General features: G+C 35.2%; 2 protein-coding genes and 3 pseudogenes across 2 annotated transcripts; 2 read left to right on the forward strand and 3 right to left on the reverse strand.

Annotated features, from left to right (window-relative positions):
• Nucleotides 1-2,374: 2,374 nt before the first annotated feature.
• LOC125651097 (adipokinetic hormone/corazonin-related peptide receptor variant I-like) lies at nucleotides 2,375-66,557 on the reverse strand. The gene is made up of 6 exons (XM_056165003.1): nucleotides 65,419-66,557; nucleotides 40,217-40,421; nucleotides 22,996-23,133; nucleotides 8,645-8,708; nucleotides 6,265-6,353; nucleotides 2,375-4,112 (listed from the first exon to the last, which is right to left on the reverse strand). Exons 1-6 carry the CDS (start codon nucleotides 65,971-65,973, stop codon nucleotides 3,985-3,987), a joined length of 1,179 nt encoding a protein of 392 aa, XP_056020978.1. The 5' UTR covers nucleotides 65,974-66,557; the 3' UTR covers nucleotides 2,375-3,984.
• A 14,748-nt stretch (nucleotides 66,558-81,305) lies between these two features.
• On the reverse strand, nucleotides 81,306-83,398 carry LOC125654547 (uncharacterized; annotated as a pseudogene).
• Nucleotides 83,399-91,608: 8,210 nt separating this feature from the next.
• On the reverse strand, nucleotides 91,609-94,160 carry LOC130054624 (uncharacterized). Its single transcript, XM_056165004.1, has 3 exons — nucleotides 93,696-94,160; nucleotides 93,377-93,503; nucleotides 91,609-93,140 (listed from the first exon to the last, which is right to left on the reverse strand). The coding sequence occupies exons 1-3, from the start codon at nucleotides 93,962-93,964 to the stop codon at nucleotides 91,926-91,928; spliced, it is 1,611 nt and encodes a 536-aa protein (XP_056020979.1). The 5' UTR covers nucleotides 93,965-94,160; the 3' UTR covers nucleotides 91,609-91,925.
• A 20,341-nt stretch (nucleotides 94,161-114,501) lies between these two features.
• On the forward strand, nucleotides 114,502-115,686 carry LOC125652386 (uncharacterized; annotated as a pseudogene).
• Nucleotides 115,687-131,594: 15,908 nt separating this feature from the next.
• Nucleotides 131,595-134,516, forward strand: LOC125652391 (uncharacterized; annotated as a pseudogene).
• Nucleotides 134,517-144,179: the final 9,663 nt, after the last annotated feature.

Raw genomic sequence — 144,179 nt, forward strand, 5'->3', positions numbered from 1 at the left:
CGAATTTCCCACATTGTATACGTTGTTGTTGCATCCATATGGAAATGCAGTGCCCAGATTCTTGATCCAGTAATCTTCTCGTTGTCTACGAAAAGGGGTATTGACAGTTGAGTTGTTGGTATGATGGTATTTTTTTTTTCTTTTAATATTCTGACCCTCATGGACAAGGTGGGATTATATGGGGAATTGAAATGTTTATAGAGAAGTTCATTACCACCATTATATTTTGCGGCTTGAATAGAATAATATAACATGCTGTCAAATATATTTTAAGTAGAAAATTATGGTCGTCATGTAGGTTTCGAGTTACTGTTGCATTTAAGGCGATATCCTTTAATTTACGGAAAGCTTTTATATTGCTACAAGTTCAACAGGTCAGCAGCAATGTTCAGTTGCTCGCACATATTTTCTGTTTGCATGCGGACACTTCTCTTAATCAACAAGTATACCATTGTAATAAAGTGATTTTCCGATACACTTCGATTGACAATGATGTTCACATGGGACAAGTAGTGGATATTGCATGTTATTTTACACCAATAATTTTGACACAGTAATTGTCTTAAAAGTCTGAACTATCATTAACAATAGGCCCATGGACCTAGACAGTCTCCGTAGTGTGCCGATCCATCCACACACCCACACCCGCACACTCACCCACAGAGAGAGAGAGAGAGTCATCCACCCACACCCACACCCGCACACTCACCCACAGAGAGAGAGAGAGAGTCATCCACACACACCCACACCCGCACACTCACCCACAGAGAGAGAGAGAGAGTCATCCACACACACACACCCCCGCACACTCACCCACAGAGAGAGAGAGAGAGTCATCCACACACACCCGCACACTCACCCACAGAGAGAGAGAGAGTCATCCACACACACCCACACCCGCACACTCACCCACAGAGAGAGAGAGAGAGAGAGTCATCCACACACACCCACACCCGCACACTCACCAACAGAGAGAGAGAGAGAGTCATCCACACACACCCACACCCGCACACTCACCCACAGAGAGAGAGAGAGAGTCATCCACACACACCCACAGAGAGAGAGAGAGTCATCCACACACACCCACACCCGCACACTCACCCACAGAGAGAGAGAGAGAGTCATCCACACACACCCGCACACTCACCCACAGAGAGAGAGAGAGAGTCATCCACACACACCCACACACTCACCCACAGAGAGAGAGAGTCATCCACACACACCCACACCCGCACACTCACCCACAGAGAGAGAGAGAGAGAGTCATCCACACACACCCGCACACTCACCCACAGAGAGAGAGAGAGAGAGAGTCATCCACCCACACCCACACCCGCACACTCACCCACAGAGAGAGAGAGAGGGTCATCCACACTCACCCACAGAGAGAGAGAGAGTCATCCACACACACCCGCACACTCACCCACAGAGAGAGAGAGAGAGAGAGTCATCCACACATACCCGCACACTCACCCACAGAGAGAGAGAGAGAGAGTCATCCACACATACCCGCACACTCACCCACAGAGAGAGAGAGAGAGAGTCATCCACACACACCCACACCCGCACACTCACCCACAGAGAGAGAGAGAGAGAGTCATCCACCCACACCCGCACACTCACCCACAGAGAGAGAGAGAGAGAGAGTCATCCACCCACACCCGCACACTCACCCACAGAGAGAGAGAGAGAGTCATCCACACACACCCACACCCGCACACTCACCCACAGAGAGAGAGTCATCCACACACCCGCACATACAGAGAGAGAGAGAGAGAGAGAGTAAATTGGGCACATTCTATTCATAATTACTGGTCGAAGATTGGTGAGAAGTGATACTACAGTTGGTCTGATAAATACCGAAACATACCATGTAAATCAAAAATAAAACACTGTGGGTATATGTATCCCTTCTTACCTATTCAATTAAACCTTTAAACATATGGAATTTGCATTCACAAGCTTAAGACTCCATACTATTCGTAATAGTTTCCAAACAAATATGGGGTATGCTTATTTTTAAAATCTTCTTTTATTTTTACAGATTCTTAGATAAATCCTTACCTATAAACAATAATGGGAAGAAACAAAGAAAAGTGTACACTAATAAAACATGTATAGATAGATAGACTGTAAAACTGGCGCGATTCTGGACCATTAATATCTTGTGTTTCCCACGTGATTCTTCCAAAAACCCCATATAATACTTTGTCGAATTGATATTCTATGACCAAGATGAATTGTAGAAAAGATTTATTGGGTGTCACAACTTTTTTACAACTCCAATCTAGGAATTGTTTCCGTTGCACTCGTCAACTTACTCTTAACAATTGCCTTTTGTATAAAATTGCGAAAAATAAGACAGACATTAATAATCAGTGTCGATATTTATTATCAAATATTAATCAACATATGATGAACTATACTGTTAATTGTACAAGTATAAAACCGTGGAATGTCTAATTGTTGCCTTTATTGTACACAACATATATTGCACAGGATGAAACTCTTCCATTCAGTCGACAGGTCTGGAGAGGTGACCCAATGACAGAGCTCTGCTGTTTACTGAGTGGCATAGTTTCATCCTGCATGGGATTTTATCTACTAGTATCGTAACTAAATGCAAGTACAACATAGGGAATCGATTTTATATCATGGCAGAATACATTTTTGTAGTTCACTTTTGATTTCATCACTTCTACGTAATTATCAAATTGAACTATTGCAATACTGATTAACATTCCTCTTTATCATTTCTTGGACCATAATGATGTAGATCAGGAATTCTCAAAATCATTGTGTAAATGAATTAAACCGCAAATTGAAAGATACGTATCGTACAAACAATAATTACGCTTTGCATGAAACTAGTACAAATATTTTCAAATACCCATTAGTATTTAAACAAGATGTGATTTGATGTGTCGAAAATACATTTGAAAATAAAACGTTATCTCAACCAGAAATCAGAAACATTTCCGTAAAACACTGTACATGTACACACGGAAAATCCTGCTATATCAACAACTATATATACAAATGAACCCCCTGTCCATTATAACATTGTCATTCAATACATAAACGGAAATTAGAAGAAGCCCAATTTCATTACAAATCGAGTCGATACGTCACGGGCCGTTTAGATAATGTTGGTTCTTATCATATTCCGTGCCAAGAGGACATGTCCTTTAAATAACCTATTATAATTATTCGTTTTATTTACAATGGAAATTAGTTCATTTTCCCTCTATCAGGATATCAATTTAGTGTGTGAAGGATAGTATAGTACTCCATTTTCTATCAATCCATTCTCATTTCATAACGAAACTTGAAAAAGTTAAAGCAATGCACTTTGCATGCTGACAGTTAGTGGGCTCAAAATAATTCCATCTACGATGTATTTATCATTTGAAAGATATCCACAAGCCTCATCAAATGATATGAAAAAACTAAATACTTTCGTGCTTTTCTTGGTGATGAAAAATAATTTTGTCAAAACATGTGATACAATTTGGGCCTCATAAACCCAAGATCTCAAAGTGCTTTGACGCCTTAAAGATATTGTGATCACCGTGAAATATTCGCACAATGAATTAATATCATATACGAAAAAGTGATAAAACATCAATGAGTTAGATTTTGATATACCATTTTACATGTATCAAGTCACTTGTGCATTTCAGGAACTGGAATCGTTCATTGGTCACAGGAAAGCTTTCATCTCATAAAACTTAATCGAATAAATGTTACCATTTGCGCTTCATAAACCCAAGATTTCAAAATATCTGGACCCCTTAATGATACATGTAATGTAGTCACCGTGAAATATTGGCTCAATTAGTTAATATCATATGAGAAAAGGTGATATAATTACAACGAGTTATGTACATACATAAAACCACATGTTCATTTCATGAACTGGAATTGTATAATAGTCATAAGAAAACTTTCATCTGAGAGTCATAACACGGCTACTGATGGCTGCTATTTGAAATTGTCCTGCTCGCTGGCTGTATTAGGGGTCATTGTGTATAACCCCATGCGGTTCAATCTGTCTTTGAACCACCCAACCCACCTCATAGCCTCCTTACGGAATGCTGCTGTAAACATACCTAGGAAATACAAAACAACTGAATGTTACTCACAGAATACAAAATCGAGAGTAGGGCAATCGCGGACCTCTGGACACACCAGAGGTAGGATCAGGTGCCTAGGAGGAGTACACATCCTCTGTTGACCAGTTATACCCGCCATGAATCCCCTATTCTAAATCAGCAAAATAGTCCAAATCAGCATGTATAAGACAGTCTTACAATTGGTATTAAACACATCAGATATCATTCTACCTAATTAAATATTGTGTTTCTAAATTAGATCGTTATAACGACAGTAGAATTTGCAAAATGTAGATTTTAAACATTGATACCCCAGTAACATCAACTTGTTTGTCAGTAGCTCGCCTCGATTTGAGAATTGACCATACTCAGAGAATGATATCGTGTATCGAATCAGTCGAGTGACACAGGCACCATATGCAGGGAAAATGTAATATTGCCACATAAATACTGAAAGTTGACGATGGAGAAGCTTAATTCATCCCGTTTGTCAATACGTAGAGTTGTCCGTTAACGTCCGTCTGGAGATTATATGGTGTCTTTCATTTCGAGTTCATTGAATGAAAGATAGTAATGGTAATAAATAAAACATCGTCGATGCATCTAAATGAGGAGTTGAGGGCGACAAGATATTTTCAGCTTTCGAATATATTTTGCCTCATAAGAATAAACAGGTCAGATAAGGAAGGAGCACAATTCGTGCCCATGGAATTCAAACATTGTTTGAAGACCTGATCACCAAATACTTCCTATATATTGTCAATTAGGAACTCCAGCATCTTCTTATGATTTACTTCAGAATACCTGTTCGTAGAATCGGAGTTGTGCTTTACAAAATAACTTTTTGAAAGACTGATCAACAAGATATGGATATTTTACAATAGAAAAAGCAGTTGCCTATGTAGTCAAATCACCTAGTCTGGTTTATCGCGAGAATGATGATGAAAGTATTGAAAAATCGTACGTATTGATGCTATTAATTTGGGGAAATAAAATTTAATTTGAAATTTACTAAAAGTTCTTTTTAGAATCCAAATTCAATTTACGCCACTTCTCTCATATGTTATGGTTTAATGCGTCTGGAAATTCTCTTTCACAACAGTTAATATTTTCGTGAAGAGTAAAGTTAGGGCTTTGTTGAACAATATTGAGTAAATTTAGAACGTCGTCACATGAGCTGTTGTTAGAAAAGGGTTGATAATCAAATATAACAAAGTCTCGATGAAAATGTCAGAGATGTAATTTTAACGAAATTGAAGACAAATATCAATTTGTTCTGTCGTGTTTTTATCATTCTGATTTACGTAAAATATACATCAAATGATATTATTTTACTCGACCATCCATGTTTAAACTTGTACAACTTTTTTCAATAAGAAAACAAAACTATTATGTAATTTAGCAAGGTTTTTTGGTAAAGCCACTGAGGCTAAGATACTATGAGTTTTCATCCTCCTTCATCATTTGGTCACGTGATTCTTTCCACATGATTACAATCACTAGTATACTGCGTGCGTGTGTGTGAAGTTTTGGAATCCAGTACTGGTACAGCAATTTATGTATTTAAAACTGAAACGTGATTGGGGGTAGGGGTGGTTGTCTTTTGAAAGGGAACTTGGAGTATAAGTTGGATTACCAAATGTAGAATAAAAGCCAAGTTCAATTGACCCAATAAGGACATGGCCTGCTGAGCTGAAGTCGGAAGAAGAAAAAGGACATGTATAAGGATTGTGTGTAAGATGGTCTATATCTAGGCACTGTAATGTTTGTAATGAAAACGTTTGGATACAACTAGTTTAGTATATTTTCAGGAAATACAAGGTGTAGATATGGATGGAATTCAAGTGTGTACTTTTTTGATATTAAGAATGTTGCTTATGTTGACGGCATATATTTCTTTGATAGTAAGGAACTGAGAGCGTGATTCGGAAGGATTAACATTCCTGTCTCGTAAGCATGATGGGTAAAATCCATAACCACGGAATTCTGTCACATATGATGAAGTCTATTGATTATCAGATTTAACGAACTTTCGAGAGATCTCGTTAATACTACTAAGTCTGATTTAGGGTGGGTTTTTTTCACTTACATCTCGATATGGTATTCGTGCAAGCTGTTATTTAAGTGAACTGAATCATTTTCGACCTACCGTACACAATGGGGTCGAGGCACGCACTGGATACAGCAAAAATAAAAAGGCCTCTTTGAACTTTGGTATCAATGTTTTTCGCTGATTCCCTGAAAGGAACAAAAATTAGCAGTCATAAATTAGAAAACAATGACAGGTCGGTCACTGGTCCGTCGTCAAGTTTTTAAATGAAAAGACAATGAACTCTCATTAGGCCTTAGGGGTACAGTGGCGTGTCTTACTGGAAAAGTCATTTATAGACAATAAAATCTATACTTTTAAAGACAAAGTGGTATCGTAAAATACATGCACAGCAAACTTCATAACAAAGATTCTCCCGGAAACCATTTTATCGTCAATCAACTCATTAATGAAAGGTTATTTGCAATGTTTTAGAATTGCCAATGCAATGTCTCTTTGAAACATCAAGATATACTATTAAAATATGTGCTCATATATCAAGATGTTGTTGATTACCTAATATTATGCAATAAAATGTGCGATACTACCACCCAAGTATCAATTATTGATACTTTTCTGTTTTTTAATGATTTCTTCTATTCAACGATGGAAAGCTGTGTCACGTCACTTTACATTGTGTTACCTATCAAACATCAAAATGTCAATGTACCCGGAGTCATGGATATCAAAATAAAAAGGTTTCTTTGGGGGCGTTGGCTGTCAGAAACAAGAACGTGTTATAGCTATTTTTATCGACTGAAACTGTATTCTTAAATCCATTAACTAGAGGCACATGGGCCTCATCTCGCTTCAGGTTCATGTACAACATTTTCTCACGTTAAACATTAAATCTCAAGTTATGCACCAATACCTCTTGTGCCCACATCTTGGACCCCGGATCAACTGTGTGGATTTGAATCTATAATACATGAGGATGCTTGTAAATCATGTTAAAAAATGTCATTGTTCTTCTTATGAAGATTGTCAAGGAGTTGTGACACAATACGTTTGAAGTTTTTCTATCACAGCAGCTAATATTTTCGTGAGGGTAAGTGATTTTATGGAAGTTTTGGAAGTCAGTAAAGGTACGGTAACTCGTGTTTATTTGTTCTATTGGTTGCGACATTAAACATGTTTAAAACTGAATGATTGTTTTGAAGAATTTTGTCGTTTGATTGATTGATTGCTTGATTACGGTTTTACAACGTTTTGGTAATATTCCAGCCATTTACGGCGATTAACTTACTGAAATATGTTTGACTGTGAGTGTTTGAATTTCCCTGATGGCCCCCAGTGAGCCTGAAAGGGAATTTGGAGTAGAATGTAAAATTAAAGCTAAGTTCGTTTATTAATTAGCCCTACAAAGATAATGCTATTACAAGCTTTTTAAGTATATATCATATATCATTCAATTCTTTTTCACGAAAATGAGAACATCCTATAATTTGGCTCTTGTTGAAAAGGCTTACACGGATGTGATGAATGTTTAGTAAGTTTGTTCGATCAGGCATTACATAGAATGTAAGCATATAAATTAGATAATTAGGTATATATAATGAGAACTGGAATAATTGATCAAATTTAGACCATATTTTCTCCAATAAACCTTAGTTTAGTTTTCCATGAGAAATTAACAATGCCGTGGAGGAATGATACAAGTTCACTTAAAAAATGTTTACTGCTCCTAATGGCGAAAAATAATTCATCGGCAAAGCCATAATGGGAGAGAGTAATTCCGTTAGGACTTGGATCAAGAATGTTGATCTAAATGTAGACTGAAACTCCCAAACAGCATTAGATTAGGATAATTATAACAAAATTACCAGTTGATGGAGAGAAGGCATGTATACATAAATGGGAGGGAAAAAAACACGTTTAAAAGTAAATATATTTTGGTCTTTCACTTAGATGCCCTTGCAATCGGAGATTCTGGTTTTGATCTGTCCGTCTGTCTGTTTGTCTGCAAAATCTTGAACATTGATCATAACGTTTGAATAGATGGCGATAGGATTTCACAAGGGTATTCCTTTTCACATGATCTTTCTTTTGGTAGCAGTTTTCCCTCATCACCTTGACCTTGGGATTTTACCTACTTTTGAAAAAGTTTAAATTTTGCCACAATGTTTGAACGGTTAGTACTATGACTTTCATATTTCACCTTTGCTTTATTACTTTGTTGTGATACGGGGCGGGGGGGGGGGGCATCATTGTTTAATAAAAACATCTTGTTTAAAGACATACGTCACTGAAAAACATAATGTGATTTTAGACTAAATACTGGTTACACCAGTTTTTCTCAATCATTCAAGTACATGTACCAACACCGTAATCCTGTGAGTCAGCAATATCTTACCCTTGATTCGTTGGTTGCGCATTTGACAAGGGTAGTGCAAATTGACACGTAAATAAAATTTTACACTCGTGCAACTGTGACACTCACCTGTCAATCCAAAACCACGACACCATTAGAAAATATGGAGTCCAACAAAGGACAAAAACAGTCACTGGAAAAAAAGAAGCATTTCGTCATGATAAAGAAAAAAAATCTGCACATCTGCATTTAAAACGTGAAATGAAACAGGTGGAATATTTTTATGCAAATGCCACTTAAATTACAAATTCATACAAAATTGTTTGCCCGAAGTAATCAAATTCAGTATATCCTTTAAGAGTGGTCAGTGTTTTTATGATTTAATGTCTATACTGTATATGTCAAAAATTCTGAGAAATCATGATTAACAATTTCTTGTTGTTACTTTCTTTAATAAACTAAGGAATCCTTAAAAGAAAGATCATATTATCCCTAACATATTACATGCCACTCAAATCATACTCATTGCATATTTCTATGCAACTAACATTTTCTTAAGAGTCCATAATAATCATTATAATTGTTATTCTAAGAGGAAATGTGTATGGTTTCAATATATACATTGATATTTTATCGCGGTCATAAAATTCACCTTTAACAAGTTTAAGTCCTTAGTTTTAATCGCAAATACTTTAGCACGAATTTTCCTCAAAGCAGCTACATATCCATCAATATAAAACTAGAAAAGTCGCTGAGCGGGGTTATTTCACACCGAGTAGATAACATGGGCATTTCTTTGATATCTTAAATCGGGTTAGAAATCTACAGATTACTGTATATTGGTGTAATAATATAAGTACATGATTACGTAGGAATCGGGAATTTAACGTGCGTTTTATGTTTTTCAATAACAGAGTCCCATTTTATGTGCTATTTACGCCTGATTTATGCGTATACGAGATAATCTATACCATTTGCCAATATCTTATTCTAATTTACACCATTTGCCAATATCTCGCTTAAGTCGCTGAAAAATGATAATAAAAGAAACATCAAATATAATGTTGATATAGATCCCCTGTACTTACAGCTGAAGGTATTAATTATCAAATCTGATTTTTCTTACAAAACAATTAACACAGGGACAGTAATTCCGTGCACTGGGGAAACCTGTCCGTTCCTTCTTTTCAGTTGTGTATACAAGATTGGATAAACTTGCAAAAAGTGCAGTTATTTGATGACAGATATGTTCTTCTGAAACTACGAAGAGCCAAAAATTTAATTTATACGGATGTTTGGTCATATTCTGTATATAATAAGCTCCAATTAAGTTTTTAAAATACATGAGGGTATAAACAGCAACACATAATAATAATAATGATGATTGGTTTTATATAGCGCTTTTTCCAGCGTATGCTGATCAAAGCGCTTTACAAAACATTATTACCCCGGCAGACCTTATATCAATCTAGAACTTTCTCAGCTTCCTGGGAAGCATACAGTGCAAACTGCCATTACAAGCGCTAGAGCACTAACATTCTAACAATATCTTTCACTGTCTATAGCCAGGTACCCCTTTTACACTTGGGTGGAGTGAGGAAATTCATGTAAAGTGCCTTTCCCAAGGACACAACGTCGGCCCTGCCGCGGCCAGGACTCGAACCCACGACCTTTCGGTCGAGTGCCTGACAGCCTAACCACAAGGCACACCAAAGTACGCCAGCGTAAAGCGTTGCAATTCATGTTCTCATATATTTACAAAAATGAAATTTATTTCTCCTATCTATATTTTACTCTGATTTCTGTCGGAGGGGACCTCGTACGTCGTTAAAATAGACGCACTATATTTATCAAGAGACTTGAGAGTTATGAGACATAAGCGCATTGTTTACAACGGCATTGCGCATGCGTTCATATGGAAATTACTATCATTACAATCTTAATTGACTTAAAAGATATCAAAGGAAAAAAATTGAAATGTATATTATTTCACAATATTCAATATTTTAAAATCTATATTCTGAAATTCTAGACAAGAGGCCTACAGGCCCTATCGGTCACATGACTATTAGTTAAAACTATTACTAGCCCCAAGGACTACGACATTCATGATCATTTTTCTGTTCAGCAGCAGTATAAAGCATACTGATGAAAGATTATACATACAAAATGTATGTTATACTAACACCATAGGACTATTTTGGACCTGTCCAAGAGTCAGAACCCTGGGGCTGCGAAATTTACAATTTTGGAATACTTTTCTGCTTTTTCAAAATATGCATTTAGTTTTTATACAATATCAACAAAATGTTCCTAAATATGCATTTAATTGTCATATAGTATCAATAGTATCAATAAAATTAAAGAAGTCTTTCAAATGATAAAGACAATCACTATGATAATTTTGGTCCCACCCTGGAACCCTGGAACCAAAACCCCCACCCCTTGGATCATGAAATTTACAATTTTGGCCAAGGGCTACCTGCTACTTCTATATATCCATTTAGTGTCAGTTTAGTATCAATAGCATTAAAGGAGCGTTATAAATGTTTTGCACAAACTATATATGCCAAGGGGCCCCGTTAGAACATGTATACCGGGGATCATGAAATGTATAATTGTGGTAAAGGTTTTCCTCTTTTTGGCGGTTTTTGCCCCGTCCCTAAGGCTCTTGGCGTATACAGGGGTCCTGAAATCTACATTGAAAGTCCCCCTTGTCCCAACGATGCACCATACTAAATTTGAAAAGAATTCGAAGGATAGTTATCAAGAAGATAGAAATGTTCAATTGTTAACAAACACATTTAATCACTTTAAACAATTCGGCCCCACTCTGGCCGAAATCCCCCTGAACCCCCACCCCTTGGATCAGAAGTTTGGTAAAGGGTTACCTGCACTTTCTAAATATCTATAAATCAGTGTCAATTTTGTATCAGTAACGTTAAAGACGATGCTATTTAAATGTTTCACACATAAAAATTATATCCCAAGCTTGGTCCTGCCCTAGAGTCAAAACCTCTGCCTCAGGAATCATAAAATCTACAATTTTTGTAAAGGCACAAGTGAAGTTCTACAAAATTAAGAGCCCCATATCTTGATAAGGTAAACAGTGTAATTCGTTACAATTTTTACAATCCTTGGTTCATATTGGTTGAAAAGTCGAAGTCATGGAAAAGAAATTACAAGAATTTTAGCTTCACCTTTTATCCAAATGTTATTAGATTTGCAAGACGACTACTTTTGATACCTACCCCTAAATGTATAAATTCTCCGTATCCATGATTTACATTACATTTCTTATCTAATAATTCCTAAATCATCTGGTTCTCTGTTATAAAAGATGAAGGTCATTCAAATGATAACTGTCTGGTAATTATTTGATTCTTCGATTTTAATAGTTTCGGGTTTAAATAGATTAAATACAATAAAATTTACAAAATGACTTTTTACTCTGATTGCAATACCACTTGCAGGAAAGCTAGATAAGAGAGGATGCCGGCTTTACAGACCCTATTTCTAATAAGATTAGAATTTCATTAATTAATTTGTCTCGAAGAAATTAATGTCTTTCATTTCGCAATTAACTTAATTTAAGGCATCTCCTTTGAGAAATGTTATTTTGACCTTTCGAATATAACATAAAAGTCTATTCATTTACCTTTAAATGTTGATATATGGCTAATGTTAATGTTATCTGTGGCTGGATTACGTACTAATCCAGGCTTACCACTCGTCCCTAATGAGGCATCTCCATATCATGTTGTATACCAAAAGGCTTGACACGTTAAACAGATATCGAAATAATCGGCTATAAACGTTGAAAGAAAACGGAAACCTAGACCATGTTTGGCTCGTGTTTTATCGCTGATCGATCTCGACTTCTAGACAGTCCATGAAGAAAACGGGTCTAATCAATAATTGCGTGTACGCTTAGACATAAGGACGCTGTTTTTGTTGAATTATCTACTTATGTCAATGGAAATATGAAGAGAACAACTTTAGTTATTTTTAATGAAAGAATCCAAAAAGAAATTATTAGATGTTTTGTTTCTTAAATTTCCCCCAGAAATTCTTTTTATGAATCTCGAAAGAGTCTTAATATGAACTGATACCGAAAACGAATGTTAATGTACACTGTATTATATACATTTTTATACATGCCGTCCTTCATTAGGTGAATAGTCTTGTCCTAAAAACATACAAGCAACAGGGTCCACATTATACTAATCACTATGTCCCACGTTATACTAATGACTATGTCCCACATCATACTAATCACTATGTCCCACATTATACTAATGACTATGTCCCACATCATACTAATGACTATGTCCCACATTATACTAATCACTATGTCCCACATTATACTAATGACTATGTCCCACATCATACTAATGACTATGTCCCACATCATACTAATCACTATGTCCCACATCATACTAATCACTATGTCCCACATCATACTAATCACTATGTCCCACATCATACTAATCACTATGTCCCACATCATACTAATCACTATGTCCCACATTATACTAATCACTATGTCCCACATCATATTAATCACAATGTCCCACATCATACTAATGACTATGTCCCACATTATACTAATGACTATGTCCCACATTATACTAATCACTATGTCCCACATCATACTAATCACTATGTCCGTCGGTCAAAACTTAGTGTGTGGCAATATATCCTGTATCTTTTGACCTTCAAACTTATTTTCAGTATGAAACCAAGAAATTCGTGAGAGAAAAACAATTTGAGGTTGGAAGGTCATATGTCAAAATAAGATGAATTTGTGTATTATAACGGACATTTCAATATGTAAATGAACGACTGTCAGAGGTTGTATTCTTAGAGTGAATCTGGTAAACAATTCTGTTGAGCGCTGACAAACAAGAGACCTTATCGCGGTCACCAGAGTACTAGTTAAAAGTATCACGAGTCCCAAGGACAATGGAATCTAGAAAAAAAAATATCCTGTTCTGAATATCTAAGTTAAATTCTAATGTTCAGCAACAGTATAAAACAAGATGTGTTCTTAAAACTTCATTTCCCTCAAAAGTGCATACACTGATGAAAGACTGAACATAATATACTATATGTATTAACATTAAACAATACGTCTTTGCAGAATACACCCATATGGGTCAAGCAAACAAATGAACAAATTAGGAACATAAATATGTGAATGCAATAGGGGGTCATCTTGTTAGACCCCCTATTGGATGTTTTTATTTTGAGTATACATGTATATGTTTTCTTTCTCAATGTTAATTTTATAGATGTATGTAACATGGGGTCGTCTAGTCATTTACAGCATATGATTTAAATTTTTACTGGGTTTTAATGACTCCCTGTACTGTATATATTTTTCTCATTTACTAAATAAATGACATTTTCTATTCTCAAACTTGTTTTGATTTGCCTGCTTTGATAAAAAAAAAATCGAGTCGAGTCATCTTGGCTAGTGTTTTTGAGCTAAAGATCATTCATATATATATATATTTAAAAAAAATATGAAAAGAAAACACAGAAATCCTCCGAGGATTTCTGTGTTTTCTTTTCATATTTTTTAAAATATTAGTATCCGATTACTGAGACTCTATTTCAATTTTGGATATATATATATATATATATATATATATATATATATATATATATATATATATATACACTCGCATATGATATACAATAGGTGTAAGAAATTTACTCATTTATTACGCTTGACATCGAACTTTTATTTCTTAATTCTAGTGATTGTTTTATAAAAGTACAAACCACCAATATAACTTCAAGCTCTATGTCATTATGCATTTAGTTTTTCTTAAAAAAATATGCAGGTGTAGAGAAGATATTTAGTAATTTGTAAATTTTTGGCAGTTTTTGCTCCACTCCGAAGGTCCCGGGGTGCAGGAGTCCTGAAATTTACAATTTATGTCCCCATTGTCTCAAAGATGCTTCATACCAAATTTGAAAAGAATAGGAATGGTAGTAATCAAGAAGTTAAAAATTTCTATTGTTCACACATTTAATAACTGACCATTTAGGCCCCACCCTGATACCAAAATCCCTACCCCTGGGATCATCAAATTTACAATTTTGGTAAAGGATTACCTGTTCTTTTTAAATATCCATTTAGTTTCAATTTAATATGGATAGCACTACAGAAGATGTTATTTAAGTATTTTACACAAAAACACTATTTACTAAGTTTGGCCCCGCCCTTGGGTCAGAAATTTTTCCGGGACTCTAAAATAAATGGGAGCGGGGGGGGGGGGGCAATATGTTTGGAATTGTATAATACGTAACCCAGTTATTGTTAAAAATACAAATTTTGCATTGGTATTGTTAAGCATGCTAACTTCCTGTTAGTGCATGTATAACGTTTTATAAAGTAAGAAGAAAGTCGTACATGTATAAAGATCACGTTCACTTGTAGCACTAACTACACGTAGTAAGCGGGGGTCAAGCTTTCTGGTTAATCCAACATATTTCTTGCAATTTATCCATTTTGTGTTGTAGCTATTCAACGAGTCATCAATACTTAACTATCGTGCGTCATTGATACTGGTCAAAAACCCGCTTCGAACTTCTTGGTGAATCTTTTTTCCAAATTCATGTACATTGTGAAATACAACGAATAAACATTGCTCTAGTTATTTATTCACTCGCAGCTATGCCAAAGTTTTGATGAAATAGATTTTTTCCAGATGCTTCAAGAGGGCAAAACTATCTGAAACCTCTTCATTAAACATCGATGGAGGGCATGCCAGAGATGATTTTTAAATAAAATATTGGGTCTACAAGCATTCAGAAATTTATTTTACTCCTAAGACAGGATTTAAGGTACATGTTTATGTGTAGGATTTAAGGTACATGTTTATGTATAGGATTTAAGGTACATGTTTTTATGTATAGGATTTAAGGTACATGTTTTTATGTATAGGATTTAAGGTACATGTTTATGTATAGGATTTAAGGTACATGTTTTTATGTATAGGATTTAAGGTACATGTTTATGTATAGGATTTAAGGTACATGTTTATGTATAGGATTTAAGGTACATGTTTATGTATAGGATTTAAGGTACATATTTATGTGTAGGATTTAAGGTACTTGTTTTTATGTATAGGATTTAAGGTACATGTTTATGTATAGGATTTAAGGTACATGTTTATGTGTAGGATTTAAGGTACATGTTTTTGTGTATAGGATTTAAGGTACATGTTTATGTATAGGATTTAAGGTACATGTAATTTATGTATAGGATTTAAGGTACATGTTTTTATGTATAGGATTTAAGGTACATGTTTATGTATAGGATTTAAGGTACATGTAATTTATGTATAGGATTTAAGGTACATGTTTTTATGTATAGGATTAAAGGTACATGTTTATGTATAGGATTTAAGGTACATGTAATTTATGTATAGGATTTAAGGTACATGTTTTTATGTATAGGATTTAAGGTACATGTTTATGTGTAGGATTTAAGGTTCATGTGTATGTATAGGATTTAAGGTACATGTTTATGTGTAGGATTTAAGGTACATGTTTTTATGTATAGGATTTAAGGTACATGTTTATGTGTAGGATTTAAGGTTCATGTTTATGTATAGGATTTAAGGTACATGTTTATGTATAGGATTTAAGGTACATGTAATTTATGTATAGGATTTAAGGTACATGTTTTTATGTATAGGATTTAAGGTACATGTTTATGTATAGGATTTAAGGTACATGTAATTTATGTATAGGATTTAAGGTACATGTTTTTATGTATAGGATTTAAGGTACATGTTTATGTGTAGGATTTAAGGTTCATGTTTCTGTATAGGATTTAAGGTACATGTAATTTATGTATAGGATTTAAGGTACATGTTTTTATGTATAGGATTTAAGGTACATGTTTATGTATAGGATTTCAGGTACATGTTTATGTATAGGATTTAAGGTACATGTTTTTATGTATAGGATTTAAGGTACATGTTTATGTATAGGATTTAAGGTACATGTTTATGTATAGGATTTAAGGTACATGTTTATGTATAGGATTTAAGGTACATGTTTTCATGTATAGGATTTAAGGTACATGTTTTTATGTATAGGATTTAAGGTACATGTTTTCATGTATAGGATTTAAGGTACATGTTTATGTATAGGATTTAAGGTACATGTTTATGTATAGGATTTAAGGTACATGTTTAGGTATAGGATTTAAGGTACATGTTTATGTGTAGGATTTAAGGTACATGTTTTTATGTATAGGATTTAAGGTACATGTTTATGTATAGGATTTAAGGTACATGTAATTTATGTATAGGATTTAAGGTACATGTTTATGTATAGGATTTAAGGTACATGTTTATGTGTAGGATTTAAGGTACATGTTTTTATGTATAGGATTTAAGGTACATGTTTTTATGTATAGGATTTAAGGTACATGTTTTTATGTATAGGATTTAAGGTATATGTTTTTATGTATAGGATTTAAGGTACATGTTTTTATGTATAGGATTTAAGGTACATGTTTATGTATAGGATTTAAGGTACATGTTTATGTATAGGATTTAAGGTACATGTTTTTATGTATAGGATTTAAGGTACGTATTTATGTGTAGGATTTAAGGTACATGTTTTTATGTATAGGATTTAAGGTACATGTTTTTATGTATAGGATTTAAGGTACATGTTTTTATGTATAGGATTTAAGGTACATGTTTTTATGTATAGGATTTAAGGTACATGTTTATGTATAGGATTTAAGGTACATGTTTATGTGTAGGATTTAAGGTACATGTTTTTATGTATAGGATTTAAGGTACATGTTTTTATGTATAGGATTTAAGGTACATGTTTTTATGTATAGGATTTAAGGTATATGTTTTTATGTATAGGATTTAAGGTACATGTTTTTATGTATAGGATTTAAGGTACATGTTTATGTATAGGATTTAAGGTACATGTTTATGTATAGGATTTAAGGTACATGTTTTTATGTATAGGATTTAAGGTACGTATTTATGTGTAGGATTTAAGGTACATGTTTTTATGTATAGGATTTAAGGTACATGTTTTTATGTATAGGATTTAAGGTACATGTTTTTATGTATAGGATTTAAGGTACATGTTTTTATGTATAGGATTTAAGGTACATGTTTATGTATAGGATTTAAGGTACATGTAATTTATGTATAGGATTTAAGGTTCATGTTTATGTATAGGATTTAAGGTACATGTTTTTATGTATAGGATTTAAGGTACATGTTTATGTATAGGATTTAAGGTACATGTTTATGTGTAGGATTTAAGGTACATGTTTTTATGTATAGGATTTAAGGTACATGTTTTTATGTATAGGATTTAAGGTACATGTTTTTATGTATAGGATTTAAGGTATATGTTTTTATGTATAGGATTTAAGGTACATGTTTTTATGTATAGGATTTAAGGTATATGTTTTTATGTATAGGATTTAAGGTACATGTTTTTATGTATAGGATTTAAGGTACATGTTTATGTATAGGATTTAAGGTACATGTTTATGTATAGGATTTAAGGTACATGTTTTTATGTATAGGATTTAAGGTACGTATTTATGTGTAGGATTTAAGGTACATGTTTTTATGTATAGGATTTAAGGTACATGTTTTTATGTATAGGATTTAAGGTACATGTTTTTATGTATAGGATTTAAGGTACATGTTTTTATGTATAGGATTTAAGGTACATGTTTATGTATAGGATTTAAGGTACATGTTTATGTGTAGGATTTAAGGTACATGTTTTTATGTATAGGATTTAAGGTACATGTTTTTATGTATAGGATTTAAGGTACATGTTTTTATGTATAGGATTTAAGGTATATGTTTTTATGTATAGGATTTAAGGTACATGTTTTTATGTATAGGATTTAAGGTACATGTTTATGTATAGGATTTAAGGTACATGTTTATGTATAGGATTTAAGGTACATGTTTTTATGTATAGGATTTAAGGTACGTATTTATGTGTAGGATTTAAGGTACATGTTTTTATGTATAGGATTTAAGGTACATGTTTTTATGTATAGGATTTAAGGTACATGTTTTTATGTATAGGATTTAAGGTACATGTTTTTATGTATAGGATTTAAGGTACATGTTTATGTATAGGATTTAAGGTACATGTAATTTATGTATAGGATTTAAGGTTCATGTTTATGTATAGGATTTAAAGTACATGTTTATGTGTAGGATTTAAGGTACATGTTTATGTATAGGATTTAAGGTACATGTTTTTATGTATAGGATTTAAGGTACATGTTTTTATGTATAGGATTTAAGGTACATGTTTTTATGTATAGGATTTAAGGTACATGTTTTTATGTATAGGATTTAAGGTACATGTTTATGTATAGGATTTAAGGTACATGTAATTTATGTATAGGATTTAAGGTACATGTTTATGTATAGGATTTAAGGTACATGTTTTTATGTATAGGATTTAAGGTACATGTTTTTATGTATAGGATTTAAGGTACATGTTTTTATGTATAGGATTTAGGGTACATGTTTTTATGTATATGATTTAAGGTACATGTTTATGTATAGGATTTAAGGTACATGTAATTTATGTATAGGATTTAAGGTACATGTTTATGTATAGGATTTAAGGTACATGTTTTTATGTATAGGATTTAAGGTACATGTTTTCATGTATAGGATTTAAGGTACATGTTTATGTATAGAATTTAAGGTACATGTTTATGTATAGGATTTAAGGTACATGTTTATGTATAGGATTTAAGGTACATGTAATTTATGTATAGGATTTAAGGTACATGTAATTTATGTATAGGATTTAAGGTACATGTAATTTATGTATAGGATTTAAAGTACATGTTTATGTATAGGATTTAAGGTACATATTTATGTGTAGGATTTAAGGTACTTGTTTTTATGTATAGGATTTAAGGTACATGTTTATGTATAGGATTTAAGGTACATGTTTATGTGTAGGATTTAAGGTACATGTTTTTATGTATAGGATTTAAGGTACATGTTTATGTATAGGATTTAAGGTACATGTAATTTATGTATAGGATTTAAGGTACATGTTTATGTATAGGATTTAAGGTACATGTAATTTATATATAGGATTTAAGGTACATGTAATTTATGTATAGGATTTAAGGTACATGTAATTTATGTATAGGATTTAAAGTACATGTTTATGTATAGGATTTAAGGTACATGTTTATATGTAGGATTTAAGGTACATGTATTTTATGTATAGGATTTAAGGTACATGTTTATGTATAGGATTTAAGGTACATGTAATTTATGTATAGGATTTAAGGTACATGTTTATATGTAGGATTTAAGGTACATGTAATTTATGTATAGGATTTAAGGTACATGTAATTTATGTATAGGATTTAAGGTACATGTTTATGTATAGGATTTAAGGTACATGTTTATGTATAGGATTTAAGGTACATGTTTAGGTATAGGATTTAAGGTACATGTTTATGTGTAGGATTTAAGGTACATGTTTTTATGTATAGGATTTAAGGTACATGTAATTTATGTATAGGATTTAAGGTTCATGTTTATGTATAGGATTTAAGGTACATGTTTATGTGTAGGATTTAAGGTACATGTTTTTATGTATAGGATTTAAGGTACATGTTTTTATGTATAGGATTTAAGGTACATGTTTTTATGTATAGGATTTAAGGTACATGTTTTTATGTATAGGATTTAAGGTACATGTTTATGTATAGGATTTAAGGTACATGTTTATGTTTAGGATTTAAGGTACATGTTTATGTATAGGATTTAAGGTACGTATTTATGTGTAGGATTTAAGGTACATGTTTTTATGTATGGGATTTAAGGTACATGTTTATGTATAGGATTTAAGGTACATGTAATTTATGTATAGGATTTAAGGTTCATGTTTATGTATAGGATTTAAAGTACATGTTTATGTGTAGGATTTAAGGTACATGTTTTTATGTATAGGATTTAAGGTACATGTTTTTATGTATAGGATTTAAGGTACATGTTTTTATGTATAGGATTTAAGGTACATGTTTTTATGTATAGGATTTAAGGTACATGTTTATGTATAGGATTTAAGGTACATGTTTATGTATAGCATTTAAGGTACATGTTCATGTATAGGATTTAAGGTACGTATTTATGTGTAGGATTTAAGGTACATGTTTTTATGTATAGGATTTAAGGTACATGTTTATGTATAGGATTTAAGGTACATGTAATTTATGTATAGGATTTAAGGTACATGTTTATGTATCGGATTTAAGGTACATGTTTTTATGTATAGGATTTAAGGTACATGTTTTTATGTATAGGATTTAAGGTACATGTTTTTATGTATAGGATTTAGGGTACATGTTTTTATGTATATGATTTAAGGTACATGTTGATGTATAGGATTTAAGGTACATGTAATTTATGTATAGGATTTAAGGTACATGTTTATGTATAGGATTTAAGGTACATGTTTATGTGTAGGATTTAAGGTACATGTTTATGTATAGGATTTAAGGTACATGTAATTTATGTATAGGATTTAAGGTACATGTAATTTATGTATAAGATTTAAGGTACATGTAATTTATGTATAGGATTTAAGGTACATGTTTATGTATAGGATTTAAGGTACATGTTTATGTATAGGATTTAAGGTACATGTTTATGTATAGGATTTAAGGTACGTATTTATGTGTAGGATTTAAGGTACATGTTTTTATGTATAGGATTTAAGGTACATGTTTATGTATAGGATTTAAGGTACATGTAATTTATGTATAGGATTTAAGGTGCATGTTTATGTATAGGATTTAAAGTACATGTTTATGTGTAGGATTTAAGGTACATGTTTTTATGTATAGGATTTAAGGTACATGTTTTTATGTATAGGATTTAAGGTACATGTTTTTATGTATAGGATTTAAGGTACATGTTTTTATGTATAGGATTTAAGGTACATGTTTTTATGTATAGGATTTAAGGTACATGTTTATGTATAGGATTTAAGGTACATGTTTATGTATAGCATTTAAGGTACATGTTTATGTATAGGATTTAAGGTACGTATTTATGTGTAGGATTTAAGGTACATGTTTTTATGTATAGGATTTAAGGTACATGTTTATGTATACGATTTAAGGTACATGTAATTTATGTATAGGATTTAAGGTACATGTTTATGTATAGGATTTAAGGTACATGTTTTTATGTATAGGATTTAAGGTACATGTTTTTATGTATAGGATTTAAGGTACATGTTTTTATGTATAGGATTTAGGGTACATGTTTTTATGTATATGATTTAAGGTACATGTTGATGTATAGGATTTAAGGTACATGTAATTTATGTATAGGATTTAAGGTACATGTTGATGTATAGGATTTAAGGTACATGTTTATGTGTAGGATTTAAGGTACAAGTTTTTTATGTATAGGATTTAAGGTACATGTTTATGTGTAGGATTTAAGGTACATGTTTATGTATAGGATTTAAGGTACATGTAATTTATGTATAGGATTTAAAGTACATGTAATTTATGTATAAGATTTAAGGTACATGTTATTTATGTATATGATTTAAGGTACATGTTTATGTATAGGATTTAAGGTACATGTTTTTATGTGTAGGATTTAAGGTACATGTTTATGTATAGGATTTAAGGTACATGTTTATGTATAGGATTTAAGGTACATATTTATGTGTAGGATTTAAGGTACGTGTTTTTATGTATAGGATTTAAGGTACATGTTTTTATGTATAGGATTTAAGGTACATGTTTTCATGTATAGGATTTAAGGTACATGTTTATGTATAGGATTTAAGGTACATGTTTATGTATAGGATTTAAGGTACATGTTTATGTATAGGATTTAAGGTACACGTAATTTATGTATAGGATTTAAGGTACATGTAATTTATGTATAGGATTTAAGGTACATGTAATTTATGTATAGGATTTAAAGTACATGTTTATGTATAGGATTTAAGGTACATGTTTATATGTAGGATTTAAGGTACATGTATTTTATGTATAGGATTTAAGGTACATGTTTATGTATAGGATTTAAGGTTCATGTTTATGTATAGGATTTAAGGTACATGTAATTTATGTATAGGATTTAAGGTACATGTTTATGTGTAGGATTTAAGGTACATGTAATTTATGTATAGGATTTAAGGTACATGTAATTTATGTATAGGATTTAAGGTACATGTTTATGTGTAGGATTTAAGGTTCATGTTTATGTATAGGATTTAAGGTACATGTTTATGTATAGGATTTAAGGTACATGTTTCAGCCATTTTGCAAAGGAATCCTGTTTGGAACCCATGCTTCATAAAATATATTTTCAAGACAATAGAGATCTCAAAAAGATTCTAAGACTTTTATTCCATTGATTATGGTATTAAAAATGTTATCATACCTATTACAAGTGTCATCTTGAGTGTTCTGATGCGAGCTTTTCCGATGATTCCAGCCCTAGTACATGATATGAGACCACTTCTTGACAGCGGGTATGTATGCGACCGGTGTGTGTAAAGTCCAAACTCGCGACGGTCTTCTACAAATGGATAAATATACTTCAAAATGAAGTTTGCGTAAAACAAAATACAATTAAATTCAAGTTTCAAGGAGTATCAAAAGTGGACCGTGAATGGTAAAAATACTGACATATACATTGCCAGTCGCTCCACTAGCTTCAGATACACTGCCAAACATAGACGCATGAACTCGGTCTTTGCCAGACTGTGAAATCTTTATCTTGTTTCCGTAACGACCATGACACATCGTTGAAAACCCATAGTCGGTCTCACTACTCTCAAACACCCCCTCCCCACGTGAGCCACACACCACCCCACCCCCCCAACGTGAGCCACAAGGACATATTCGCTGAATTTATAGCATCGATAGCCACCCCCCCCCCCACCCCCCAAAGCTCAAATACAAATTGGTAAAACTAATTCTAGTATCTAAGCAAAACATCTTCACTGCATATGCATTTCTACGATAAGAGATCACCATCTGATTGTACTTACAATGATTAATATTAGCATCTACCAATCGATATATTTTAAAGAACAGGAAAAGGCATTTTAAATTTACATCAATGATGGTTGAGCATATTCTTGTTTGAAAGGGCACACGATTTCTTCAAATACCGTTTGATAGATCCTCTTCTACTACCAATACTCTTTGTTAAACATCATTCTTTAATCATGTGATTTTTAAAAGATTATGCGAACCGAACCATTTAAACTGATCGTGATTTCCATTGGATGTTTGTCGCATGATGATAGGTGAAGATAACGAACGGCGATCAATTTCATAACTCTTACAAAGAATACCCACAGGTGGAAGCAGGTGCCTAGGAGGGGGAAGGATCCCCTGTCGACCGATCACACCTGCCGTGAGCCCTATATCTCGATTATGTAAGCGTAGTAATTGGCCGCATTTATAATGCGTATAATTTGTAAACGCAGATTAGACACACTTTCAAGGAAAATGTCCTTGTACATGTACCCGAGCCCGATGGGATGTGAGAAAATACCGACCTACGACGTTGACATGTCACTTCAATGTCTTGTGTGTTAAAGATATTTTAGATGTACTTGATATACGAAGTGTTTTACGAACAGTCATTATTATGGACCGCCAAATTAACATAAACTCAAATAATTGAAGATATCTTCAATTATTTGAAGATATCATCAATTCATTTGATGCGCGCAACAATTCAATTAAAGATCTCTTCAAATAATTAATGATATCTTCAATTCTGAATTATTGCATGCATTAATTGAATGGATGATAGCATTGATTCTTCAGCTGAATTGATGCGCGCTTTAATTGAATTAATGATCTCTTCAAATGAATTAATGATATCAACAATTGCATTATTGAAGCGCTTTACAATTCAATTGATGAGAGCAATAATTTAATTGATGCGCGCATTAATTCATTTCATGAGAGCAATAATTGATTCAATGCGCGCATTAATTCAATTATTGCTCTCTTCAATTGAATTAATGATATCTTTAATCCATTTGAAGAGAGCAATAATTCTTTTAGAGAGAGCAACTATATAACTAAAGACATGCCGGTTTCGAGATACACCCGAGTTATTTCCCTTTGGAGAATTCTCTTACATAGTGAGGCGCGAAACAATTTGTTTACACGCGGGAGTGGGACTAATATTCATCACAGCGTAAATGAATGTACTCAGTGAGTTTCTCATACACTGTTAGATTACCCGAATTCGACTGATACACAAACTGAGTATAGATATTTAGGGAGTAATTAAATACATAGAATTCTTATCATATCACGTTATTTCGATGCTCATAAATACCATATCTAAGATATTACTTGCAAATACGACATTGTTTTTATTTTTCCACTTTAGTAAAACATTTCTTTTGATAGTATTTTGTATTTCTCACATTTACATATCAAAAGAGAAGCCGCTTTTATTACATTTCATCGTCTTCCTCGTTGACTGTAGGTCCATTCTGTCCCACTTAGTCATTCAAAGTTCCAATAAATGCACCTCCTACACAGAAGAGTTCGTATCTCGAAACTGGCGTCAACATATCCACAATTGAATTACTGATCTCTTTAATTAATAAAATTGTTGTTTTCTTTAAAAGAATTGATCCACGCATTAAATCCTTATACAAAAGCATTGTAAATAATTAAAGATATATGCAATTGATTAAAGAGATCATCAAATTATTTATACCGAGCTCTAAATTAATTATTGCGATAAATATTTCTACGAAATTGATGCTCTCATTAATTGAATTGAAGGGAGCAATAATTAATTTAATGCGCGCATCAAATCTTTTAATGCTTTCATTAATTCAATTGATGAGAGCAATAATTGAATTGAAGCGCGCTTTAATTCATTTCATGAGAGCAATAATTTATTTAATGCGCGCATTAATTAAATTAAAAGGAGCAATAATTGAATTGATGATATCTTCAAATATTTGAGTTTAAGTTAATTTTGCGCTTCATACATTATGCATGTATTAGTGAATACTGCATGTACATGTACAGTGTAGTACTGACCTAACCGGTATTTGAACCTCTAACTATCCTTAAAATAAACTCGACTATATAATGCCTCCCTACATAGTACAAAACTGTATATAAAATATTTGACTATTGATATTTCAATTGTTGTCAATATGAAATATTTATATAATTTGCCATACAATTAAAATATTTCAACATATACATGTATGTTTGTTCACTTTAGTTCCGAGGTCAATGACAGTGAATCCAAGGTTGTTAAAATCCAACCTGAACTACAAAGACCAAAACCATCCTATTGTTTATTTGGTAAACCAGAATGAATTGTGAAAATGATGAAATCATTTCAGACTACAGCCTAACTGCCAGTCATCGGCTATGTATGAAGGACTTCTGAATAATTTTGTTTTTAACTCACTGATTTGAAAGCCATGATGAACCTGAATTTACTCTTTTCATATCATGCAGAGAATTAAAGGTCTTGTCATGTTCAGACGTCATTCACTATATAAATGTGAATATCGTTTGTTTGAGTTGTTTTACGTCCCATTAGGGAATTTTTCACTGTAGTGACGTCACCAGCTTTATGTTTATGTGCGAGACAAGATAAATATAAAATGGACTTGAAATCTGATTTGAAAAGGACAAAAAATTACTTTAAATCAATAAGTACAACACGGACACCTGCAGCTGATGCAATAGATAATTCATATCGATACAGAAAAGCAGAACTTCCCACAATGTCAATTACTAAAGTGTAGCTTTCAAATACATGTTTAAAACCCGCTGGTGTGTCCAGGGGTCCATGTTCGCCCTACTCTCAATTTTGTATTCTTTATAATATTTATGAAATTGATCACTGTTTGCTATCTTTACCTTTTTAAAAAAGAATAAAAACAATACATACATATGTGCAGAAATAGCTGGGTATATAATCAATAGAATATTGTATTAAAAGAGATACATGTGTACAGAAATGTTTCTGTCTGTAACGAAATATTAGAATAAAACGATACATATACTGGCATGGTTGTGTTTGTAATTATAGACCATTACTACTGTAAAACAGATACACAAATGTAATACAACCAAAAGAATAAAAAATAATACTACAAAGACTATAACATCCTCTTCAAGACTATAGATCTGCACTGCGTTTGAACAAAATTAAATCCTCAGAAACAAATACAAAATATACTTAATTATACGAACTAGCTGAAGCACCTAGTAAGCTCTCTGTGTAACTTGCTGCAATGAGAGGAAATCGTCCGCTACTAAAGCCGTCACAGACAAGTCCACATTTCCCAAGATGTCACATTTTGTCTTAAATTATTGATACATCGGCGTCCAAACAGAGTTAAGTAAGTGTGGAATAACGAGCAACTGTTTCCTCTGTGAAAGAAGCCTTCTCTAGCTGATCGTCTTAAAGAGGAACAGAACAGCTGCCCCACTATCAAACACTGAATGAACCAAGTTTGAATAGCTGATCGGATTAGTAATTATTAGATATCAAACAAAACATGACGTCCCCAATAGGTTGTGAGGGGTTCATTTGTTGTATACTAAGTACCTTTAAGGAAATGGAATACTATCATGAGTATACAAGGTTTTCAAAAGCAGGTGAAACTTCGATGTCAGGGTCAAGGACTTACACATATAGAATATAAATATAAAAGTTCTATCACCAACAAGGAAGGTAATTGGGAGATGACCTTTGTTCAACTTACGTAGGCCATCACGCAATATAGCATAGGACTTTGATATTGGCCTCTTCCCATCCTTGTTCTGTTTGAAATCGTTCTTCAGAAATATAATCCTATACCCAAACAAAGATTTCAAATAATGAGCACTATATAAACATATTTCTTTAGTTTATAAAATGATGCAAAATGATATATATTCACATGATTTTTTATACCTCCGAAATTAGAAATTCGGGAGCATATTATAGTTTTCAGTCAGTCCGCCTGTTTGTCCGCAAAATTGTTTTAGGTACTTTATGGACGAGTTCATTGCTGATTAGATGGGTTGTAGGTTAAGACATAATGAGTCTCTGCATATAGTAAATATATACACATACTGAGTCTATGCATATAGTAAATAAATGATTATGTTAAAGGGATAAAAAGAAATTAAACAGCTGAATGAATTTGATGCAGTTATTGATTATTTAGGTCACCCGAGTCACCTATCACAATTGGTATGCGTCCGTCGTCGTCCTTCAAGGAATGAACTTTTTTCTTAACTTTTTATTCATATCTACCATATCCAGTTCTTTTCAAATTTGGTATGAAACATTTATGACACAAGAGGGACTTAAAGTGTGATTTTCAGGATCCCTGCAACCCTGGGCCTAAGCAAAAATTGCCAAAATTGACCAATTTTCATAAATCTTCTTTACAACCGCACATCTGTAAGAAAAACTAAATGCACAAACATGTGGAGCAGGAGGGGTTCTACCAAAATTGTAAATTTCATGATCCCTTGGGTAGAGGTCCTGATTCCAGGGCGGGGCAAAACTTAGTATATTGTGTTTATGTGTACATGTAAACCATTTAGATAATATTTAATACTATTGATACTAAATGGATACTATTTAGAAGGAGTAGGTAGTCCTTTACCAAAATTGTAAATTTCATGATTCCAGGGTTATGCATTTTGGTACCAGCTTGGATGAGACTAAAATTGTTATTGATCATTTCAAAGACTTTTTCTTTAATTTTGCTGATACTGTATACAAAGTAAATACATATTGAGGAGAAGCAGAGAGGGATGGACCAAAATTGCATATTATGCAACTCTGGAGGGTTTACTCTAAGGCAGGTCCAAAATAGTCATATACATTGTATATAGTGTTGATATAACATGCATCATGCAAAGTTTTTTTCCTCAGTGAGGGCACTTTTCGGGCATTCGACATTTGTGTTTTAAGAACAAATCTTGTTTTATACAGCTGCTGAATATTAGCTTATAAATGCAGAACAGATAAACCTATGCAGATTCCATCGCCCGGGGGCTAGTGATACTAATAACTAATACTCCGGTCACCTATAAGGTCTGAGGACCTCTTCATACATTTGTGAATGTTTGAAACTCCCAGGAATACGTTTAATATATCGTATTCATACTTTGCTCAAAAATGTTTTATTTGTGTGAATAAATTACACTGATTTTAGATAAGTTAACAGAAACTTGTTGCCATTCTCGGTACATTGAAATATAACACTAATAATCTACAACAATTCAAAATGCAATTACTTCATTGACATTTTTGTTGGTTTACGCAAGTCCAAACTTTTCGAATATCCCTTGGTGATAAGCGCTTTATTTTCTTCCATTGTTTCACGGGTGTTAAATGACCCAGCACATGTGAATAGGCTTAACCATGTCTGCGCGAAGATCAACCAGCGGAGGGGGATTCGGTCTACGCCAACTTTCTCTGCATACCAATCGTGAAATTGGCCCTTCAAAACTTCTTTATACTCTCCATTTACTTTTACAAATGTGTTAGTCAAGGGGTTAAAGTTTATCGGTGTAACACACCGATACATAAAGCGATGATTATATTGTCCTTAAACGGTACTAAAGTGTAGCAGCATGACGTTTAGTACATTGACTATACGTAACCTATGTATTGTATTTTTCATTACATTAATTTTCTTATTATCAAGTTAAATAAAAGAGAAGAACTTTGAATGAATATTTGAAATAAATTCTATTTCAATATTGTTTTCTTTACGATCAAATTCGGAGTGGGCATTTTGGAATTATTTTACGTACTACACTAGGATATTCCGACTGTGGAACGCGGGAAAATATTTGTTGGAGATATTCCTTGCCCATGAAATTACACATCTTCGAAACAGTAAATTTTGCTTAATTTACGAATATTGATACCCATGACTATTGGTCCATTTATGATGCCCCCCTACAACCTAGAGATATTTCAGTGCCAGTCTAACGAAAGAAAAACCTATTTTGATAAGGGAATCTCTACTGTGTTTTTGAGCATTCAAAGAATGCTGGAAGGTTCGCTTGCTTTGTGGTAAATTCCTTGAATATGTGATAATCAATTTTCATTAGACTAGAATCTAGGTGAGTATGCTTGTCTGAATTACAATTGGTTCACCTCGAGTAGCAAATAAATCATTGGGTGGGAGGCTAACTTTTCGGGTAAAACTAAGATCTTTTGTTTTATTTAGATTCTGTCCACTGTGTAGACCAGTAGTTTAATTAAGAAAGGTCCTAATAGAGATCCTTGAGGCATACCTGCACCAGTGTACTTACATGTAGATGAATATGAAAAGGGAAGATAACGAACAGTGATCAATCTCACAATTCCTCTAAAGGATACAAAATTAAAAGCAGGAAAACATAGACTTCTGAGTACACCAGAAGTGGAATAAGGTGCATAGAACGAGTAAGCATCCCCTGTTGACGGGTTACATCCGCCGTGAGTTCTATATCTTGATCAAGTAAACGGAGTTTTCTTAGTTAAAATTAGTATGTAAAGTATAATTCTCAATCCAATGATATAGATTACCGTAGATATTATTCAACTGTAATTTTTGGGTCTGGAGGGGATAGGTTGAAAACTCCAACATTAATACAATTCAAAAAATGAAATCTTACTCCTGGGAATATTAGTATAAAACTCTGTATAAAACTGGGTGCGAAGTCATTCTTAACATGAAAGCATGATAGAAAATATTGTGAATTTCATGATCCTCGGGTTGGGAAAAAGGTCAAAGGGAGGGGGTCTATGGATCATATACATGTAACATGCATTAAATATCTTCTTTACTCCAGAACATCTAGTAAACAAACATCGTGTAATTACTGGTGCATAGTTACATTGAGTATAAGGAGGATCTACCAAAATCGTGGAATTTATTACTCCAGGTGACTGACTCATGCTTAAGGTGGGAGTGTGAAGATAATAAATTGATTACACATTAGATATTTAAAAATCACCTTCTCTTTCCGAAAACAAGTGCATACTTAATTTCAAACAGTGTCATGAAATGTATGATCCTTGGACGTTTAAGGTTTTAAATATGAATACACGTATTACTTGATGTAATATCTTTTGATATTTATGAATAAAATGATTAGAAAGCTGATTAATTATGATCCGAAGACCTTCAAGAGCGCTTGCGTGGAATTGTAATTCTGGCGAAAAGTAAGATGCAAAAAGCGGGTCATTCTTTTTTTTTTTTTTTTTAAACTTCCTGTTTGAATCTACTGTTTGAAGTGCTCATTAAGAAGTTTATTCGTGCAAACATTAATGTAGTATGATTTAAGAAAATCAATGAGAGATTTGATTGAAACATTGTTCTTAGACTGAAGTTATGCATTTCTATCTCCAATTAAAATATTTAAAGTATTAGAAAGTTATGCTTATTTCTATTCTTTTAAAAAGAATATTGTTGTCTAAGAATATTTCAAAAACATATCAAAAGGTTTGAATCAGAACATTTACATACATTTTTTATTAAAGTAAAATAAAATCAATGTACCGTACATTTTGATTTATAGTTAATGTATGAATATTTCCATTTTCTATTTATCCATTTTCTGTTGGTGTGGGGGTGGGGGTGTCATACTCTAGCAATTTTTAAACCATTTACCAAATTGAGATAAATGATAATAAACTATTGAATCCTCTGGAAATCTTATTTATTCGTATAGTGTTTATATCAAGCATCACCCGGAAATATTTTGATATTTGATTGATTCATTGATTTTTTTTAAAGCAACATTTTCGATAAACAAGAGGCCCACAGGCCTTATCGGTCACCTGAGTACTAGTGAAAAAGTACCACTACTCCCAAGGGCTATGAAATCTAGAAAAAAATCCTGTTACGAATATCTAAGCTAAATTCTAATGTTCAGCAACAGTATAAAACGAGATGTGTTCTTAAAACTTCACTGCCCTCAAAAGTGCATACACTGATGAAAGGCATTACATAATATAATAGGTGTATTAACAATAAAACATCAAAAGATATGACTAATTTGGACCTATCCTGGGTTGTGAAATTCACCATTTTTTGTACATTCTTTTCTGATATTCCTAAGTATGCATTTAGATTTCATACAGTATCAGCAAACTTACATATAAATAAAATATACTAAGTTTGGCCCCACCCTGGGGTCAGAACTCCTACTCTGGGGATCATCACATTTACAATTTGGGTACAAGACTACCTATCCTTTCTAAATATCCATTTAGTTTCAATTTAGTATCAATAGCACTAAAGAAGATGTTATCTAAGTGTTTTACACATAGACATTATATACCAAGTTTTTAGTTTTTCTTAAACATGTGCAGTTCTAGAGAAGAAGAGTTTGGTTTTTTTTTTTTTGTTTTTTTTTTAAATAGTCAATTTTGGCCAGCTTTTGCCCCGCCCCTAAGGTCCCAGGGGTGCAAGAATCCTGTAATTTATAATTTATGTCCCCCTTGTTCCAAAGATGCTTCATACCAAATTTGAAAAGAATTGGACAGGTAGTTATCAAGAAGAAGTTAAAAATGTTCAATTGTTAACACACAACGACAACCAATACGGAAGTTCCGAGTTCCCCAAGAGTTATTTCCCTTTGTCGAACTCTTCCGTAAAGTATGACGTAAAATATGATGACATTTGCTAATTACTATCGTTGTATTATTTCTTAAAAGATGATATCCAGAGTTTCTGAGACCATCCTATCTCAGGGGAAAGGCAACTTTAGTGAGTTTATGAGTATTGGATAACAAAATGGCTCAAACAGATAATGTTAATTGCCATCTTTCTTTGATAAAAGCGTCACTCATGTAGAAGAGGAAACGAATAATGATTTAATAGCCAATTTGATGATCTTATTCAAACAGATTATGCTTGATATGGCCAGAATATACATACCAGTGATTGATATAAACAAAAGTTACGCTTTTATTACATTAATCGTAAGTAATTGTTATGTACAATGCCAGTCTACGATATAATGTATACATTGTGTACCCACCATACGTCATAAAATGCGAAAGAGTTCGACAAAGGGAAATAATTTTTGTGTAACTCGGAACCTGCGTATTGCAATAGGTCACCCGAGTAAACTGAAGTGACCTAAGAATATACTAGATTGACCATTTGATTAGACAACTTCTGGTTTGATCTGAGGAATTCTGTTTTTATCTATTATATAGTGTGCCTCGCGGGGGTATAAGTCCCGAAAGGAGAGTTCTAGTTTTTAACTGGTGGGTTGCATCAACTCTATTTTAACTTGTGCGATAGAACACGCTGGCTGATATCTACATGTACATGTAACATGTTTTCTATGCCGTATCAGACATAAAAGTATTGCTGTCATCACTATACAAACCTTACAACAATGATACAAATTGTCATTGCTGCAAGCATGTATGCAAAACTGTTTGTGTTCCACAATATGCAACATACAGTGAAATATACATGTAGTTGTGTTTTTAATTCATTTTTACACAAACACTTCACAATGACGAGTATATAATATTGCCGGACGTACAATGGATTTCACTAATTGCATTTACTAGGCCTGTTCCCACTTTTTTCTTTGAATGTTCTTTCTATTTGTAAAAATGTAGTTGCCGGCGAGATTCCGCTTCACTTTCACTTTTCTTTTCTTTTTGACAAGAGCAATGTCAGTAATGAAGTTTTTAATTAAAATTCACGGAAACGGATTCCCTCTCCACGTTTGGAATATGATAATACAAAATAAATATATATAATGTAGGTGAACTTTAAACTTTATTTTTGATTATGGAAATGCCGATGGCTGACTCTCTTAGCCTTTTTCCACAGCTAAATTTGTCACGGTTTAGACTAAAAAGCTTTGTATCTGAGAGACAACAGAGACTCGCATTTCGCTTATGACCATAATCAAGAGAATTAAACATTCTTTCTTATCACAAGAACATTCAGTATTCAGAGTAATGTACACAACATCCCCATTTCATGGTCTACATTATATTACAGGGTGGTAATACGGAATATCGGAACTATCATTTCGTCTCCGATTCCATCGCGGTTGTCCAGTGAGATCTCGTTGTTTTCTGCTTTGACTTAGGCAAGTGTTCAGTATACAAATACACTACATGTATCGGATATATTGAGTTCAGGCACTTAGCGCCGTTTTTAAAAGTGAAAGGGAGGGGAAGGAGAACAATTGCCTTCACATTCGTCTGTAATTTCATAGCTAGGAAGAAAAGTAGTCCAAATCCCAAAATCGTCGAAAAGGGGGGGAGGGGGTTATCTCTTAGTACACTCGGTACGCTTATCGTGGGTATCCGGTTTAGAATAGGTCCCCAGTACCCCTCGCTTGTCGTAAGAGGCGATTAAATGGGACGGTCTTTCGGATGAGACAGCAAAAACCGAGGAACCGTGTTACATTAGATATGACAAAGGCAATCTCCCACCAGAGGGCGCATTACGCAAGCTTCACTTACACCTCTGTCAACGCTTGGAATCACGTGACAATATAATCACATGATATAAACAGTCATTCTCGTTTCCTTTCCCTTTAAAAGTTCTGGCAACAGGTGATACATCAGGCTCTTTTCATAGCCTACTGGCTCTTTTTAAAGTATATTTTTACCATTTAGCTGTTTGTGTCTAATTTTACAAGTTTTATCGTATTTTTTTTTTTACAGCCCAAGGTTTGACACTAAGGCAGGTCCGACCGACCGAGTCTACTAAATGATAGGTCCGGTCGGGTAAAATGTCGATTTACTACTCCGACTGGTCGTGTTTAAAAATAAACAAATTTAAGAAACTTTACTTTAAATCATAAGATATTTTATTCTTTAAAAAAACCCTGTAAAGAGTTTGCGAGCAATTTTGGACCGCATGATGACATAATCTATATTTTTAGTTCTAATAATTCGCGGTCGGAAGTAATGTTCTACGACATATACACAATGTTAATGTGTGTAAAGTTATGTTTTGTTTAAATAGAATTATTGAATTAATTTTCATTGAAAAAAAACCCAAAACAGTTCATTTGAATTGAATATAAGAAAGTGTTTATCAAATTAATGAATTACGTCGTAAACAGCAATTTTTCGGTGTTTACATATGTGCGGGAATGTCTATATTCAAATACGAATTCTCGTCCTCAAGGAAAGCAAAAGATATCCCAAGAAATTAAAGAGAAAAAGCAGGGCTTATGAAATAGAAATTTTTAAAAAATATTGAGGTCATTTTATTCTAAACGGATTAAAGAATTTCCGTGCCGGTAACAATTTAAAGAAACTGAAAATATGTTTGAAAGTAAAAGCATCAAATTGAATGACGAGACTAAAGATTTTTTTTAGACAATTAAATGCATTTTAGTTCAAACTTAACGTTTGTCATTTAAATTAAGTATTTAGATATGGAGAATCATCAGATTTTTTTCTGGAAAGTTGGTCAGGGCTAGTGGATGTAAGGTTAGGTCTAGCAAAATTCATTTGAAGTAGCCCGATTGGTCTAGTGCTCAAAAAAATTAATGTCAAACCCTGCAGCCTTTTCTGCTTTTGATTCCATATTTACATTAAATCTCCACCACATTAATGTCCTACATCCATACGCATAATACGAAGTAGTTCCAAATTTAGGATCAGAAAACAGCGATTTTAAACAATTTACAGTAAGCATCAATTTAATTGCACCAAAAGCATTTCATAATATGACTAAATATTTAGTCCAAATCATAAATGTTAGATATTAGAAACTTTTACAAGATTTCTGTAAATTGAGCGTTGACAGATGTACATGTATAGTACGAGTAGCGCAAGGAACTCTGGGTAGAGAATGGCTTAAAGACCGTAAGCGCTGAGCATAGGCCTATTTTGCAGCCCTTCACCGGCAATGGTGACGTTTCCATACAAGTGAAAAATTCTCGAGCGGGACGTCAATTAATATACAACCATTCGTTACTCGAGTTCAATTCATCGGTTCAACTTTGCATTTCCACTAAGTACTATTTATTACTCTGTAAAAGGTGATCGGCCAATAAATTGATGTTTTCGTGTAAAAATGACCAACTTTTTATGTAATAATAATGGAAAGTATGTTAAATGTCAAGAAAGGTTTGAGGGTGTGGGGGTCCTACTGATGCCCTGTGCCTGGAGAACGATGCGTAAGATGTGGTTATTTACGCTATCATTGCATAACAGTAGGTTGCTCAAATCTAACAAACTGAGTAAATATCCACACACGGTAGAAATACACGGTATAATCTGTTGTGAATTATTTTTGGGTCGCCTTCCGCTAGCACACATCAGAAACTCATGTTTTCGGTACTAAGATGTACGCTTCTAACATTTTGAAAAATAATCATCAAATCAAGCAGATATCTTATATCAGAAACGAATCGTCTTTAGCCAAGTACAAGAGATAACGAAGTAAAGGATAAGTTTTGCAACTTCTTTTTCTGAAGAGTTCCAAGTATTTTAGTTCCGATATCCCGTATTCATTACAAAATGTTGTCAGTAATCAACATTAGCCTGTTGAGCGTTGAGCGTTCAACATTAACATCAACAGTAACCTGTCGTACAAACTTATTTTTCCTGCCTCTGATAAAAATCTTGGAATTTCATTGGCTGAAACCAATGCTACAAACAATGATGTTATGTCTCTTACAAACCTAATATTTTCAATATGTCCCTTCCACGTGGTTTACTGACCACATACAAATGTATGTGTACTATGACGTCATGAGAATACATATACCCTGTCATTGGAGTCAACGCATAGTATGACTCATACATGTAGGTATACGAAAACAAGATGAATTCATTTTTGAATTTACAGTTTGTTGAAAAACTTATTTTTATCCCGTTGTTGATGGTTTGAATGTTGCATATGGTAAGCCCTTTTACTATTTATCCGAAAAATAAGATATCTCTTTAAATTAAAGAGATATCTCTTATTTTAAGGAGATATCTCTTTAAAATGAGATATATCTCTTAATCTTAAGAGATATCGCTCTAAAAAAGAGATATCTCTTTCACTTAAAGTGATATCTCTTTTACTTTTAGAGATATCTCTTACACTTTAAGAGATCTCTTTCACTTTAAGACATATCTCTTTCACTTAGAGAGATATATCTTATGCTTTAAGAGATACATGTATCTCTTTCACTTAGAGAGATATCTATTTCACTTAAAGAGATATCTCTTTTACTCTAAGATATATCTCTTTTATTTTGAGAGATATCTCTTTTACTTTGAAATATCTCCTTCACTTAAATCTCTCAAAGTATAAGAGATACCTCTTTAATCGTTGAAAAATATATATCCCTCAAACAGAAAGAGATATCTCTTTCCAATATTTTTATTAGTTTGAATACTTAAGGAATTCTCCCTAAAACGGAAACCCGCCAAAGCAAATCTTACCATGATGGCTGGGGTGTTGCTAAAACGCGGAACGGAAAATGCAACGAAACGGAAAATATATTATGCAATAATGTTATGAGGAGGTCAACATTTTGCAAAATCAACAGTCTTATGAATAAGGGATGCAGAAATTACAGAGAGAACAGGGAGTCATCCTCAGAATCCACCATTTCATATTGATACCTCATACTAATGCATTATTATGTATTTTTACACGGTGTATTATGTGGATGAATGTACCACCAGGCGCTTGCTTATATAATTTACATAGTACGTTTTAATAAAAATTCAAGCAAGCGCCTGTTGACACCATCTTTTTCTCCGGCTTTGTCATCCCTCCCCTCAGATTTTGACAGTATGTTTTTTCCCAAATGAAGAAAAAATAAATAAGATAACATACTGAAAAAGACTTGAACCCCTTTCAAATTCTATTACTTTATTCTGGCTGGTATCGTAAGAAAAGATTTTATGAGCCCATCCAATGAATAAAAGGTACACCCCACCCACCCCCCACCCACCCCAAAAAACCAACATTGTATTAAGATCAAATAATTTTTTGAACAATTTTCCCCAAACATAGCCTTTTCAAATCGAACTACATATATATGTTTTAAGATAACTGAATTTGAATTTAGTTCTACACCTGGTACAATATACATTTATGTATCACATCAAATTTTAAAGCGAACGAGTCCGGTGAAGAAAAAAGTTTTGCCTCATTTGGGATGAATCTATGTGAAAGTTCGTACATTTACCGATATCCTGTGGATTAGTGTTGAAACTGAAGAGATACAGCGGGAAAGAAAGATTGAACCAAAACTAGGGTGAAGTTTACGGCCAATAGTTAGTGAAATTAACAGATTTATTTCATAATGTATGAAATAGATAAAAAGCTAACACAGAATTTATGCTTGAATGGAATTAAAAGTCATATCATTATTAATCCAAATGTTAAGCTATACAAGTATTTAGTTTAGAAATTAACTGACAGAAGTCCTCACTATTTAGGATTGGAGTGCTGTGGTTACTAAGTATCCTGTTAGTTAAAAAATAATAATCAAACACAAGATGTTTAACTTGTTGACTAAATAAGATCATGAATTATTATTGTTTTATACATATCACACTCCCTGTTGTAAGTACACGTTCGTTAATGATGTTTTGACACCGGGGGGTGGGGGTGGGGGTATAAACCACGTGTGTTCTTTTCATTCTCTACCCATAGGTGTCACTGTTCGCTAACACCTCTGTCAATGCCGAAATTTCAAAATTGTTGTAAAATGCCTTGTAAATTCTTATACTAACGTTTAACTGATATCGCTTAGTCAATTTGTGATGCAAAATTTTAAGATAAAGTTATTATATCGCTTGTAAACAATTCCCAAATTGTTGATTGAATCCCCCCCCCCCCCCCCCCCGATTATCTACATTAATCATTGTAATTCTTAAATTCCGTTCCGTTCAGTTTTCCGTTCCGCGTTTTAGCAACAACCTGATAGCTGCAATCCCGTGGGAAGATTTTGCTTTTACCGCATGTGAAATGTATACAGGTAACAAAAAACAAAGACAATAAATTGATGAAATATGCGAGCTAGACTACATTTCGCCTCTCGGCAACTTTACATTGTTACCCCAACCACCTCTTCAACCCATTCCACCATTTGTACACTAGAAATATTTTGCTTGGTTTAAACATAGGGTTACATCATATTAATGGTGATGCAACAGGGAGAAATCATCATAATCACCGGGGGGAAATCTAAAGAGATATCTGTTTAGGTTAAAGAAATATCTCTTTTTGAAAATTTAAAGAGATATCTCTCTAACTTAAAGAGATATCTCTTTTTACATCAATAATGAGATATCTCTTTACGCTAGAGAGATATCCCTTTCTCTCTGAGAGATATCTCTCTAGCTTTGAGAGATATATCTTAAAGAGAAAGATATCTCCCAAGCGTAAAGAGATATCTCATTTGTTTAAAGAGATATCTCTATAAACAAAAGAGGTATCTCTTTTGGTTAAGGAGATATCTCCCTAGCGTAAAAAGATATCTCTCTAACTTACAGAGATATCTCTTTAACCAACAGAGATATCTCTCTTATTTAAAGAGATATCTTATTTTACGAATAAATAGTAAAAGGGTTTACCATAGTTGCAGCCACTTTTTCATTGTTGTACTTTTGATAAAGTACCTCAAGAATACACACAATGTAGTCATTTATTATGACAGTTGTACATTATATTAGAAAAGCATCAAGAATGAATAATGTCAATATGCCTTTAATTAATGTATAGGTAAAATCATCGATAGGATATAAAGGGGTAATATGGAAATATATGGGGTCCTTGGGGAAAAAACATAATGGACTCGGCTTACGCCTCGACCAACATGATTTTTTCAAGGACTCCATATATTTCCGTATCACCCCTCTAAGTGTCTACATAACTAATAATATCTAAATCTGGTAATTTACTTAATCATGTTAAGAATTTTTTAATATCATGTACTTTCCTTAGATAATTATTATTCAACAGTTTATGTTGATGACCTGTAAGTTGTTAGCAACTTGTGTGCAAACCATTTGTATTGATGTGTTATCATACAATTAATTATTTTCAACTCAAATCAGTTCAATGTCTTTTCTCTCAAAGAGTATCGATCGTGTCAGAGTGGACATAATGATTTCAAAGTAATTGATGAGAACTGCAAATCCAATACTAGTAATAACCGTCTCAGATATTGTATAATGGGTAATTTAGGAGTACCATCGGCTCATATTTTCTTAATGTTTATCGTCTTGTACATCATGAGTTTGTAATAAACAATCTATATTTCCTTCGAACCGTTCAAGGCATGATACTAACTTTTCCTTCGTCGTAGAAGAGATGATGTCTTAGAAATTGTATATCGTCATAATCAATCGACAAGATTCGGCGTTACAAGAAGTATACAAGTACATGTATTATGAATGGACATCTAATTAGGGGTTTTGGAGATTTACGTTCGTGGAGAATATACCGAATATGTCACTATGCAACTGTAGGTAAACAGTGTCATAATTGTTTTAATCGAATCACCTTAAAGCGAACGGACACACACAATTTATGTGAAATGCAGTTTTAAATGTATCAGTATTTGATCACATCATCTGCATTTCACATCATAATAAAAGTCTTATTTGAAATTAACAAAAGCGTTAGTTTTATCAATACCTTCGTCCCTCCGTGCAGTTTTGGACACTTTGTATAGGATGAGGGAATACGACGTTGTAATGATGACCAATGGCAGTAAATACACAGTGATGACATTAAATAAATTGTAGGCCAGCTCATGCTGCTCTGTCGGGAAAAAGTTAAATGTCACACACTGTTCAAACCACTTGAATTTAGGGTGCCGCTCCACATGAAAAATGATGCTCTGAAAAGATTAAAAGCAATACGTCTGATTATTAAGCATCTTCTTCTGCTGATGGGTGCAGTGGACATGATAACTGTGGAATTTAATTCCAGTGCGTTGAATTATGTATAATGTCTTTGTAGAAACACGTGAAATGGAGAACCGAGATTAAAATTAAGATTTTGGATTGAAGCAGGTAATCTGAACAAAATATGATGTCAGATCAATTTTGGAGGATTGTTATATGTATATGAACTCATTCTTCTCCAAATACGGTGTTTTCACTGCGACTACAGACGAGGCTGTATTTACTTTCAGCTACTTTGTAATTGCTGTGTAAACAATGTTGTCAATAAAAAGACCAAGCAAATGAACTCGACCTCTCCTACTGTTGAAACCATGTTTTCCAAAGGTGAATAGTTTGCATCTATAAATAAACTAATCAGAAGATATATATTTTCTTTTAACGGATAATTAGATCAAGAGATTTGACATGAAAGAAAAAAAAGTAATACATCTGCGAGCTTTTATCGCTGTAGCTGGCGTGTATTCTGCCTCCAGCAGACAAGTTTGGAGTAAAAATCATATCATATTCAATCAAAATAAGATACGTGTGCGCATATGCACACAACCATAATTATGTAGTCCTAATTTCTAAAACCGAATAAGTTCTCAATACTTATATGAATTGGAATTACATTAATTTCAAGGGACATTTCGTCTCAAAATCAAAATCACTTAAATTAGTTTGTATAATCTTACTGTAAATTCATAGTAATAATGCTTCATTTAAAAAGGTTAATCTTTAATGATGTTTAATCTCAGAATTTCAATAAATATGCAATAACAGAAACACATAACACAGAGAACAAAAATTATATAAAACACAACATACTCATTTTTAAAGGAATGTGTGCAATGTTCTTACAGAATGTTTAAAACTTGAAATCGAGGTCGATGCTCTAAGTGACGTATGGATAACTGTAAAGATGAGGGGGTGTGTATTTATTGCAGCCCGTATCTAGAATTCAGGTGAAACATAAATAATATTCGTTTTACGCTATGGCTACCAAAATGCGGCATCCGTTTCTTCTCAATGTGACAATGTGACTTTCGCTAATTAATGTCGCGCGTTGGGCGAAGGAACAGGACACATAAATGTTAAAGGTCTGGGGTTTAATGTGGCGAGGGCTGCAGGGACTGGTAATGATACAATGTAGAGGTCATAGACTTCGATCCTCCATCACCTAGCTTTGAAACTAGCTCCCAAAGTAAAACGGTACCAATTCTTGTCAGTAATTGAATATCAGTTTCTTGTTTTTTGTTATTCATTTGTTACACTTGTTCACTCATATTTGGACATCACACATGCAGCTGTAGATACCTATGCATAGCGGTATTGAGGGTCCTTTACCGTGCCAACACCTGCTGCAACACAGTATCTCGGTTTTAAAGGACAAGCACCTCTCCCTTCTACATGTATGTGTGCATGTCTAGATTGTGGCGAACGAACATTCACTACCAGTAGGTACACGTAATGTTACTTCTTCGGTTTGATGTGGCCATGGTACGAGACGGATTTAAATCCACCATCTTCCGGTCATATTCCATATGCCACCACCAAGACATGACCAGTCATATCTTCTTCTTTTTTTTTTTTTTTTGTTGTTGAAAATTTGAAGGAAATTCACTCAAAATATTGCTACGTTGTTCAAAGACAACGAAATGCAAACAGGCAAAATAAAAACATTCACATAGCAAAGACAATGACTTATTCTAAAAATAATTGACTTCAAATAGCAATGCACAACTTATAGTGTCCAAGCTCATATTACTAGTATTACTGTATATTATGTGTGAACCATATGAAACCATATTGCACATATGCACTCATTATAAACATGACATGTTGACCTAGTACCAATGCACCGTCCCGTGGTATCTTTTACATTACAGTGGAGTTAATCATATGTACTTATACTACCCTTACTATTATAACATGTAGAGTTGTTATGTACATGTGTGTGTGTATATATATATATATATATATATATATATATATATATATATATATATATATATTTCCCTATGTGTATTTCTGACTGTTTTGCATTAGGATACACGGTGGTACTTACATATAATACAAATAAGTATTATCATGTTCAAAATGTCTCATGTATGAACATTGCTCATACTAATAGTGCATATTTTACTCTTGTTTTGTTCTTTTCTTTTTTTCGTCATTGCACATTGAAATGTTAACAATCATCCAGAGAGACAAAGACGTTTTCTCTGTTCTACATTGTACCTATAGTGTGGTTCATACCAACGCAACAAAAATTTAAGGGATATGCTCACACCTTCATTTCAGAATAATCAACCTGCATGATAATTGTGAAGTGCAAATAGACTTCTGATGAGGTGGATCTGCATGCAGCTAAACTTCAATCTATCGATCAATCCAATCAATTTGCTCAATTTTCACACCGCCGAAACACTTAATTAGTGTAGAGTCAAGTGATTGTTGAGGTATGTGGCTGATGGGAGCCATATGTATTCTTAGATTTATGGGGGCTAGTGTTGAAGTAATTTTGGAGAAATCCTGTAATCCGATACACGAGGTTTGGGACCTTTCAGCGAACATAGTAGATAAACGTGTAGTGAATGGATAAGTTGGCTAATTTGAAATGTCATTAGATTTCTGTAAAACTCCATTGGCGATGATGAAATCGCAGTAAATCAAAGAATTAGGAGCCATGTTTCCTTCCTTGTTAAGCTCCACTGACACACACACATTATATTCTCAAAAACTGTTCTTGATTTCGTTTTTTATTTAATATTTTCGTTTTTATTTATTAATTTCGTTTTTTATTTAATAATTTCGTTAATATCGTTTTTTATATAATAATTTCGTTTTTTATTTAGTTTTCGTTTTTTATATAATAATTTCGTTTTTTATTTAATAATTTCGTTTTTTATATAATAATTTCGTTTTTTATATAATAATTTCGTTTTTTATTTAGTTTTGGTTTGCACTAATGGGCTTCCGTAGTAGAGCAAGTGTAAGTACGGGAAAACCACAGGTGCTTGTGGACAGGACTTCCGGTACCCCCCTTCTTGTATTTTTAAATGTTCAATTCCTTGGGTATTTCGGACGTATTTTTGATAAAATATGTAACTTCAGAGTTTATATATTTCAATGGAATACACAAATCTCGCATAGAAACCGTTTTTAAAAATGTCATATCACCGATCATAATATATTGTATGCCCGAGAGGGCCCTAATTTGGAAATAAATCATATTCTTCTTCTATTACGATTTTTATTACTATGAAATAGGCCTACTCTAAAATCAACATAAAACAAAAGTAAAAGAATTAGATGAACAAATACACGCATTAGATTGACAATTTTTTTTAACAATTTAATATATTCTAATCACTCTACACATTAATTTTGTATTGACACACATCCAGTAAATAATAATGATAAAAAATACAGCATGGGGCTGTTGTCTTTTTTTTTTTTTTTTATTAATAACAATATTCGCCATTCATACCTATCCATTTCAAATTTTCTTTCTGATTACCAAAATGGATAACACCCCCCCCCCTAAATACATTTTAAAATGAGAAAATCGGGACAGTAAATATACTATGTATTGCATCTAGATTTACATCTTGAAATTGATATTTAAAAAGTATAGGCCTACTGTAGTCAATTCAATTTTAAGCATATTAATATGCATGTATGACTGTATTATTTGTTCTTCCCAACCCCGCCAACTCCACAAGAAAATGCCTAAGGATTGTTATCCCGGGTAGATATAACGTTAGATCATAACCACACTCAGAGAAAGATAATTAAAATTAATGTTGATTAAGAGAATTTTTGATGCCGCAGTTTTGGCTATGCCAATGCATAAATGTGAAGCTTTGAATATTGTAATATGTAAATATTAATTTAAACTAGTGTTTGATTTTATTTTATTTCTACAAAAACTAGGTATATATTAAGCGAAATAAACATACACACATACTGATTGAAAGTCGGATCGGGTCAGTGAAAGTTCAAATCGGCCTGCAGTCGTTTCAAACATCCCCGTGATTCGGAACTCGCAGTGTGATTCGGAACTGACCCATGTACACGGTTATGGAAAATGCAAAGGCCGGTGCTATTTACCACGATTTTCAAATAATTTTTGTTATTTTTCATTTTAGTAACTTCTGATCTTCTCACAAGACGATTAAAACCTACAGTATCTTCGTGGATTATACCGTTAGCAATCGTTAATGAAAATGTGATCCGGAACTAGGCAAATGACTGTATATATATATATATATATATATATATATATATATATATATATATATTGCTGATTGACACATTGAAAAATACAACATGTAGGCTTTGGGGATTGAACCAGAAAAATCAAGCATGGCTTATGTTCTACGGATATTGTACATTTTATTCAAAGCCCTTTTGGTTTATCCAGTGGGGATTCGGGTTAGAATAAACCCTCGGTACTCCTTGCTTGTAGTAAGAGCCGACAAAATGGGGCAGTTCTTCGGAAACCGAGGCCCATTGGCACGATAAAGATCCTTGCTTGCTTAATGGCCGTAAGTGCCGAGCATAGGCCAAGATTTTTCAGTCTTTCACCTTCAACTGAAAAGAGAGCATGGGATTATTTTCACAAAATATCAGAGATTACATTGGTGAAGAATGGTATGAATGATACATGTTTATTCCGTACATTTTTTAATATTCACTATCATTTGCTCTGCAAGGATCAACAGATTTGAAGATTTAATTAACTATTACCAATTTCTATCTGCTGGTATGTTTCTTTTCTAGGTCCGATAATTGGTTACATGCATCACTGAAAATGGCTACTCAGATAGTATACATTGTACGGACGGGTTGCCTGTAGTTTAGCTTAGCAAGTATTTAATTACAGATGGACGAGTGACACGTGCATAAGTTTCTTGTAGGGATTCCTTCATCAATGCCAAACCACTAAACCCAGAATTTCTCTGTCTAAACGGAATTAAACATCGTATGTTGTTTCATTAACACAGCTTTCTTTAAACTGCTCTAATTCATAATCTTCTTTTCGTTTCCATATGATATTTCGGTCAATCTGTCTATGTCTTCTTTGTGTTAAGTACATATTATGGTGTGATGACAGTTCTCGTTATATCTGTGCGATTTGTTCTTAGGCTTGAATAATTATGAATCCCCGTTTCCTTACTTTAACACCTTCATCCGTTCGATATGAAATGTGTTTAACAGCTGATGATCGATTTACAATATTTTTTTAATGACTTGTATAGAGGGGCTCCTGTACTAGAGGAGTTATTTCTTCAATAGGCTTGAGATGAATTAAATTACAAGGCAAATGCAGTAAATAACATTACTTCTGAGATGTAATGTATATTTTTGATATTGTGAGAGTTGTCATCCTATATAACAAAAGCACAATGAGTACATCGTTTGTGCCTTTTCATACAAGAAAAGATTCCCAATGGCTGCAACAAATCCACAGTTTAGATGGCGGAAGGCTATGGTGTTTTTTTAACGGGGTTTGTACCTAGACTGGTCATTGTTTGAAGAAAAATAAACCACACACCAGAGACTTTAATATTTCGTAAATTCGTTATAATGATCTACTGTGCAAATACAAAATGTCATTAGGTCGGATGCTGTTTGACATCTTTCATACCAATTGTTAGGCCGTTCTTCACATACTCATTTTGAATACGGGTGGCTCCGGTTACCTGGTGAAGATAGAAAGCTTACATGTACGACGAGATACTAATTTTTCCTGGACACCTGATCCCACCGGGGTTTCGTGTTTGCCCTACCCTTAAATTTTTATTGTTTTGGGGAATTATTGAGTTTGATCAACATTGGTCGTTATCTTCACAATACTGCTAAATTATATATATATATATATATATATATATATATATATATAGATCGAAGTCATGTAATTCACTTCGAGGGCGTCATACCAGAATATTTGCACCGAGGTGACATGAAATCCCTGGGTTATTATGTCGCCAAATGCCATAGGCAGACGACGACATAAACACTCATTGCCGAAAGCAGAGGGCGCCATAAGACGGGGACACATTTAAAAGTGGCAAGAAATGAAATACAGCATTCGTGATGTTCATCTGCTACAGTCAAAACATTTGACGTCACAGTACGACGGGTATTCTCTTCAGAGAAGTCGAGAGGCATAGCCTTCATCAACTTCTCTTCGCAAGCATTCATGGTTTGATTCTGGAAAACGTGTAAATGCCGGAGTCGGTGACGGTTTATGCTTCGAAGGAAATCAACACTTACTTGTTTTTATTCCATTTTCAACATGTCCCCTGTCCCGGGTTTAAATCACAACTTAACTATTGTGACATCGCCTGTCCTATGACAGTTGACGTAAACCCGGAACAGGGGATGTTGAAAATGGATTAAAAAAGTAAGTAAGTGTTGAATTCCTTGTGATGGTTTTGTGCATTACTGTTAAATGTTTGAAAATAACTTGTCTATTGCATAAATCCAGGCACATCTGAGTCGAAAGGTCGGTCGAAGCATAAACCGTCACCGACTCCAGCATTTACACGTTTTCCAGAATCAAAACATGAATAGGGGAAAAGAGTACCAATTAATTTCCCATAGACCTCAATACTAACCTTTGGCCCTCTCACTAATTAACTATATTAATTTTAAACAAATGACTGCAAACATTTCAAAGTTCATTCCAAGTGTTGATAAAAAACGACAAAAATTATATAGGTTCCCGTGTCTTTTATAGGCCATATTTGTACTAATTTTTACAACACATAGCAATCTGCAGTAAATTACACCCTTCATTTTAAGCATACCCCTACCATGGTAATTTCATCAGTCATTTCTCGATTTTGTGCGATAATTTTTCATCCTGACAATTAATTTGAACCTCTATAATATTTCTTTCAATTCCAAATAATTTCACTCTTGGTATCAACACCTAGACATTTATACCTCCGCTCAATCTTGGGTAAACTGCGTCCGGGTTACGCATGTGGGGGTTTGGTACTCTCATTCCATGAATGCTTGCAAAGAGAAGTCGATGTAGGCTATGCCTCTGATTTCTCTAAAGAGAATATGCAACGGGCAGATGCTAACACAGTGCGGATTGAAAAGATCTAACTAAGTTTATCGTCGCGCACGGGTGGGAACATTTTTTTTCAGCGCGGACTCCCTTGTTACATACATGTATAATTAATAATTCTTTATTGCGAAAACATACATCTTATAGCATTATAACAAAATTGAACATGTATGATAATTACAACAAAACTGAAAATAAACGGTCAATTCATATAAATACACCGTGTTCTTAAAAAAATTAACAGTACAAACATGTTTTAATGAGTATACGGGTCACATGCGTGATTGAATTGAATTTTAAAAAGTTGATCTTGCATATGTATTTGCGCCTGAAATGGAAGCTAAAAGTAACTTATTTATTTAAAATCTTATCAGGAACTGCAGTTTTCGCGGGCCTATTACCCGCTCATTGTTTTATGATCAACTAGATGGTTATTAAAATTGAACTAATAATTATGTTCCCCTTGGTTTTAATCCCTTATAGATCTCATGCTTTCGTTTTGAATACGTTTTACCAAATGTTTAGCATTATAATTCATTAATACAATAAGAGTAAAACTAAGTGGATTGAATATCAACATAGAAATTGGAATCTCAATCCAATGTTTTCAAGAGAGTCCGCGCTGGAAAAAAAATGATCCCACCCGTGCGCTGGAAATGAAAAAAAAAATGATCCCACCCGTGAGCGGTGATAAGCTTAGATCTTTACAATCCGCGCTGAGATAGCATCTACCCGTCGCACTGTGACGTCAAATGTTTTGACTGTAACAGATGAACATCACGAATGTTGTATACTTCATTTCTTGTCACTTAAAGGACACAACGCATGTTTCTAAACTTTTTTCATTTTTTCAGAAAAATTAACTCTTTTTATGCCTAAAACTACTTTAAATGTGTTTTAAATGAAATATTTTGCGTAGTTTTCGAGTTTGAAAGCGATGAAATTCAAATCTTGCGATATGCATATTTTCTTTCGCTAGTTTACGAGCCATTTTGTGTGACGTCATATGCGCCCTCGGGTTTGAAAACATCTATTAGGCATTTCACAAACAGATTAGATTTAATCGACAAAAAACCAATTGTCACGTTAACGGCTTGTAAATAATAATGCATTAAGATGTTTTGTACCGTGCTCGAGTGTACTAGTTGTCGGTAGAAAGGATTTAGACTGAGTATTTTTCAATTTTTCGAAGGAAGGTACGAGAAAAGAGACGTGGATAGTTTTTTTGTTGGAGCAAGAACTTTACCTTAAAAAACACACCCAGTCACCTTTTCAAACATCGCTTGGACAGATACCCTGATAAACTGCGAGAAAATGGATATATCGAAGCTATAAGCACTGGTAGGCCTATAGCATACATTCTGTTTTGCTCTTCAAATTCAATACACACTCGGATCAACTGACCTTCACCTTGTAACAACACATATCGACGATACAATGTAACTTCTACCAACTGGTAGATTTACAACAACAAAAAAATAAAGATACAAAATAATTGAACTTTTAATTATACAAATAATAGAATATTGTATTTCCTAATTTTAAATTGAATTATAAAATTATTTCTTTATTGAACTCGTAGCATCTTGAGTGCGTCAGTAGGCTATAACGCCGTGCTCCCACTTCGTACTTCCTAAAGACGTGCAGATTACAATTCAAAAATAGTAATAAGATTGCTTTATCAAAATAAAATAATGTGATTACCACTTTAAATTTGAATATTTTTATTGATTTGTGTGTGTGTTGTCTTTTTCTTTCTTTCCGAAATGCACGGGTGACAATAGCTTGGCATAGGGCCTAGTTGTCAACAATTTAACGTATCATAATTTGTCTAATCCAAAAATAAATAATGATTGCACTGTTTATTTTAGAAAAAACAGCGCCAATTACAGATGTATAAAGGAATAACATCCCCAAACAGTTTGTAGACAGCGACCCATATAAACATTATTTACTCACAATTTTGTCGATTTCATACACGCTTTACTCGCTATATTTGGGTATTTACATCGTTATATGTGTGCACTGGTGGCGAACACATATAAAACTCGGACAATTTATCAACATCGATTTAAATGTTGCCTATGGTAAATTAATTAGGCCCCTAAAAGTTGAGTTTTTAATAATATCTCGCAGTACTTTCACAATCCGAAGGGCGCATGTGACGTCACTGTACCACGTGACTACCTACCTAATCAACTTGACTTTTTGAAATCGGGGCTTAGATTTAAGTCTGTATTGTGGTTAATTATTGCAAAATTTCGGCGAACGAACTATTAGAATTAATTACTATACGCATAAAGAAGACAAAATGCATGTAATATTGTATACTTTGAAAACATGAGATGTGTCCTTTAATATGCCCCTGTCTTAACACCCCAGGGTTTTCCTGTCACCGAGGGGTAAAGATTTTGATATGGTTTGATTCATTGAGACATTCATTGTACATTATTTGACACGTGTATAGAATTTTGACCCAAGTGAAAAACTGACATTTTTAAATTTCGCTCGTCTAGTCCTTTTTGAATTTCGAACCCGAGTTAATTAATAGAGGACGAAACCCTCTTGACTGCCCGAAGTGTCGTGAGAGCAAAGCTCTTCCTACAGGTAACACGTATACACACGTTTAAAAGGAAAATATAGCAAACTGATGAAAAATTAAACCATACCCATCGAACTTGAAAATTTTGTCAAAATGACGTAGATTCCAATGCGTCCGCGAGGACATGCATTTCTCCATTTTTAATCTCGTGTATCCAAGTTCACGTCATTCTGAGATGTTACATAAAATCCGTAAAAACATGTAAACCATATTTTCTTAATCATATAACGAGATTGTACCCTGATTCCACCTCTGGTATATCCAGGGGTCCGTGTTTGTCCAACTATCTATTTTGTATTGCTTATAGGAGTTATGAGATTGATTATTGTTCGTTATCTTCGCCTTTCATTTAACCATCTCTGCTGGTAGACAGTCTGTCCCCGAGTATACGTGTCGTTCGATATATGTTCTTTCATGAATATAAACAATATCGAGACAATACTCGCTGACACGTCGCCCAGTATAAAAAGATGTCACTCTGTGGAGTCTATAAGGGCAAACAGATTGGTTGGTGTCACTAGGATTATCCTTCGATTGATTGATTGATTAAATATTGTTTAACGTCCCTCTCGAGAATATTTCACTCATATGGAGACGTCACCACTAAGATTTGTGATATGTACAGTCAAATAATAATCAGCTTTGGTACACAAATGAAAATTCAAATACCCAAATTAAAGACTGTCGCGTTCCTTTAAGAGCTATGTTTGATGATTCCTTTTCAGATCTCATGTGCTCCATCTCAAAATGTTCTGTAAAAATTGTAAAACTTGTGATATACTGATCACTAGTAATCTCATCTGTACCAAAACGTTTGATAATTTGACTTAAGAAATGAAACTTATAATTCTTTTTCAATGCATGTATGAAACAAAAAATTGGACCAAAAACTTAATCAATGCGCGTAGAATTATAAGTTTTATTTCTTATCATTTAATTATGTTTTGAAATAGAAAAACAAATAGTTTCTCTCATCAAAAAACTTGAATTAACGTTTTTGAAATGGCGCGTAGGAATACTTAGATACTGTACGTAACAATGAAAACAACAAAACTGGTTGTGCGTTCAGGTGAGGTAAAGTTACTGTGCAAAATTAAATGGATTATACTCCAAATTAAAGGTACAGTGGTTAGAAGCTGAATTAGATATAAAGGAAGAGAACAAGTGGTGACTGGATGTATGTTGCATTGCGTTCGAGGAGACGTTGAACACTGGTTGTGTCGTAGGAATGGTGGAATGCGACTCGGCTTAATTTCAAAATCAAGTAAAAAGCTCAACACCTATTCATCTAAACTGCCGTCGTTGACCCCCATATAACGCAGTTCAATTTCATTGATATGTCGCAAATCAAAAGCTTGCTCCGTCATATTATCGAACTCTTAAAGCAGACGATATATAACGGAACTCGTGTTTGCAATCTGTCTACTTCTACCAGTCAGTGTCCTACGTCATCAAGTTGACTGTTCTGCCACGTTATCACTAGGCCTATGTGTGTTGTTTCTTTAAATTAATTTGTATTTTATTCACATCTTTGGTTGTGTTTATTTTTGGTAGCATTAAACGAATACATTTCGTTTACAATGCTTGTGTGGAAATTCCCGTTCTATAAATAGCGCTAAAATTAGAATAAGGAAGACGCATTCCAGAGAAAAGTAGTCCTGTGTGCTTAGTGCAGATGATATCCGGACGAAATCTTTTTGGAATAAGAAATCAAACGAATTTTTCATCCAATCAGCATCGTTGTTGAGTCATCACTTTAAAAGATATCAAATGATATGTAAATCTTCTAACGTTGTCTACGCTATTTAGTGTAACCTATGTGACTTGAATTATGTGGGATAAACTAAGGGTTCACTTAATAAAAGAATATCGAGACACATATTTCAAATAAATAATGGTGGTAATCAACTTCTCTATAAACATTTCAATTCCCAAGACCACTCCATTTTGTCCATGAAGGTCAGGATTTTAGAAAAAACAATTACCATAATACAAACAATTCAACATTAAGTGTCCTTTTTCATAGACAACTAGAAGATCACTGGATCAGGACTCTAGGTACTGCAGTTCCACATGGATGCAATGATAATGTATATAATGTAGGAAATTTTACTTGTCCACTAGGAAATAACTCTTTCCAAATACTCAAAGACGGAAATGCAGTCATGGACATTGTTCATATAAAAAAAAAAACCAAGCATACACGATGTCACGTTCTAATAAATGTATGATATTCAGTATAAAACAAATAGTGCATGTAGTTGAGGATAACATTGAAAATTTTCGCCCCGAGAAAACCATAATTTTCAACCGATGCGTAGCTACAGCGCAACTACATGCACTATTTGTATTCTACAACGGACCAGACCCAGCCTTGCCGAAAGCGGACTCAAAGAAAACACATTCAGAACTGCAGGTAGAAAAATAAGTAGTATTCATAGTAAATGTTGCCGAAGTAAAGTCATTTCATATTAATGTCAGAACTTACAGGCTTAGCGCTGTCTTAGGTTTGACGAGTCCAAGGTACGTGCGGGCTCGAACCAACGATCTCCCGGTCATGAAATGAAGGTTAAGGATTGTAAAATCCCGACCGGTGTGTAGATTTTTATTACTACCATTACTGAAGAGTCAATAAAGAAGATACAAGTGTGAAGATTACAGAATGCTGTGTATAAACTTCTTTAATGACCACTCATTCTTTTACGTCATCTGTCAGGCCTAATAGTTATGTAGCAACAGTCCATTATATAATTACACAACAATTTATATACCTGTAGTAGCACCTAATTACAACAAAGTTACGTTCTATCCACATGTCATGTACGGAAATATCATAATAAATAACTATGAAACTGCATAACTTTCTCAAAATTGAACGATTTTTTTAAAGGAATCACTCGGGTGACCTATTGCTATTGGCCTGCGTCCGTCATCGTCCATCGTGCTTTAATAATTAAACATAGTTAACTTATTGATAAATAGATATTTAGATGACTTACGGCGGATCCAAAATAGTAATATAGTGTTGATATAACATATATTATGCAAAGTCTTCGAATTTAGCGTAGATAATGCATAACAGGGAATTGTTATAGTTTCTATAGCCCTTAAAGCTAGTGATACTTTTAACTAATACTCAGGTGACCGATAAGATTTATGAGCACCTTATTCAAACGAGCCAGCAGACTCAACATTGACTGGTTTTATCATGCCAATGCATATTGTGAACTCAGTTTATAAGATATCATCCGACTCCTGACTGTTATTAGTTCCCTACCGGTTTGTAAAACCGAAGGGAGTTATGGGTTTCTTCTCTGTCTGTCCGTCCCTCTATCTGTCTGTCCCTCTGTCAGTCATGATCAGCCTATGCCATTAAGTTTTCTAGACTTTTCTCCATTATGTTCGCAAGGATTCATTTGAAACTTGCAGTGTAGTTTCAGAGTGGTAAACTACAGATCAAGTTCGAATTTTATAACGTTTGATAGACAGGTGTTAAAAACAATTAATTGTCATATTGTTACATTGTAATATTCATCAGGTTCGGGATTATGTTCCGATGGAAAAGCTGTAAAAGTAGGTCATCTGTATAGGTCGTTGAAACTCGGTCGCTGATTTGTTTAAATAATCAGTTCATTAATTTAACATTTCAAGCTTTAATTACTTATCGCAAAAGAACATATCAATGAAAATAAATATCAGATCTGTTAATCACGCGAGTATATTTTCTGTAATCAGTGAGCGAAGTCTGAGCAGTCAGCAGTACACAATTTACCGCATTCCTGTAATCCGATAGACATATCGGCCTTCGAACAGTTGATAGTAAGTAGTATAACGAAAAGGACCCAGAGGCCATTGATAAGGAAATAAAATGCAGGTGTGAATGATATATCGGTGTGTTGGTTTTTGTTCCATTTGCACAATTAGTTCGCCCATTTATATCTTGCAAAGACGGTGACCCAGATTTGATGCATCAAAATGAATTTTCTTGGTTGTTTTTATAATTATAGCTACATGTATCTAACCCAATAGACCATGGGCCAGTAACACATTTACCCCCCCCCCCCTCTAGGGATTTTTCTACACTATGATTTTTTGAAAATGTGTATAAAATAAACGTAAATGAAGGTTGTTTGATAAATTTATGTTGGGGCGTTTTCAAGATATGGCCATTTGAATTTATAAAAATGTTGGCAAATTCAACATGGCTGTTACGGTGTTCCATACCGAAATAAAGACGACACATTGTAAACACAAACAACGGGATAGGGACTTCCCATAGAGGACATTTGTGAGAAATACGTATAAAAAATAGAAGACAGTGTATTATAGAAAGTGGTACATATTTTTAAATGTCTTCAAATTCATGTCTTACGAAATTATACAGTGTATACTACATTCCCAAAATAACATATATTATATACCTATTAACATATGAATTCAATACTAAATAAACAGTATGAAAAACAGTTCATTCCTAAATACTATAATCCATAGACCCTATCTTTAAATGGTATATATGCAATCTTGAGTTAGTAAATATAACTTTCAACATAAAAATCATTGTCCACATTTCCAAGTCTCACACGATATATCTAATGTATGGAAGCCCAATAATCAATAAAAAGAAAGAACATGGATTACTTTTGAGTATACAATGCAAAAATGGGGGAAACCCTGATAAATAATGGCTCGACTATTGAGAATATGACATATTACAAACAATAAACTAATTTATGAATAATTTAGATTGATGAATTATATTAATCTACAATTGTAAAATAGATAAATATATTGTCATATTGAACACCTTTTCAATTTCAACTTACTTATAAAGATGTCACATAAGACAGAGTCCCAAGAATAATAAAGGCATAGAATGTTTACCAATCTAATTAAAATTAGATCTTCCATCCGCTCCCCAGTTTTCGATCGAAAACTGGGGAGCGGATGGAAGATCTAATTTTAATTAGATTGAATGTTTACTAGCTTTAAATGGTGCCTTACATGGTTTCTATCGCTGGTGTTATAATAATTTACAAATATTTGTTACTAGAAGTAAAACTTGAGCATTGACGAAGTTGCGCCGAGTCAAGTGAACTGTAAGATTAAGAGACGTTCACTCAACCTGTGTTCACTATCGCCACTTTCCCCCGCCCATAAATGGCTGTTCTGTAACAAAGGAACTCAAGTACAAGGATGTTAAGTGTGTGACAAAAACAGTAGAAGCCATTTAAAAAACTCTGCATAGAATAAAAGTGACTATAACACAATAAATTAGTTGGTTGATTGTATATTATTTAACGTACCGCTCGAGAATTTCCACTCAAATGGAAGCGTCACCACTGCCGATGAAGGGCTGCAAAATTTAGGCCAATGCTCGGCACTTACGGCCATTGAGCAGGGAGGGATCTTTATCACACCACACCTGCTGTGAAATGAGACCTCGGTTTTTGCGATTTCATCCAAAGGACTGCCCCATTTAGTCGCCTATTACGATAATCAAAGGGGGTAATGAGGACCTATTCTAACCTGGATTCCCACGGTACAATGGTGTTTTTTTTGCCCCATTATTCGCCTCTTACGACGTGCAAAAGGTACCGAGGACCTATCCCTTCTAACCCAGATACCCACGGGACAACTATAAGTAAAGTTCAGTATATTGATTTGGTTACTAAAGGGGGGATGTTTTAGCCAACCTGTAGAAAAATGTACACTAAGTCCGATGATCTAAACAAGTCAGAACCTAAAATTGATATAATTCTTGAGCATCATGGAAAGGCATTTGACTTTATGTGAATACAGTATATAGAGATAACTATCGTGTAGAATTATGTGGTTGAGAGTATGACAATGCTCAGAGAAAGATATTTGTCATTTATCCCGATTCATATAACCGTGATTACAAAACTTGAAACCTAAATCAAAAACACTAAGAAAATTTGGTAGGAATTTCGGAAAACTCCAAAGGCGAACTATATAATCTGCATGTGTTGCTACTGGATTTGAGTTAGCTCTTTCAAGTCAAAGAATCTGCTATGATAATCAAAAGGCAGATTTCTGACTGCCACAAAATTGCCATGGAATAACTTACCATGGCCACCTCTCCATCATCTCTGAATACATGTACATGTGTATATAATATCTCATTGCATGTCTCTCTGCAGTCGTATCAGACAACCCATCTTATTTTCAATATGGCAAAAAGGTTTCCCAAATCGTACTCTCAGGACATATGTGTCTCAGCTATGGATGGCAAATGGATATTACCTAAGTTGTTTAAAATGACTATGCACCATCTGACGAGAAGTACTAAGTTAATTACACTATCAAACATGTTATGTCACTGTAGATTGATTGAGTGTATCTTGCTTCACGTCCCTCTCGAGAATTTTTCACTCATATGGAGACGTCACCGAGACCGATGAAGGGCTTCAAATTTAGGCCTTTACTCGGCGTTTAGGGCCATTGAGCAGTGATGGTTCTTTAGCGTGCCACACCTACTGCGACACGGGACATCCGTTTTTAAGGTCATCTCCGAGGACTCGTGACATTCACACTTGATGCCGAGCGTTTGGCGATGGAACTGTCACTACCTGTTTTAACGACTTAAGTTTGTCGCGGCTGGTTGTAGAAGTTACTCACAGACTCAAGAGTTTGAAACTACTATTTGCAATGCGATTACAAATTCTAGATTAATATTGCATGCAAGAATATCTCTTACAAATAACTCAATAATTCATATACCTCGCCTAAATGTCAAACAACTTGATATATAAACAATGGGTTAAGTTCTTTAATGCAAAATACATTTTTGCAAATGTCCATATTGTGTTTGTAAGATTCTCGAAGTTTTTCCAATTCTAAACAATACTTTAATTACAAATTTCATGAGTTTGCCCCAAAACTTGTATTAATGTCAAACAATCTTATTCACAATAAACTAGGGTTACATACTTTCAAAAAATAATTGTTTTCAAATGTCCATATCATTTATATATGATCTGAAGAACTTTTCCATTTTTCGACGATTTTTAAAGGGGGAAAAAATCATGTTTTAGCCCCAGAAGTCATAAACGTCCCCAATTATTTATGTCAAACATCTTGTCAATCAAAGGGTCACATAAGTTCACATAAAACTTGTTTGTAAATGTCAATGACATCTATATCGGATGTGAAGAGTTTTTCCAGTTTTCGGCTATTATTTTTACAAATTTTTGGTTTTTGCCCCCCAAAATCGAAAAGGTCTCAATGTTAACAGTCTGATTTATAGTTAAAGGGTTACAGACTTTCAGAAAATAATTGTTTTCAAATGCCCATGTCATTTATATAGGATCTGAAGGAGTTTTCTATTTTTCGACGATTTTTAAAGAAAAAATCATCTTTTAGCCCCAAAACTCATAATTGCCCTCACATATTTATGTCAAACAACTTTATATATAAACAAAGGGTTACATTCATTCACAAAATACTTGTTTGCAAATTCAATGACATCTATATCGGATCTGAAGAGTTTTTCCAGTTTTTGGCTATAATTTTTTTCAAATTTCATGTTTTTTGCCCCAAAACTCGTAAACACCCCCACGTAGAAATGTCAAACAACCTGATTTATAATCTAGGGACTACATGTGTATGTATTTTCAAAAAATATTTGTTTGCAAAAATCCCTAGACCCCCCCCCCCCATTACCTTTACTAGCTATGGTCTACAAATTTACTTTGTTACATCTAGGGTATTTGCTACATAATTTTGTATTGAATTTAAAAATTAATTTTGTTTTGAATAAGACTATTTCATCCTTGATAAAAATTACGTGCGTCAACTGTATGAACAAGGAAACGTCAAATTAATTCGATACCGGTTGCTCTCATAATACTTGTTCTAATGCCGATTGCTCAGCGAAGGACTTACTTTCGACGCGGCCGCCGGAAATCGATTCTGGGATGTTCTTGTTGTGAAGCGAGTACCCTAACAACTCTGCTACTGCGTAAAAATTCGCATTCGTGTAAATGAGACGTTATTAAATTGAAAGCATCACTCCTCGTTCTATGAGTTTTCCACTTTCTAGTTATTCTTCAAGAGAAACGATGATAAATACGATTATGGGGAAGAGGAAAACAAGGAATTGGTAGGGAATATCCAACCGTATCACCTCCCGATTGTCTGTATGTAATTCTAGAATATTGTCGGTGATTTGACGCCATTTGTGGTTTCAGATGCCGAAATTTCTTTGCGCTATCTAAAACAAATTGAGTTTTAATGCAACATGTTTCTATGATTTGCAACTGATTTTACTGCATACGCGCATTACAGAGGCTTTGTGTTCTGATCTGGCGTTGATACTACAGTGTGCAAGGATCTAATAAAACACGAAATCGCTGTAACAATTCTTAAATGTGCACTTCTATTTAATGGCCAGCCTCATAAATGAATCATAGATACTATCACAGCATGATATTGGTTGTGGGTAGTGTGATCTGAGATGGTTTATAAGACTTTAGAAGTGATTTTATATCAAATAAAAATAAACATTTAAATACGGTAAAGACAATATCAAATAAGATTCTACACTTCTTTTATAACTTATCCCTATATCATCTATTCTGCACTGCAAAGAAAACGATACAAGTTAAAGCAAATAAATCCTCTTTCTGTTTTCCCCAAACTTCAAAATCTTAAATCCGGGGGGAGGGGGTCTTCTTTCGCTATATGGGATCAATTTGAATTCCCCTTACATTCTTAGCATTCAATACTACTACAAAACAGACGTGTTTATGAAACACCGATGGCAGGCAATTTGATGCTGACCAAGGTTAAAGTTTTAAAGATAAATATGTCAAAGTGAAACCCTAAGGTCACGAGGTTCAAAACAATGGTTATGTCACAAGGAATACACGTGTGAAATATTAAAACCCTTTCATTAACCGTTCAAAAGTACATGTAAACGACCAAAGTTAACGTTTTACAAAAGTAGGTTAACCATGAGGTCAAAAACTTTGCTACTCAACGAAATGTCTTGTTGAAAGAAATACATGTGAAACAGGAAAGACCAATCTTTCAAAAGTTATGGCCAGGGTTGAAGTTTTTAAAGACGAACAAACCAAAAACTATATGACCCCGAATATCCGAATACGGGGGCATAAAACGTGTGTTGGGGAGCGGGGTGCAGTCACCCAATATATCTTGAAATGTCAGGTACTCTACCCCCCCCCCCCCCCCGATTCCACGTGCCTGTGACACGGAGTCAAGTCAACTCGTACCCTGACCGACTCGTACCCAGGTAAACTCGTACCCAATAGGTCAACTCGAACCCAAAAGGCAAAAGTCAACTCGTACCCAATAATCTGGTTACGAGTTTATTCCTCCTCTTCAATTGATGACAACTCGTACCTAAACGATATGTCACTTATATGCGCAGAGATATATTGCATTATGGGCAGATTCTTGGGTACAAATTGACTTTTGCCTTTTTGGTACGAGTTGACTTTTGCCTTTTTGGTACGAGTTGACCTGGGTACGAGTCGGTCAGGGTACGAGTTGACTAGAAATCTGTGCTACATGTAGTTAATTTTCTATGCGATCGGGGGTCCCTGCTTCGATTAGTGATGGCATTTTGATTGATGTCACCAATTACCTAAATTGACTTCATTATAGCAAATCGTCAAGCACCTGTGTTTATTTGATTTGAATAGAAATAGATATAAGGAAAACTGTTTATCTTTATTAAGATTTGTTATTAGGTTAATTTATGTACTACATTCAATCATTATTTATCAAAAATGAAATTTAAGTCTCTAAATCGTTTTGGTTCCTTTTATCCTTTTTGGGTAAGAGTGGCACCGGTGAAAATAGGTGTGATAGTGAAAGTGCAGACAATTTTACAATGTGCAGTCACTTGGAGCTATTACGAACTTCACTTTATGAAAAGGGGTACGAAATTCAACTTAGAAATGATTTCTAATGTTGCACATTCTATATAATTACTTGTTATTATGTACAAACATTCTGTTTAGTGGTATAGTGCCAGGGCCCAGATAAAATTCGAGCAAAAATGATAGATATTTTTCTGATTTCATTTCTGCGTACCATGGGAAGTATACAGAATTTCGGGATGAACTTTGGTAGTTTATCAAAGCCCTATCATTAGGCATCGGTGTTTCTTAAACACTTATGCTTTGCAGTAGTATTGAATGATTGATTATGTGTGAATATATTATATTTATAATAATAATAATAAATTCTTTGATTAGACAGAACAGCACACTTAGTACAAATGACTAGTTTACATTGTGGTCCTGTATAAAACATATTCACAGACAGATAAATGAGAGAATAGAAAAATAGATAACATAATATAAAATATATACATAAAATATACACATGATATCACTGGGAAAAAAATTAAACATATACATTTCTATATATCACTTATTTGAGTAATAATGCTGCAAATATGCTGATTTAAAAGATGTAATAGAACCACAGCTTCTGACAGTCACGGGCAACTGATTCCATAAAATTGTGGAGGATACCTTAAAAGACCGTTTATAATATTTAGTTCGAACTTTTGGTAAATATAAAATGCCACTATCGTTACTTCTTGTTGTTCTGGAACTAACTTGGCTGACAAGACTATAAACGTTCATATATTCTGGTGTCATGTTATTAAACCTTAAAAGCAAGCACTAGTTTTCTATATACAAAGTAATCATGAACATGCATTCATTTAGGAACACTATCTTAAATATAAATATTAAAATACAGAGTAGAATTTTATACCATTTGGATTATTGTTTTTTAATCGGCGAACTTGGATACCCTATATTTAGAGTTATATACCTTTACTCTTTAATAATAAATTCGAACCCAATCGATGTAAGTGCCTGTGATCCGACGTAATGGAAGTTTGTATTTGCAAATAAGACCATATAAAGACCATACAATTTATGAAATGGTGATTTTAAACGAGGCTGTTGACACCCCTGTAATGTCAACTAATTTGTCAGTATTCAGTTTAAAATTGATCACACGGAGACTATGCTTTTGCGTGCGTTTGATAAACATATAGTAGGTTACTTGCAAGGGATAATAAATGAAAATTAGTTTCGGAACAGAAACGATTTGACGTTCAATGATGGTTGAATATGGAACATTTTGAAGACTGAACATTTTTCATAAGAAATGAAATGACACTATCAGGACTTAAGTATACGGCCGATTCTTCAGTTGAAGGTCGATCTTGGAAAAGTATATATATGTTGCAGATGGTCCGAATTCACTATACAAGAGACCCCAAGTCTTCACGCAAGTATACATGCATTCTATTTATGCTTGATGTCTTGCATAAACATTTCGTTTAGGGTGTCATTAGTACTCAGTACTTTAAACGATTTGTATGCAATTTATTGTGAAATCAAAGCAAAGCAAAATCACACAACCTTATCCATCCACGTAATCATGTCATCAAAAAGGCACATAAACCCTTCTTTGTTCAAAGATTCCCCCGGTATGGCTGATTGAGTCATTGGCTTCATTCGTATAACATCGGTTGTTTCTTAGCACCAGATGCTAATAAGAATTTGGATCGATATTAAGAACACTTTACACACCTTATCTATAGCTGAGAATCATCATCGCTATTCTTACATATCGTTATAAAATAAAATTGAATTATGTAGCGAAGGTCAAGAATCTCATTTCTAGTTATATGGCATGTTTTTCAGAGTAATGAATTGGAAAAACGACGATTGCGTATTAGATGTTTTATGGTACTGGGCATTAAAGTTCTTGCAAGGTGTAACAATCGATGCAAATCTACCAGTAGATTTATTTGAGATAGTGTACACTTGCTTGAAAATGTGCAGCATTCGTTTTTATACATGAAGATGCATAGCTAAATGTTTGCTGGGGGTAAATTTCATGTGTATAACTGGTATAGGAGATAGTCTTCAATATGTACCTTAAAAAGTTTACACTAATGCAAAACAGAATGAAAATAGCGAAATTGTGATTATCTATTATAACAGATCATCGTTTCTAACTACTGCAATGCAAACCAATAATTTGAATTCAATCATTGTCTTTCAACTCAAAATATCTTCAAGAGAAAACTTTATTTCATAATATTGGTTTTCGCCATGCATTACTGGATAAGGACAGCGGACTGTTAATGTAAACAAAACAAATTCAATTCACTCATCAACAGTAATTGTGTATGTACAGTGTAGTATGCAACTGGGTTAATATAATTTAGGGTCAATTAGTAGTTTTTGACTTGTCTTATGAAATGTTTCACCTCGGTAAGCAACTATGATCTCTTGGGAAGTATTAAACAACTCTCAACTGTAGGAGAACTGGGGGAATCAATCAAGCTTGACCTAGAAAGCGTCTTATTACATATCATGATATACATTTAACGTCTTCAGCTAAGTGGTGGTTAATGTAGGACATAAGGTGAACAACTATTGCCGTTACAAGATTATTTCTAAACATTAAATATTGCAAATAGAATGTTATAGTTGGCTCAATTTCAAAAATAGAACTTTAGATAACATAGTTACTGTTGCTATATTTTGCTTCTAAGCAACGGATTTATAAAGTCTATAATATTGATCATCATTCACATAACTGCACTAATTTCTCACAGTCGGTATCCTGGCTATTGACACAGCTGTAGATGCAATGTAATTTCCCTTCGTAAAATTGCCCACACTATCCAGAAAATTGTTGGAAAGAAAAGTCCTCGTGAGATATAGTACACACGTACAATATTCATTTACTAGACTTAATATATTAGCATTGGCGGATTACGCTTCTCAGAAGAAATTGAATGTATTCATCATTTGAAGATATTTAATGTCTTAACGTAAAATAATTTCGGGATTTATTTTCTTGTGCTTTAAACTAAGTACCAGATTCTTCATTGATGACAAAGAATTTATTGTACATATTTTTTAAAACAGATTTTTAATAAATCCCATTACAATGAATCTGTCATTGCAAGAAAAACTGCTCGAGGGGCGAACATCACTATACAAATAAAATTTCCGATATATGGATACAGGATGTCTTATATACCTGTAACATTAACCCAGAATTTCATGCGAACATTCCTCTGATCTTCCTCAAGTGGAGTGAAATACCTTTCAAATATTTATTTTATCTTCATGTACAAGTATTTTGAGCATAACGTTTTTGTAATTTAACTAAGACAAAATGCAGAGAGGAGTTTATGATCACTAAATTTTCAAACGCAACACCGGTCTGAACAGTATCGGATATTGAAAATCCCAAACAAAGCAGATGGATATAGAAAAATAAGATAATGAATTAATGAGAAATGTTAAAGGGGGCATTAGCTCTCAACTAGGACGTAAGCACCTTTTAATTCTCAACCATGATTAATTATAAAATGGTGGAATGTGTTAAAAATGAAGAAAAATAAATGTGAGAATGAAAAAAAACCCATGGAGAATTGTATAAAAATTTATCAGCAATGAATTATATACTTACTTCCATATATAATTGTTTCGGTCATTGTGTCTACATATACGAAAATAATTCTTATGTCAAAATTACAACAAAAGATTGCAAGATTTATGAATATTGACATATTAGTCATTTTGGTAACAGTCGGCAAATATGCGACTTTGTCAGCTAATGCCCCTTTAATGATTATTGATACAGTATTTTTATTGTAAAACGATCCACAATAAGCATGATCTTTGAATTATTTTTTCATTCTTAGATAATTTTAATGAAGTATTAATGATAAGACGTGGGCGATGTCAGTTTTCAATTACGACCACCGATACCTACTACCGAATAATTTCTCTACACGTTTTCCTCAAATAATCTGTACATGTATTCTAGACTAGTTTTTCTGTGATAACACTGAGAAAACATAGCATGATACGATACGCACTATGCACTCACCAATTGCACGCCGACGCTGACGGAGTTTTTACCTTTAATTTCGCATACTTGGAATGTTGAGATCGAGAATAGTAAAAATTTGAATAACCATTGTGGATATTACACTTGTTAAAAATGCAATACGGCAACAGGATTCTTTAAAGGGTTTTCTTATTGCAAAGCAACATTGATTATAGTGGTTTCATGGTTTTATTAAAAATATATACTTCCGATCCTGCGAAGATGATTGACACTTAATGTTTGTATAAATGGTTTAATTAGCATTAGTAATATCGTAGAAACCTAAGTCCAGTGTTCGGTCGTGTCGGGTGTTTTAATTTTTCTCGCCCATTAAATTCAGAGCATTGAGACTCGCACTCAAATCATTTTATCACATATTTTTACCACCAACCCCGTTTCATGTCTATTTGATAACGTATAAACATTCCCACAATGACCAATATCATGAAACCGAAGAAGGTTTTCACATGTCGTAAATAATGCAGTCAACTAGACCCCTCCGCATGTAAACTCCGATTTTGTATGTAATGGATTAGCATGTCGGATGCTATTGACGTTTATACGATAAAGAGATGAAAGAGCGTTGGAGGCACTCATTTTATTTGATGTTAATGATGAAATAACGATTATTATATGCCGTGACTTTTTGTTTTTATCAAATTTAAAAGTGGACCAGTTTTTAAAGAGTGGCGTTGACCATGTTCTTACAGTCACCCAAGAATGTTTGTTCTTTTATGGTGAGGTGCATACCGATTTAGGGTAATTTTTTATTTATCATAAAATTTCTATATTTTCAGGTTGCCAAGGTTCCAATAATTTGCCTAGGAAAACGATATTGATTGTTACATGTATTAGAATGTGTTATCATTGAGAGTAATAAACAGCATTTGATGTAATATATACCATTGCTTCGTCATCAAAACAAAACTTCGAAGATTTAACTAAAACCAGATTGTTGTCATAGTTAATGCAATTAAGATAGGGCGATCAACAAGAATACTTAAAACTCCTATGCCATAAATATTTATTCAGTATCTCATCTTTCCATGGTGTGATGACGTTTGAACATGTCGACACTGTAGTGCACGAGTCCTGCTAATTGTTATTAATTGCTTCTAACTTAACGAAAAAAAATTCTGTAACAATTTACTTAAATTGGTCTAGAGAACGAAAGAATCAATGTCTCAGAGATTTTCTGAAAATGGATCAGATTGGATTATCGCTCAACAGTTCCGTTGCATTGACTAATTACGGTTTCCTTAAACTCGTACCATTACTTATTAACCACCGGGCTTACAGGACTAAAACGAATTTACACCTTATTTACCTGTGGCAGACTGGCGATGATGCTGAGTAACCACGCCAAGGTAAGCATTATTTTCCCTCTTCTGTCTGCATCATGAATGCTCATTGGGTGGACGATGGAAAAGTAACGGTCCAAACTTATCGTCACTAACACAAACGAAGACAGATAAAATCCAAGCGCCCTAAAAAACATCAAAATTCGGCATGCCGCGTCTCCAGCTTGCCAAGACACCGTAATGTGCCATGCAGTTTCTAATGGCAGCATTATGAAAGCCACAACTAAATCAGCTATGGACAAATGCATAATGAATGTATTCACTCTAGATTTGTACCTCCGACTTTTTAACAACGTAACTAAAACGATTAAATTTCCAGAGGCAGCGAATATAAAGAGACACGAATAAGCTATCACAGACATCACATTGTCGTCATTGAATGTCATTTCCCGTGGTAAACCTTTTACGGACATATTTCCATTTTCGGTTATCTGTGTGCTATTCGTTATTTCGGTGGTGGTCTCTTGGATACCCATCCCGGTTAAATTCGTTATTTGCTGATATGAGTTTGAAAAATTCATTTGGCAGAATTCAAATAAAAAGCTTGCAACGTGTGAATACAATTAATCCTGATTAACACGTTCCCTTTTAATGTACGAGTAGAAAACTTGTGGCTTTCGAAAATATATTGTATATAATCGATGCAGCGACTTTTCAACAATGAATTCTTCCGGATTCCACCATTCTGAGAGTATTAATGATATCGTCCCGTGCGCAATACACACTACATGTTGGCGAACTCCAGTAAGGTGATGCTGTGAAAATGCACGGATCTTGAAAAATATAAGATAAACTTCAAAAGACGCAGCGTCTATATTCCAACTGTGCCAATACCAAAGGTGGATATCCCCTTCTGTCTTGCCAGTATCGATAAAAGCCGCGTATTGAACTGAAATATATGCCTTGATAGGCGTATTGTTCCCGCCTAGCTGTGTAGAATACGTAATTATAATACAATCGTATGCTGTGGTTAAGTAACGAGAACGTTTCCTATTTTATCGCGATGACATTTTGCTCTGTTGTTGATTTTCTCCCTCTGAATTTCGTTTTCAATTAAAATTTATGCCTCCAACAGAAGTTCTTTCAAGACTGGATAGGCTGAGAATGACAGAGAATTACGCCATCCAACAGAATTGCTTACGACATTTGTGAGTAAGCTTTCCAAATTTGAATTGAGTTAATACTCTTAGCGAAATGTGATGAAAAAGATACTTCATGTCTTACACCCAATATATACAATAGAACTACATGTACTTTGTTAAAAACACTCATCTTCATAAAAACCTCTTTTTTATATTCAACATATTTCTAATCACATTTGTGTCATTATCTCCTAGTTTCGTTTGTGATATCTTTGTGTTGATATATGAATAATCCTTTCTGTCGGTTTTTATAACTAATCCGGTTTTGAGCCGTCTAAAACTGGTACTTGTTGGACGGTCTGTCAAACAAATTGTGCTAGGAATCCACTAAGGGATACATTGTAAAGTCTACGCTTACCCATAAAACAAATACTACGCAGATTGAATATTAATTCATTTAAAATAGAATACTAAAATTTATATTATTGATAAATATTATTCTTAATTATACACTACATCCATGGGGTCAATCATATATAAAAATGAACACAATACAAACATCAGAAAAATATTGGATCGATTTTAAGCTCATATAAGAACAATAAATATAATTTATTTTAGAAGCTGTTTCCACTTCTTGGCGCTGTGCATATTATAAAGCATATTTTCATTCTTATTACAAGTAGAAAATAGACAATGATGTAATTTTTACGCAATACTAGTATTTAAGTAATTGTTTTCGACCAAATAGAGAAAATGAACCCAGGAAATAACTGTTAGAACTCGACTCGCTGTAATCTGAACAGTACGCGCCCTTTATTATAGACAGTTGTTGATAGCCATAATGTATGTTAGGTATGCTTCAGAACTCTTATAGTATTTCCCACGACATAATGAAGTATCAACGATATTAATCTATGGATCAGAATTAAATGCCTTCCGAAGAAAGTTGTAGTAAATTGTCAGACCTACTTCGAGGCGGAATCTTACAGTCCAATTCTCTGCATTTTTGTCACTTTAAAAGCTCAAATGTATAAGGTTTAGAGAGACTGTTTGTCAATGCTTGGACTCATGCAATGTTCAAAATTCTTGTCATGTGCCACAAAAAGTAATGAAATAACCATCAAGTAACATCATGTTGTGTAAAGGTAATAAATTAGGAAACTCTCGCGATCATTCCCTCCTAATATCCAGTATTATAGGCATCTGTTTATCTTCACACTACAAAACAATTTGTGTAGTAATGAAAACGGGATATCTTTCATAGCAGAATAGAATGCGTGTAATGTTGTGGCTTTTCTTATCCGGCGGTCGCAGTGGTAGAGCTTGATATTTATTACCAAAGTAATACAATATATTAGAGTAGAATTTAACCAAGTCGGACAGAAGTGGACGAACTTTTAAGTGCAACGAGAATGGATTAGGGATCACTGGTACAGTACTCTACCGATTTTTCTTGCACACCAATAAAGCTATATGATCTGCCATTTATTATATTTCTAATAGATCTGAATGTTGTTATATCTAAAAAAAAAAAAAAAATTATATTCTCTTTTAAATCCTCTTACATGTGTACAGATATAACAAAAGTCCTTTATTAAAGAGACACTACAGCTCATTTTGCGCAAAAACCATGAAATGGCAATTTTCCCAGCGCGTTCTCAATTTTTGTTACATAGTTGAATGTATGAACTTTGCGAAAATAACTTATCTAAAGTTAACAAGAGGCCCACAGGCCTTATCGGTCACCTAAATACTAGTGAAAAAGTATCACTACTTCCATGGGCTATGGAATCTAGAAAAAAAATTCCTGTTCTGAATAAACAAGATGTGTTCTTAAAACTTCACTGCTCTCAAAAGTGTATACACTAATGAAACGCTTTAAATAATAGGTGTATTAACATTAAAATATCAAAAGATATGACTAATTTGGACTCATCCTAAAGTCATAACCCTCCTAAAGTCATAACCCTGGGTTATGAAATTCACCATTTTTTGTACATCCTTTTCTGCTATCTCTAAGTATGCATTTAGATTTTATACAGTATCAGCAAACTTACACATACATACTATATACTAAGTTTGGCCCCACCTTGGGGTCAGGACCCTTACTCTGGAGAAAATCAAATTTACAATTTTGGTAAAAGACTACCTGCTCTATCCATTTGGCACTATATTTACAATCTATGTCCCCCTTGTTCCAAATATGCTTCATACCAAATATGAAAAGAATTGGAACGATAGTTATCAAGAAGAAGTTAAAAATGTCTATTGTTCACACATTCAATAACTGACCATTTTGGCCTCACTCTGATACCAAAACCCCTACCCCTGGGATCATAAAATTTACAATTTTGGTAAAGGACTACCTGCTCTTTTAAAATAATCTATTTAGTGTCAATATAGCATCAACCACACTAAAGAAGATGCTATTTAAGTGTTTTACACATAAACACTATATACCAAGTTTGGCCCCGTGCTGGGGTCAGAACCCCTACCCCGGTGATCATGAAATTTACAAATTTGGTAGAGGCCTTCCTGCTCTCCATAACCATACATTTAATTTGTGTTACACACGTGCGGTTCTTGAGAAGAAGATTTTTGAAAATTAGTCAATTTTGGGCAGTTTTTTGCCCTGCCCCTAAGGCCCCAGGGGGTGCAGGAATCCTGAAATTTACAATTTATGTTCCCCTTGATCCAAATATGTTTTATACTAAATTTTAAAAGAATTGGAATGATGGTTATCAAAAAGAAGTTAAAAATGTCTATTGTTCACACATTTAATAACTGACCATTTTGGCCCCAACCTGATACCAAAATCCCTACCCCTGGGATCATCAAATTTACAATTTTGGTAAAGGACTACCTGTTCTTTCTAAATATCTATTTACTTTCAATTTAGTATAAATAGCACTAAAGAAGATGTTATTTGAGTGTTTTACACATAAACACTATATATCAAGTTTGGCCCCGCCCTGGGGTCAGAACCCCTACCCCGGTGATTAAGAAATTTACAATTTTGGTAGAGGCCTTCCTGCTCTACATCACCATGCATTTAGTTTTTCTTACATGTGTGTGGTTCTTGAGAAGAAGATTTTTGAACATTGGTCAATTTTTGCCCCGCCCCTAGGGCCCCAGGGATGCTGGAGTCCTGAAATTTACAATTTATGTCCGCCTTGTCCAAATGATGCTTCATACCAATTGTGAAAAGAATTGGACATGTAGTTATTAAGAAGAAGGTAAAAATGTTCAATTGTTAATGCACGACGGACGACAACCAATTGCAATAGGTTACATGAGCTTACTCAGGTGACCTAAAAATTCTCGTTTTAACGTAAAAATTAATACTTTTTGATGACCTATATAAAAAATATCGAGTCTCCTCCTTTCGGTCTGCAGACGCATGCGCATAGACGGTAAACAGTGCAGCATGTCGTCGATTGAGAGAAAGTGTGGTGGATGGATCCAGATTTTGCGAGAAAAGAGGTAAACATAAAATGAGATAAAACATACTCATATCTATTGCAAAAAGTAGGTTCTGATATTTCAATAAATTCTTTGAAATATTTTAAGACTCACCTCAACATACTGTGTTTAACATTCAGATTCTGCGGTAAATCTCAAACTTGCCTTTGTTGTTATTTCAACAGGTTCCCATATTTCTTCAATACACATAATTTGTCATAAAGATGCTAAAATTCTTATAAACACTTGAAACATTTCAATCAAGCAATATACGTGTGCTATATTTTTTTCTTTTTAATATCAGGTATTACATGTATTCCTCAAGCATGTCAACAGTTGATTAATTTACTACGGCAAAAAGAACACAAGCTGATACTTTCCTCTCTTTGTGGTATCTCGGTTCACTAGAGTGTAATATGACACCTGGATTTTTCCATTTGAGTTTTTTTTTTAAATGAATACACAAATAACAGAGCTTCGAGTAAAATTGGATTTTAGTCTGATTTTTGCTCGCGTCCGAGACATCCTTGCGTCCTAAAATAATTTTCCGCATCTAGGACGCAGATTCTTGCGTTATAAAGACAACCCCATATTTCCCCAATATTTATCTAGAGGGAGCAGTGCATTTTGACCATTACGCAATGATAAACACCGATATGTAATCAAAAGGGAAATATGTTAAACTGTTCTACAGCCAGTTTCTAACGTGGGAAACAGATATTTCTGCTTGACTTCCCCATGACTTGAAACAATTTTTTTTAACCTATACAATTTCTTTAGCTTTCATGCTATGAATGATCTCGTCCAGATAGGGGACAAGCAGTTCAAATATATATTAACATTTTTCATTTGTGTAGCGTTATGAGTTTCAATTCTATATATATAAAGGACGGTGTATAAATAAGTAAAACTTCATATCAGAAGTGCACTGTTTTCCTATTTTGAAGTTTCCTATACGCAAGCATCACAAAAACTCCCTTATTAATTGAATGAGATCGTCCAACCACACGACTTCTTATCTGTTACGTAATTTACGATGTACATACGATTGTTTAATTATTTTTACAAGTTATCAGCACAAGAAACTGAATCTTTAGTTGTACATATGAATAATTATGCATAAAGTGAATAAACTTTCATTTTAGGAATATACTGTTTTCCTTCTTGAACAATTTTTACATGCATCATGAAACACCTTTATTAAATAAATGAGATCGCCCAGATTTCCTTCTTATACTGTGACGTCAGACAATATTTATAGATTGTTTACAATGTACTCGGTAGATTGTTTATCATGTATTTGCGATTGTTTAATAATTTTTCCTCGTTATAGACACTATTATTGATTGATTGATTGATGTTTTCCGCCACACTCAGCAATTTTTCAGTTACCTGGTAGAGCCCAGTTTTTATTGGTGGAAGAGAGAACCCAGACACAATGTACCTAGGAAGAGACCATCGATCTTCCAAAAGTAAACTGCCAAACTTTCTCACTTACCGGCGCGAGCGGAATTCGAACCCGCGCCGACAGAGGTGAAAGGCCGTGTGATTTTGAGCGCGATGCTCTAACCACTCGGCCACGGAGGCCCCTAGATGTAATATATTTTTTTCATGCAAGGTACGTATCAAGAACCCGAACTTGTGGTGTTAGTTTCTATTGTCCATGTTGTTCGCAAGTAACCCTATCGGATATGGAGAGAAATTTTTCTACAACTTTCTTAAACCATGTAAAACAATGCATTCCGGAAAAAACAGTCACCATCAGACCTAAAGATAAACCATGGTTCGATTCAGCACTGCGGAAAATAATTCGTCTAAGAAACCGTGCGAGAAGTAAAGCGCTCAAAACAAAAAACAATTCTGATTGAGATATTTTTAAAAAAAAACTACGTAACAAAGTTACATGTAACAATATGAAACAAGAGGTACTGTGAGCAATGCTCACTAAGAATACCCCCCGCTTTACCCAATCTCCCAAAGGGTGTTGGTAATAGGTATAAACTACCTCTTTTCTGAGTGTAAAAAAGAAATGGTATGACAAACCGAACCATATTGCTACTTCGATGTCCAGTGCGCATGACCTTTGACCTTTTCACCCCAAAATCGATAGGGAACATTTTCATCCCATGGGTAGTCCATATGTATGATATGGTGACTGTAGGTGGAAAGGATAACGCTTTAGAGCCCAGAAACCATATTGCTACTTCAATGTGCAGTGCGCTTGACCTTTGACCTTTTGACCCCAAAATCGATAGGGAAGATATTCATCCCATGGGTAGTCCATATGTATGATATGGTGACTGTAGGTGGAAAGGATAACGCTTCAGAGCCCGGAAACCATATTGCTACTTCGATGTCCAGTGCGCTTGACCTTTGGACCCCAAAATCGATAGGGAACATCTTCATCCCATGGGTAGTCCATATATATGATATGGTGACGGTAGGTGGAAAGGATAATGCTTTAGAGCCCGGAAACCATTGCGTCTACAGACGGACGGACAGACGGACATCCCGATTCCAGTATACCCCCCCCCCCCCACTTGTTGCGGGGGGTATAAAAAATAGCGATATCAAATTATTATAATAATATAGAAGCGAATCTTGCTGACGCAAGTATCAAAAGTTCTAAAATGTATTGCAAACTTCTGAAAGATATATTTAAAACTAAACCCAGGACCGAAATACCACCGTTTCAGGATATTAAAGAAAATGGTGATGTACATATTACATACAGCGATACCGACAAGGTTGCATGGAGCGTTGAATAAATTTTTTGCGTTGATTTCATCAGCACACGAAGATGAACCTACACTCCCAGCAAATCTCTATTTTGTAATAGTGTATTCAACAGCATTAAAATTGTGAAGCAAGATATTATTGACATAATTTCAATTCTCCAGGTCAACAAGGCTGTAGGGCCAGATAAAATAAGCCATAGAATGTTAAAGGCTACAATCTTTAGTGTCTCAACCCCGTTGTGCTTTCTGTTTAATCGGTCTTTAAAAGAATGTGCATTTCCAAAACAATGGAAGATAGCTAACGTACTTCCTTTGTTTAAAAAAGGTGACCCATCAGTATTGTCAAATTACACTGTATATACCTGTATCATTGTTGAGTTGTGTTGGTAAAATTATGGAACGTGTTATTTTTAAATATGTATACAATTATTTTCACTCAAATGATCTGTTTTACAAATGCCAAGCTGGTTTTTACCTGGTCATTCAACTGCCTATCAGTTTACCGAAATATATGATCATATAGCAAAATCCATTGATGAGGGCAAATGTTGCTGTATGGTGTTTTGTGATTTGTGAAAGGCCTTTGATTGTGTATGGCATAAGGGACTTCTTTTTAAGCTACAAACTTATGGAGTGAGTGGTAACTTATTACAATGGTTTCAAAGCTATTTAAATTTCAGAACTCAAAGGCTATTGCATAGAAATGTAATGTCTAGTTTCTAACCATTACATGTTGGAGTCCCTCAAGGGTCCGTATTAGGTCCTCATTTATTTTTGATATATGTCAATGGTGTTGCTGAAAATATGTCAAGTTTATATAGGCTTTACCCTGATGATAATTCTTTGCAAAACTGTTCTACCAATATCTATGATAACCAATGCGTGCTGAATAATGATTTACTTCGGCTTGAACGATGATCTAAACAATGGCTGTTAAATTTTAATCCTTCGAAAACAAAAGTCGTCTTCTTTTGTACAAAGAAAAATACATATTTCCCTTGTCTACATTTTCAAAATTGCAATTTAGATTTTGTATCAACACATAAACACCTAGGTATCACTTTTTCACATGATCTCACATGGTCAGCTTACATTGATTCGCTGTTAACCAATGCTTATAAAAAAAACTTGGACTACTTAAAAAATTACAGTTCAAGGTCAGTTCGAAAACGTTAGCTATTTTATATACTACTTTCATTAGACCTCCTCTAGAATATGCCTCTGAAGTATGGGGTGGGTGTTCAAATCAAGATTCTGAAAAACTTGAAAAACTACAGTTAGCAGCAGCAAGATTGGTTACTAGACTAACACCATTGGCATCACGGGAATCTCTATATTTCGAAACTGGGTGGGAACCACTTATTGTTAGAAGATTGACAAAGTTAAGAATAACTATGTACAATATTTATCACAATATGGTAACCGAGTATCTGAAAGAAATTTGACCAAATATTCGTTCACATGAATCAAATTACGTTACAAGACAATCGCAAAATTGCGGCATTCCTAAATGCAGATTAAACATCTATAATGTAAAACTTATACGGTATCAATTTAGATGCACCAGATGCGCATTTCGACAAATAATGTCTCTTCAGTGATGCTCAACGTTTGAAATCCGAAATAACAATGACGTTTTAGAGCTATTTTAGGAAAAAACAGAGTGCCAAAAAAGTCAAATTCGTCTAAGGATAAGAGCTATGCGTAAGGGAGATAATCCTTAATTTTGAAATGAATTTCTAAATTTTACAACAGCAATTAAATATACGTCCGTATTTTCAAGTGTAAATCATCTTTTGTAGCAAGAGGGGTACGTAGATGGACTTCCTTGCCCCTAGGAACAAGGCAATCTACGACACTAAGCTCTTTTAAAAATTGTTTACCCTCCAAAAATCGCACCTTCCATCCTTTTTTTTCTTTCGGAGAACGCTATTGGAACGTAATCCATGCGAGACTAAGACACAACTGTGTATTGAATATAGATTTGTTAGATGTAACATCATTGACAGTCCTTTGTGTACTTGTGATAAAGTAGAAGATGCTTACCATTTCTTTTTCTCATGTGCAAAATACACCACTCCAAGAAATGACCTATTTAATGCTATTTTTAGAATAATGGATAATTTGCATATAGTAGACACGCATGTTTTATTATGGGGAGATAATTTTCATAGCGATTACTTTGTACGTACTACATGCATATATTAATCATTTGTACATACATGCATATATTAATCAATTGTACATATATATCCACATATATAATTGCTTTATGAAAGCTAATCATTTTTTTTTACCTTTGTGTTTCATTTCTTGAACATTATCATATGTAATCAATTGTCATATAGGAGAGGGCGTTCTAAGTTTTAAGAAATTGTGCTCAACCCGTTTGTTATAACATCCAGACAATAAGATATTTTCAAATCAACCTATCGGAGACAAGACAATTATTAATATCACCTTAGTTATGCCGTCACGTCACGTTAAGCAATAATTGTTCGCTAGAGGACTATGATCGTTTGACGTCCGTTATCTGCATTACCCTTAATAAACGTCTGCCCTTACAAATGTAAGAAGAGTTCTAGGGACCACGGTTTCTTGGCAAAAATAAAAACCAAAAACCCGTCGTTTTCGACCCCGAGAGTGAAAATGAAAATTCTAAAAACATATTGCACATCTATAGGACACCACCTATCAGATTCCAAAATATCAATTGGTTACTGCTTAGAATAAAAGAGGAGTTTGAGGAAAAAGAAAATGTGACAGACGGACGAACCAGGGTGATACATGTAACAATATACCCGCACCTTATTTACTTTATTAACAGATAGATAACGGATACATGCATTAAAGCAGGGGCGGGTCCTCAAAATCAGATGAAGGGTACAGGTGGGAAATAGGAAACCCCGTAATCCCAATCAGATCAACAACTAAAGAATAACACCAATTAAAAACAAGCAAATAATTTAGAAATATTATCTTGATTCACCATATAATATGAACACTAAATTCATAACCTTGCTCTGTATACCAGATAAAAGATCTTTCCTTCAACCAGGCTTTTATGTGACTCATTAAAGTTATAGTATCTGTAAAATCGATAGTTTCAAAAGATGTCTCAAGCATCCTTATTTTTATGATAAATCAATACGATAAAATTGTGCCCGAAACGAAAAATATTGAACATGTTCAAGAAAAAAATCAGTCAGTAAAATAATATCCTTTGTGAAAAAATGTTTGTGTGTTTCAGTAAAAAAAATATTCAAATGTATGTCCTCTTTAAAGCTGATATGAATTCATGAATATACGAAAATCCTCAATGTCCGCCATATATCTCACTTCATCCGCCATACTGGTTGAGCATTCTTTTGTTACATATATATGTATCGGGTTTGTATGGTGTTTCAGGCTGTCAGCATTGTAACGCTTCACTTCACATCGGTGTTTACGGATAGACTCGAGCGGCGTACACCTCTGACAGTAACACTCACCTGTTGTTTAACTTATACAATCAGATATAGTCCCCGAGGGTCTCTACAGCCCGGTAGCTAAGTACTTCGTTATTAGCTTGAAAATACGGATGTATATTTAATTGCTGTGATAAAATTTAGAAATTCCAAAATTAAGGATTATCTCCCTCACGCATAGCTCTTATCCTTAGACGAATTTGACTCCACTTTTTTGGCACTCTGTTTTCCCCTATAATAGCTCTAGCAAGTTTATTGTTATTTCGAATTTCAACCATTTCGGTTGAGCATCACTGAAGAGACATTATTTGACGAAATGCGCATCAAAATTGGTACCGTATAAGTTTTACATACATATTGTGTATATAAATGTACTAGCTGTATTCTTGATTGATTGAATATTGTTTAACGTCCCTCTTGAGAATATTTCACTCCTATGGAGACGTCAACACTGCCAGTGAAAGGCTGCAAAATTTCGGCCTATGCTCAGCGCCTATGGCGTTTGAGCAGGGAGGGATCTTTATCGTGCCACACCTGCTGTGACACGGGACCTCGGTTTTTGCGGTCTCATCCGAAGGACCGCCCCATTTAGTCGATGAGTTGTATAACTCAAGGGCAATAATGAATTAAATTGAATTGAATGAATAGATAAAATCAGGTTTCAAAACACCATGTATTGTTCAGAATTACAATAAACATCTCGTAAACAATTGAACCATTTTATACGTTTTTGATAGTTTAGACAAAAATGCAAAGAAAAAGCTTTTCTTTACCTGTTTGCAAGTATTTGCATTAAACATGTCAAGAATATACTATAAACGCGGATAAATCTAATAGAAAGGAATATACAAAGAACATAAAATTTATAGTTCACTTTATGCAGATGCATAAAGATAAGTGATGCACATGACATGCTCACGAAAAAAACGCATCGAATGCGAACAACAGTACTGTTCCTAGGGCTTCTGCAGCGGATCGGCACTTGATTTGTTTTACGACCCTTCAAGAATTTTTCATCCATATTTAGACGTCATCAGCAACCGGAACTTTATGTTGAAAACTTTTTAAATTATCGTGTGACAAAGAAAGCATAGTAAAGTAACACTATATCTCTTGCTGTGGCCTTCAACGGATTCCTAAATTTCATAAAACCCTTACAAACAAAGATACATTGCTGGATCCAGTAAGTGTTCTACCAAGCCCCATCTTTGCTCCTCACGAAATTACTAACAGCTGTGAAGGAGAAACTTCAAACAAACTGTGCCACTACATATGCCAGAAGTGGTGTAAATCAAATGTGGATTCTAAAACATTCTAGAGAACATTTAGTAAACTTGAAATCGTAAAGCTTTTCTAAAATCAACATCAAAACGTATGACCTTTCAACACTTCACACGACTATTCCTCACGATAAATTAAAGACTGGACTTTTTGACATCATTGACAGCAACTGTGTTCTTCAATAAATATAGAAAACGGAAATATTCATATGAAAGGTGAAGATAACCAACAGTGATCAATCTCATAACTCCTATAAGCAATAGAAAATTGAGCAAACACGGACCCCTGGATATATCAGAGGTGGGATCAGGTGCATAGGATGAGTAAGCATCCCCCTGTCGACCGGTTACATCCACCGCGAGCATATCTAATGATCAGTCATCCAAAAAATTACTTTTTTAAAAACCACTCTGATTCCACGCACACGTACTCTGAAATTGAAATCAAAACTAGGAAGAATTATTTAATCACACTAAAACTGATGTATTCCCTTCCATTTCCCATAGTTAAAAAACCCCAACATTTTTAGGGATTTAAAGTGGAAAATTAAGACGTATGTACATAACATTTGCCTATATGCATGCAAGGTGAAGATAACGAACATTGATCAATCTCATAACTCCTATAATGAGCTTCAAACAAGGAACAGTGTTGGGATAGAAAGTTAAAGTTGCCAACATACCAAATATCAAAGGCACATGTCAAAAGATTTTTTAAAACATTATGGTCCAGACAAAAAAATGCTCCAAAAATTCTATCATTTGACCTTTACATTAAAGGCCATGGTCAAATGTCAGCGAAAACAACTTGCATATGACACACTGTCTTATGGTATACCCACATACCAAATGTCAAAGGTCTACGTCAAAAGACAAAAAAAATTATGGTCCAGACAACAAAAATGTCCAAAAAATTCTATTATTTGACCTTTATTTCCATAAAAGATTTAAGGCCAAAGGTCATAAAAATGGCACGTGACACATTGTCGTATCATGGTATACCCAAATACTAAATATCAAAGGTCTATATTAAAAGACAAAAAAGTTATGGTCTAGGCAACAATGCCCAAATACTTCTATGGTTTGACCTTTATGTAAAAGGTCAAGGTAAAAAAAAAAAGACACAACACTATCTTATCAAGGTATACCCACATACCAAACATCAAAGGCCTATGTCAAAAGAGAAAAACTTATGGTCTTAACAACGAAAATGCCCAAACATTCGATTATTTGAATGTTACATAAAAGGTCAAATGTCATTAAAAAAATGAAGAATGCTGTCTGAAAACTGTTCAAGATGGGTGTTGCTAAAGCGCGGAACGGAAAACGGAACGGACTTTAAGAATGATTAATGTAAAAAAGATAACGCTAAAATCAAGGGGAAATGATTCATTTTGATTAAAATCAACGATTTGGGAATTATTTACAAGCGATGAAACAACTTTATCTTAAAACTTTGCATCATAAATTGATTAAGCGAATTAATTCAAACGTTAATGTAAAACTTATCCGGTACCAATTTTGATGCACCAGATGCGCATTTCGACAAATAATGTCTCTTCAGTGATGCTCAACCGAAATGTTTGAAATCCAAAATAACTATGAAGTTTTGGAGCTAAATATAGCCAAAAACAGCGTGCCAAAAAAGTGGGGGCAAATTCGTCCAAGGGAGATAATCCTTAATTTTGAAATGAATTTCTAAATTTTATAACAGCAATTAAATATACATCCGTATTTTCAAGCTAGTAACGAAGTACTAAGCTACTGGGCTGTAGAGACCCTCGGGGACTAACAGTCCACCAGCAGAGGCCTCGACCCAGGGGTCATAATGTAAAACTTATACGGTACCAATTTTGATGCAATATAAAAATTTACAAAGCATTTTACAAGAATTTTGATATTTCGGCATTGACAGGGGTGTTAGCGAGCAGTGACACCTATTGGTAGAGAATGAAAAGAACACACGCGGTTTATATGCCCCCCCCCCCCCCCCCCGTGACAAAACGTCATTAACGCACATAGACATGTATTTACACATAATACCGTGTATGTGTCTGTACAGGGAGTGTGATATGTATAACACAACGATAATTCATGATCTTATTAAAGGGAAAGGCAACCCAAAAGATTTTTACATGATAAATGATAGGATTAATCATATAATAAAGATTTGTCATACAATTCTGTTGATATATGGCCTAGATATGTTTCAGTACTAATTTGAAAACGTCAAAAATTGAAATTCCCGCGATCTTTATATATAAAGGCTGCTTTTGTATTCAAGATCACAAAAAGTCACACCGTCTGTTCCGGTTTTGATGAGATTCTAAGATCATCCACAGGTGCTTGGGTTACGGACCCCCCCCCCCCCCCCCCCCCACCCCTATAAGCTACATGAGTTGATCTAATTACTGGTTATTTTAAGTTCTGCTGAAATAACCAGTGAGGTTATTTTTTTAGGGCTTATTTTGGACTTTATGGGTATGCAAGACGTTGTTGATATGCATTAGAAATATTTTCAACAAAAAATTAATTCAACTCATGTAGCTTATTCGGAGGGAAGGGGGGGGGGGGTCCTGAACCGAACACCTGCGATATCATCAAAGATGTGCATGTGGTAGATCTTACGAATAAATACGTTGATGCCTTCCTGGCAAGCATTTAATTACACTAATGCGAAGGGGAGATGTGAAAATGTTATTTTTCGAAATTCCCGACTCAACCAAGTCATTTGAAAAGAAAAGACTACGTAAACTTTGGATCCATCATTTGTGTAATGACAAGTGCAGGTTCAAGACATTCATATGAAGAAATGTGTACCGTCTGCCTGGTCTGCGACTCGACTGAACCGTCTTATTTTCACAACTTCTTCTTGCGAAAGAACGGGCTCAAATCTATACGGCTCCAAACTTAACTGTTCGTGACTTGTCATGTTTACAGTGCTGCTGATGAAATAAACCGGAACAGACGGTGACGTCATAAACTAAACTTCAATGGCCACTCTCTTAGCGGCGGGTAATCTAAAATACATGATAGATTAATATTGATTTAATTGTTAAGCAAGGATTTTTGTAGTTTAAGACTGTCAATTACGATATCAGTAAGTGATATTTTATTCATAAAAGCAACTATGTGGTTAGGGTTGCCTTTCCCTTTAAGTCAACAAGTTAAACATCTGGTGTTTGATTTATTATTTTTTAACTAACAGAGAATTAGTGACCGCAGCACTCAAATCCTAAATAGGGAGGACTTCTGGCAGTTAATTTCTAAACTAAATACTTGTATAGCTTAACATTTAAATTAATAATGAAATGACTTTTAATTCCATTCAAGCATAAATTTTGCGTTAGCCTTCAAGCTATTTCATTTATTATGAAATAAATCTGTTAATTCCTATTACTATGGGTTGGTATCCAGGATTCGACAGGAGTGTCCCTCCGAGAGTTACACCGGATTCCAGTACCCTCGGCCTGCTGGTTAATTTTGTCCCCAAATCTCATGGTGACCAGCTGGTCCTTGTCAACTGCAGCACATGATGACGTGAGATATGGTGGCTGATACACAAGGATGACCTTCCAAGCTGATGAAGTGGTTGGGCACAAGGGAAGTTGCATGTGCCGTTTAACACGGCTTATCCAAAATATGGTCATAGTCTCTGAAAAGTTGCAATTAAAATGTTTAATTTTTATGCAATTTACTGCAAACGTGTGTTTATTTTTTAATGTTCTTTTTGTTTTAAAATTATAATGCTTGTATATATACATATAGTATATTCTTCCAGTATGTGTGGTCTCCATGATCCAACAAGAGTTTACCTTAGAGAGTTACGGCAGATTCAAGTGTCCTCGATCTGATGGTTACTGTTGCCTCCCAAATCTTGTTCGTCTTGTGGTGACCAGCTGGTCCTTGTTAGCTGCAGTGTATGCTGATGTGAGGGATGGTGGCTGATACCCAAGGATGGCCTTCCCATCTGATGAAGCGGCTGGGCATGAAGGGATCTGCAAGCGCCGCTCAACGAGGTTGATCCGCAATTCGTCCACGTAGTCTGTGAAGTGACAAAAAGTTAAATTTTGGTGTGCAATTCACTCCACAAGTATGTTTATTCTAGACAGGTCGTTTTGTTATTTGTTTTAAAATAAACTTTTGACAACTATTTGTGCTTACAAGTTTACATTTCAAAAGTAGTGTATGAACTCTGTTGTCTTACCATAAGTCACTGGAGTCCTGTGTGGCTTTACAACGGCACATTCCCCCTTTTTGATAGCTTAGCTTAAATTGGAGATCCCCAGCTCCAGTCACAGCCTGGTGACGCTGACCATTCTCATTGAAATGTAGAGCTGCCACAATCAGTCTGTGCCAAAATTGTGGAATAATGAACAATATACAGACCTGCATATAATGTAGTAATTATATTTGCAGTGTATCAAGTAAAAAAATTCTTAACTTAGATTGGTATTATTTAATGTATCTTGTAAGATGAAAATTACCTGGCCATCATTGCTGGGTAGAAAAAATGTGTCGTCTTAGGTGCAAAGCTGTTAACAACACTGTGAAACACCTCTAAACTGCATGTTTGGTGTAGGGGAGATAATTTCCCAATGTCCTTCAGAAGGAACTTACTCTCCACAACTTCTTTGAAGAGCTTGTGGGCCCTGGAACCTGTAAAATTTTATTAAGTTGGACTTAGCCAGTATCAATATACATACATGTACAAATATCAGTAACCTCTCTTTGATTGGTCATGGTCAATTATGTTTTAGTACTTTACATGTCAATTATATAATTCTTTTGAACGATGAATTATGTCCTTCCTATCAATTTATTTTTAAAAAAAAAAGTAAAACAAGGGAATTTTTATGAAGATTTACCTTCTCCAATCCATTGTCGGTTCTCGGATAACACTCCATGATGACAGTTGTCATGCTTGTTGGTGATATGTTCCACCAAGGAAGACCACTTCCTTTCCTTCTGAATTCCATCATCTCCACTGGAGGCTGCCACCCAGTAGCAATGGTTGACAGAACTCTTCACCCAGAGTTGAATGTTCCCACAGTCCTTCTTCTTTGCAACAGCTTCCAGCTTCTTTGAAACACCTGTATAATATTTACCAAAAATTACTTAATTTATCTACAATACGAAATACTAATTTGAAAATCAAATGGCACTTTGACTTTCCACTCCAGTTTTTAACACAAATGCCAATTTTTCTCTCCATATCAACCCCACCTCTTTTAAAATTTATTGAAATGTGATATTGGTTATTTCATATTTTTCTAACTGATATAAATTATTTATATCATTTTTTTCTTCTCAATATTACCTTTAGCTAAATGTCAGACATCAAAGTAGTGCTTCTTGTCCTCATGTTGAGTCCGCATGTACTTTTTTACCATTCCATGCCTGTCTGTCACAAGGGTCTGCACATTGATCCCAGCCTCGTCCATTCGACTGAGCCCCCCTCTTCAATCCCTCCAACTCCATATGGGTTGATCCAGCAACTTCGTTACTCTGTAAATTGTAATTTAGGATAATAAAAGCAACTACCTACTTACATACAAATGTTGAATTTACAAATACCTTTACATGATACAATTTTTCCTTATTTTCATTTAGTTTTACTTTAATTTCATTTTACTGTGACATGTACATATGATATACATGCTATGTCTATGTACCTGAACTAATTGGAATCAACCACTTTTCCACTCTCTAAGTCCATCAATGTGTAGGATCCAAACTTATCCGAGAAGCCTGGAGAGTCACATCTCGCATCACCGCCCAGAGTTAGGATCCTACCCCGATACCTGTCCAAGAGCTCTGCTTGGTGGAAATCCCAAGTGAACAGGACTGCAGGGACTATATACGCTGATTGGATTCTGTTGAACGTGGGAGTAGATATTGTTGGCACTCTCAGGTGTCGTAGGAAGCGAAGATACTTTGACGCATTAAGGCCACTGAAGACAACTGATCCCGCGAGGAAGAGATTATACCATGGCATCCCATGATGACATCTCTGGCTCTCCCACTGTGAAGAATGTCCATTTGGGCAAACAGAAACAGTCCCTATCATCGTCCCTCTGCTGTACTGAATAGATGTCTCGCACACCTGACCACAGTCTACACAATCCTGCAACAACTTGACCAGAGCTGTTTCAGAGACCAAGAAATGTCGTTCCTCTTCAGGTGGGGCATTGATCCTCAATGGACAAGAATGGGGTTGCTCCTCTTCATCGGACTCCCCGTCATCAGCCTCCTCCAAAGGGTCAAAATCTGGGTCAGGCTCATAAGGTAGATCTTCTTCCTCACCCTCACTATCAAGCTCTTCAGGTACTGCTTCAGGCACCACTAAACCAGCAGCCACTTTAAGTGGAACTCCATCAGATAGACTGGAACACTGGATAGCAACAGAAACAGTCTGTACATCAGAGTTGGACGGAAGTGACACCTGGATCCGCCTTGTTCTCTGTGGAGGTCTAAGATATGCCTGGGTTCCTTGTGAAAGTTCTGTTCCAACAGGTTTGTTATCAGCTGTAGCAGGTTCAATAGCAGGTGGTTCTTCATCCATCATTGGGGAAGTTGGTAGGGACGAATCAAGTTCAGGAGGTCCATCTGTCGCCAAATTCTCCTCATCATTCATAATATTATTTAAGTACAAATGTGCCTAATAACTTACATCGGCCTTCTGGCGTTTTGCAAAGGCTCCTCGTAAGCGTAGCTTTGATGGGGTGACATTTTCATCCTGAGATTGATGCACTACAAGAGGGATATCTGGTACAGCATCCCTTCGCAGTCGGATTTTAGCTCCAGCGTAGCCATTCTGGATCTCTATCTAGCTGGCCCTTGGAAAAATGTAGCGAACACAACCGGCTATTCTTCATGGGCTCGAAGTCCTCACGGCGGCAGAAAATCGTCCAGGCCTTCTTCCTCACGGTATCCTTCGGAAAGGTGAAAAAACTTATCCCAGATCCCTTCTTCTGTCGACTGTTGCAACCGAATGCAGCACAGAAAGGCATAATCACACAATAAACAACCAATTACACTTATAAGATTAGGAGATAATCGGTTTATAACGGTTTTTACACACTAATTACAAAATGGCTCCCAGCTGTTTTCATATACTTCCTCGATTGAAAGGGCGCATATGACGTCACACGCAATGGCGCGGAAAATCGGTAAAAAAAAAAAATATGCATATCGCGGAATTTGAATTTCATTGTCTTAAAACTCGTAAAATAAGCTTCGGTTGAATTTTAAAATATATCAGTTCTGTTATTAGACATATAAAGAACTTATTTTAATTAAAAACAAAGAAACTTTGAAATCATGCGTTATGTCCTTTAAACAAATTCCCCTTGTATTCTCACCATTCAAACATGTCAATAAAGTGCACCGCCACGGCACATGATACGCCCGTCACATATTGTTAACAGTATAGATTGTACCCATTAAAACATTTTTTTTATATCAACTTAATTAAATGTCACAGTGACCTTAAAGTAGGATGCGACACACCTTCTACCTAAGATGCATTAGTTGACCAATTTTGGTGATTCTAGGTCTAATAGTTTTCAAGTTATGAGCCGGACAAGTTTTTGCCATATATGGCCATATCTTCTTAATGAAAAGTCACAGTGACCTGGTTTTAATGTGCGACACACCTTCTACCCAAGATGTATCTACAGACAAAGTTTGATGATTCAGACGGACGGACAGACGGATATCTTCTCAATGAAAAGTCACAGTGACCTGGTTTTAATGTGCGACACACCTTCTACCCAAGATGTATCTACAGACAAAGTTTGATGATTCTAGTCCTTGTAGTATTTAAGTTACGGGTCGGACACGAAAAAGCTAACAGACGGACGGACAGACGGATATCTTCTTAATGAAAAGTCACAGTGACCTGGTTTTAATGTGCGACACACCTTCTACCCAAGATGTATCTACAGACAAAGTTTGATGATTCTAGGCCTTGTAGTATTTAAGTTACGGGTCGGACACGAAAAATCTAACAGACGGACGGACAGGGACGCCATACCATAATACGTCCCGTCTTAAGACGGGCGTATAAAAAGCCTAAAGGTAGACCAAGCTCTCAAGACACAAATTTTCAAAAAATAGTAACCATAGTGGAAGAAAGTTATGATCAATTCACCTTGGCAGATCTGGTATCCCATATGAGAAGTATATGTGGTGATGAGGCATTTACTCCAAAACACATGAAACGTCGATTGGTTGAACACTATGGGTACAACATCATTTGTACCACCGAAAATGGAAGACCAGATATCATAAATGTAAAAAAGGCAGTTGCTCCAATTTTACGAGAATTTCAGGCAAGACCAAAAAACCAGGATTAAGATTCTGAAAAACGATCCTTTATTGAAACAGCAGCCAAACTGATCAGAAACGATATACTTAATATGGACTCGAAATCTGAAATGTATCCAACACCAACAGACATATCATCCACTGAAAACAATCTTCAGTATCTTCCAAAGAGTCTAGTGAATCTTCTTCGTGAAATTACACTAAGCAAAACCGATTTGAAAATTGCAGCTATTGGACAGGTCATTGCACAAACAGCAAGACCTCGAAACCTGCTACCACCATTACAATTAGGACTTGGTGTCCAACTGCATCACCAGTATGGGTCTCGTTTTCTTATTGAAACTCTGAATTCTCTCGGTTTCTGTTCGTCATACTCTGAGGTAAACAAATTTGAGTGTAATGCTGCTTTACAACAGGGGACAGATTTGCACGGATTCAAAGGTAAAGAATTTATCCAGTATTCCGCAGATAACGTTGATCACAATTCTTGTACTTTAGATGGAAAAGGCACATTTCACGGAATGGGGATCATTGCCTGTGTAACACCAGGACTAGACAACTCTGGATCTTCAATAAGAAGGCTTACAGCTTCTCAAGAGGAAATATAGAGAGTTGGTAATATTGCTGTGAAATACTATGAGCAGACATCAAACGTATTTTCAACACTGACGTACGACGAACTGAAGGAGATTAGAGAAATTGACAACCTTTCAAGACTGGACTTAACTTCTTCCCTTCTCTGGTCATTACGAGAGGAACAGCCTGGATGGTCAGGTATAATGCAGACATGTCATAAAGGAACACATCCTGGGAAATCCTCTGTTAAGTTCCTTCCCATGATAGATTTGAGTGCAAGCGATTTAAGCTGCATATACAGTACAATGCATTTTGTGTGTGATCACGCTAGAAAATGCAATGTATCGCCAATCCTGACGTTTGATCAACCGCTCTTTTGGAAAGCGTCAACTATAGTGGAAAACGAATCTTCAGAGAGTCCTCTTAAAGATGTAGTTCTCAGGTTGGGAGCTTTTCATACACAGATGAATTTTTTGGGCTGTATCGGACACATCATGGGTGATTCTGGATTACAAGCCGTTTTAGAGACTGTATATGCCCCAATGCAGTAAGCCACATTCTAACATGAAAAGCAGTAAGTAGGGCTGTTCGTGCACACCAGCTTGTTTAAACTGCATTGTACTCTATGCTATGGTCCAGATGCTTCACTGATACATGTCTGGATATGAAGGTTAGTGTGGCAACAGGATGCACCGAGAAAGCCTTTAAGGAATTCCTAGATTCTTTGTCAAAAGAGAATAATTTACTTCCAACACAAAGGCCTCACAAAAATGATGTTTTATTTGAACGATTGCAAAAGTCATTCAGTCTCCTCCAAGAGAATGCAATGTCAGCGGAGAACTTTTGCGATATGGTTGAAGTAAAAGCACTAGAAGAGATGATCGAAGAAGAAAAGCAAGCACTGAGAAATGACAGAACATCACAAGTTCGGCTGCTCTATCTGCAGATTATTTCCATGTTGAAAGCTTTCAAAAGGGCCGAGAGAACAGGCAACTGGACATTGCAATCCTGAGAAAAAATGCTTCCTTTCTTTTCTGCATCAAGTCACATTTTCTATACAAATTCTACATATTTGTACCTCATGAAAGTGCTGGAACTCCCACAGACACATCCAGACGTGTACAATGATTTCTGCAAAGGAAATCATGTTTTACGCAGAAGCGACAAACTCTGGGCTGGTTTATCATCAGATCTCATGATAGAACAGGTGCTAATGAGGAGCCTTAAGACATCCGGTGGTCTCACACGTGGTCGTAGTATGACTGAATTGCAAAGAAGCAAATGGATACTAGTGATGCCTGCTTGTGCAGATATTAACTGTTCAATGCAAGCTGTTACAGAAGTTGGATTCCAAACAAGTGACCAACATAAAGACACATTCAAAAGCAGGCGGGAACGATATAACAAGGACATGAAAGATATCCGAAGTTTTCTACAAGATAGACAGCTGTTTGCTTGCAACGGACCTTTGAGAAACATTGAAACTGGTCAAGTAGCCAGCAAGTCAGTGAACATAGAACATGCTGAAACTGTTGGTAAAGAGATACTGAAATCCACGAATGGCAGCAATATTTTAAGCTACACTTTCAGAAAATCAAACCAAGTGGTAACCCTCGATTCAAAAGTCGGCATCAGAGTTGAAGGAGAAACATTACGCGTAGATCCACAGCTTTTATTTCAACGCTTAATTGCTGCAGCAAGATCCAACACTGAGGATATCCCTGATCTATTCAAATATGAACTCAGTACCGTGCCTTCCGCTTTGTTTGAGCCAACAGGTTTATTGGGGGAGGCAAACAAGGCTCAGCTTGCTGACTTTATTTGGAAAATGGGATCTTGTGGCATGTCGGAGATCATTACACTCAACCCATCATATGTTCTAAATGGAGGTTCACTTTTGCAAAAGATCCCTTGGATAAAAGGAGAAACCTTTTCGACAATTTGTGAAAAATATATCAAGGGAAAATACCTTCAGGCAGTAGTTGTGTTTGATGGATATTCAGTAGAACCTTCCACGAAAGATTTGACTCACCCCAGGCGTTCAAAGGAAATTGTCGCTCCAAGAGTTGTATTTACTGAAGACATGCCGTTCAAAAGCAAGAAGGGGTTCTTTCTTTCAAATACAGAGAACAAACAGTTTACCCACATGTTAAGCTCCTAACTTCTTAAATGCGAGGTAGAAAATCGGCATGCAACTGATGATGCCGATGTTCTTATAGTTAGCACAGCTGTGGAATACTCAACCTCCCATGAAGTCGTATTGATAGGAGAAGACACTGACCTACTTGTCTTGCTCTGCCACCATGCCAAAGATGATAGAAAGAACATCTATTTCAAATCCGATCGTTCCAAAGGGCCAACAAAAATCTGGGATATCCTGAAAACAAGGACAGTTTTAGGACAGCACCTGTGTAATCATTTTCTTGCCATCCATGCTTTGATAGGTTGCGACACAACATCCAGTTTGTACGGCATCGGCAAAGGTTTTGCACTCAAAAAACTACTTTCCAATGAACACATGTTAAACCTCACTAGTATTTTCCTTGATGAAAAAGAATATCTTCTATCAGCTGAAGAGAAGTTGATTGCCTTTCTCTATGGTGGTGTTGAGTATGAAACACTTGATTTGCTTCGCTTCCGTCGCTTTGTACAAAAAACAGCAGCAGCATCGGGTTGTGTTCAAATCCATGACCTTCCACCGACCTCTGACTCTGGGAAATTTCACATTATGCGGACTTTCTTTCAGTCACAAATTTGGATTGGCAAACAAGGAGAGTTTCTTCCAGAGGAGTGGAGTTGGCATTATGGTAATTGTAATCTTCAGCCGACTCGATCAATATTACCTCCAGCACCTGAACATTTGCTTAAGATTATCAAGTGTAATTGCAAACAAGGATGTGATTCAAAAAGATGTACTTGTAAGAAGCATTGTTTAGAGTGCACAGCAGCATTTGGGGAATGCAGAGGCATAAGTTGTTCAAATGCAGGACTGTCCATTGAGTATGAAGATGTAGATGAGCAAATATGACTATTGTATTGGAATTGTGTTCATGACTATGCGTATGACATATTTAACTCTCTGGCCAGTATTTCTGAATGTTATTCGAGCTTTTGCAATCATATCTTGAAAATCATACCATCGATCTATTTATGTATAAATATATGAAATCTCACAACTCTCAAATTGATATAAAATTTGATGATTAGATAATTAAGTTTATTATGAACGTTTTTGAAATATTTTCACTTTTGATGAGGAAATTCGGATTATTGTGGAATAAAGAATAATGTCTGGATTAATGTTGTTGCATTACTATATATTGATATGGTAGTGAATGATTATCGAAAAATATTCGTTTGTTTTGAACAAGATATCAGGTGGACTTCAATTGTTAAAGGACACATCGCATGTTTTTAAACTTTTTAATTTTTTCAGCAAAATTAATTCATTTCATGCCTAAAACTACTTTACATGTGTTTTAAAAGAAACATTTTGCGTAGTTTTCGAGTTTGATAGCGATGAAATTCAAATCTTACGATATGCATATTTTCTTCGATATTTTACGCGCCATTATCTGTGACGTCATATGCGACCTCGTGCGAGAAGATTTGAAAACAGTTGTTAGCCATTTCATAAACAGATTAGATTTAATTGACAAACAAACAATTATCACATTAACGGCTTGTAAATAACACTGCATTGGGGTGTTTTGTGCCGTTTAAGGGTGTACTTGCTGTCAGTAGAGATGATTTGGACTGTGTTTTTTTTTCAATTTTCGAAGGAAGGTATGAGGGACAAGACGTGAATATTTTTTGTCGGCACAACGACTTTGCCATAAAAAAAACCCAGTAGAATTTGTCCCTATACTTTTTCAAACAAGCTCTTGGACAAAGACGTATATAAACTGCGAGAAAATGGTTCTATCGAAGCTTCGCACTGTTACATATAGGCCTACCGCATATGCTTTCCGTTCTGCTATCAAATTCAATACACACTTGCACCAACTGACCTTCACCTTGTAACAACATATAGGCAGAACTTTGTTAGCAGTGTCTACCAACTGGCAGTTTTAAAAAAGAAATTTAAAGATAAAAGATAATAGAACTTTCAATTATAAATAATAAAATATTATCAACTTTGAATTGAATTATAATGCTTTCATTTTTTTTTAAGGAACGCGTACGTGTTTACAACAACAGCACGCCGCGCTCCCACTTCCTAAGTAACGATGTGTAGATAACAAAAAATAATGATACATAAAATTGCTTGAATAAAATAATTTAAAAGTATTGTGATTTTCACAATAAGTTTGATCATTTTTATTATTTTTTTTTTCCGAAATGCACCCGTGACAGTAAGCCTAGTTGTCAATGCTACACAATCGTATTATAATTTAGGCCTATCTAACTTCTCCAAAAATAAATTTAATAATAATTGCTCTGTTTATTTTAGAAAAGCAACAACGCTAATTACAGTTGTTTACAGAAATGGCATTACCAAATAGTGTTTAGACAGTGATCCCATGTAAACATTATTTACTCGCAAATTTATGCAGATTTCATACTCGCTTTCCTCGCTACATTTAGGTCGCTATAGACGAGATTCACTTCCGTAGTAACCAGAGCGTGTCCGCCATGCTGCGGGACAGAACGAAGGGCAGCGGATATGACGATATATGTAAACAAACAATACCCGCGCGCGCGTTTTACAGGTAAAAAATCTTGGTGAAAGCATCGTAAATAAAGACAAAGCAAAGTGACTGTGAGCAGTCTCAGCAGTATGATTTCGGACAGAATGAGTGAAATCTGACTAAGTCGATTACATTAGGAAGGAATTAATCTAAACTTGAAAGTGATGTCATGTATGATGTTTGTGCTTGTTTATATGTCATATAATGTTCCTGCTAGTGTATATATTGTTTCTGTTATTACTCATTAATAGTAATGTACATTTCATGTGATATCATTAAAGATTGAACTTAAACACCTCTTTTTCTTTCAAAGGACAGTAACAGTTCTGTAATCATGGTAATAGGCTTGTGATAATAATTTGTCCTATATGATGTACTCTGTAGGTAAATTTACTTGTACGCTGCCTGCTTATACTTTCCCTAATTTGATTCAACTCAACCTGCACAATGTTGCACTGTGATCCAGTAAAATAAATCAATGTCATATTTAATCATTTATTGTAAACATATGATGGATTAAGTGATCAACAGCAGTGAAGCAAACATTAAAAAATAAGTTAAACTGGGTATATACATGTACTATATTAATATAATAACATGATTAATGATATTATAAGCAAGTTACATTCTTACATATCAGTTATAATCATTGCACAATGATGAAACATGGATGAAAAGTAATAAATATTTGAAGCTGACCTAGGCTAATTTGGTCCTCTCATGTAGTTACTTCAAGATCTGTAGGTATATTATTTCTAATGTAATGTATGTGAGTTCAGTATATCACCAGACACCAGTCAATCATCACAAGACACAGTCATGTAAAAAAAAATGTCAATAGAGTCACTTTTTGCACAGAGGACACAACCAATATCCTTTAGGCGCTTTCACAAGGGATATGCACTCAAGATGAAACCAAACTTTGTTACATCTCCTGTAGTTACTGCATCTCACCATTTCACGGTCATCCTCCTCTCCATCACAAACACAGTACAAAGGTTTATTGTTTGTCATAGTCTTTAGAGCAGGACGTTGCTGATCAACCCTACCAGACATAAGTGAGGGCATTACATGCTTAACATAAAATGCTCTGAGATCTGGCTCTTTCTCCTCAAACCAAACACTGCTTTTTTTCTCAAGAGAAATGAGTGATCCATTCGGTGTCCACAACACAAAATATCCATAGTTAACATCACAAACATTGAGTTGAGTCTGAACCTGGGTAAAGTAGGGGTGGCTAGATTTTAAAGTGTTGTCAACAAAGTAAGTGTCATTCACTTCTAGGATGTCCTTGTTGTCCCTTAAGCTGTACGGGCATTTCACCTCAACAATTCCATTCCCGCAGCAATCACATGACACAGTTCTGTCTGGGGTGGCAGCTAAATATGGAAATTGGGGGTTAATATACAGGCCACATTTGGAAATTTTGAAGTTCACATGTGACTGAGACATTACAGCTTCCAGAACAGCAATGGCATCTGCCTCATGTTCAAGTCCCCACCCAAGAGATGGAACTGAAGTCCTTCCTGAGTTAAATGTAGCATTACATATGGACTTCAACACCGACACTGCTGGTTTTTCTTGATTTGTATGCAGGACACTGTGCACTTTGGAGGCTGAAATCCTTCCTGCGCGTTGTTTATGCCAGGTCAAACAGTCGGACTGAGTTTGAGTCACAGTTTCTAAGTAGGCAGCTTCCTCATTTGTAACACTGATCTTCTTAAATACTTCCTTGGCATCTGAACGAATGTCTTGGTGGGATCTGTCTGCATACTTCTCATCATATATCACATCCTTAAGCAGTTGTGGAAGGGACTTCTTTTTATGGAGGTTCTGGAGTGGAGCTGGGAGAAACTTTGTGTGGTGGACATCGTGCGTCGTTAACACAACTCTCTTGAAATTCTTAGCAAGCTCACTAAAGAATTTCTCCTCTTCTTCCAATGTAGGCTTTGTCACTTTGGCAGCTCGTCTGGATTTCACAGTAGGGGTCGCATTGTTGTTTATGTCTGTTCTTTTGGGCTTTGAGAAATCCATTTCAACCACTGGAACCGGGTTAACCTATCAAAACAATAAATGTTTCTAAATATTCTTTTAAGCATTTTTCCCCCTTCAACTGTGCTGTTTGAAGTCTAAGAGCCAGACAAGTTCATTTACAGAAAATGTTTTTTTTAACTTATGACATGTTTCAGCCTAACCAATTACAATTGTCATATTAAGAGCATTATTCCTATGTAAACACTATTAATGTTCTTCAATGCGAACCTTAAAACATAACTAAACCTTGATATATATACCTTTTTAGTAAATGTGGCATTCCATTTGCATGGCACAGATGTGCAGGACTCCTTGTTGTATCCAAGACGTACACAGGCTTCAATCTTAAATAGCATGGCAGCCACATGCGAGCATACTTCTCCTAGCCTATAAAAAAAATTACCTTGAATAAATCAGGAAGTAAAACAGAATGAAAAAAAAAATGTGCATACAACACAATCCCTTGGCTACAGAACATATCATTTGTGTTGCATTTTACAAAATATACAGTTAAGTTCTTAATGAATGATGAGTTTAAACAATTTTTAAAGCATTGAATTAAAAGTCAAAAGGACTTACCCTGCCATACAGTCACAATGACTAGACAAAATGTCTCCCGTCGTCTTTACAGCACACCATACTTTACAGGGAGGTTCTGTTGTCCGTTGGCTGTGGTTGACATTCGCTTTGAAAAGCACTTTGTCCTTCCCAATCCGTATGGAAAATACAGTCTGTACATACCCAGACAGAAAGTAGTTATAGCTCTGGAGGCTTTTGTAGGCTTTCATAGCGTCCTTCGTGTGCACCCCGGGGCTGTCGATCAAGTACGTGAAAATGTCGGGGTACATACATCAGGCCACATTTTCATGTTGTCCTCCCATTTTCCATTCTCAGTCTCGTACGGGCACTGGTCTAAATTCAAAAGAGAGAGTTTTTTCTTGTATCTTCCCTGACTTGCTGTGTCTAAACATTGGAAATAGGTCACCGTTTTCCCTTTCATGTTGTTTACGTCTCAGTTCATTGAAGCGCGCCTGAAAGTATTGCCCCGCAAAATGGCGGCGCCTCGTTTTCGATGTAGCTATGGAATGTCGTGTATTTGTATGCACTGGTGGCTAAAAGATATAAGACTCGGGAAATTTGTCAACATCGAAATAAATGTTATCCATGGTAAATAAATTAGACCCCTAAAACCCGAGTTTTTGAAAATATCTAACACTACTGTTACAACAAGTTGATCGACGAAGGTCGCATATGACGTCATTGTACCACGTGACTACCTATCTAATTAACTAGGCTTTTTGAAATCGGGGCTTAGATTTAAGTCCATATTGTGGCTAATTATCGCAATACTTTAGTGAACGAACTATTACAATTAATTTCTATAAGCATAAGGAAGATAAAATGCACATAATTCTGTATACTTTGAAAACACGAGATGTGTCCTTTAAGCTTTCCAATAAACACAATTGTCTATCAATATATATTCACAGAGGAAATTCGGATTAATCTCGAAACTCGTAAAAATTTGCATAATTTTCGGTAAACATTAACAGATTATACAGTAAAATATATCTCTGAAAATAAAAGGTATTTTGACTGGACTAGTTGTAAACTTCACCCTAGTTCACATTGGTTCTGTTTCAATCTTTCTTTCTCGCTGTATCTCTTCAGATAAGACACTAATCCACAGGATATCGGTGAATGTACGAAGTTTCACATAGATTCATCCCAAATCAGGCAAACTCCCTCCCGGCGGTAGCGTTCGCTATGAAATTTGATGTGATACATAAATGTATAGTTTATCTTATTCTAACTTATATTATTTTTTCTTATTTTTCTTCTTCATTTGTGAAACAACATACTGTCATAATCGGGGGGTTGGGGGTTGACAAAGCCGGGGAAAAGGATGGTACCCACAGACGCTTGCTTAATATCTTTATTAAAACTTACTATGCAAAATATCAAGCAAGCGCCTGTTGGTACATTCATCCACCGTTTTAAAACATAATGCATTAGTATGAGGTATTAGCCCAATATGAAATGGTGGATTCTAAGGATGACTTCCTGGTCTATCTGTAATTTATCCTTCCCTTGTTCATAATAAGATTTATTTCTTTTACAAAATAAATCCAATTATAGCGATGTTTAATGTTGCGTCTAAGATCCGCGTCTTAGATTTGTGCGCGTAATGCCTTACTGTACATGACGTTATTGCTGTTGAATTTTGATGTCACAATATTTGTATCAGTTGGATTGAGAAGTAAACCTTATAGAGCAAATGTTTTAGCTACGAGACAAATACAGTATTTCCTGGGACAAAATTGACCCAGAGCTATGAGTTCTTTTTATAACCCCTAATACTTAGTCAGTATATAAGAATTATCAGGGCAGCTCAAAATGTTGCTATGAGTACAACAACAAAGGTTCTTGCCGGCTACAAAATTGTCAATATCAACACCAATGTTTAAAGTGTCGAAACAAACATCCTGCCATTCATTGTCCTGATAAACAAGCTATAAAGATGTCCTCAACCTCAAGGAATTTTCAAGCTCCCTCATCAGGTTTTCGTCTATCAGGCAGCAAATATTCAGCAGGTTCCTTTCGTAAAAACAGGTTTAACTCCAATTAACTTGAACAGCATGTGTCCTTACCTAGCAATTTTTCTAACCAAATATAGCTAATTAATTACAGAACGGTTTTACATTAGGTTTAATCTGCATTATGATGGTCCAAGAGTTTCAACAACCTGTAATACTTTAGTCTCTGTGAACGATCATCCTAAAGAGGTAAAAGAAAAAATCGACAAGGAGATTTCTTTGGGTCGCATAGCAGGCCCTTTCGAACATAAGCCTCTATCTAATTTAAGGTTATCTCCTATTGGGGTCGTAGCAAAAAAGGATGGGGGTTGGCGTCTCTTCCACCACCTTTCATATCCTTCTAATTTTAGTGTAAATGACTTCATAGATCCTGAAGCATGTTCTGTACATTACACTTCTTTTGACGAGGTTTTAGGTATGGTAGGGACACTGGGAAGACGGGCTTATCTTGGGAAAATGGATGTAAAATCAGCATATTTAGATTACTTCCGGTTCACCCCTCTGACCATCAATTACTTGGTTTCAAATATGATAATCAACATTATGATATGTGTCTACCGATGGGTTGTTCAATCAGTAGTGCGTTGTGGGAAAAGTTGCACATTTTATTCAGTGGGTAGAAGTAAAAATTGGAGTTCATACATTGCACCATTACTTAGACGATTGCATATTTGCTGGATGCACATTAGAAATATGTAACTTGTTGATGTCTTCATTCAAAAGTACCTGCTCTGATTTTGGCATCCCTCTAGCAGAGGAGAAAACAGAAGGTCCAAAACCAGTCCTTACAATCTTGGGTATAGTTAATGATACAGATAAGATGGTTATTAGAATACCGGAAGAAAAAATTATCGGTCTGGAGAAATCTCTGCTAGATATGTTACAAAAAACAAAAGTTACGCTGAGGGATTTACAATCGTTAGTAGGTTCTTTAGATTTTTGTGCAAAAGCTATTCCATCTGCCAGGGCCTTCAACAGAAGAGTTTGTGACGCTATGTGTGGAATAAAACATTCAAGTCATCCCATCTGCCAGGGCCTTCAACAGAAGAGTTTGTGACGCTATGTGTGGAATAAAACATTCAAGTCATTCCATCTGCTAGGGCCTTCAACAGAAGAGTTTGTGACGCTATGTGTGGAATAAAACATTCAAGTCATCCCATCTGCTAGGGCCTTCAAAAGAAGAGTTTGTGACGTTATGTGTGGAATAAAACATTCAAGTCATCCCATCTGCTAGGGCCTTCAACAGAAGATTTTGTGACGCTATGTGTGGAATAAAACATTCAAATCATTTCATTAGAGTAACAATGGGAATGAAATCCGACCTTCGTATGTGGTTGGATTTTATCCACAAATCTAATGGTAGTTTGAATTTCATGGATGTTAATTTGTTGTCTAATGACCAACTTCATCTCTACACTGATAGTGCAGGCAATCAACAATTAGGATGCGGCGTCTACCTTCATGGTCAATGGGCATATTTTGGTTGGCCGGAAAGCTGGAAGAACCCAGACATTATGTCAGATATAACGTTTTTAGAGTTAGTGCCAATTGTCCTTGCAATTTTCTTATTTAAGACTCAATTTCTCGACAAGAAGATATTATTACACACTGACAATAAAGCTTTGGTTTCCATTTTAAACAAACAATCATCAAGATCACCTCAGGTTATGGAATTGGTTTGGCCATTGGTGTTACATTCCATGGTAAACAATATTTACTTTAAAGCTTGTCATGTAGATGGTTATAACAATGCTATAGCTGATTCTATTTCTCGCAAACAGTGGACCAGGTTTCGTGTTCTCGCCCCCAATTCCGATCAACACCCGGCACATATTCCAGAAGATTTAAAAAAAAATGATCTTGGACCTGAAATTAAACGCCTGACACTCAATTCGGTATCATTAAATACAAGGCAAACATACTCAACTAGTCTAAAAGGTTTTGAGGAATTCTGAATTTTATATGAACTGTGTTCAATTTGGCCTCCACCTGTTTCACACATTTGTATGTTTATCGCTCATTTATCACTGCAAGGTTTGGCTCATGCTACGATATCATCATATATATCAGGAATCAGTTTCAAATGTAAAATATCGGGATTCTGTGACAACGCAAAAAAATTTTAATAAGGAAATTATTAGAAGGAATCAAAAGGTCAAACCATTCAGAAGATTGTAGACTTCCTATCACAAAACACATTCTTGAGAAGCTTATAAAAACAACATCTTTAGTCTGTTTGTCAAACTTCGAGGCCATTCTTTTTTCAACAGAATTTTCAGTAGCTTATCATGCTTTCCTTAGAGTTGGTGAATTTACTCTAAGTGATTCAAAGCAAACAAATCAAATTATTTCTTTTAAACACATAAAAATAGGAAAAAACGAAAATTTTGGGGAAAATTTCATAGAGCAAAGAGTTCCTTTCTCAAAAACCGACCAACTTGGGAAAGGGGCATCCATATTGTTGTAACAAACAAAGAATTCTGTCTGTCCAGTTGTGTGGTTGGAAAAATACATCGCAATGAGGCCAAAATTTGATGGCCAGTTATTTATACATTTCGACGGTAGTCCTCTCACAAGGTTTCAGTTCTGTTCAGTTTTAAATAAATCGCTTGAACTCGCCGGCTTTCCAAAATCACGATACAAATCTCACTCTTTCCATATCGGAGCCGCTTCAGATAGTTTTTCTTACGGACATTCAGAAACAAAAATAAATCAAAGTACTGAAAAGCGCTAAAGCTGACTTCATGAATTCTGTATGTAATGTTAATGAGCAGGTACAACATTAAAAAAAAGGTTTATGCATTATTCTTTATTTTCGCATAACTAAGTAGTACATTTTCTGTAAGAAAATAACAAATATGGATTGGAAGCAATGTCCTGAAACTTTTCAACACGTTGAAATATAAATTTTATATGATGTTGTTAAAACAATGGTCAGTATGATAATTTTGATCCCACACTAAACTAAAACCCTGTCCTTGGATCATGAAATTTACGATTTTGGTAAAGGACACCTGTTCTTATTAAATATCTATAATTGGAATTTAGTATCAATAGCATTACCACCGCTGCGGTGGTCCAGAGGTAAAGTGTTGGCTCTGTATGCTGGCGGTCGGGGTTCGAATCCCGGCCGCGACAGACCTAGTTCGTTAAACAGGTAGTGACAGTTCCATCACCAAACTCTCGGCATCAGGTGTGAATGTCACGGGTCCTCGGAGATGGCCTTTAAAACGGATGTCCCGTGTCACAGAAGGTGTGGCACGCTAAAGAACCCTCACTGCTCAATGGCCGTAAGCGCCGAGCATAGGCCTAAATTTGAAGCCCTTCACTGGTCTTGGTGACGTCTCCATATGAGTGAAAAATTATTGAGAAGAACGTTAAACAAGATACAATCAATCAATAGCATTTAAGGCTGTTATTCAAATATTTGACAAATGAACACTATATACTCTGTTTAGCTCCCACCCATCTTCCCAAGGCAAGGGTTTCTGATCCGCTCTGCTCCGGTCCCTGGATCATTAATTGTTCTACATGACTATGCATTGTTTTCTCTTACAGATGTGATGTTATAGAGAAGAACATTTTTGGTAAAAAATGTGAAACAGTTGTAATGGTAGTTTTCGGTATAAAGTGTTCAATTGTTATTACGTAACTAACTTACTGTTGTGTTCCAGTTAAATAGTGTATGAAATATTTTTAGAATACAACTGAAATGAAACAAATCAATAGTTTGATACATATATGTAAGTCACTTATAATAGAAAGGAACAAACAAACTGGACAAAAAAGAAAATTACACATAACCACATACACTAACACATGCCACATGTCAAAACACACCAATAATGCAGGATTATGAAACGCTTTACATCCATTTCATTACCTTACCAGAAATCATTTAAATACACACATAAACATGCATCTGTATGACTTGTACTACAGAATCCAGTGCATAATTATCTGTAAATAGCAATCAAACCATGAAAGTGGAATTATTTTTTGTAATCAATAATGAAGTTATTTTCAATTCAAAATCAGGTTGGAGAGAATCTGAATCCAAATAAGTCCGATATATACATGTATAACTGAAAACAAAATTTAGGAAGTTATTTAGAAAAGATGTTCATCATACATGTGCAATATTACTTTGAAACTGAATACTGCGTCATCAACAAGAGTGGAGATGAAAGTTAGTGCAAGAGGATATACTAATTCAAATATGATGATAAATTAGACTAACATATAAGCATGGATTTACATTTAGCAATTGTAGTGATTGTTTGTTATATGTAAATCTAAAAAAAACCCCAAAAACCAAGAGTTTGCACACAGGTACATTAAACGCTCAATCTAATTAAAATTAGATCCTTTGATCCGCTCATCTACTATCGCTACACAATATGTGTAGCGATAGTAGATGAGCGGATCAAAGGATCTAATTTTAATTAGATTGGGTCGCCTTCTGATCAACTTAATTTTGTCCCTTTAAACTCAGGACCTTGGTCACACAGTTTGACGGTTTCCCATGCTCTAAAAAATCCTCGAGATACTGTCGTTTTTCATGTCAATCAGATTTATTTGCCATCTCTCATTTACACGATCTGCTGTGATTGACTTAATTAGTGGTCTGTTACTGAAATTTGGAAAGGTTTTCTAGTACTTCTTTGATTTGTTATACTCTCTAAGAATCCTCCTCTTGGACACCGCATTATATTCTTTTCTCTATTTCACATAAAGTGGTCTTGCTCCGCAATCGCTCGCTTAACAACAGATTTAACATTAAATTTCTGTAAAACCTTTCCATCAAATCTTTTAATCCCCCTTCTTCCACAGAGAAACTGTTCTTGTTTTATTTGAGAGCTGTATTTGTTTTTGGCTCCTGTTTCTCTCTTTGCATTTAATCCTAAATGTACCGAGGACTAGCTTCGTAATTGCATCATATTCTTCTTTGTCAAGCAGGTGGAGATACTTTCTTTTCATTGTGCCACATGAATATTATCTGGTCCGTTGATGTAAAAAACAACACACCAATAGACTGCATTAATAATTCAATTCGATCACTAAACATGATTTTTCTATTACAAGGAATTTTTTTTATACTGAAAGGAACACTAAAATATTTCTATACGTAGTTTTAGCTGTGCTATTTTGTGAATATTTCCCTGCAATGACTTTTTCCATGGGATGAACCTGGGTAGCCCTCCTTTTCCTTAGTATGGGAGCTAGGGATATGTACTTCTATTGGAAAGTTAATTGATTGATTGATTGATAGCATCTTGCTTAACGTCTCTATCGAGAATTTTTTACTCATATGAAGACGTCACCAAGACCGGTGAAGGGCTTCAAATTTAGCCCTTTGCTCAGCACTTACGGCCATTGAGCAGTGAGGGTTCTTTAACGTGCCACACCTACTGCGACATGGGGACATCCGTTTTTAAGGTCATCTCCGAGGACCCGACACACCTGATGCCGAGCGTTTGGCGATGGAACTGTCACTACTTGTTTTTTTTTTTAACGACTTAGGTCTGTCGCGGCCGGGATTCGAACCCTGGCCTTCCGCATGCGGGGCGAACGCTCTAACTTCTAGGCCACCGCGGCGGTCTCTGTTGGAAAAAGAACAATTCAACCAAGTTATTTTGCAAAGAAACAATATACATGTACCCTGTATTTCTCCTATTTTTACATCTGAATATTTTTGGCGAATCCCATGTCAATTTTTATTGCCCTCCCCCGATTTATGTTTAAAAACGATGCTTCGTGCCTGATCGTGATCATCCCCTGCATTCAGAAATAATTTTAAACTTTAATGTGAAATATTTAGCTCACCTGAGCCAAAGAATGAAATGGATTTTTTCCAGAATTCATTCTTGACCAGCTCTGAAACTCATCTGTCCAAAAGCTGTTGGTCATATTTACAATCAAATTTTTGATATAAAGGTGAATCCAACCCAGATTTATTGGAGGTGGGTGGGGCATATTTGTTATATAATCCAAATATTACTATTGGTGAAGAATTAATATTTTTTAAAGTCTGTATGAATTAGGTATTATATTCATTCTTGACCTTGATGAAGAGCGTATCACTTTCCCGATGCTTAATCTATTTTTAGAACCAACACATAATGATAAAGTACCATCATGTAATGTAATATCAGCATGTAATATTAAAGTATCAGCATATAATGTTAAAGTATCATCATGTAATATTAAAGTATCAGCATGTAATGTTTAAGTATCATCATGTAATATTAAAGTATCAGCATGTAATGTTTAAGTATCATCGTGTAATATTAAAGTATCAGCATGTAATGTTTAAGTATCATCGTGTAATATTAAAGTATCAGCATGTAATGTTTAAGTATCATCGTGTAATATTAAAGTATCAGCATGTGATGTTTAAGTATCATCGTGTAATATTAAAGTATCAGCATGTAATGTTTAAGTATCATCGTGTAATATTAAAGTATCAGCATGTAATGTTTAAGTATCATCGTGTAATATTAAAGTATCAGCATGTGATGTTTAAGTATCATCGTGTAATATTAAAGTATCAGCATGTAATGTTTAAGTATCATCGTGTAATATTAAAGTATCAGCATGTAATGTTTAAGTATCATCATATAATATTAAAGTATCAGCATGTAATGTTTAAGTATCATCGTGTAATATTAAAGTATCAGCATGTAATGTTTAAGTATCATCGTGTAATGTTTAAGTATCATCATGCAAGGTGAAGATAACGAACAGTGATCAATCTCATAACTCCTATAAGCAATACAAAATAGATAGTTGGGCAAACACGGACCCCTAAACACACCAGAGGTGGGATCAGGTGCCTAGGAGGAGTAAGTATCCCCTGTTGACCGGTCACACCCGCCGTGAGCCCTATATCCTGATCAGGTAAACGGAGTTATCCGCAGTCAAAATCAGTGTACCAAGAACGGCTTAACAATCGGTATGAAACACGTCAGACAGCATTTGGCCCAATGATAGGTTGAATTGACGAACTAGATCGTTATAACGACCATAGCATTTGTGAAATGCTGACTTCAATCGAGACTGTTGAAACCCCTGTACCATCAACTTGTTTGTCAGTAGCTTACCTCGATTTATAAACTGACTATACGCAGAACAAGCTCTTGCATATCGAATCAGTTGAGATATATAAACATCATATGCACGTGATAATGGAATATTGCTACATAAATATGGGAAGTTGACGATGGAGAAGCTGAAATCATCCCGTTTGTCATACAGTTGAGTTGTCAGTTTGCCGTTAATGTAATGTTAAAGTATCATCGTGTAATGTTAAAGTATCATCATATAATATTAAAGATTAATTGAATATTGTTTAACGTCCCTCTCAAGGAATTAAAGTATCAGCACGTAATGTCAAAGTATCAGCATGTAATGTCAAAGTATCATCATGTAATGTTAAAGTACCATCGTGTGATGTTAAAGTATCATCGTGTAATGTTAAAGTATCAACATGTAATGTTAAAGTATCATCGTGTAATGTTAAAGTATCAGCATGTAATGTTAAAGTATCATCATGTAATGTAAAGTATCAGCATGTAATGTTAAAATATCATCATGTAATGTTAAAGTATCAGCATGTAATGTTAAAGTATCATCGTGTAATGTTAAAGTATCAACATGTAATGTTAAAGTATCACCGTGTAATGTTAAAGTATCAACATGTAATGTTAAAGTATCATCGTGTAATGTTAAAGTATCAGCGTGTAATGTTAAAGTATCAGCATGTAATGTTAAAGTATCAGCATGTAATGTTAAAGTATCAGCATGTAATGATAAAGTATCAGCATGTAATGTTAAAGTATCATCGTGTAATGTCAAAGTATCAGCTTGTAATGTAAAGTATCAGCATGTAATGATAAAGTATCAGCATGTAATGTTAAAGTATCATCGTGTAATGTCAAAGTATCATCATGTAATGTAAAGTATCAGCATGTAATGTTAAAGTATCAGCATGTAATGTTAAAGTATCAGCATGTAATGTTAAAGTATCAGCATGTAATGTAAAGTATCAGCATGTAATGTTAAAGTATCATCATGTAATGTAAAGTATCAGCATGTAATGTTAAAGTATCATCATGTAATGTAAAGTATCAGCATGTAATGTTAAAGTATCAGCATGTAATGTAAAGTATCAGCTTGTAATGTAAAGTATCAGCATGTAATGATAAAGTATCAGCATGTAATGTTAAAGTATCAGCATGTAATGTAAAGTATCAGCATGTAATGTTAAAGTATCATCATGTAATGTAAAGTATCAGCATGTAATGTTAAAGTATCATCATGTAATGTAAAGTATCAGCATGTAATGTTAAAGTATCAGCATGTAATGTAAAGTATCAGCTTGTAATGTAAAGTATCAGCATGTAATGATAAAGTATCAGCATGTAATGTTAAAGTATCATCGTGTAATGTCAAAGTATCAGCATGTAATGTTAAAGTATCAGCATGTTATGATAAAGTATCAGCATGTAATGTTAAAGTATCATCGTGTAGTGTCAAAGTATCATCATGTAATGTAAAGTATCAGCTTGTAATGCTGAAGTATCATCATATAATGGTGAAGTATCATGATACAAAGACGAAGTATCATCATGTAATGTTAAAGTATCAGCATGTAATGTTAAAATATCAGCTTGTAATGTTAAAATATCAGCTTGTAATGTTAAAGTATCATCATGTAATGTAAAGTATCAGCTTGTAATGCTGAAGTATCATGATACAAAGACGAAGTATCATCATGTAATGTTAAAATATCATGATACAAGTTAATGTATCGTCATATAAAGATAAAGTATCATCATATATTGAAAAAAGTATCATCATAGCATGAATAATATCCACATAAGGCAGTTGTGGCGTTCCATAGCTGACAATTAAGGCGTATTGCTTTGTTACGAACACCTTGAACACAAAAGCTTGTTTTGGTTGTTTTTTCTTTGCATGTATGCGCTTTCGCTTTGTTCTTTTTCAAATACCACTTCCTCTATATATCTAAGATAAATTTAATTTCTTTTTTAGCATTTGCATTAAATTACAATGATTTAGAAACTGCAGTGAATTCCGTTTCATGTGATATTGCATTAATTCAAAAATGAGTGTGTCAAAATGCCGCAGCAATATCTTTTATTTAGTTTGTTATACAAATTAATAATCTGTTATAACAAATTCATAATTTGTTAAAACATATTATCAATTTGTAATAACAAATTAGTAATTTGTTATAACAGATTATCAATTTGTTATAACAAATTACTAATCTGTTATAACAAATTATTAATCTGTTATAACAAATTTAACAGATTATCAATATCAACGAGAAGAGATCTTAATAGTACGGAAGCATATTAGGGCCGCAGCAGTATCTTTTTTTAGTTTGTTATGACAAATTAGCAATTTGTTATAACAATAGTATACCAACAATATTACTATAAAATGGTTCCTTGATTTATCATAAATCCTCTTGGGATTTTAACGTCCCAGGACACATATGGAGCGGATGATGAATTGAGCAAGGAGTAAGTATAATATATATTGATTTCTTTACATAGATAAGAAGAATCCATTGGAACCCGGGGGAATTCATTCATATTCTGAATTCCTTGACAGAATTGATACCGAAAGCTCTTCAATGTGCTTTCATGGTCTGCAGATAATGAACTCTACCATTCAAAATTCTTTTGCAGAACTACATGTATATGTATACTTGTGCCCCTTGAAATTGCCGAATTATTTTTTCTGTCTTTGACTACTCGCATGTTCTGTAAATTACAAACTTCCAAGTACAACTGTAAGTTGCCAGGTTTAAGTTATTTTCAACATGCGTCAGACCTAAGACGTGATCATGGGTATTGAAACCTCCTTCGTCAAACTCTCGGTATTTATTAGACGTCAGATATGACCTTAAAAACAGAGATCCAGTGTGGCGGTGGGTGTTGGCATGTTAAAGAACCCTCACTGCTACGACTTTGAGCGCTAGATATTTCATCGACATACATGTAGCTGGTAACGCTTCAACACGAGTGAAAAATTCCCGATAGGACGTAAAACAACCAACCATTTTTTAGCATTTGAAATGTACAATAGATGCTGATAAATAGTTTTAGCATTTGAAATGTACAATAGATGCTGATAAATAGTTTTAGCATTTGAGATGTACATTAGACGCTGAAAAATAGTTTTAGCATTTGAGATGTACATTAGACGCTGATAAATAGTTTTAGCATTTGAAATGTACAATAGATGCTGATAAATAGTTTTAGCATTTGAGATGTACATTAGACGCTGATAAATAGTTTTAGCATTTGAAATGTACATTAGATGCTGATAAATAGTTTTAGACTAGACACTGATAAATAGTTTTAGCATTTGAGATGTACATTAGACGCTGATAAATAGTTTTAGCATTTGAGATGTACATTAGACGCTGATAACTAGTTTTAGCATTTGAGATGTACATTAGACGCTGATAAATAGTTTTAGCATTTGAGATGTACATTAGACGCTGATAATGAAATATTATTTGTCAAATTATATGTTTTATGTGATCATTTTTAACACTTGGCTAATTTGTCTACTCATGACTATATGCTGTGCATACATGTATCATGTTATGTAGTCTGTGTTATGTAATCATCTTGTTTAGTTTCTTGATCACAAGAGAAGGACATGTATCTATTTTACACGTTATGTCATCAGTAATCATAACTCCGGATGCATATTAGGGCCGCAGCAATATCTTTTTTTTAGTTTGTTATAACAAAGTAGTAATGTTATAACAAATTAATAATTTGTTATAACAAATTAATAATCTGTTATAACAAATTCATAATTTGTTAAAACATATCAATTTGTTATAACAAATTAGTAATTTGTTAAAACAGATTATCAATTTGTTATAACAAATTACTAATCTGTTATAACAAATTATTAATCTGTTATAACAAATTTAACAGATTATCAATATCAACGAGAAGAGATCATAATAGTACGGAAGCATATTAGGGCCGCAGCAGTGTCTTTTTTTTTAGTTTGTTATAATAATTTGTTATAACAGATTAGTAATTTGTTATAACAAATTGATAATCTGTTATAACAAATTATTAATCTGTAAGGGGAGAACATTTTTAAAAAAAAAAAAAAAAAAAAAAAAGAAATAAGTAGTATCAGATGGGATTCGAACCGGGTGCCGAGAGAAGGTCGCGTGTGATGGACGATAGGCATTAACCTCTGCGCCATTGAGACTCTGCAACTACTTAGATATTTTTGGTATTCTGTGTGTCTGATTAGTATTGTAAAATTAATTATAATTGACTTTGAAGAGTATTATATTCTATTAATTTTGGGTAAAAGTATCTCTTGTTGAGTTAAAATAATTTCGTGTAATATTTTTCACACTTATGAAGACGGTCAGTGATTGGTCAGTATGTGTAATAATAGAACCTGCTATTGGCGGTATTTTTGCACGAGATACAGAACAACAAAGACGTGTCTGATGTTGTGTAAGTTTTTGGTGATATATTTGTCATTTTCAAGTACACAATAATTTGTCAGTGAATATTTTGAGTGCATAGATTCACTATATCGTGTGCAAGGTATTGTAAGAGATTCTTTGCTAAACAATGCTGTTAGGAAGCAGAATTCAATATTTAGCATTTGCTTTAATCAGACATATAGAATTGAGAACTAGTTTGTAGCTTAATGTTTTCTATTTATACTTAATGGGAGAATATAATTGAGTTTTACATACATGTACTTCGGTGACACAACGGTGTTTGAGTTATATGTGTGTTTCAGTATATTTACAGTGTTTATTTTATTAATAGGTCTAAATGTAGGTGATCAATGTATTACGTTGACCTTGACCTGTCGTGGTGGCCAATTTTTGGGCCGGATATTGCGTGCCTTGTTTAGGTTTGTGAACTTTGCGTATTTGCAATTGCTATTTGTTCATGTTGCTAATTATGCATGTTTATAATACATGTACTACATATGAATCCTTGCAAAGGAAATATGTTTGTATATATGATTGAGGTCAAGCAAATCTTGTACATTGGTTAAGTCACTAGAACAAATTATAATGTGTTTTTATTTATTTATATTTATAGGAGCACTGTCATTGATTCATTCATTGATTCATCATTGATTGATCACATTACACTACAACTGTGAATAAAAGGTGAAAAGAACTTGTGTGTTACAAATGGCGTCGTGGACAGGATTCACTTCGATTTAGTGTTCGTGTGACAGTGTGCAATACTCGACGAGTCATGGAGCAGCTCATCCAAGGCCTCGTTGACAAAGTTAAGGCCTTGGAAGCCAGGGAGACACAGGAACATCAGGCAAATCTGGATATGAAGAAGGAGTTGCACCAACTTCAGAAAAAATTAAAATCTTACGAGGAGAAGGAGTCTAGAGAGAAACCTGCACCAGTTGTGTATGTGAAAAGTGAGAGGAAATTTCAAAAATTCAGTGGACGTCCTGAGAAAGATACAGATCCGGATGTCAACGACTGGATAACCGAAATGAGGGAACACGTAAGAGCAACAACATCCAAAGACGGTCATGCAGATTTTGTGATGGACCATTTGGCTGGTAGTGCTAAAACAGAAGTCCGTTTACTTCCTATAGAGCAACGGAAAACCGGCGAGGAAATCTTAAACATTTTAGAACAAATTTTCGTCACTAAAGATACTGTTTCACAATTACTACAGAAATTCTACCAACGGGATCAAAAAGACAGTGAAACGCTTGAAAATTACTCGCGTGTACTACTGCAGATGATGGAACGAATCAACAGACGAGTCGACAAGAAAATGCAAATTTTGGACATTAATATAACCGAACGTTTCATAGATGGAATCAAAGACAGAACAGTCGGTCAAGAACTTAGAAAGATCGTAGTTGAAAAAGGACCTATTCCATTTCAAGAATTTCGTTTGCGTATGTTGAAATGGGTAGATGACAACCCCCCGAAAGAGCGGAAAGTGTGTGCTTCAGCATCAGTGTCAACAGAACGCACAGACGCATGGAAGGAACTTTTGCAAAAACAACAACTTATGCTTGAAAAACAACAGGAACAAATTAACGCATTACAAAACACACTAGAGAAGGTGAACGAAAAAAAACCATATTCTAGCCCGAATGGACGAGGACGAGGCAAAGGGAACAACAAGGACATTGTTTGTTATACGTGTACTGGTAAAGGACACTTTGCTCGTGACTGTCCCAGTCGTCCCAATAAAAAGAGCAAACCGAAGAGTGACCCAAATGGAAATCCCCCACAGTAGCGAGCCGTCTAGTGGAGGGTCAGGACAAAGGCTCAACAGACAACATTAAAAATAAAATTCAAAATGCAGTCAGGGACTGTCCGGTGACATCAGTGGAAATAAATGGACATAGTGTTGACTGTTTATTGGATACAGGAGCAGAGGTGTCAACAGTCTCAGAACTATTTTATAATCAGTTTCTACAGAAAACTAGTATAATGGACACTACCAAGTTTTTACGACTTACTGCCGCGAATCAGGAGCAAATTCCGTATTTAGGATATATAGAAGTGACTCTAAAAATACAAGACAGTGTGTTCAGTAACGTGGGCATGTTAGTTGAAACTGTGACAAAAGACCCAAATGCTATTCAAGTGATATTAGGATGTAATGTATTAAAGAACATCAGAACTTCAGAACATTCTTGTTCGTTAATGGATAACCCAGTATGGAATAATGTCATGTCTGTCTTAACTTTAGCCGACAAGGAAAACTCTGTAAAAATTGGACTTGTTAAAGTTGCTGGTACAGAGTGTGTTAGAATTCCCGCTAATTCGATGAAAGTTGTCATGGGATCTACAAGACAAAACAAGCGGAACGAACCCTACACTGCAGTTGTACAGGCTGTCACTGCAGAAAATGGATCTCTGCCGAGAAACGTCATGGTGATAGACACTCTTGGTGTTGTTGACAATGGAAGAATTCCTGTTAGGATAATAAACATTGGGCATGAAGACGTTTGGATTCAACCAAAAAGTCGCATCGGTACGTTACACCTTGTTGATATTTTGAAATCCACAGAGGATGAATATGTTGTTGACATTGAGAAATCTGAAATCAACATCCGTAGAGTTTCAACGTCGCCTTATACAGATTCATTTGATGTTGAAAACATTTTATCTGACTTGGATGTGGGACATGAAACATTCACAACAGAACAAAAGGATAAACTACGTGAACTGTTTGTCAAACATCATGATGTTTTCGCCAAAACTGACGAAGACTTAGGATATACACAAACTGTCACTCATCCTATTACCTTGACAGACGATCAACCAGTAAAAATTCCTCATCGTAGGATACCACCAAATCAGATAGTGGAAGTGAAACAACACATAGAAAACTTACTAAATCAAGGAATAATCCGAAAGAGCATCAGTCCTTACGCATCGCCTGTGGTGATAGTTAGAAAAAAGGACAATAGTATCAGACTCTGTGTTGATTATAGAGCTCTCAATACGAAAACGATAAAGGATGCATACCCTTTACCGAGGATAGAAGAAGCATTAGATGTGTTGAATGGAGCCAAATACTTCAGCAGCATAGATCTAATACAAGGATATCATCAAGTGGCCGTCAAAACTGAGGATATTCCAAAGACCGCATTCCGAGTAGGAACTGGAGGACTGTTTGAGTATGTGAGAATGCCGTTCGGTTTGTGTAACAGTCCGGCAACGTTCCAAAGACTGATGGAAGCGTGTCTCGGTGATGAAAACTTTGATATTCTTGTACTGTATTTAGATGACATTTTGGTATTTTCACGGACTATAGAAGAACACATTCTTAGACTGGACAAAGTGTTTACCAAACTTAAGTTACATGGACTTAAAGTGAAAATGTCAAAGTGTCATTTCTTCCAGAAGGAGGTTAGGTTCTTAGGACATATTGTGTCCGAGAACGGTGTTGCAACCGACCCAGATAAAACAGCAGTAATCCGATCATGGCCCATTCCAGTCACCGAAAAACAACTACGTTCATTCCTTGGACTGGCTAGTTATTATCGTAAGTTTGTACAGGGATTTGCCAGTATCGCATCTCCTCTCCATTCTTTATTGTCTAAACCGAAAAACACCAAACTGAAATCCGAACAATTTCAAGCACTATGGACTGAAGAGTGTACTCGGGCATTCGAAACATTGAAAGAGAGACTTACGTCTGCACCAGTGTTGGGATTTCCTGATTTCACTCGAGAATTCATCTTGGAGACGGACGCTAGTCTTGAAGGTCTTGGAGCCGTTTTGTCGCAAGAGACACCAAATGGTAAAGTAGTGATTGCCTACTCATCAAGATCACTCAGAAAAGCAGAGAAAAACATGGAGAAATATAGTTCTATGAAACTGGAATTATTAGCACTCAAGTGGTCAGTTAGCGAAAAATTTCGGGACTACCTTCTTGGATCGAAATTTATTGTGTATACTGACAATAATCCGTTAAGTTATATCCACAAAGCCAAGCAGCGTGTCGACGCAACTACAATGCGCTGGATCGGAGAATTGGCTCAGTTCAACTTCTCGGTGAAATACCGTTCTGGAAGGGTCAATCGAAATGCGGATGCTCTGAGTCGACGACCTATTTCATCGGAGATAGAAAGTGTTGTGGATACACTAAACAGGATTACGCAGAGTACATCATTGGAGGTGTTAAAGGGAAGCATGAACTATATTGGTGAAGAAGCAGCTAACGTTCAGTTGCGTTCCGTGTGTGCGACAGCTACATTACCTGAATTTATCCCAACAGACATTGCGGCACTTCAGGAACATGATCCGGTCTTAAGTAGAGTGCGTTATTGGATGGATCGAGACGATAAACCGTCAGTTTATGAATTGAAACAGGAGCACAAAAGTGTCAGGAAACTACTTAATCAAAGAGACAGACTATTTTTTGAGAACTCTGTGATATTCAGGAAAATTCAGGATGAAACAGGAGAACAGAATCAGCTTTTGCTTCCGGAAGTTCTAAAACAAAAAGTTCTACAGAGTGTTCACAATCATGCGGGACACCAAGGCATTGAAAAGACATATTCATTGCTAAAGAAAAGATGTTTCTGGCCAAGCATGCTACAAGATGTTCAAAAATGGTGCAAGTCCTGTGAGAGATGTTTGATAGGGAAGGCTCCCCTTCCTGCCATTAACCCCCCAGTCAGCAATCTTATGGCATACAAACCCTTAGAAATTCTCGCTATTGATTTCACAGTGTTGGAAAGGTCGTCAGATGGACGTGAAAACGTGTTAATTATGACGGACATATTTACCAAATTTACGCAAGCTGTAGCTTGCAATGATCAAAAAGCAACAAATGTGGCAAAAATCCTTGTTAAAGACTGGTTTGTCAAGTTTGGCGTTCCAGCACGTATACATAGCGACCAGGGACGAAACTTTGAAAGTTCTGTTGTCCGAGAACTGTGTAATTTTTATCATATAGAAAAATCACGCACAACGCCTTATCACCCTGAAGGCAACGGCCAATGTGAGCGATTCAATCGCACCATGCATGATCGCTTAAAAACGTTACCACCTGAAAGAAAACAGAGATGGCCGGAGTATCTTCCAGAGTTGGTGTATATATACAACTCCACAGTGCACTCATCTACGGGATACTCTCCACATTTCTTGTTCTTTGGTCGAGAACCTGTCTTACCGGTGGACTTCCTCCTTGGAACCAGGAATTCGTCAAGTAGTGATGCTAACGTACCTGTATCCTTTGATGATTGGTTAGAGAGCCACAAAAAGAGGATGTGTGAAGTCTACGAGTGTTCATCCGCTAACTTGAGGAAATCGGCTGAACAAAGGAACAAACAGAGGAACAAAAAGTCTACAGATTCATTTATTCCGATAGGAACCCGAGTTCTAACGAAGAACAGAGTTCTTGGACGCAACAAGATACAAGACACGTGGTGTTCCACTCCGTATAAAGTTGTGAAATATCTTGGTGATAATGTGTATTCTATTCAACTCGCGGATGGATCTGGTCCAATAAAAAACGTCACTAGGAAGGAAATTTTAGACACCGGTGAAAAAGTGACCGCTAGTAGTGATGATTCCGAGACGGAGGATTCAGATAGTGATTACATTCCAGAACAAATACAAGAAGTGATCCAGGCTGAGGAGTCGTCGAGTCATCGCAAATCAGACGAAGAGTTCGTTGAACCAGAACAGCCGCGCCGGAGTAAACGAACAACGGCTGGAAAACATTCCAATCCGTTTAAATTACCGCAAAGTGTCGTGTCGTCAAACTCTTGTAATCAGATTTCGGTCCAGAATTCAAACTTTAAGGAACTTAGTGATGCTATTGTGAATCTTGGTGTTACATTAAGCGCAACCCTTAGTGATTCTTGGACTAAACAAAGTCAGAATAGAGACATAGTTTAGAGTGTCTTGTGCAGAAAGAAATATTGTATATATTTTTAAAATTTATTTTGATGTCAATGTTTACATATTTTTAGAGTTGAAGTAAATTTTCCCATTGCTGTGGTAAGCAATGATAAAAAGTTGGGAGATTTGTAAGGGGAGAACATTTTTAAAAAAAAAAAAAAAAAAAAAAGAAATAAGTTGTATCAGATGGGATTCGAACCGGGTGCCGAGAGAAGGTCGCGTGTGATGGACAATAGGCATTAACCTCTGCGCCATTGAGACTCTGCAACTACTTAGATATTTTTGGTATTCTGTGTGTCTGATTAGTATTGTAAAATTAATTATAATTGACTTTGAAGAGTATTATATTCTATTAATTTTGGGTAAAAGTATCTCTTGTTGAGTTAAAATAATTTCGTGTAATATTTTTCACACTTATGAAGACGGTCAGTGATTGGTCAGTATGTGTAATAATAGAACCTGCTATTGGCGGTATTTTTGCACGAGATACAGAACAACAAAGACGTGTCTGATGTTGTGTAAGTTTTTGGTGATATATTTGTCATTTTCAAGTACACAATAATTTGTCAGTGAATATTTTGAGTGCATAGATTCACTATATCGTGTGCAAGGTATTGTAAGAGATTCTTTGCTAAACAATGCTGTTAGGAAGCAGAATTCAATATTTAGCATTTGCTTTAATCAGACATATAGAATTGAGAACTAGTTTGTAGCTTAATGTTTTCTATTTATACTTAATGGGAGAATATAATTGAGTTTTACATACATGTACTTCGGTGACACAACGGTGTTTGAGTTATATGTGTGTTTCAGTATATTTACAGTGTTTATTTTATTAATAGGTCTAAATGTAGGTGATCAATGTATTACGTTGACCTTGACCTGTCGTGGTGGCCAATTTTTGGGCCGGATATTGCGTGCCTTGTTTAGGTTTGTGAACTTTGCGTATTTGCAATTGCTATTTGTTCATGTTGCTAATTATGCATGTTTATAATACATGTACTACATATGAATCCTTGCAAAGGAAATATGTTTGTATATATGATTGAGGTCAAGCAAATCTTGTACATTGGTTAAGTCACTAGAACAAATTATAATGTGTTTTTATTTATTTATATTTATAGGAGCACTGTCATTGATTCATTCATTGATTCATCATTGATTGATCACATTACACTACAACTGTGAATAAAAGGTGAAAAGAACTTGTGTGTTACAAATCTGTTATAACAAATCATTAATCTGTTATAACAAATTATTAATTTGTTATAGCAAACTAAAAAAAAAGACACTGCTGCGGCCCTAATATGCTTCCGTACATAACCAATCATTTTAGCTGATTCAGAGATATATTTTTATCCACCCTCATCAGCAGCCAATGAAATAATGATTAAGTGTCACGTGATCATGTCTTTGTTTGTAGCTGTCCAAGTGAAAGGAAGCATTAATTTTGATGTTATTATAGAGGAAAATTTTATTGGCTCCCGTTTCATGTGTCTTCCAATAGAATAGACTACTATCGGAACGATTTAGGCGGGCATATTTGGATGAACTTTCGATGTGCAAATAGAATCATAAGTGACGCGTTTACGAAAAAAAATCCGTAGGGGAATTTCCCATCGCCACAGTGCAGGCTAATCGGCGGACCGGTTCGATCCGGATTGATTAGAGAATCAGACCAGTCAATCTAATTAAAATTAGATCCTTTAATCTGCTCATCTACTATCGCTACACAAGGTGTAGCGATAGTAGATGAGCGGATCAAAGGATCTAATTTTAATTAGATTGTCAGACCAGTGTAAAAAAAAAACCCATGGCGGATCCATTAGTGGTGGACGTAATCGGATATTCTTATATACGTCGTTTAAAACCGTTTCTTTCGGTAAATCCAACATATGATAACCTGTGGTTAGATCGGAATGAAACGACAGTGTACTTCCGTGCTCAGGGAGGATTGATAATACAAATGTTGGCGAACTCTCCCCCATTTAAGCAGTTTCCCTGATCCACCTAGCCTATGTATTTTTAAATTGTTTTTTAATAGGCGGCAATGACGCGACGAGGAGACCGGCTGATGTGATAGCACAAGACATTTTCTCCTTTGCCAATTATTTAATATCTGGACAAGGTGTATATGGCGTTATGATAGGACAATTATTGCGCAGAGACCCAAAGAAATCGCCGATTAATTATAATGAGGAAGTGTTTAAAATAAATTAGTGTTTGGAACAATTAACATAAGATTCTGACAGAATTAATTTTTGGAAACACAGAGGATTCTGGACTGACCTGCGGTACCTTGGGCCCGATGGTGTCCATCTGGGCGTTTCGAGTATTGGGAGTTCCCCTGCACCCATGTTAAAATATTTGAAGAGCGTTAAATACGCTATATCCCACGCAATTGGAAAATCAAGGCCAATATCTCTTAATTTATAGCATATATAGCCACAGAGTATTTCAGTCAGAGTTGTTGACTATGATATGCATATGTATGTGTGTGTGTGTATATATATATATATATATATATATATATATATATATATATATATATCTATCTCTGTGTGTGTGTGTGTGTGTGTATGTATATAGGATGGAACACCATAAGGATGAGTCTTTATACTATTCGATATGCTTGTGGTGAAATGTTTACAGCTACATGTGTATTCTGTTATCCCATGGATCATGATGAATGGGGGCTTCATTCAATGCATAAGCTTAATGATTGCATGTTAAGTAAGTCTTGGAACCTAGTGTAAATGATTGAAATTTCCATGGGATCAAGCTATTAGTCAACCTTTATGTCGGACTTTAGACTAGAATGGTAAGAAAGTCAAGAGATTTACATTGATTCAAGGAATGTTTCGAGATGTTTCAAGTCGATTCAAAGAATTTTGGTGTTTTAACTTATCACAAGTCAAATGTAAAATGCATTTCAGTGACTTGTTTCATCAAAGGTTTTGAGAAGTCGGGTTTATAATATGACTTGTTTTAGTTAAGGCTATGACTTGTTTTAAAGTTATGGCAAGTCAAAATTAAGGACTGTGACTTGTTTCTAAGTCAAGACAAGTCAGTTTAAGGATGTAAGACTTGTTTCTAGGTTATGCCAAGTCAGTTTAAGGATGTAGACTTGTTTCTAGTTTATGACAAATCAGAATAAGGATGCAAGACTTGTTTCTAGGTTATAACAAATCAGTTTAAGGATGCAAGACTTGTTTCTAGGTTATGACAAGTCAGTTTAAGGATGCAAGACTTGTTTCTAGTTTATGACAAATCAGTTTAAGGATACAAGACTTGTTTCTAGGTTATGACAAATCAGTTTAAGGATACAAGACTTGTTTCTAGGTTATGACAAGTCGTTTAAGGATTTAAATCTTGTTTTGAAGTCATGACAAGCCAGCAATTACATTAGACATGTCTCGAGGTTATGGTAAGTCAAGTTAAGGAAACAAGACTTGTTTAAGGTGGTTACAATTTGACTCAAATATAGAAGTCTGTTTTTAGGTTATTTAAGGACTTGTGTTGTGCAAGTAAGATATAGCTGCCACAAATGGATATAAAAATTAAACATTGAGATTTCTTTCTATGATATAATGAATCATGTTAAAAGGGACAAATTTTCCCTTTTAATGTAAATTTCATTGTTAAAGTTCATTAAAAACACATACCGGTCTTTCAGAATTCATCCAAGACATGCCTAAAAGGAAAGACCTTGTGGCCTCGAGGGCAACATCTTCTTAGCTTAAATTGGAGATCCCCAGCTCCAGTCACAGCCTGGTGACGCTGACCATTCTCATTGAAATGTAGAGCTGCCACAATCAGTCTGTGCCAAAATTGCGGAATAATGAACAATATACAGACCTGTATATAATGTAGTAATTATATTTGCAGTGTATCAAGTAAAAAAATTCTTAACTTAGATTGTTATTATTTAATGTATCTTGTAAGATGAAAATTACCTGACCATCATTCCTGGGTAGAAAAAATGTGTCGTCTTAGGTGCAAAGCTGTTAACAACACTGTGAAACACCTCTAAACTGCATGTTTGGTGTAGGGGAGATAATTTCCCAATGTCCTTCAGAAGGAACTTGCTCTCCACAACTTCTTTGAAGAGCTTGTGGGCCCTGGAACCTGTAAAATTTTTATTAAGTTGGACTTAGCCAGTATCAATATACATACATGTACAAATATCAGTAACCTCTCTTTGATTGGTCATGGTCAATTATGTTTTAGTACTTTACATGTCAATTATATAATTCTTTTGAACGATGAATTATGTCCTTCCTATCAATTTATTTAAAAAAAAAAAAAAAGTAAAACAAGGGAATTTTTATGAAGATTTACCTTCTCCAATCCATTGTCGGTTCTCGGATAACACTCCATGATGACAGTTGTCATGCTTGTTGGTGATATGTTCCACCAAGGAAGACCACTTCCTTTCCTTCTGAATTCCATCATCTCCACTGGAGGCTGCCACTCAGTAGCAATGGTTGACAGAACTCTTCACCCAGAGTTGAATGTTCCCACAGTCCTTCTTCTTTGCAACAGCTTCCAGCTTCTTTGAAACACCTGTATAATATTTACCAAAAATTACTTAATTTATCTACAATACGAAATACTAATTTGAAAATCAAATGGCACTTTGACTTTCCACTCCAGTTTTTAACACAAATGCCAATTTTTCTCTCCATATCAACCCCACCTCTTTTAAAATTTATTGAAATGTGATATTGGTTATTTCATATTTTTCTAACTGATATAAATTATTTATATCATTTTTTTCTTCTCAATATTACCTTTAGCTAAATGTCAGACATCAAAGTAGTGCTTCTTGTCCTCATGTTGAGTCCGCATGTACTTTTTTACCATTCCATGCCTGTCTGTCACAAGGGTCTGCACATTGATCCCAGCCTCGTCCATTCGACTGAGCCCCCCTCTTCAATCCCTCCAACTCCATATGGGTTGATCCAGCAACTTCGTTACTCTGTAAATTGTAATTTAGGATAATAAAAGCAACTACCTACTTACATACAAATGTTGAATTTACAAATACCTTTACATGATACAATTTTTCCTTATTTTCATTTAGTTTTACTTTAATTTCATTTTACTGTGACATGTACATATGATATACATGCTATGTCTATGTACCTGAACTAATTGGAATCAACCACTTTTCCACTCTCTAAGTCCATCAATGTGTAGGATCCAAACTTATCCGAGAAGCCTGGAGTCACATCTCGCATCACCGCCCAGAGTTAGGATCCTACCCCGATACCTGTCCAAGAGCTCTGCTTGGTGGAAATCCCAAGTGAACAGGACTGCAGGGACTATATACGCTGATTGGATCCTGTTGAACGTGGAAGTAGATATTGTTGGCACTCTCAGGTGTCGTAGGAAGCGAATATACTTTGACGCATTAAGGCCACTGAAGACAACTGATCCCGCGAGGAGGAGATTATACCATGGCATCCCATGATGACATCTCTGGCTCTCCCACTGTGAAGAATGTCCATTTGGGCAAACAGAAACAGTCCCTATCATCGTCCCTCTGCTGTACTGAATAGATGTCTCGCACACCTGACCACAGTCTACACAATCCTGCAACAACTTGACCAGAGCTGTTTCAGAGACCAAGAAATGTCGTTCCTCTTCAGGTGGGGCATTGATCCTCAATGGATAAGAATGGGGTTGCTCCTCTTCATCGGACTCCCCGTCATCAGCCTCCTCCAAAGGGTCAAAATCTGGGTCAGGCTCATAAGGTAGATCTTCTTCCTCACCCTCACTATCAAGCTCTTCAGGTACTGCTTCAGGCACCACTAAACCAGCAGCCACTTTAAGTGGAACTCCATCAGATAGACTGGAACACTGGATAGCAACAGAAACAGTCTGTACATCAGAGTTGGACGGAAGTGACACCTGGATCCGCCTTGTTCTCTGTGGAGGTCTAAGATATGCCTGGGTTCCTTGTGAAAGTTCTGTTCCAACAGGTTTGTTATCAGCTGTAGCAGGTTCAATAGCAGGTGGTTCTTCATCCATCATTGGGGAAGTTGGTAGGGACGAATCAAGTTCAGGAGGTCCATCTGTCGCCAAATTCACCTCATCATTCATAATATTATTTAAGTACAAATGTGCCTAATAACTTACATCGGCCTTCTGGCGTTTTGCAAAGGCTCCTCGTAAGCGTAGCTTTGATGGGGTGACATTTTCATCCTGAGATTGATGCACTACAAGAGGGATATCTGGTACAGCATCCCTTCGCAGTCGGATTTTAGCTCCAGCGTAGCCATTCTGGATCTCTATCTAGCTGGCCCTTGGAAAAATGTAGCGAACACAACCGGCTATTCTTCATGGGCTCGAAGTCCTCACGGCGGCAGAAAATCGTCCAGGCCTTCTTCCTCACGGTATCCTTCGGAAAGGTGAAAAAACTTATCCCAGATCCCTTCTTCTGTCGACTGTTGCAACCGAATGCAGCACATAAAGGCATAATCACACAATAAACAACCAATTACACTTATAAGATTAGGAGATAATCGGTTTATAACGGTTTTTACACACTAATTACAAAATGGCTCCCAGCTGTTTTCATATACTTCCTCGATTGAAAGGGCGCATATGACGTCACACGCAATGGCGCGGAAAATCGGTAAAAAAAAAAAATATGCATATCGCGGAATTTGAATTTCATTGTCTTAAAACTCGTAAAATAAGCTTCGGTTGAATTTTAAAATATATCAGTTCTGTTATTAGACATATAAAGAACTTATTTTAATTAAAAACTAAGAAACTTTGAAATCATGCGTTATGTCCTTTAAACAAATTCCCCTTGTATTCTCACCATTCAAACATGTCAATAAAGTGCACCGCCACGGCACATGATACGCCCGTCACATATTGTTAACAGTATAGATTGTACCCATTTATAAACCTCGATTTATAAACTGACTATACGCAGAACAAGCTCTTGCATATCGAATCAGTTGAGATATATAAACATCATATGCACGTGATAATGGAATATTGCTACATAAATATGGGAAGTTGACGATGGAGAAGCTGAAATCATCCCGTTTGTCATACAGTTGAGTTGTCAGTTTGCCGTTAATGTAATGTTAAAGTATCATCGTGTAATGTTAAAGTATCATCATGTAATATTAAAGGTTAATTGAATATTGTTTAACGTCCCTCTCAAGGAATTAAAGTATCAGCACGTAATGTCAAAGTATCAGCATGTAATGTCAAAGTATCATCATGTAATGTTAAAGTACCATCGTGTGATGTTAAAGTATCATCGTGTAATGTTAAAGTATCAACATGTAATGTTAAAGTATCATCGTGTAATGTTAAAGTATCAGCATGTAATGTTAAAGTATCATCATGTAATGTAAAGTATCAGCATGTAATGTTAAAATATCATCATGTAATGTTAAAGTATCAGCATGTAATGTTAAAGTATCATCGTGTAATGTTAAAGTATCAACATGTAATGTTAAAGTATCACCGTGTAATGTTAAAGTATCAACATGTAATGTTAAAGTATCATCGTGTAATGTTAAAGTATCAGCGTGTAATGTTAAAGTATCAGCGTGTAATGTTAAAGTATCAGCATGTAATGTTAAAGTATCAGCATGTAATGTTAAAGTATCAGCATGTAATGATAAAGTATCAGCATGTAATGTTAAAGTATCATCGTGTAATGTCAAAGTATCAGCTTGTAATGTAAAGTATCAGCATGTAATGATAAAGTATCAGCATGTAATGTTAAAGTATCATCGTGTAATGTCAAAGTATCATCATGTAATGTAAAGTATCAGCATGTAATGTTAAAGTATCAGCATGTAATGTTAAAGTATCAGCATGTAATGTTAAAGTATCAGCATGTAATGTAAAGTATCAGCATGTAATGTTAAAGTATCATCATGTAATGTAAAGTATCAGCATGTAATGTTAAAGTATCATCATGTAATGTAAAGTATCAGCATGTAATGTTAAAGTATCAGCATGTAATGTAAAGTATCAGCTTGTAATGTAAAGTATCAGCATGTAATGATAAAGTATCAGCATGTAATGTTAAAGTATCATCGTGTAATGTCAAAGTATCAGCATGTAATGTTAAAGTATCAGCATGTAATGATAAAGTATCAGCATGTAATGTTAAAGTATCATCGTGTAGTGTCAAAGTATCATCATGTAATGTAAAGTATCAGCTTGTAATGCTGAAGTATCATCATATAATGGTGAAGTATCATGATACAAAGACGAAGTATCATCATGTAATGTTAAAGTATCAGCATGTAATGTTAAAATATCAGCTTGTAATGTTAAAATATCAGCTTGTAATGTTAAAGTATCATCATGTAATGTAAAGTATCAGCTTGTAATGCTGAAGTATCATGATACAAAGACGAAGTATCATCATGTAATGTTAAAATATCATGATACAAGTTAATGTATCGTCATATAAAGATAAAGTATCATCATATATTGAAAAAAGTATCATCATAGCATGAATAATATCCACATAAGGCAGTTGTGGCGTTCCATAGCTGACAATTAAGGCGTATTGCTTTGTTACGAACACCTTGAACACAAAAGCTTGTTTTGGTTGTTTTTTCTTTGCATGTATGCGCTTTCGCTTTGTTCTTTTTCAAATACCACTTCCTCTATATATCTAAGATAAATTTAATTTCTTTTTTAGCATTTGCATTAAATTACAATGATTTAGAAACTGCAGTGAATTCCGTTTCATGTGATATTGCATTAATTCAAAAATGAGTGTGTCAAAATGCCGCAGCAATATCTTTTATTTAGTTTGTTATACAAATTAATAATCTGTTATAACAAATTCATAATTTGTTAAAACATATTATCAATTTGTAATAACAAATTAGTAATTTGTTATAACAGATTATCAATTTGTTATAACAAATTACTAATCTGTTATAACAAATTATTAATCTGTTATAACAAATTTAACAGATTATCAATATCAACGAGAAGAGATCTTAATAGTACGGAAGCATATTAGGGCCGCAGCAGTATCTTTTTTTAGTTTGTTATGACAAATTAGCAATTTGTTATAACAATAGTATACCAACAATATTACTATAAAATGGTTCCTTGATTTATCATAAATCCTCTTGGGATTTTAACGTCCCAGGACACATATGGAGCGGATGATGAATTGAGCAAGGAGTAAGTATAATATATATTGATTTCTTTACATAGATAAGAAGAATCCATTGGAACCCGGGGGAATTCATTCATATTCTGAATTCCTTGACAGAATTGATACCGAAAGCTCTTCAATGTGCTTTCATGGTCTGCAGATAATGAACTCTACCATTCAAAATTCTTTTGCAGAACTACATGTATATGTATACTTGTGCCCCTTGAAATTGCCGAATTATTTTTTCTGTCTTTGACTACTCGCATGTTCTGTAAATTACAAACTTCCAAGTACAACTGTAAGTTGCCAGGTTTAAGTTATTTTCAACATGCGTCAGACCTAAGACGTGATCATGGGTATTGAAACCTCCTTCGTCAAACTCTCGGTATTTATTAGACGTCAGATATGACCTTAAAAACAGAGATCCAGTGTGGCGGTGGGTGTTGGCATGTTAAAGAACCCTCACTGCTACGACTTTGAGCGCTAGATATTTCATCGACATACATGTAGCTGGTAACGCTTCAACACGAGTGAAAAATTCCCGATAGGACGTAAAACAACCAACCATTTTTTAGCATTTGAAATGTACAATAGATGCTGATAAATAGTTTTAGCATTTGAAATGTACAATAGATGCTGATAAATAGTTTTAGCATTTGAGATGTACATTAGACGCTGAAAAATAGTTTTAGCATTTGAGATGTACATTAGACGCTGATAAATAGTTTTAGCATTTGAAATGTACAATAGATGCTGATAAATAGTTTTAGCATTTGAGATGTACATTAGACGCTGATAAATAGTTTTAGCATTTGAAATGTACATTAGATGCTGATAAATAGTTTTAGACTAGACACTGATAAATAGTTTTAGCATTTGAGATGTACATTAGACGCTGATAAATAGTTTTAGCATTTGAGATGTACATTAGACGCTGATAACTAGTTTTAGCATTTGAGATGTACATTAGACGCTGATAAATAGTTTTAGCATTTGAGATGTACATTAGACGCTGATAATGAAATATTATTTGTCAAATTATATGTTTTATGTGATCATTTTTAACACTTGGCTAATTTGTCTACTCATGACTATATGCTGTGCATACATGTATCATGTTATGTAGTCTGTGTTATGTAATCATCTTGTTTAGTTTCTTGATCACAAGAGAAGGACATGTATCTATTTTACACGTTATGTCATCAGTAATCATAACTCCGGATGCATATTAGGGCCGCAGCAATATCTTTTTTTTAGTTTGTTATAACAAAGCAGTAATGTTATAACAAATTAATAATTTGTTATAACAAATTAATAATCTGTTATAACAAATTCATAATTTGTTAAAACATATCAATTTGTTATAACAAATTAGTAATTTGTTAAAACAGATTATCAATTTGTTATAACAAATTACTAATCTGTTATAACAAATTATTAATCTGTTATAACAAATTTAACAGATTATCAATATCAACGAGAAGAGATCATAATAGTACGGAAGCATATTAGGGCCGCAGCAGTGTCTTTTTTTTAGTTTGTTATAATAATTTGTTATAACAGATTAGTAATTTGTTATAACAAATTGATAATCTGTTATAACAAATTATTAATCTGTAAGGGGAGAACATTTTTAAAAAAAAAAAAAAAAAAAAAAAAGAAATAAGTAGTATCAGATGGGATTCGAACCGGGTGCCGAGAGAAGGTCGCGTGTGATGGACGATAGGCATTAACCTCTGCGCCATTGAGACTCTGCAACTACTTAGATATTTTTGGTATTCTGTGTGTCTGATTAGTATTGTAAAATTAATTATAATTGACTTTGAAGAGTATTATATTCTATTAATTTTGGGTAAAAGTATCTCTTGTTGAGTTAAAATAATTTCGTGTAATATTTTTCACACTTATGAAGACGGTCAGTGATTGGTCAGTATGTGTAATAATAGAACCTGCTATTGGCGGTATTTTTGCACGAGATACAGAACAACAAAGACGTGTCTGATGTTGTGTAAGTTTTTGGTGATATATTTGTCATTTTCAAGTACACAATAATTTGTCAGTGAATATTTTGAGTGCATAGATTCACTATATCGTGTGCAAGGTATTGTAAGAGATTCTTTGCTAAACAATGCTGTTAGGAAGCAGAATTCAATATTTAGCATTTGCTTTAATCAGACATATAGAATTGAGAACTAGTTTGTAGCTTAATGTTTTCTATTTATACTTAATGGGAGAATATAATTGAGTTTTACATACATGTACTTCGGTGACACAACGGTGTTTGAGTTATATGTGTGTTTCAGTATATTTACAGTGTTTATTTTATTAATAGGTCTAAATGTAGGTGATCAATGTATTACGTTGACCTTGACCTGTCGTGGTGGCCAATTTTTGGGCCGGATATTGCGTGCCTTGTTTAGGTTTGTGAACTTTGCGTATTTGCAATTGCTATTTGTTCATGTTGCTAATTATGCATGTTTATAATACATGTACTACATATGAATCCTTGCAAAGGAAATATGTTTGTATATATGATTGAGGTCAAGCAAATCTTGTACATTGGTTAAGTCACTAGAACAAATTATAATGTGTTTTTATTTATTTATATTTATAGGAGCACTGTCATTGATTCATTCATTGATTCATCATTGATTGATCACATTACACTACAACTGTGAATAAAAGGTGAAAAGAACTTGTGTGTTACAAATGGCGTCGTGGACAGGATTCACTTCGATTTAGTGTTCGTGTGACAGTGTGCAATACTCGACGAGTCATGGAGCAGCTCATCCAAGGCCTCGTTGACAAAGTTAAGGCCTTGGAAGCCAGGGAGACACAGGAACATCAGGCAAATCTGGATATGAAGAAGGAGTTGCACCAACTTCAGAAAAAATTAAAATCTTACGAGGAGAAGGAGTCTAGAGAGAAACCTGCACCAGTTGTGTATGTGAAAAGTGAGAGGAAATTTCAAAAATTCAGTGGACGTCCTGAGAAAGATACAGATCCGGATGTCAACGACTGGATAACCGAAATGAGGGAACACGTAAGAGCAACAACATCCAAAGACGGTCATGCAGATTTTGTGATGGACCATTTGGCTGGTAGTGCTAAAACAGAAGTCCGTTTACTTCCTATAGAGCAACGGAAAACCGGCGAGGAAATCTTAAACATTTTAGAACAAATTTTCGTCACTAAAGATACTGTTTCACAATTACTACAGAAATTCTACCAACGGGATCAAAAAGACAGTGAAACGCTTGAAAATTACTCGCGTGTACTACTGCAGATGATGGAACGAATCAACAGACGAGTCGACAAGAAAATGCAAATTTTGGACATTAATATAACCGAACGTTTCATAGATGGAATCAAAGACAGAACAGTCGGTCAAGAACTTAGAAAGATCGTAGTTGAAAAAGGACCTATTCCATTTCAAGAATTTCGTTTGCGTATGTTGAAATGGGTAGATGACAACCCCCCGAAAGAGCGGAAAGTGTGTGCTTCAGCATCAGTGTCAACAGAACGCACAGACGCATGGAAGGAACTTTTGCAAAAACAACAACTTATGCTTGAAAAACAACAGGAACAAATTAACGCATTACAAAACACACTAGAGAAGGTGAACCAAAAAAAACCCATATTCTAGCCCGAATGGACGAGGACGAGGCAAAGGGAACAACAAGGACATTGTTTGTTATACGTGTACTGGTAAAGGACACTTTGCTCGTGACTGTCCCAGTCGTCCCAATAAAAAGAGCAAACCGAAGAGTGACCCAAATGGAAATCCCCCACAGTAGCGAGCCGTCTAGTGGAGGGTCAGGACAAAGGCTCAACAGACAACATTAAAAATAAAATTCAAAATGCAGTCAGGGACTGTCCGGTGACATCAGTGGAAATAAATGGACATAGTGTTGACTGTTTATTGGATACAGGAGCAGAGGTGTCAACAGTCTCAGAACTATTTTATAATCAGTTTCTACAGAAAACTAGTATAATGGACACTACCAAGTTTTTACGACTTACTGCCGCGAATCAGGAGCAAATTCCGTATTTAGGATATATAGAAGTGACTCTAAAAATACAAGACAGTGTGTTCAGTAACGTGGGCATGTTAGTTGAAACTGTGACAAAAGACCCAAATGCTATTCAAGTGATATTAGGATGTAATGTATTAAAGAACATCAGAACTTCAGAACATTCTTGTTCGTTAATGGATAACCCAGTATGGAATAATGTCATGTCTGTCTTAACTTTAGCCGACAAGGAAAACTCTGTAAAAATTGGACTTGTTAAAGTTGCTGGTACAGAGTGTGTTAGAATTCCCGCTAATTCGATGAAAGTTGTCATGGGATCTACAAGACAAAACAAGCGGAACGAACCCTACACTGCAGTTGTACAGGCTGTCACTGCAGAAAATGGATCTCTGCCGAGAAACGTCATGGTGATAGACACTCTTGGTGTTGTTGACAATGGAAGAATTCCTGTTAGGATAATAAACATTGGGCATGAAGACGTTTGGATTCAACCAAAAAGTCGCATCGGTACGTTACACCTTGTTGATATTTTGAAATCCACAGAGGATGAATATGTTGTTGACATTGAGAAATCTGAAATCAACATCCGTAGAGTTTCAACGTCGCCTTATACAGATTCATTTGATGTTGAAAACATTTTATCTGACTTGGATGTGGGACATGAAACATTCACAACAGAACAAAAGGATAAACTACGTGAACTGTTTGTCAAACATCATGATGTTTTCGCCAAAACTGACGAAGACTTAGGATATACACAAACTGTCACTCATCCTATTACCTTGACAGACGATCAACCAGTAAAAATTCCTCATCGTAGGATACCACCAAATCAGATAGTGGAAGTGAAACAACACATAGAAAACTTACTAAATCAAGGAATAATCCGAAAGAGCATCAGTCCTTACGCATCGCCTGTGGTGATAGTTAGAAAAAAGGACAATAGTATCAGACTCTGTGTTGATTATAGAGCTCTCAATACGAAAACGATAAAGGATGCATACCCTTTACCGAGGATAGAAGAAGCATTAGATGTGTTGAATGGAGCCAAATACTTCAGCAGCATAGATCTAATACAAGGATATCATCAAGTGGCCGTCAAAACTGAGGATATTCCAAAGACCGCATTCCGAGTAGGAACTGGAGGACTGTTTGAGTATGTGAGAATGCCGTTCGGTTTGTGTAACAGTCCGGCAACGTTCCAAAGACTGATGGAAGCGTGTCTCGGTGATGAAAACTTTGATATTCTTGTACTGTATTTAGATGACATTTTGGTATTTTCACGGACTATAGAAGAACACATTCTTAGACTGGACAAAGTGTTTACCAAACTTAAGTTACATGGACTTAAAGTGAAAATGTCAAAGTGTCATTTCTTCCAGAAGGAGGTTAGGTTCTTAGGACATATTGTGTCCGAGAACGGTGTTGCAACCGACCCAGATAAAACAGCAGTAATCCGATCATGGCCCATTCCAGTCACCGAAAAACAACTACGTTCATTCCTTGGACTGGCTAGTTATTATCGTAAGTTTGTACAGGGATTTGCCAGTATCGCATCTCCTCTCCATTCTTTATTGTCTAAACCGAAAAACACCAAACTGAAATCCGAACAATTTCAAGCACTATGGACTGAAGAGTGTACTCGGGCATTCGAAACATTGAAAGAGAGACTTACGTCTGCACCAGTGTTGGGATTTCCTGATTTCACTCGAGAATTCATCTTGGAGACGGACGCTAGTCTTGAAGGTCTTGGAGCCGTTTTGTCGCAAGAGACACCAAATGGTAAAGTAGTGATTGCCTACTCATCAAGATCACTCAGAAAAGCAGAGAAAAACATGGAGAAATATAGTTCTATGAAACTGGAATTATTAGCACTCAAGTGGTCAGTTAGCGAAAAATTTCGGGACTACCTTCTTGGATCGAAATTTATTGTGTATACTGACAATAATCCGTTAAGTTATATCCACAAAGCCAAGCAGCGTGTCGACGCAACTACAATGCGCTGGATCGGAGAATTGGCTCAGTTCAACTTCTCGGTGAAATACCGTTCTGGAAGGGTCAATCGAAATGCGGATGCTCTGAGTCGACGACCTATTTCATCGGAGATAGAAAGTGTTGTGGATACACTAAACAGGATTACGCAGAGTACATCATTGGAGGTGTTAAAGGGAAGCATGAACTATATTGGTGAAGAAGCAGCTAACGTTCAGTTGCGTTCCGTGTGTGCGACAGCTACATTACCTGAATTTATCCCAACAGACATTGCGGCACTTCAGGAACATGATCCGGTCTTAAGTAGAGTGCGTTATTGGATGGATCGAGACGATAAACCGTCAGTTTATGAATTGAAACAGGAGCACAAAAGTGTCAGGAAACTACTTAATCAAAGAGACAGACTATTTTTTGAGAACTCTGTGATATTCAGGAAAATTCAGGATGAAACAGGAGAACAGAATCAGCTTTTGCTTCCGGAAGTTCTAAAACAAAAAGTTCTACAGAGTGTTCACAATCATGCGGGACACCAAGGCATTGAAAAGACATATTCATTGCTAAAGAAAAGATGTTTCTGGCCAAGCATGCTACAAGATGTTCAAAAATGGTGCAAGTCCTGTGAGAGATGTTTGATAGGGAAGGCTCCCCTTCCTGCCATTAACCCCCCAGTCAGCAATCTTATGGCATACAAACCCTTAGAAATTCTCGCTATTGATTTCACAGTGTTGGAAAGGTCGTCAGATGGACGTGAAAACGTGTTAATTATGACGGACATATTTACCAAATTTACGCAAGCTGTAGCTTGCAATGATCAAAAAGCAACAAATGTGGCAAAAATCCTTGTTAAAGACTGGTTTGTCAAGTTTGGCGTTCCAGCACGTATACATAGCGACCAGGGACGAAACTTTGAAAGTTCTGTTGTCCGAGAACTGTGTAATTTTTATCATATAGAAAAATCACGCACAACGCCTTATCACCCTGAAGGCAACGGCCAATGTGAGCGATTCAATCGCACCATGCATGATCGCTTAAAAACGTTACCACCTGAAAGAAAACAGAGATGGCCGGAGTATCTTCCAGAGTTGGTGTATATATACAACTCCACAGTGCACTCATCTACGGGATACTCTCCACATTTCTTGTTCTTTGGTCGAGAACCTGTCTTACCGGTGGACTTCCTCCTTGGAACCAGGAATTCGTCAAGTAGTGATGCTAACGTACCTGTATCCTTTGATGATTGGTTAGAGAGCCACAAAAAGAGGATGTGTGAAGTCTACGAGTGTTCATCCGCTAACTTGAGGAAATCGGCTGAACAAAGGAACAAACAGAGGAACAAAAAGTCTACAGATTCATTTATTCCGATAGGAACCCGAGTTCTAACGAAGAACAGAGTTCTTGGACGCAACAAGATACAAGACACGTGGTGTTCCACTCCGTATAAAGTTGTGAAATATCTTGGTGATAATGTGTATTCTATTCAACTCGCGGATGGATCTGGTCCAATAAAAAACGTCACTAGGAAGGAAATTTTAGACACCGGTGAAAAAGTGACCGCTAGTAGTGATGATTCCGAGACGGAGGATTCAGATAGTGATTACATTCCAGAACAAATACAAGAAGTGATCCAGGCTGAGGAGTCGTCGAGTCATCGCAAATCAGACGAAGAGTTCGTTGAACCAGAACAGCCGCGCCGGAGTAAACGAACAACGGCTGGAAAACATTCCAATCCGTTTAAATTACCGCAAAGTGTCGTGTCGTCAAACTCTTGTAATCAGATTTCGGTCCAGAATTCAAACTTTAAGGAACTTAGTGATGCTATTGTGAATCTTGGTGTTACATTAAGCGCAACCCTTAGTGATTCTTGGACTAAACAAAGTCAGAATAGAGACATAGTTTAGAGTGTCTTGTGCAGAAAGAAATATTGTATATATTTTTAAAATTTATTTTGATGTCAATGTTTACATATTTTTAGAGTTGAAGTAAATTTTCCCATTGCTGTGGTAAGCAATGATAAAAAGTTGGGAGATTTGTAAGGGGAGAACATTTTTAAAAAAAAAAAAAAAAAAAAAAGAAATAAGTTGTATCAGATGGGATTCGAACCGGGTGCCGAGAGAAGGTCGCGTGTGATGGACAATAGGCATTAACCTCTGCGCCATTGAGACTCTGCAACTACTTAGATATTTTTGGTATTCTGTGTGTCTGATTAGTATTGTAAAATTAATTATAATTGACTTTGAAGAGTATTATATTCTATTAATTTTGGGTAAAAGTATCTCTTGTTGAGTTAAAATAATTTCGTGTAATATTTTTCACACTTATGAAGACGGTCAGTGATTGGTCAGTATGTGTAATAATAGAACCTGCTATTGGCGGTATTTTTGCACGAGATACAGAACAACAAAGACGTGTCTGATGTTGTGTAAGTTTTTGGTGATATATTTGTCATTTTCAAGTACACAATAATTTGTCAGTGAATATTTTGAGTGCATAGATTCACTATATCGTGTGCAAGGTATTGTAAGAGATTCTTTGCTAAACAATGCTGTTAGGAAGCAGAATTCAATATTTAGCATTTGCTTTAATCAGACATATAGAATTGAGAACTAGTTTGTAGCTTAATGTTTTCTATTTATACTTAATGGGAGAATATAATTGAGTTTTACATACATGTACTTCGGTGACACAACGGTGTTTGAGTTATATGTGTGTTTCAGTATATTTACAGTGTTTATTTTATTAATAGGTCTAAATGTAGGTGATCAATGTATTACGTTGACCTTGACCTGTCGTGGTGGCCAATTTTTGGGCCGGATATTGCGTGCCTTGTTTAGGTTTGTGAACTTTGCGTATTTGCAATTGCTATTTGTTCATGTTGCTAATTATGCATGTTTATAATACATGTACTACATATGAATCCTTGCAAAGGAAATATGTTTGTATATATGATTGAGGTCAAGCAAATCTTGTACATTGGTTAAGTCACTAGAACAAATTATAATGTGTTTTTATTTATTTATATTTATAGGAGCACTGTCATTGATTCATTCATTGATTCATCATTGATTGATCACATTACACTACAACTGTGAATAAAAGGTGAAAAGAACTTGTGTGTTACAAATCTGTTATAACAAATCATTAATCTGTTATAACAAATTATTAATTTGTTATAGCAAACTAAAAAAAAAGACACTGCTGCGGCCCTAATATGCTTCCGTACATAACCAATCATTTTAGCTGATTCAGAGATATATTTTTATCCACCCTCATCAGCAGCCAATGAAATAATGATTAAGTGTCACGTGATCATGTCTTTGTTTGTAGCTGTCCAAGTGAAAGGAAGCATTAATTTTGATGTTATTATAGAGGAAAATTTTATTGGCTCCCGTTTCATGTGTCTTCCAATAGAATAGACTACTATCGGAACGATTTAGGCGGGCATATTTGGATGAACTTTCGATGTGCAAATAGAATCATAAGTGACGCGTTTACGAAAAAAAATCCGTAGGGGAATTTCCCATCGCCACAGTGCAGGCTAATCGGCGGACCGGTTCGATCCGGATTGATTAGAGAATCAGACCAGTCAATCTAATTAAAATTAGATCCTTTAATCTGCTCATCTACTATCGCTACACAAGGTGTAGCGATAGTAGATGAGCGGATCAAAGGATCTAATTTTAATTAGATTGTCAGACCAGTGTAAAAAAAAAACCCATGGCGGATCCATTAGTGGTGGACGTAATCGGATATTCTTATATACGTCGTTTAAAACCGTTTCTTTCGGTAAATCCAACATATGATAACCTGTGGTTAGATCGGAATGAAACGACAGTGTACTTCCGTGCTCAGGGAGGATTGATAATACAAATGTTGGCGAACTCTCCCCCATTTAAGCAGTTTCCCTGATCCACCTAGCCTATGTATTTTTAAATTGTTTTTTAATAGGCGGCAATGACGCGACGAGGAGACCGGCTGATGTGATAGCACAAGACATTTTCTCCTTTGCCAATTATTTAATATCTGGACAAGGTGTATATGGCGTTATGATAGGACAATTATTGCGCAGAGACCCAAAGAAATCGCCGATTAATTATAATGAGGAAGTGTTTAAAATAAATTAGTGTTTGGAACAATTAACATAAGATTCTGACAGAATTAATTTTTGGAAACACAGAGGATTCTGGACTGACCTGCGGTACCTTGGGCCCGATGGTGTCCATCTGGGCGTTTCGAGTATTGGGAGTTCCCCTGCACCCATGTTAAAATATTTGAAGAGCGTTAAATACGCTATATCCCACGCAATTGGAAAATCAAGGCCAATATCTCTTAATTTTTAGCATATATAGCCACAGAGTATTTCAGTCAGAGTTGTTGACTATGATATGCATATGTATGTGTGTATATATATATATATATATATATATATATATATATATCTCTGTGTGTGTGTGTGTGTGTGTATGTATATAGGATGGAACACCATAAGGATGAGTCTTTATACTATTCGATATGCTTGTGGTGAAATGTTTACAGCTACATGTGTATTCTGTTATCCCATGGATCATGATGAATGGGGGCTTCATTCAATGCATAAGCTTAATGATTGCATGTTAAGTAAGTCTTGGAACTTAGTGTAAATGATTGAAATTTCCATGGGATCAAGCTATTAGTCAACCTTTATGTCGGACTTTAGACTAGAATGGTAAGAAAGTCAAGAGATTTACATTGATTCAAGGAATGTTTCGAGATGTTTCAAGTCGATTCAAAGAATTTTGGTGTTTTAACTTATCACAAGTCAAATGTAAAATGCATTTCAGTGACTTGTTTCATCAAAGGTTTTGAGAAGTCGGGTTTATAATATGACTTGTTTTAGTTAAGGCTATGACTTGTTTTAAAGTTATGGCAAGTCAAAATTAAGGACTGTGACTTGTTTCTAAGTCAAGACAAGTCAGTTTAAGGATGTAAGACTTGTTTCTAGGTTATGCCAAGTCAGTTTAAGGATGTAGACTTGTTTCTAGTTTATGACAAATCAGAATAAGGATGCAAGACTTGTTTCTAGGTTATAACAAATCAGTTTAAGGATGCAAGACTTGTTTCTAGGTTATGACAAGTCAGTTTAAGGATGCAAGACTTGTTTCTAGTTTATGACAAATCAGTTTAAGGATACAAGACTTGTTTCTAGGTTATGACAAGTCGTTTAAGGATTTAAATCTTGTTTTGAAGTCATGACAAGCCAGCAATTACATTAGACATGTCTCGAGGTTATGGTAAGTCAAGTTAAGGAAACAAGACTTGTTTAAGGTGGTTACAATTTGACTCAAATATAGAAGTCTGTTTTTAGGTTATTTAAGGACTTGTGTTGTGCAAGTAAGATATAGCTGCCACAAATGGATATAAAAATTAAACATTGAGATTTCTTTCTATGATATAATGAATCATGTTAAAAGGGACAAATTTTCCCTTTTAATGTAAATTTCATTGTTAAAGTTCATTAAAAACACATACCGGTCTTTCAGAATTCATCCAAGACATGCCTAAAAGGAAAGACCTTGTGGCCTCGAGGGCAACATCTTCTTAGTGGAAGACAAAAGGTGGGCCAGACAGTTTAACTGAACAAAGTGCTAACACAGTTCTGGACGTTGACTATGATAAACTGGCCAATGCTATTCTCAAAAAGTTAGGGCAAATGGCGCAAAGTCCATGCTCAGTGGCGGAAGGGATCCCAGAATTCCATCAAGAGGAGGTGCAGTTAGGAGCCAACTCACAAACTCACTCATCAGGCGATGCTGTGAACTCTATATCAGTGGCTCAAAACATTGCAAAATTTGTTAACAATATATTGCATACAGGTGAGCCAGCAACATCCCCTCATAAGTCAGATTCAATTTGTCTAACTGATGGAATTCCTCTTGCTGCTACCATTCCTTATAGGGTAAAGGTAAAAATCTGGGAGAACAATTTATTGATCTCCGTCTTATAAAGCAGCGGCAAGAGGAACCAATCTCCTTAAATATTGCGGCAGGTTCCATCACTGTCCAACAGAGTTCTTCAAAGAACAAAGTGCCATTGTCTATCCAGCAATGGACAGATGGCTTTTTGATATTCATGGCAGTGTATATTGAAAAACATCAAGATTAACCTTCTCATCTTCTCGAGTACTGGGTTTTTTTAATAAGAGAATTACAAAAACTTTAGGGGATAAAGCTTGGCATATTTATGATGAAAGTTTTCGCCAACTCAAGGAAAGCAATCCTGATCTTCCATGGCAAAAACCAGTAGAAGAGTTGAGAGTTAAAGCTGCTACAAGCATTAATTTTTAAACACATCTGCAGCCCTTTCATAAGAACACATGCAAAATGCCAGTCAAGTTCTGCTTTGCATTCAATAATCGGGGCCAGTGTACCCACAAACCATGCCCATATGCACACTCGTGTCAAGCCTGTTTTGGGAAACACCCTAGGGCAAACTGTAGGGTGGGTAACGATGGAAATCAGATGCAGTAAAACGGTACATACGAACTCCAGTCTTTTGTATGTCAGTCCATTTATAAGTTTGGATGCCGAGTTTATTCAGTTAGTGAGATATGTATATTATTAGGTCACAGACACTGATAAATAGTTTATATTTTCAAAAGGAAATAAGAACTGTTACAGTACGAAATAAAGGGAGTTTCCGTAGTAAGCCATGCATTGGTACCTCATAATTGGATGCAAATGATTAACAATTAGTAAAGTGGTTTGTGACCTAGTGGTGTATGTTAATACTCGTATGCTAATTATGCTCAGTCGAAGGCGTCAATAAGCAAATTAGTAAAACTAAGGAGAAACCGCTTGTTTCACAGAACGTATAAAGCATACCTGTATACACGACATTATGTGATTTCTGGAAAATCAATTATGCAACGGCGGATTTTATAAGTACATGTACGTGTACCGTTGTGTAATGTGGCTAATTATCCAGGGTCTATGCGTTGATTTTCACGACAAACAACCAATTATATGTGGATGACTTTTAAATACGAATTGCGTAAAAAAAAAAATCTAGGTTTTTCCTTCTACATGTACATGTATATATAAACACTCCCGAGAGTTTCCGAAATGTTAGCTTCATTGCAGGAATTATCTTTTTCCTGTGCGTGATCGACGTCACTGCAGACAGTTTGAATTATTTTCGTTTATAAAACTCATTAAATTAAATATGAAAGGATTGGACTTGAGATATTTAACGCCCTTTGGATAGATAAATTCGATCTGTTTCTTGGAACTAAGGTGATTTTGAGCTTTGTTTACTACCGGTGTCCTATTTTCGAGTCCCTCTTGTTATATATTTATATGTAGATTGAGAATAAAATGGATAAGAAGCCCCTGTGAGTGACGTAAATATTGTGTTTGATCTGAGGACACGAAAGGGCATCGTTCTCAAATTATCCCATGCAAAGGGAGCTTTGATGTTTTTCTTTCTTGCAATATAAAGCAGTTTAGATATATTCGGCAGTAATGCGTTAGCCTGTATCTATATCTAACGTAACAGACATTACTCAACAGTTATATATCCGTGTAGCAGAAGATCAACTCTTGCGCAACTTGTCCTTACATTAAGCCGATCTATACCACAGGTACTTCTACAAGTGGACTTTTGCGAGAAGGGCTGACTTTTACAGTCAACGGCTGACTTTGAGACGAGCATATAATACGGAAACCTTTTCGTGACATATCTGTATACATGAATGAGCGATGAACCGATGCAATGTACAGAAATGGTCAGTTTGTCCAAACATTATAGAGTTGTCCCGGTTCATTTCTATACTCGTACAATTTCTAAACAGTAAAGTCTATGGGATAAAGTCTAATATCCCTATAAATATTTTTGGTCACCTGACCTAATGCATTTGGTCAACATCCATCGTCGTGCGCCGTGCATGATCACTTGATCATTCTTAACTTCTTCCTGATAACTGCCTTGTTTCAAATTTGGTATGAAGCATCTTTGGGACAAGGGGGTAAAAAGTATAAATTACAGAACTTCTGAATTCCCGGGGCCTTAAGGATGGAGCAAAATTGACTAATGTTAAAAAATCTCCCTTACATCTGTATGAAAAACTGAATACTTAGAGCTGGTCATGTAGAGCTGGGAGGCCTCTACTGAAATTGTAAATTTCATGATATCCGGGGTAGACGTTCTGATTCCAGGATGAGGCCAAACTAGGAATTAGTGTTTATGTGTAAACAATTTAAATAGCATAGATCTTCTTCAGTGCTATGCCGTGGGTCTCTTGTTAGTTAAATATTTTAGATGAAACAATTCCAGTCCCATCCCCGCCAAACCCTCTTTTTAAAAGATTAATCGGAGACGGGGACCAGACTCATGACTTTCATAACGTACTAGGGTTACTTTTCAATATTTACGTACTTCATATTGGATAGAATGAATAGATATAAAAATCAACGGGGTTCGAATTGACTGCTACCTAACATGGCCATCTCTACAAACGGAATCAATTGAAGATATGAGTTTTCGGTTCACATTCGGCTTTTAAGAAATATACTGGGTAAATATGTTAGGAATTTTTTGATATTATGATGCAAGAATACAGCGACCTGTGCCGTAAATCGAAGTATCAGACCTTCATACATTTTTATGTTAAAATAAAACGCAAAACTCCTGCATAATAAATTCACATTCGATTTATCAATTCTATGGTCGTTATAACGGTCTAGTTCGTCAATACAACCTATCATTGGGTCAAATGCTGTCTGACGTGTTTCATACCGATTGTTAAGCCGTTCTTGGCACACTGATTTTGACTGCGGATAACTCCGTTTGCCTGATTAGGATATAGGGCTCACGGCGGGTGTGACCGGTCGACAGGGGATTCTTACTCCTCCTAGGCACCTGATCCCACCTCTGGTGTGTCCAGGGGCCCGTGTTTGCCCAACTATCTATTTTGTATTGCTTGTAGGAGTTATGAGATTAATCACTGCAGGGGTCAACGTTAACGCTTGTCCGCTTCCAGTGGAAAACAATTTTGGACAAGTGAATATTGATGGGCACTTGTCCGATTGGACAAGTGCTTTTTATGTAAAGAAGTCTCCAAACAATTTGGTGAAAAGTTTTTCGGTAGTTCAGAGTCGGATTTAATGCATGAAAAATGAACTTCGATCCCGATATCAATCGCTATGTAAACTAGCTGTCACACTCGATCGGGATCGGTGTTCACTTATTGCGTACTACTTTCAATCATCCATGGATCTTACGAAATCATTGATTCAAGACAGAAAGTCTAGATAAAATTTTGTTTTATGTGTTTCTTGTATTTATCTCAAGAATAAGCTAAACAATCAATCAAGCAGGTATAAAAATGGACTAAATCTTAAGTAAATTAAATAGTTTTCAAGTTGACAATATTAGATCTTTTTTGAAATTTTTTCGGACAAGTGAAGGTGAAGTTCGGACAAGGAAAAAGTTAATGTTGAGCCCTGTCACTGTTCGTTATCTTCACCTTTCATCATGATACAATGACTTTTTGTAAAGTTTAAACAATGAATCAAGGTATCTGTGCGAGTTAAGATTTTACACCCAGGTATGCATGCATGAATCAATAGCCTTGTGGTTTTATGTTTTGATAAATGAAAGAAGTTCAAATGGTTTCAAACGTAACAGGCCTACCGTAATTATATTGTAACATGCAGCGATCTGAACACGCTCGCCGTTGCTTAGAGAGAGACTCTACCATATCACTAGATAAGCTAGCTCACTAGCGAGACCGTAGAAATTCCCTACATTCTGTCTGCTACACTTCCCCCGCTCAGGGAAGCTTCGTCCCGAAGCTTAGCGTGGGTATTCTCTGATTGTTGGTACCTCTTCAGCAAAAGCATCTGCCGTTCACGACGACAATCGTCGTCGTCCCAGGACGAAACCACGTGCGTATAGGAACATACAGTCCCCGAGTTCCAAACGTACTCTACCTGAAGCAAGCCTCTGGACAGCCAAACACCAGATTCACTACACTGTCACCATTTTGTAACGTGCAGCGGTTTGAATACGCTCGTCTTTGCTTAACTTGCGTGATCAAGAGCAACGCCAACGTGGCATAATACGCCCGTAGATTTTGCTCAAGGAAAACATATTTTAGTGGGATTCATATTTTAGTGAAGTTAGCACTGTCCTCTGTGAGCTAATTCATTATTATGCTTGTAGAAATGGATATCAAGATATAAAGAGGGATAGCCTTAGAATGCGTTACTTCATAAATATGCTAACGGTTCGGTTTGTATCCTGCCCACAAGGTTTTCCTAATAAGTGATACTACGACCTTGACCGTTGACCTTGAAAAACAATAGGCACCCTCCTCTCATCATGATGATCAAATATACCAAGTTATGATATCCTGGAGCTTACGGTTCGGTTTGTATTCTGCCCACAAGGTTTTCCTAAAAAGTGATACTACGACATTGACCTTGAAAAACAATAGGCATCTTCCCCTCATCATGGTGATCAAATATACCAAGTTATAATATCCTGGAACTTACGGTTCGGTTTGTATCCTGCCCACACGGTTTTCCTAAAAAGTGATACTACGACATTGACCTTTGACCTCTGACCTTGAAAAACAATAGGCACCTTCCTTTCATCATGGTGATCAAATATACCAAATTATAATATCCTGAAGCTTACGGTTCGGTTTGTATCCTGCCCACAAGGTTTTCCTAAAAAGTGATACTACCTTGACCTTTGACCTTGAAAAACAATAGGCACCTTCCTCTCATCATGGTGATCAAATATACCAAGTTATAATATCCTGGAGCTTACGGTTCGGTTTGTATCCTGCCCACAAGGTTTTCCTAATAAGTGATACTACGACCTTGACCTTTGACTTCTGACCTTGAAAAACAATAGGCATCTTCCTTTCATCATGGTGATCAAATGTACCAAGTTGTAAAGTCTTAGGCTTATGGTTCAGTCTGTATCCTGCCCACAATGTCCGGACAGACAGACGGACGACGCCATACCATAATACGTCCCGGACGTCTTCGACGGGCGTATAAAAATCACTAAAAATGCTAGCTCAAGAGCGAGGCAGAAGTTCCCTATGTACTTTCCAACAATTCGACATTACATATATTTAACGATATCGTGCTTCCATACAATACTCAGGTTTAAGGAGATATGCTACACCAGAGAAATTTGATGTAGATGAAAAGTGAAGGATATGTACAACAATATTTTGAAGTTGAAAATTTTCAAATTTACTTTGTTTTGTCAAAAAATACAGTTTTAGTAGAAGGTAATCTGAAAAAAATTTAAAACCCCTGCTCGACTCGAACCTGCGACCTACAATTCAGCAGTCGGTATTCTAACCTACTGAGCTACTCGGCTAGGTATATAAACAGAAAAGGAAAAGTTAAATATTGCTGATGTCGATTTTTTTATCCATGTTTTTAAAGGAAGTCAGCCATTATGACGATGTAGAGTACTACCTTAAATGCCCAAGTCAACCGTTGACCGTGAAAGTCAGTCGTTCTCGCAAAAGTCCAGTAAGAGCCTCGGTTAACGTCCCTACCCTCCTTATATATTTCGGACTCTTACATCCGAAGGCCATTTTCTAACGAACTAGTTCAGACTGAGATTAAATCGGAAGAGATCAAGGGTGAAAAAACTGTAAAGAAGTAATTTTTATATACTAACGTATTTATAGCGAGCGAAGCTTGCGTCGCGAAGTGACTTGACGATCTCGCTCCAATGATTACGCAATACGTCAGTTTCGAGATACGAACTCTTCTGTGTAGGAGGTGAATTTAGTAGAACTTTGAATATCTAAGTGGGACAGAGTGGACCTACAGTCAACGAGGAAGATGATGAAATGTATTAAAAGCGGCTTTTCTTTAAATACGTAAATGTGGGAAATACAAAATACTGTCGAAATAAATGTTTTACTAAAGTGGAAACATAAAAACAATGTCATATTTGCAAGTAATATCTTAGTTATGGTACTTTTGACCAGCAAAATAGCGTAAAATGATAACAATTCTATGTATTTAATTACTCCATAAATACTTATCACTTACTTAGTGTATCAGTTGAATTCGGGGGATCAAACAGCGTATGAGAGACTTACTGAGTACATTCACTTACACAGTGATGCATATCTGTCCCACTCCCGCGTGTAAACAAATTGTTTCGCGTCTCACTATGTACGAGAGTTCGCCAAAGGGAAATAACTCAGACGTATCTCAAAACCGGCGTATTGAGTCACGTGATTTGCTCTTCATCAGCTGAAAAATGATGGGGACTATCCATAATGCTTCCGGGAAAATGTCGCCGTCACTGCGGTATACTTCATTGACAACCTCATAATTAAAATAATTAGATTGTTTAGAAAGTACCATGAACGTTTCTAAATTCATAGCTTCTAACGTTTTGTTTTTGCTTGGTTTGAGAGAAGAAGAAAAAACATTGCATCTAATATGACGTCACAATGTAACTGTTTACATCCACCACGTTATGTTTCCCGCGTTAAAAGAAGAGGCGGATAAAATGTCTACAAGTCGTGTTGCAAGATGCTAATGGGTTTCGCTCGTCTTGGTCACACCGTACAACATATTATGAGGTAAAGCAATCAACAGAACTTGTAAAATCCACTTGAATTTGAGTGCATCAGAGTTAAATAATCAATATCGTCACAATTTGAACTTTTAACCAGAAATTGTTTTGAATTGACGTCATATTCATTTTGCGGATTGTTTTTCGGGAAACGAAAGGATTGCATGATCAGATATTTTAAGAAAGAAAGAGACGTAATTAATTGAATAAAAGGGAAATGATTACAATCACAATCAATGTTTTCTTCTTCTCAAATAATGTTTGAAGTTATTAATAATTTATGTAAGGTATGCTGAAATCTAGTGAACATTTTTTTGGGTAGTACGTGTGTGAGATTAAATTAAATTACTTATGAAAAAAGGAGAGAGAGAGAGAGAGAGAGAGAGAGAGAGAGAGAGAGAGAGAGAGAGAGAGAGAGAGAGAGAGAGAGAGAGAGAATATAATACAGATAAAGAAGAGGAAGAATATATAAAAAAAAATTACCTAAATTTTAAATTCATTATTGTTCAGGTACAGTAGTTTAACGAAATGATTATCTATTATTTTTTTATTTTTCAATTCTATTTGGACGACTTTACTTAAATAAATGTTCTTGTCTTTCTCCTTTATAGCTAAATTTTCTGAAGCAAATTTTATCTGTTTAAGACACTGTCTCTCAATCTGTGGACTTTTTTGATAGCTGCTTCATCTTGCCTAAAAATTTCTTCGGTAATTTTGGATTTTTGGAGTGCCTGGATGTAAGGTACGCACGATATCGGCGACCGACAATCTCAGTAAATGGGTTTTCTAACATCTTGAGACATTTTAATCCCTGTTTTGTGCCCTTTTTCGATGACGGTAAACGTCATTTTGAACTATTGATGTGTCAAAAACTCTGTCCAGGAATGGGAGAAATTCAAAAACAATTATTCATTGCAGGTCTATTGATAAAGTATCTGAAACAATTCTCTTGCTGAAAGGAAAAATAGGTGAAAATTGTTATGGTAAAGGTATTAAAGCTGTATAGTCCGAATTACAATATTTTTTTCCATCTCGTAAAAACGCTATTAAATCATCGCACGTATGTAGTTATGAGGCTGTATGACATATCATACATTATTTCACCTGTTTTAACCAAAATTATTTGATTTTAAATCAATGTTTACAAATAACCGAGTCACTCTGCCATTTCAAGTGACAGTCACGTGACCAGTTCAAACTTTCAGATCATCGGTGGTCTTATCTGTGTAAAGCAGTGTATTTTGTTACAACAGTACCGTGCCATAAGTTTAACAGAAATAAAATATCAAATACCTCTTAGTAATTCGTTGTTTTACGCTCTTTCAGCCTTAAAACTAGACAGTTGCGTACATCATGTTGGGATTCCCCTGACGCTCGTGGGTCTATTTATAGACGTCTAACACTGTATAATTTATGGGATGATTTATATATGTACCACACTATATTTACTTTCTAAATAATATTCTCACTGTTTTCTTTTACATGCAAATGTTTTCAAGCATGTAATTAAGGGAAAGTTATTAACTTTATAAAGTAATTATTCTACTTTAAAGTAATTATGTACAAAAATAATACACTGTACATGAACTTCGGGTCATACAGCTTTAAGGATTCGGAGCATCTATTGGTAGAGATGTATCATAAATACACTTATGATGAAACAAAGAATCATATTATTACAAATTTTTACAGAAACAACGGGGACCATAAGATGCTTAGTAGCCACAGTAGCCCTCGGAATGGGTGTTCAGATCAATGATATTGATTTGATTATACACATTGGGTGCCCCAAATCAGTAGTTTCATACTTACAGGAAGCGGTTTGATGTTCCCGTGACGGGAGATCGGGACATTCCATTGTAATATATGACTATTTTACACTATCACAAAAAATACTTCAAAAGAAATTGCAGATATTGTTCGAAATGAACAAAAAATATGTTTGAGAAACCAAATTCTGAACTGTTTTGACACTGTGAAATAGAACAAGGAAACAGTGAAGGATGTTTGTAGTGCGGGATGTGGAGATCTGATTTGTCGATGAGCTGCATGCCGCCACTGCTCTGTATGTGTATTAAAATGCCCGTGCTTCTGTAGAACAAAATACAATGTAATTTCGTTTTTATCTCAGAGTGAACTAGGACCAAATTGGAATTAACATTACTTTGTTCAAAATATATTATAATTCATGTGTCTCGAGTTTATTATTTATTTTATTACCCACTTAGTAATTCCTTCGATCTAGTTTACTAAAATATTATCACCAAACATTTAAAAATAATTTGAAATTTGTATATTAATTGTATATTAATGGAAGAGTTTTGTAATTATTTTTTCATAACTGTACAATCAAATATATTTTTTTCTAAGACTTGCAATACTCGTACATGTCAACCAATAAGTGAAGCTCACTTTCGTTTCGTCGAATTTTCCACATTCCATTCCGTTTTTTAAAAGACGACCTTCACCTCAATGTTTTGATTTCTGCTTCGAAGTTAAAAGTTGTGGATTTATCGTTGGCATTGAATATTAGCATTGTTTCAGGGGTAAGTTCTATTGTAAACAATAAATATTTATTTGTTGCATAACACTTGTAAGTGGCAAAGCCTTGGTTTATCTTTAAACAAACAATTCCCACTTCGGCTGTTTCAGCGGCGAGGATTTTTACAATGGATGCTATGCGGCGCCAAGTCAAAAGTATCTCGACGTTGACTTCTAGCATGCTGGAGTATACCACAGACACCTGAAGTATTGATATTACTACCCCCTTCCCCTTTTTAAATAATTTTTTGTGGCAATAATTTCTCTGAAATGTATCTACCTCATCCCTCTTTCGATTCATGAAATCGTTTCACGCTTTTTGTAAGATTTAGAGATTGGCCTTCTACCGGTATAATAAAATACACAAGGTATGAAACAAAAATTTGTAAACAAACAGGAGGTCCCCGTTTTGGGGCACATTTTCCAAGTAATTGCAGCGTTACCTAAGGAATTTTGGCGGGCGTCAGGTCAGGGAGAAGTCATACTACAAGTCTCTTCAACTCAAAACCCATCTCATCTCTTTTATTTGACACAATCTGGTGTGCATTGATCGGACATGGTCTTCATCTCTTCCACTGGCAGCCAAAAAGGAGTTCACAGAGTACGAATTTGTTGTACGCGCCATGTCATTGGTTCGCAAAGACATTGCTTATTCTCGGGATCATCCGAATGGTCCCG

This window comes from Ostrea edulis, chromosome 5 (assembly GCF_947568905.1).
Source record: "Ostrea edulis chromosome 5, xbOstEdul1.1, whole genome shotgun sequence".
Taxonomy (NCBI): domain Eukaryota; kingdom Metazoa; phylum Mollusca; class Bivalvia; order Ostreida; family Ostreidae; genus Ostrea; species Ostrea edulis.

What these genes read in the sequence shown, in the direction of transcription:
- LOC125651097 (XM_056165003.1), bottom strand. Translation starts at nt 65,973, where the DNA reads ATGAATTTTTCAAACTCATATCAGCAAATAACGAATTTAACCGGGATG. An exon ending in CAAGATGACACTTGTAATAG is followed by an intron (nt 8,709 to 22,995) that starts GTATGATAACAT and finishes CTTTTTTTCCAG; the next exon opens with TGACTGTTTTTGTCCTTTGT. An exon ending in TCGTGGTTTTGGATTGACAG is followed by an intron (nt 6,354 to 8,644) that starts GTGAGTGTCACA and finishes TGTTCCTTTCAG; the next exon opens with GGAATCAGCGAAAAACATTG.
- LOC130054624 (XM_056165004.1), bottom strand. Translation starts at nt 93,964, where the DNA reads ATGTACCCCGACATTTTCACGTACTTGATCGACAGCCCCGGGGTGCAC. An exon ending in CATTGTGACTGTATGGCAGG is followed by an intron (nt 93,504 to 93,695) that starts GTAAGTCCTTTT and finishes TTTTTTTTATAG; the next exon opens with GCTAGGAGAAGTATGCTCGC. An exon ending in ATGCCACATTTACTAAAAAG is followed by an intron (nt 93,141 to 93,376) that starts GTATATATATCA and finishes TTGTTTTGATAG; the next exon opens with GTTAACCCGGTTCCAGTGGT.